Genomic DNA, 144,179 nt, shown 5'->3' with positions numbered 1-144,179 from the left:
CGAGGCTTTTGAGGGCTCAGGGTCTATAAGCGTGTCCCTGCTGATGGACGCCTGCAGCTCCTGGGGACCAGGGACTGCTGCTCATCTCCTTGCGGGACACTTAGCATCTCTCATAGCATTTGCTAAGGAAATATTTCTCTTGGCTAAACCCCATTTTACCAGCAGAGGCCGTCATGCCCATACGCTTGAAGGCAGCGAGCTTCCACTGGAGCCTATGGACATATTAAAACCTTTCCAGGCTGTCTTTGAGATGGATTGGACTCTGTACCCCAGTATCCCCAACTGTCTCTCGCTGAGCTGTTGGGCTGATGGCATTGCAATGCAGATGCAGATTTTGTTATTTGAGTTAAAAAAAAAAAACAACAAACCTACTCATTATGGTTTTTATTTTAACTGGGGCTGGAAGAAAAAGCAAAACTCTTAGTAGGCACTGTGAGGTCTGATTAAATCTGTAATGACTGGTGCTGCGACACTGGCAAGTGGCTCCCCCAGCACCTCCTCTGCCCAGCCTGGTGTAAGCTTGTGCATTACTCATGTACATGGGAGAGAAATTAAATGGCTCCATTGAAGGAATCCTTTGGTATTTATTTCTGTGGCATTAAATATATTTATTTTCTGAAGGAGATGGACTGTGTGTATGTATATTATAAGTATATGGCGTGCTGGGCTGCAGGGAGTATTTTCAAGAAGTTATCCAGAGGTGGGGGTAGATCCTGCCCTAGTGCCAAGTATATGCATAAAAAAAATGAAAACCTTCAGTACTGAAGCTGAGGCAGCGGTTGCCAACCCTGCCTGCCTGGCTGTGCCCCGGGGGCTGGCAGGTGCCCTGGGCAGAGCATCGTGTGCTTCAAAGCCCCCTGAAGCTCTGCTACCTGTGGTAATTCAGCTGGACTTCAAGGATGCCCTTTTTTTCTGGATTATACCCCAACCTGAACCCCACAGGAGCAGTAGGGGAGGCAGACTCAAAACAGCTGATTCATAAAACACCTGGAAAACTGCTTTGCACGTATGTGTCTTGCTGTCTATCCTTCACAGCCAGTTTCTTTACTCTTATCTCCATGGGGTTTGTTGGTCACCAAAAGAGCATCTAAATACAGATAATGCATGCGTATACCAACTTTTTGTTTAAATTGCCCCCAGACTGTGCAATGAGGATTACAGATTTCTCTAACCATAAGTGCAGAGTAGCATGTATTGAAAAATAACCTCTCCTGAATCAAGAGGCTTCACTGCATCTGCCTTGGGAAGGAGACTAAAACAAATGTTTCTTTGCGGTATGTCAGCTGTGTTGCATGGTGCCTGGGTACAGGACATCTGGATTTTATGGTAATAAGTGCAAAATAGGAAAGACAGAAGGGAATGAACTAAAGAAAAGGTGTACTCATGCCTTGCTTAATATCTAGATAATAATAATAATAATAATAATAATAATAATAATAACAACAATAATAATAATCATCCCATTACCTAATAATGGGATAATTCCAGGTCAAGCATTGCACAGCTTTTAGCAGCCCAGGAAAAAAAGGTTGCAAGTGAGTTAGGACCTCAAAGAGCCAAATTCTGACCTTTTGTACTCCACCAAATCTGTTATAATTCAAGAAGTCACCCTGGGCTCATGGTACTCTGGTGGGTTTGGGCCCAAGTCTTTTTGGGAGGGAGGATTTGGGGGAATCTCTTGCTGAATGAAGGGTAAGAATATAAACTCATATAAATACTGTTAACAGTTTTAACTAATGATTCTCACCAATAGCTTGGTTGCTTTCCCGGTAGTTCTTTATGCACCAATAAACCCCATTGTTCTTCTCCCAGCTGTTATTCACAAAAAGAACAAAAGTGAGCTGGGTTGTTCTTGACACATTTCTTTTTAATTAAAACAACAGACAAAGGAAGTGTACAGAGCGAAGTTTGAATGAGACATGGTAAATATCTCTTCTCCCCCATCATTTTAGCCCATTTGATAGAAGTGATTTTTTTTTTTGTGGCTTATACCTGAGGTCCTGCTCTGCTGCACCAGGAGAAAGTGAAATGAGAGGCTAGAGGTAGCTCAGAGGGGTGGCTCTCGCTGGGGCAACTACCATGGTGTCCCACTGGTGCCTTTAGTGCCTCAGATGTTTCTTCCCGACGCATGGTTCATTAACTGGGGTATCTCTGCAAGTGCAGCTGGGACCAGTGCATGGCCTCAGCCCTTGCTGGGGCTGCATCAGCCTGAGGCTGCTCCCGGAGGTGTCCTGAGCATCCTAAAACTGAATCTCCCAGTGCAGGGAGCTGGGCGGGGCAGGCATTTCTTCTACCCCAACAGCTCTGTTGTCAAAGGCAGGTAACTTACTATGGGGGTGGGAGTAAGCAGATATTAGGAAAACTATTTTAGGACTGGAAGGGACCAATCTTGCACCTGGATGACTTGTCCTGAGTAATTGTAGTGCTGGCTTTTGGCCTTACATGTTGATGTGCTCAGCATTTTGCTGCATAGAGCTGGAGCTGTTCAGAGCAGCAGCGCTCAGGGACTCAGTGTGATGAAGTGTTTACCTTGTGAAAGCATAACAAAAGATATGAGCTTTGCTTTTCTGAGAGATCCCATGTTTTTTCTTTTTCTGAAGGCGTGTTTTTGTTGTGTTCTGTGAGATTTCTTTTTTTTTTTTTTTTGGAGGAAAGGACTGGCTTTTCCGCAGCCAAAATCTAAATCCAGCTCCCAGCTTTAAGCTGAAATATTTGTGCCTGTGATTTCTGCTGCGGGCTGACGGCTGTCCCAGAGAGGGGAATGGTAACAGTTATGAATGTAGTGCACTACAAAGAATCTGTCTGAGAAAATGTGCTGCATCATCAAATATCTCTGCAGGATCCCCAGGCTCCTCTGGACTGGCAGCATCCACGTGCCTGGATGGTTCCCTTTGGAGCACTATGCCCTTGGTGCCTGCTGAGCCAACCGTCCCATGCTCGCTCTCAGAAGTGCCATGCAGAGATGCACTACATGCCTTTCTGCTGCTTTCCAGAAAATAAAGACCTGAGAGTAAACAGAGGATTTCAGGCACGGTGCAGGTCCTATGGTGCTGATGTCCCAGGAGTTTGGAAAGTGAGAGCTGTATCGTGAGGAAGGACAGTGATTATTTTTTTTCTTTATGATTTTAAGACCTTGAAACTACATTCTGGTGTTTCATCCCAAACCTGTGCTTTAACCTAGTTGGAAGCTGTCCCTGAATAATTCACTTTATGATGCTTAATAGAAAGATTTCCATTCAGCAACAGAGACCATAAAAAATAACAGTGCTTTTTAAAAATTATTATTCACATTAAATTGTTGGAGACTGGTGCCAAACACCTGCTAAGGAGGGTGGGACAGACCCTCACCAATCCTCTGGGCCTGATGCTCTCCATCCGCTCTTGCCTGGGGCAATGCTGCTGCCATCCTGCTCTGGCTGTACATCCTGCCATCGAAACATCTGTTCCTCATGTTCCTGATAACCCACTGCTAATGCCATCCCCCCTTCCAGGCTGGCTGCTGGAAACCCCCAAATTTATCTAGGAAGAGTTTTAAATCACGTGCATTAAAGACTTAGCATGGCCAAACCCTCTGACTTACCAATACTTATGGTATCATTAACTTGGGCAGCAGACCATCAAGCAAATGGCACTTAATTCATCATTTGAGGAAGCTGAGGTCTGTTACCTCACATGCAGGGCAGGTGGTAGCAGGAGGCTCTGTATCATCAGTCTACAGCCCTGCCATAAATTCAGCTCTCGCTTCCTCCGTAGTGTGATTTAGTGGCAGGCTGACTGCCCTGCTTGGTTTATGTACACTTGAGCTACACCGGAGAAATTCAGTATGGTTTTCCATATCACAATTTTTAATTAAACTTCATTTTCTGTGACGAAAACCTACAACAGCACTTCTGAATAAGAAGAAATCTTTTTTCTTCTTTTCTCTTCCTGTTTGGAGTCAGACTTTAAATCATCTGCTCCTGACTGCAGCTGAGATTGACCCAGTCTCGTGGTGTTTGTCCTTCCCTTACCTGCCACGAGAGCCTGCCGGAGCCTCTGCAGGGCTGGATGCCAACCCAGGCTGAAGAGTTGGGGCTGTACACTTACACTGTCATGTGGCTTGGACCATGGCTGCACTGGTGGCTCAGGTGGGAAGAGAGAGATTGAAGGATTCTCAGTCCCTTCCTATCTCCCGCTGGCATATCTACCTCTGGGCATGGGAGTCGCATGTACTAGATATTGGGTGAGCCCCATGCTGACATCCCTGGGCACAAGCTGGGTGTTGGCCATGCTTCATGCTGTGGTCCTTCCAACCATGATGTTACATCATTTATTTTTCCCATACTCCACCTATCTCACCTCAATATTTGCCCGTGAGAGCTGTCAGATTGGTATATTTGTGTTTGTGCTCAGTTATTAATGTAAGTTTTATTTCTCTTTGGTTGGCCAAGATGCGTTGTTATAAGGGCACCTTGTGTAAAGCATATTCAGTGTTGTCTTCTGACTGTTGTATTTATTTATTGAGCATTGATTTTTCATTTGATTGGAGGTGCAGCACAATAACTGGGGGACAGAGGAGCTGGATGCAGGAGTGTGTTGCTGATACTGAAGGTCTCCAGACAGACATCCTGGAGGTGTTTGTTTTTTCTGGTCACTGGCCTGGCTGGTCAAAAAAAAAAAAAAATCCATGTAAAGTTGAGACCTTTGTTATCAGTAAGGTGATCCTGATACCATGAATAATAGAGAGGAAATGCAGACTGGTGCGATATGGTTGCTTGGTGGGTCTCCTTTTTCACCTGCCCATCTGTCTTATAACCACATGACTGGATAGCGCTAAGTAATTTTTCATGAGGTTTCTGAAGCTGCTACATGTTATGAGGAGGAGAAATGCCTCTTTTATCCTGTCCTGAGCTGGCATGTGAAGGACAAGAAGCAACTTGACCATGTACCCTCATCTGACTGATTTTTTCCAGGGAGCTACAACCTTGATTGGCACATCCTGATACCATAGACCCAGATTGTCAACTGACCCTGAGCGGAGGCTGAGGCAGCTCTGAAAGAAAGAGAAAGTTCTTAGCACAGACCAATGAATAAATAATAATAACGAAAACGAGAAAACCCAAAGACCAGGAGAGACAAGAGAGGAAGGTGCCTCAGTAAAGGAGGTGAAGGAAGGAAGGAAGAATCAGAAGGAGGTGAGCTGTCAGCATCTGTGGGCTGAGAAGGACAAGGGACTCCAGGACTTACTTACGCTGAGCTGGGGAGGAGGAAGGACACTGCAAAACAAGGGCAGCCCAGCCTTAGGCAGGGAGAGGAGGACTAAAGGACTTTGGCAATTGGTAAAGGACCCAGGGTAGGTGTCAGAAGTCAGGTTAAGGGAATCATAGAGTGTTGTTAAAAGTGTAAGGGTGAAAAACAATGATATGAAAGAAAAGACCAAAAAGAGCAAAGTAGAAGAGGAGGAGGAGGAAGAGGAGGAGGAGGAAGAGGAGGTAGTGGAAGAGGTAGCTGAGGAGGTAATTGAGGAAGATGGGGAAGAAGAAAGCCAGGAGAAAAAAAGTAAAAAGAAATCAAAGTCTGAGGACTCAGAGAATGATGGGGAAGTGAAGAAAAAGAAAAAGAAAAAAACCAAGCGAAGAGAGTATAGCAGTGAGGATGAGGATGACTATGAGCACAGAAAGAAAAAGAAGAAGAAAGGCAAAAAAGGCAAAGAAAAGAAGAAGAAAAAAGGTGACAAGTCCAAGAAAGGAAAGACAGATGACAATTTTTTGGAAATGTATGAACAGGAGCTTCGGGACTATCATTCGGATTCCTCCAATGCAACAGAAGATGAGTACAACAAAAAAAAAGGTCAGATCCATTGTTTCTCATCTCCCCTCTTGAGCAGGCAGTTATGCGGTTGGCCCTGTGGATGCCCATCTTGGGACTCTCCCTGGGGGGGGCAGGCACTTGTCTTTCCTATGTGGGAAATATTTCTAATTAAATAAGAATTTTTACCATGTGTGGTGGCACTGACAGATTGTGTCTGTATTAGCTTTTCAGTTTACGAAGTCACTTTGCCCTGTGCATGGTAGTGCTGTAATTACATTCTCCTAATTAATATTTGCATTGTGGTGCCATTCAGAAGCTGCGATCATCAGATGTGAACAGGCTGGAGAAGGTCCAGAGAAGGGCCACAAAGATGATCAAAGGACTGGGAAGCCTGCCATATAAGGATAGGCTGAGAGAGCTGGGTTTGTTCAGCCTTGAGAAAAGGAGGCTTAGGGGAGACCTTATCACCATGTTCCAGTATTTAAAGGGTGGCTACAAAGAAGATAGAGACTCCCTTTTTACAAGGAGTCACACGGAAAAGACAAGGGGTAACGGGTACAAGTTACTCCTGGGGAGATTCCAGTTGGACACAAGAGGAAAATTTTTCACAATGAGAACAATCAGCCATTGGAATAATCTCCCCAGGGAAGTGGTGGATTCCCCAACATTGGATACTTTTAAGATTCAGCTGGACAGGGTGCTGGGCCATCTTGTCTAGACCATGCTTTTGCCAAGAAAGGTTGGACCAGATGATCCTTGAGTTCCCTTCCAATCTGGTATTCTATGATAACTCCCCTTGTGTAAGCAGGGTATATAGCAAAGGTGCACAATCCTGCTAAAGCATATGCAGCAGGAGTGTGCTGGTGATTTCAGCAATCAGATGAGCAGGCAATGGACCACTTAGGACTAATGTAGAAGCAGGAGGTCCAGCACACCATCACTCTGGCTGTTGTAAGTAACCAAATAGGCTGAGGAAATATTGCTAGTCATCTAATGAACCTTAATACTGTGTTGGTACAATAAATAGTCCACTTGTTTTATGTGTACAGGGTACTTTATTTCAATGCATGGTGAGCTGTGCAGTGACTTGAGGTTTTGGATGATGCATTCAGTTTCATTAGAAGACCATGGTCTGGAGAAAGTTTGCAGCCATCAGCCTGGCCACATCAAGACAGCTTGTGGAAAAAGACTGTACTTTAGCATTTTATCTGCTGGGTGACAGTTTATAACCCCATCCCCAGCAAACCTGCAGCGCTGTGGCAGACAAGTGAGGAAACGGCAAGGTGAGCAGCAAAGACCCATGGTGTACCTCCGTGATTAAAAGAAAAAGCCCTCAATACATAGAAGAATGCCCCCAAGCACAGGAAGGTTATCTCCGTATCAGAGAGGTGGGCAGTAAAGAGGTAATGGACTGCTGAGGGGTGACACTGGCCACCCATTACCTGTGCAACTGGATCTTGGTGTGACTGGAGCAAGACACTTACTTAACCTCTCAGCAATGTGGTTTCCCCATCAGTTACTTAGAGTAATAACACGTCTTGTATGTGGCAATTTGGAGAACCGAGCGTGCCTAAGGAATCTTGTAAAGCATCTCACACTTGCGGTGTGGTTATAGGTTAACTATAACTGATGACTTCTGTAATGGTGCCATATGGCTGTACTGGGAAAAGAAAAATGATTCAACTGCTCTGATGCAGGAGAAGCAAGGCCCTCCCATATACACTGTATTTAGGCCATGCACATAACCTACTTTGTTTGTGATGGCTCTTTAGGGGGAGAGAGGTTGTCTCCCCTCATATCACAATTTTTTTTATAGTAGAGGAATAAATCATAGAATGTCCTGAGTTGGAAGGGACCCACAAGGATCATTGAGTCCAACTTCTGTCCCTGCATAGGACAACCCCAAAATTCACACTATATGTCTGAGGGCGCTGTCCAAATGCTTCTTAAATGTTGTCAGGCTTGGTGCTGTGACTACCTCCCGGGGGAGCTTGTTCCAATGCTCCACCACCTTCTGGGTGAAGAACCTTTTCCTAATGTCCAACCTAAACCTCCCCTGGCATATCTTCCTGCTGTGCCCTCTGGTCATCAGGGAGAAGAGATCAGCGCCTGCTCCTCCTCTTCCCCTTGTGAGGAAGCTGTAGACTGCGATGAGGTCTCCCCTCAGTCTCCTCTTCTCCAGGCTGAACAGACCAAGTGACTTCAGCCGCTCCTCGTACAGCTTCCCCTCTAAACCCTTCACCATCTTTGTGGCTCTCCTCTGGACACTCTCTAGTAGCTTTGTATCCTTTTTGTACTGTGGGGCCCAAAACTGCACACAGTACTCAAGATGAGGCCGCACCAGTGCAGAGTAGAGCGGGACAATAACCTTCCTCGACTGGCTAGCAATACAGTGCTTGATGCACCCCAGGACACGGTTGGCCCTCCTGGCTGCCAGGGCACACTGTTGGCTCATGTTCAACTTGCCGTCGACCAGAACCCCCAGATCCCCCTCCGCGGGGCTGCTCTCCAGCCTCTCGTTCCCCAGTCTGTATGTACATCCAGGGTTGCCATGTCCCAGGTGCAAAATCTGGGACTTGCCCTTGTTAAACTTCATACGGTTGGTGATTGCCCAGCTCTCTAATTTGTCCAGATCTCTCTGCAGGGCCTCTCTGCCCTCGAGAGTGTCAACGAATAATAACTGTTGCACTTTTCAGAGAGAAGCTCCAGCAAATGTTTGTAATAATATCTGTGTGGTTTTCTGCTTAGTTTCTCGACAGTTTCTGCCGGGAAGGTAATAGCTTGTGGTTGAAACATCAGGGAATGAATTAAGCAGGGAATTGGTTCTCATAGTCTCTATCAGAAATTAAAAAAACTTGGTCTAAAACTTACAACACTTACTATCATGACAGCCCCAGGACCTCCAAGAAACTTGTCACGTGGCCAAAAGTCCCAAGGGTGAACCACTGGTTGCTCCCTTGGATCGTGGACTCTCCTCCTTGAGCTTTGTCTCAGTATTTTGTACCCTCAATTTTCAGATATTTATGGAAACGAGTGCACACATATGTGAGGGAAGAAATGGAGGGCAAGGGAGAGAAGAAGGATGTTGGGTAGGACATACACAATCAATGAGCCACGGAGGTTTTCCACCAGTTAAAACCTGCTACTGGGCCATTTGGCACCAAAAAGCAAAAGCTCAGGAGCAAACTCTAACTGCCCTATCCTCTTGCTTGAGTTTCAACTATTCCCTCGGCCGTGCATTGTGCTGTTGCTCTTCCTGTCTTGATTCAAAACAACAGATTTTTTGTGTGACTTAGTTGGAGGCCACTGCTGCTTTTCTTCCAAAGGACCATTGAGTGAAGTGACTGCTGTTGGTCAGGCTTTTGAGAAATGTGTAACCTCTGCAAAAAGCCTCCCAGAAGCTTTGGGGATGTCAGCTGCCTTTGGTACTGGTGAATATTCAGTAGAGATATATTTCAGTCCACAAGCTGTGATTCCTTTTGCTGTAAAAAGAAAAGAGAGATGTTGTAAATGTTTTATAAGCAGGGAGTCAATGGTGCCTGTGTCATCTGATGTCCTCTTTATCTTATTGTATTAGCAAACAGGAGAAGGGATCCCCCCCATCACATTCGATCGATGACTGAAGAACAAGGCAAATCCAGCTCCTGGGGACAAGAAAACAAAAGATATCAAGTGACTGGGTGATAGTGTATCTGAGAAAATTATAGCAGAGATAGTAGGCATTTTTAACTAAATTGCAGCTGTTGTCCATTCGTGTGATCCTGGTGTTAATGAGATTAGTTATTTATTAATAAGTATTTGCGAAGTTACTTCTACAGTACAGTATGGAAAGCTTTGGGGAGACCTTATCGTGGCCTTTCAATACTTAAAGGGGGCTTATAAGAAAGATGGAGAGAGATTTTTTTACCAAGGCCTGTAGTGACATGACAAGGGGCAGTGGTTTTAAACTGAAAGACAGTAGATTTAGATTGGACATAAAGAAATTTTTTACGATGAGGGTGGTGAGACACTGGAACAGGTTGCCCAGAGAAGTTGTGGATGCTCCATCTCTGGAAGTGTTCAGGGTCAGGTTGGACGGGGCTTTGAGCAACCTGATCTAGTGAGAGATGTCTCTGTCCATGACAGGGGGGGTGGACTAGGTGATCTTTAATGGTCCTTTCCAACCCAAACCATTCTATGATCTTGAATTGCCAATAATAGTGCAAACAGGGCACACTGTGTAATGTAAACTTAATTGGCGGAGTCAGTAGATTTAAAGTGCAGTAGGTATCCAGAGACTGTTCATATAGCACCCTGGCTGTCTAAACCATCATTAAAGCTTCTACAGGTCCTAGCTACCTGAGGTTCAGAGTGGATGTCCAAGACCTGAAACCAACCCTTTGCAGGAACTCCATCTTTTTCTTTCTTCATACCTTTCTCTTGATATCTCACGTCTTGTCTGTGATAGGGAAGATGGAGACTGGCACCGTTATTTATCCTCCTGCTGAAGTCTGGGGTCAGAGAACCATGAAGGAAGGGACCAAGTCTCACTACCTGTTTTCTGGGTCACTTCTGCCAAAGCCATGGATACGTCTGAGTTGGTAGTGAGAAAGAAAATATTTCCTTCTCCAAACTTGCTTTTATGCCACTAACTGAGTCTTCGCTCTGGCTGAGGTGGTAGCTGCTGGCCTGGTGACTCTAGACCCGAGACATCCACAGGCTGTGGCAGATGGTGGAAAGCTCCCTCCTGTACTGTGTCACAATAAAGTGCTGCTGACTCAGGAGATCTTGGGGCTTCCTTCTTTGCATAGCTGTAGCTCACCAAGAGGCCTATTTCATTTCAGAGGGAAACAATCTTTTTTTGGGTCCTATTGGTGATAAAATACTCTTTTTTTCTTTTCTCCTCTCATTTTTTCCTGCTCAGTTTCAGACCTGGATATTAAGAAGTGGGTATCTTTCCTTTAAAGAGAAACAAATCCTCTAGTGGGTTTTTCTTGTCTCTTGTAAGTTTTATTGTAGCATCTAGTCAGACCTGCTGCGCTATGCTCACTTGGTCACCATCTCTAGGGCCAAGGTTCCCAGGACTTTCACAGAGGATGAAGGATAAGGCACTTCCATACATGCAATCTCTTAAATGGCAGGTCTGTGTGACAGTAAATGTCTAGGAAAGCTTAAGTGACTCAGGATGATAAAGACACTGTAGAGGTCCATATCTTGGAAATATTCACTTGGGAAACATTCATTCCCATGCAAGGGAGCAAAGCTTGGATTAGCTCCCAGGAGATGCAGTACTTTGAGGCTATGGTTGTCTCTTCCAGGCACAGATGCTGAGCACTTTGTATGAAATACTGCTGGTTTGTCCATATTGCACAAAGGATGAAGTTGGACTTCAGTGATCTTGGCAGTGCCCATAATAATTATAAAATGAAGACAGCTACTCAAGAAATGCACGTTTTTATTAACACATCATTGTCTCAAATGGTGATGGGAGGAGGGAAATGGCCACTGTTGATTTGTAAATAGATATACAAACTGCTCATCATTTCTTTTGACGTGCGCCATGCATTTTATTGTGTTACATTTATCATATCATGTTCCTTTAGCAACTGCAGCAAAGGGTTACACAGAAAAAGTATTCAGGACATGCCAAGTTTATTACTAAGTTCTGTTTAATGTAATTTAGCAGCAGAATGGAGGAGGAGAGCAAGTGCTGTGTGGTCGCCAGCTCTCTCCCTGTGCTATATACAGAACTGGAGAGATGTATCACATACTTTTATGATAGATGATCATCAGTTGCAAAATCACCTCATCTGTGCCCCGCGCCCATTGATCTTCCCGAACTGAGGCTTTGATTAATATTACAGATCGGAAGGAACAAGGACTCCTCTTTGGAAGACAATTTTTTTTTCTGCTTACCGCTAAAATGAGCTTTGGTTTTAGGCATAAAACATTCAGAGAAGAGTTTTGTACCAGTGGCAATTTTATGTCTTGTGATCCAGTGGGACATGCAAAGCATGCTACCGAGAGAAGGTGGTGATGCACCTGCCTTGGAGATGTGGTGGATCGCGTCTGCTTGCATCTCAGCATTTTCCATAGTTACAAATGGCTGCATGAAATATGAATTTTTAAAAGTTTAGATCACTTTTAGAGTTTGTTAGATGAGTGTATCCAGGAACTAACAGCTTGTGTGACAGAAGAAGCCAACACTAAACTAACTGTGATCTTAAAACGTTGATTAAGTTGCAGGAGCACTTGCTAATATTTTTATGTAGGCACAAGAAAATCTTTAGCCTGGCTATTAGACACCCCCCACTACACACCTGTGTAGTCCCGCTGGAAAGTTAAAGTTGCCTGGAGGTGTCATGCTGAAATGGGGTCTTACAAATCGGAAATAAGTAGTTAAAATGCTGCAGATGGGGCTTTGCAAGGAATCACAGTGACTCTGATCTTTGTGGTTGGCCACTGACCTGCAGTAGGGCTGCTGCTAGTCATTGGTATGGAAAATGAGTATTGTAAAGCAGATGAGTGCAAATAAACCTTTCAGAGCAGGCCTTTGCTGGTATCTGAAGGTTTAGGCCCTTGCAGATGTCTCCGTTTGCAGGTGTGTGCTCAGCAAGTGCAGGCACAGGGCTGAGGGGACTTAGTGCTTGTGTACCCTCTCCCTCTCCCTGGGCAGGACCCAGCAGCCCCAAGCATATGCAGAAGCCATCCTTGTTATGCACACACCATCCATTTGGGATGGCTCAGCCCAGCTGGCAGCACCAAAAACAGCATTGAGGAACAGCTGTAGGTGCCAGGATGCCAAACGCACGGCGCAGCTGATGTGCCGGCTGATGCCTGTAAAACCCACACCCATGAGGGCTGCAGTTTTCCAGCATTGCTGCTCTCCTCACACCCAAAATACTTAAATCTGAATGGAATGGCAAGTTCAGTTTTACATCCTTGATTGTCTGTGGCTACTTTTTAGACTGAATGTTTGGTTTTTGGACTTTAAAAGAAAATATCTGAGAGTTCCTGAAGAGAAACTGAAAAAGATTTCCCTGAGAAGCAGATGTTAAATGCAGGTTAATATATTCAATTGTAGATGTTTCCACCAACCCATATGTCCTATCAGCCTGGATTTAATGATCTGTAACATCCGAGGTGTAGGGCAAGGTGTCCTCTCTGAGGAAGGTGACCTTTAGAGGATGCAGGACTAGAACTTGATCACATTGGAATAATTAAAGATGATTTGGTTGGGTTTTTTTTCTTTTTATTTTCTCTTTTTTTTTTTTTAACCCATAAGAAACTAAATGAGATTCCTGTATTTTTAGAAAATCCAAGATTTGCCTGGGCAGTTTTTCATTCTCTGGTTGCAGAAAGAAAACTGAGGAGCTGCTTTTGCTCACAGGTAGAATCATAGAATCATTAAGGTTGAAAAGGACCTCTGAGATCATTGAGTCCAACCATTAACCTAGCCTCTAAACCATGTCCCTAAGCACCACATCCACATGTTTTTTGAATACTTCCAGGGACTGTGATTGTACCATTTCCCTGGGCAGTCTGTTCCAATGCTGAACCACTCTTTCCGTGAAGAAATTTTTCCTAATATCTAATCTAAATCTCCCCTGGCACAACTTGAGCCCATTTCCTCTTGTCGGGTTGCTTGCTATCTGGGAGAAGAGACCAACCCCCACCTCACTACAACCTCCTTTCAGGTAGTTGCAGAGAGCAAAAAGGGCTCCTCTCAGCCTCCTCTTCTCCAAACTAAACAACCCTAGCTCCCTCAACCGCTCCTCATAACACTTGTTCTCCAGACCCTTCACCAGCTTCGTTGCCCTTCTTTGGACACTCTCCAGTACCTCAATGTCTTTCTTGTAGTGAGGGCCCAAAACTGAACACAGTACTCGTGTACGAGTGCGGCCTCACCAGGGCCGAGTACAGGGGCACTATCACCTCCCTGGTCCTGCTGGGCACACTATTCCTGATACAAGCCAGGATGCCATTGGCCCTCTTGGCCACCTGAGCACACTGCTGGCTCATGTTCAGCCGTCTGTCAACCAGCACCCCCAGGTCCTTTTCCACCAGGCAGCTCTCCAGCCACTCTTCCCCAAGCCTGTAGCGTTGCATGGGGTTGTTGTGACCCAAGTGCAGGACCTGGCACTTAGCCTTGTTGAACCTGTTATTTGCAACTATATCATATTTTTTCAGCTGCACAATGGCTTCCAACTCCTCCTGTTTGTTGCCCATGCTGCGTGCATTGGATAGATGCACTTCAGCTGGGCTATTGATCCTGCCACCTTTTTTGGGGGAGAAGCCCTAATTCCTATGTGACTGTTCTCAGGTGCGTCCGTGGTTTCTAACACATCCATAGCCCTTGTGTCTTTGCTGCCGCATGGATCTCCATCCCCTACCTCCATTGAGATGGCAGACTGAAGGACCTCGCTAGCACACCGTCCCTCAAATATTGGCGTGCTGCCCTCAGGCTTATCTCTAGTGAGCCTGGTTTTATCCCTTTCCCCCTTCAAATCTTGTTTAAAGCTCTTTCAACGAGCCCTGCTAACTCCTGTGCCAAAATCCTTTTCCCCCTTTGAGACAGGCGTACCCCATCTGTTGCCAGGAGGCCTGGTGGTGTGTAGATCAACCCATGATCAAAAAACCCAAAATCTTGCCAGAGACACCAGGCTCAGAGCCAGATATTGATCTGCTGGCTCTTCCTGTTTCTTCCCTCATCATTCCCTGCACCTGTAAAGATAGAGGAGAACACTACTTGTGCTCCTGATCCCTTAACCAGTCATCAAGCCAGTATTACACATAAAACTCGAGCTGAAATGCATTACTGATTTTCATGCTGCATTCATTTCTGCCTTGAAGTTTAACTCTCCAAGCAGCTACTTTCCATTTTGAGGGAGCTGACTTGTGGGAGACAGAGAGGAAGACCACCTCAACTCTACCTCATCCCTTCCATCTTAATGTGGCATATTGGCCCACATACAGCACAGAAACAGCGGCGGAGTCCAGGGTAATCTCCATCTAACAACAGACCATTGCCACAATGGTAGCAATTTTCTCATTATTTTCACCAGCTATTGATACAGATGAGTCATCTACTGATACAGGTCACCTACTGCTGTCCCATTCAATCCCAAGATGGCCTTTGACTTCCTCCCATGCCTTCTGCAGAGGCTTGGCTGGTATCTCTACTACCCTTCCTGTACCTGAAACCATTAAGATAGCCTAAAGTCACAATACTCTGTTACCAATGTGTAGTAAGATAAGGGCTGGCGACCGGAAGATCACGCGCTGTACGGAAAGAGTGAAAGGTCGACCCTCCCTTGTCCCCGCCCCTTATAACATGACACGCCTACTGCTGGGAGTATAAAGGTAAACTACTGTGCAATAAACGGGGGAGTTGAACACCCACACTGCGTGTGCTGACTGTTCCTTCCCCAGCCCGGGTCGGCTGGAGATCCATCGGTATAACCTTGATATGTAACGAACGCTACATAGTGGTGACCCCGACGTGATCGGCTGCAGGTAGCAGCGATGGAGCTCGCAGAACTCGTAAAGGTACTAAAGTCGGTAGCGACGGAGGTGGGCGAGGATGGGGCGATAAGGAAAAGGCCCACGGGCGACTGCATCCAATGGATGCTATGCCGGGGAGTGCTCGGCGCTCCCACAGAAGTTTTTGGACACCCCAAATTGGGGGAAAATACGCAATGAGCTGACAGAAGCGATCATAAGCAATGTTGGAGGAGCCAGTGACCGGCTTCACGCCTCGGGAACAGTAGAAAGGGTGCTCAAGAAGGCGTTTGAGGCAAAGCGGTGCTGGCTTGCCGCACGTAGCGCGCTGATGGGGCATGAAGTTCCTGGGAACGAAAAGCCAACGGGTTTAGTCTCGGAGGGGACACAGGCTGGCTGGGAGGGAGCACAGCCAGGGGGGGCTGACCCAGACTGGCCAAAGGGCTATGCCATACCATATGACATCATGCTCAGCATATAAAGCTGGGGGAAGAAAAAGGAAGGGGGGGGACGTTTGGAGTGATGGCATTTGTCTTCCCAAGTAACCGTTACGCATGATGGAGCCCTGCTTTCCTGAGGATGGCTGAACACCTGCTTGCCTATGGGAAGCAGTGAATGAATTCCTTGCTTTGCTTTGCTTGCGCGCGCGGCTTCTGCTTTACCCATTAAACTGTCTTTATCTCAACCCATGAGTTTTCTCACTTTTACTCTTCTGATTCTCTCCCCCATCCCACCGGGGGGGAGTGAGCAAGTGGCTGTGTGGTGCTTAGTTGCTAGCTGGGGTTAAGCCACGACAGTTTTTTTTGGTACCCAATATAGGGTACAAAGGGTTCGAGATAACGACAGATTTAATTGGAACGTGCTAGATCGAAGTTATAGCAGGTATTGCTGTTTAGCTATTAATCGGCAGGTTTCTGTGCTTGCCACGGGGCTTGCTTGCCTTACTGTATATTAGAGTCTAATGCTCGTTAGTGGCTGCTTTTTGCTTTCGCTGCTTGCTGTACTGCTGAACTGCTTACCATCTTACTCCGCTGTGCCTGGGAACGTTTTGATAACAGCAATGGCTATGTGCCTGGGCTGGCAGATGGCCAGGGCATCTCTGCTGTTTTTCTGTACTGCTGTACTGGACAGGCTGGAACTCCAGTGTGAACTCGAGTTGAAGGGGTGGCCTGTGGGGCACAGACGGGGCCGTCGTTACTGGGGACTGAGCCAACAGAGGAAGGGGAGGCGCAGGGAGGCTATGGCGCAGCGGGAACAAAGGAGTTGGGAAAGGTGTTCCCGTTACAAGTGGGGAGTCTAGAGCAGCCGCCCACGGAACCTTCGGCACCTTCTGCACCGGCGGATCTGCCACCTCCTCAATACCCCTGGGGCGAGTTGCAACAATGTGTGGAAAGGGAGCTGACTGATAGGTTGCTGGATTGGGTCCGGGGGCCAATGTGGGATCCCAGCGGTATTGCAAACTACGTGAAGGAAGATGGCGGGAAGGAGAAAAGGAGGGCAAGACACCATCACCTTCTGAGGACGCCCCGTTGCATCCCAGTGATCGACGGGTGCTGGACACACAGAGAGCAGAGTGCAGGAAAAGATCTGAGGAACAAGGAGAACCGGCGTCACGGCTGACGACATCTAGGGGGGGTGGTAGGGCTCCCCCGGCACTGCCAGTGATACCTGAGCTACCAGAGGGACCCCTTACCCCTGGGGCAGTGGGAAAGCGAACTGGTATTACTTTGCAAGATGCTCGCTCTGTGATTGTTGCTTATCCTGTGTGTTCCAAAGGTCCCCTCTGGGAGGCAGGGGTAAACCCTCGAGGGTTGCAGCCCAACCAAATATGGCAGTCTGATGTTACGATTTATGAACCCTTTAATCCACATAAGTATCTGCATGTCACAGTTGATACCTGCAGTGGAGTTATTTTAGCCACTATGCATGCTAAACAAAATGCTCTCGCAGTTATTTTACATTGGCAGGACTGTATGGCACAACTTGGCATCCCACAAAAAATTAAAACAGATAATGGAGCGGCATATGTCAGCAAGAAGACAAAAGGACTTTTGCGCGCGCTGGGATATTCAGTTGAGTCATGGCATTCCCTACAACAGTACGGGCCAAAGCATTGTAGAACGCGCGCATCGCACATTAAAAGGGTTACTCGACCGACTAAGGGAGGGGGAGAATATAGGCCCAGAAACAGGGGTTCCCTCTCCCCTTGACCCTCCCTTATTTCGGGCACAGCGTCTGTTGACAACGGCACTAATTACCTTAAATCATACCATTTGAGGGAACACCTATAAAACCCAGACTGCAACCCAGGCACATTTCCGGCTCGATGAGAACGAAGGGCCTTACCCTTTGGTTCAAGTACGGGACCTGCAAACCCGTGAATGGAGGGGCCCTTATTCCCTCCGTTGCCTGGGACGTGGGTATGCGTGTGTGCAAACTGAGAAAGGGACGCTAGAATGGGTACCCAGTCTAAATATTCGACCGTATAAACATTAATCAATTTATTGAGTCTTATCTTGACAGGTTACCATTTCCCTATGCATCCTGATGGTGTGGGGGAGCAATGAGGGAGCCGCGACGAACTACTGGCTAGATTGGGCAAAATCCATGAACGTAATGGATGCATGTCTGTATATGCCGGCTATTGGACAAGCCTCTACCTGTCTATTGTTCACCCCCTACTTCACTAGAGATAAGGAGGACAGTTGCTGCCACAAGTCAAACCAGAGCTCCACTATCCCAGGCTTACAAAACTGGAATGTTAATAACGCCCAAACTTTTAATAACCGGGCTCATAGTCTTGTTACTTGTTCTTGACCTTGTTGTGCTATTACCCTGTCTGTTACGCTTAATTATGCATTCTATGAGTCGTATATTAAGAAGTCTTACCACATATCGATTATTTTACGCGCAGCTTCCCCAGCGAGATCCAGAGCTACTGGAGCTAAGGGAGGGGGAAATGTAGTAAGATAAGGGCTGGCGACCGGAAGATCACGCGCTGTACGGAAAGAGTGAAAGGTCGACCCTCCCTTGTCCCCGCCCCTTATAACATGACACGCCTACTGCTGGGAGTATAAAGGTAAACTACTGTGCAATAAACGGGGGAGTTGAACACCCACACTGCGTGTGCTGACTGTTCCTTCCCCAGCCCGGGTCGGCTGGAGATCCGTCGGTATAACCTTGATATGTAACGAACGCTACACCAATGTCATCTCAGGTACAGCAGTTCCCTCCACTGGTGCATCAAATTCCCAGTTTCAGGACTACATTGGTATTTTAAGGATCATGAGTTTTGTTCCCATTTATACTTCGCTAAATATACATCTTCTGGGCTCTCTGTGAAGCTGTTTGTCATCCTATCCCTGGGTATTTGGACAAGTATCTGAATACTGGTCCATCAAAACAGCAGAATTGCCTCCATCTGGATGGAAAGCCTGGGCAGAAAATCGTACTGAGCTATAAGGGACTAAGCACAGAGAGGGAACCACGGCAAACCAGTTTTTTGTTCCAGCTTAGGTCAATCCCCACAGCATCAGGTGAGGCAGTTTATCCATCTGAGCCCCAGGAAAGCAGAGACTTGCAGTAGGGTTGGTGTCAAGAGCCTCTGACTGCTGCTGGGATGCTATGGTTTACTGGGGGTTTCCGTGTCAGCTGTTGAGGATGTGACTAGGACATTACTTCCAGATAAACTCACAACATACTTTTTGTCTGGTTAAGGCCTCCTCTTGGCTGAGTATTGCTGCTTCAACAAATATTTGTTTATTCTCAGTGCCTTGCGGGTGCAGATATTTCCCCAGGCATTGTCAGAGGGGGTTTTTCTTTTGCCTTTGTTTTTTCTTCCTTGCTGGACACTGCTGTGCAACACAATATCACAAACACCTGAGTGGCAACACTTAAAACCAGACTGAAAATATTAATTGTGGCTTTTGTTGATGGATTTACATGCACTACAAGACTCACTGGACACATATCACAAAGTAGTTGTTCATTGTTGCTGTAATTGGATGTGGCTGTTGGAAACTGTCAGTCTTTTTGACACTTCACCCCCTGATGTTCAGATCTGTTGTATTTTTCCACATCTGTTTGGTGTCCTCCATTTTATACGCATCTGTATCATAGTAGTATCTCTATCAATCAGACTTGCTCTGTGAGCTGTAAGTGTTAATCAGGAGATATTTGTAAAGAAGGAAGAGGTAGGAGGTGGGAAGGTCGTAGGTTATATAATTTTTTTTTAAATCTTTTTTAAGGTGCTGTTTGGATAGTAGTAACTGTCCATCATGAATGATTAAGTTGGGGAGTTATGATTAATTCATAATGACATCTAACTATGTGTGTGTAAATATTGGTAACACACATAACTTGTATTTATAACAAGCTTCTGACAGCTATCAGTCCCTGCTTATGCCAAGCATCAACCTGAAATGCAGCTGGAAATCAGGTCTCAGGATAAAAAATTGGTGGTTCCTCAGCTGAGAGCTGCCACGGGTGCAGTGTCACCCTCCGGCTTGCAGACGGTGTGCCTGCCGCGGGGAGATTGTCCCTGCTCACAGCATTATCTGGTCCTCGCCTACCAGTGGCTTTGCCAGCTGTTGACTCCTGAACACGATCTTGCTGGATTCACTGCCTCAGGCTGAGCAGTTTTGAAACATGTTGTTGTCGATGTGTTTTTCTCTGCAAAAACAACTCAGCTGAACGGTTCTGGGGAACCCCAGAAAGAAACTGGGAGAAATGCCCTGCTCATGTCAGGGAACATCCAGCATCCAACACCTGCAATGCCTCCAAACCAAGGATGCTGGGGGGTCAGCAAAAAAAAGATCTTTGGTGAAATTGTTCTTCCTGCTACCTGGGTATTGGGGGTCAGAGCTGGCAGCAAGGAGACCATCTCTCTTTGGTCTTGGCTGTCCTGCTGCCTAGACAACTAGAAGAAAGTGAGGCTCTTATTTGAATCTGGTCTTGGGATGACGTGACAGACAGTGGGGAATTACTTCCAGTTGCATTCTGCAGATACATTACTCTATTGCAGACTTTGCTTGCTCAATGTTGCAGGTAAAATCTATATCGTATTTTACCCAGGCTGCATTTTACACATTAACATCTAACACTATACCCTTGGCAGCTCTCAGCTGAGGAACCAGCAACATTTGCTCCTGAGACCTGATTTCCAGCTCCCTACCATCCCTGAGATGAGCACGCCAGATGGAAACATCAAGAGAAGAAGAGGCTCCCCTACCCTCTTGCCACCAGGCAGAAGGAGGGGACCTAAGAGATGGAGGAGGATGGAAACAGATCCCTGCTCGGCACAGCAGGCGAATCCTCTCCCAGCCAACCTCACCCTCCCAGGTGCCCTTACACAATAGGTATGAGGCTCTGGAACTTGAGGGCCAGGAGGATGAGGTAGTGGACAGTGATCCATCCAAGGGGTTGACTAAGGGGAATCAGTCAGCCCCACGCATTACAATGGCCGCTGGTAAGAAAAAAAGAAGGGTAATTGTCATAGGCGACTCCCTTCTGAGGGGAACAGAGGGCCCGATATGCTGACTGGACCCATCCCATAGGGAAGTCTGTTGCCTCCCTGGGGCAAGGATAAGAGACATTGCCAGGAAGCTCCCTAGGCTGGTAAAATTGTCCGATTATTATCTGCTATTGGTTGTTCAGGTTGGCAGTGATGAAGTAGCTGATAGAGGTACAAAGACGATCAAAAAGGATTTTAGAGAACTGGGGCGATTGCTTCAAGGATCAGGAGCGCAGGTACTGTTTTCCTCCATCCCTTCAGTAGCTGGGAGGCGTATGGAAAGGAACAGGAAGACCCATCTCATTAACACGTGGCTCAGAGGCTGGTGCCAGCGGTGGAATTTTGTTTTTTTCACTCATGGGGCAGTTTACATGGCACCAGGCCTGCTGGAGTCAGATGGGGTTCACCTGTCGCAAAGGGGGAAAAGGATCCTGGCCCAGGAGTTAGCTGGCCTCATTGAGAGAGCTTTAAACTAGATTTGAAGGGGGAAGGGGACAAAACCAGGCTTGCTAGGGATGAGCGTAGGGGTGGCATGCCTGTGTTGGAGAAGAGATCTATAGCCCAACTGAAGTGCATTTACACCAATGCATGCAGCATGGGCAATAAACAGGAGGAGCTGGAAGCCATTGCGTGGCAGGAAAATTATGATGTGGGCGCCATCATGGAAACATGGTGGGATGACTCACATAACTGGAGTGCTGCAATGGACGGCTACAAGCTCTTCAGAAGGGACAGGCAAGGAAGGAGAGGTGGAGGGGTAGCCCTGTATGTTAGGGAGTGTTTTGACTGTCTAGAACTCGACGACAGTAATGATAAGGTTGAGTGCTTATGGGTTAAGATCAGGGGGAAGGCTAACAAGGCAGACATCCTGGTGGGAGTCTGTTATAGACCACCCAACCAAGATGAGGAAACAGATGAAGTATTCTACAAGCGGCTGGCTGAAGTCTCACAATCTCTATCCCTTGTTCTCGTGGGAGACTTCAACTTACCAGATCTCTGCTGGAAATACAATACAGCGGAGAGGAAACAGTCTCGGAGGTTCCTGGAGTGTGTGGAAGATGATAACTTCCTGACACAGCTGGTAAGCGAGCCAACCAGGGGAGGTGCCCTGCTGGACCTGCTGTTTATGAACAGAGAAGGCTTGGTGGGTGATGCGGTGGTCAGAGGCCGTCTCAGGCACAGTGACCATGACATGACAGAGTTTTCGATTCTTGGAGAAGTAAGGAAGGGGGTCAGCAAAACCACTACCCTGGACTTTAGAAAGGCAGACTTTGGCTTGTTTAGGAGTCTGGTTGAGAGAGTCCCTTGGGAGGCAGTCGTGAAGGGCAAAGGAGTCCAGGAAGGCTGCATGTTATTCAAGAAGGAAGTCTTAAAGGCGCAGGAGCAGGCCGTCCCCATGTGCCAAAAGACGAGCAGGCGGGGGAGAAGACCGGCCTGGCTGAACAGAGAGCTTTAGCTGGGACTCAGGAAAAAAAGGAGAGTTTACGACCTTTGGAAGAAGGGGTAATCACGTAGTCTAAGCTAATTTGAGTTTTCTTTATAGTCAGTGGAGAAAGAAATAGGAAGATGCAAGATGCCTCCAGAGGGTAATTCCTTCTTGCAACGTTAGACCTGACATCTTAGGGTGGGATAAATCACTATCTGGAGAAGCTCCGCTCATTCGTTGAGTACTGAAGGATCCGTGATGACTACTTTAAATTAGATTAAATGGCTACACATAGATGAGAGGCATCCCATCTCAGAAGATGTAGCCGGTATCGTTGTGTGCTACCAGAAGAGGCAGCATGGTTGCAGTCCTGTGTATCAAGTTAAGTGTTTCCAGGCTCTGGTGATGACCTGAAAGAAATTTCCATAAACAAGCCAACCCTCTCGCTGTAATTCTACGCCAGTTTACTGTATGTGTATGATATCCATATTGAACTGGTGCCTGTTTTTCAGAGTGGCTTTAAGCTAATGATGTTGAAACGAAGCCAGGACAGCTTGCAAACCAGACATGTACTCCCAAATCGATATCAGCCATGTGGTGATGTATAGTGCATGTAACGTGAGTGGGTGTCGTGGTTTAACCCCAGCCAGCAACTATGAACCACACAGCCGCTCACTCACTCCCCCCCAGTGGGGTGGGGGAGAGAATTGGAAGGGTGAAAGTCAGACAACTCCTGGGTTGAGATAAGAACAGTTTAATAATTGAAGTAAAATAAAATAGAATGATAGTAGTAGTGGTAGTAATAATAATAATAATAATATAATACAATAATAATGTACCAAGCAAGTGATATATGACACAATTGCTCACCACCCCCTGACTGATGCCCAGCCTGTTCCCGAGCAGCAATCCCTTACCCCCCCCCCCGGCCAACTCGCCCCAGTTATATACTGAGCATGACGTCATATGGTGTGGAATAGCCCTGTGGCCAATGTGGGTCAGGCCCCCTGGCTGTGCCCCCTCCCAGCTTCTTGTACGCCATGCAGAGCATGGGAAGCTGAAAAGTCCTTGACTGGTGTAAGCACTACTTAGCAACAACTAAAACATCAGTGTGTTATCAACATTATTCTCATCCTAAATCCAAAACACAGCACTATACCAGCTACTAAGAAGAAAATTAACTCTATCCCAGCTGAAACCAGGACAGTATCCACCCCTTATTCCATACCATATACGTCATGCCCAGGTCTTTCAAATACATTCCAATTAATCATTACCACTTTTCCAGTCTTTTGATATATTTTATATATATATATATATACACACACACATATAGATATAATTTCCCTAGTCTATAGACTATCCCTCTAAAATGTTTGTTGAGTTCATTTAGTTCATGACTTTAGGCTCCATCTGTCATAACAGTCTTTCAGGGCAGGAGAGATGGTGTGTGGTGTTGGATTGTTGTATGCTGAAGTCAGTTCTGGTTCCATCACCACTGCACTTTGTTCAGTTTCCTCAAAGTTTTTCTTCATTAATTTGGGTGATTCTTACTGTATACCCTTGATATGGCACATAGTGATCATTGAAGTGATGACATCTAGTATTATATAGCAACTAACATTATACAATTCAGTTCATTGGCTATTTTCACCCAAAATCAAATCTCCTTGAGGTACACATCGGACTTCCCCATCCTCCCGCATCACCCACCAAGTGCATCCAGGTCCTTGAGCAAAAGCAATCCCACGAATGGGTTTACCTCTGCCTGAAGCAGTAACCCAGACTGTCTTCCCCAGCATAATTTTTAGGTGCACTACAGGGACTTTATCCCCCTCTGCAGTACGTAGAAGTCTTGACTGGGCAGGGCCAGCTCGATTGGCAGATCCCCTAGTGTTGACTAACCAAGTGGCCTTTGCTAAATGTGTATCCCAGTGTTTGAATGTCCCAGCACCCATTGCTCTCAGTGTAGTCTTTAACAGTCCATTGTATCGTTCGATTTTCCCGGAGGCTGGTGCATGATAGGGGATGTGATACACCCACTCAATGCCATGCTCTTTGGCCCAGGTGTCTATGAGGCTGTTTCGGAAATGAGTTCCGTTATCTGACTCAGTTCTTTCTGGGGTGCCATGTCGCCATAGGACTTGCTTTTCAAGACCCAGGATAGTGTTCCGGGCGGTGGCATGGGTCACGGGATATGTTTCCAGCCATCCGGTGGTTGCTTCCACCATTGTAAGCACATAGCGCTTGCCTTGGCGGGTTTGTGGGAGTGTGATCTAATCAATCTGCCAGGCCTCCCCGTATTTATATTTCAGCCATCGTCCTCCATACCAGAGAGGCTTGAAGTGCTTGGCTTGCTTGATTGCAGCACATGTTTCGCATTCATGGATAACCTGTGCAATAGTGTCCATGGTCAGATCCACCCCTCGATCACAACCCCATCTATATGTTGCATCTCTTCCTTGATGGCCTGAGGTGTCATGGGCCCATCAAGCTAGGAATAATTCACCCTTATGTTGCCAGTCCAGGTCCACTTGAGCCACTTCAATCTTAGCAGCCTGATCCACCTGCTGATTGTTTTGATGTTCTTCAGTGGCCCGACTCTTGGGTACGTGAGCATCTACATGACGTACTTTTACAACCAGGTTCTCTATCCGGGCAGCAATATCTTGCCACAATGTGGCAGCCCAGATGGGTTTGCCTCTGCGCTGCCAGTTGCTCTGCTTCCATTGCTGTAACCAGCCCCACAGGGCATTTGCCACCATCCATGAGTCGGTAAAGAGATAGAGCATTGGCCACTTTTCTCGTTCGGCCATATCTAAAGCCAGCTGGATGGCTTTCACCTCTGCAAACTCACTCAATTCACCTTCTCCTTCAGCAGTTTCTGCAACTTGTCGTACAGGACTCCATACAGCAGCTTTCCACCTCCGATGTTTCCCCACAAGGCGACAGGACCCATCAGTGAACAAGGCATATTGCTTCTCATTTTCTGATAGTTTATTATATGGTGGGGACTCCTCAGCACGCGTCACCTCCTCCTCTGGTGATATTCCGAAATCTTTGCTTTCTGGCCAGTCCATGATCACTTCCAAGATTCCTGGGCGACTGGGGTTTCCTATTCGAGCCCGTTGTGTGATGAGTGCGACCCACTTACTCCATGTAGCATCAGTGGCATGATGTGTACAGGGGACCCTCCCTTTGAACATCCAGCCCAGCCCTGGCAGTCGGGGTGCCAAGAGGAGCTGTGCTTCAGTACCAACCACTTCTGAAGCGGCTCGAACCCCTTCATATGCTGCTAATATCTCTTTTTCAGTTGGAGTATAGCTAGCCTCAGATCCTCTGTATCCCCGACTCCAAAACCCCAGGGGTCGACCTCGAATCTCCCCTGGTGCTTTCTGCCAGAGGCTCCAGGTAGGGCCATTCTCCCCGGCTGCAGTGTAGAGCACATTTTTTACATCTTGTCCTGCCCGGACTGGCCCAAGGGCTACTGCATGGACTATCTCCTGTTTAATTTGTTCAAAGGCCTGTCGTTGCTCAGGGCCCCATTTAAAATCATTCTTCTTCCGGGTCACTTGATAGAGAGGGCTTACGATCAGACTGTAATTTGGAATATGCATTCTCCAAAAACCCACAACGCCCAAGAAAGCCTGTGTTTCCTTTTTGCTGGTTGGTGGAGACATGGCTGTTATTTTGTTGATCACATCCATTGGGATCTGACGACGTCCATCTTGCCATTTTACTCCTAAAAACTGGATCTCCTGTGCAGGTCCCTTGACCTTACTTTGTTTTATGGCAAAGCCAGCCTCCAGAAGGATTTGGACTATTTGCTTCCCTTTCTCAAAAACTTCTTCTGCTTTGTTGCCCCACACGATGATGTCATCAATGTATTGCAGGTGTTCCGGAGCCCCACCCTGTTCCAATGTAGTCTGGATCAGTCCATGGCAAATGGTGGGGCTGTGTTTCCACCCCTGGGGCAGTTGATTCCAGGTGTACTGGACCCCCCTCCAAGTGAAAGCAAATTGTGGCCTGCACTCTGCCGCCAAAGGAATTGAGAGAAATGCATTAGCGATGTCAATTGTGGCATACCACTTGGCTGCCTTTGACTCCAGTTCATATTGAAGTTCTAGCATGTCTGGCACAGCAGCGCTCAGTGGCGGCGTGACTTCGTTCAGGCCCCGATAGTCTACTGTTAGTCTCCACTCTCCATTAGACTTTCGCACTGGCCATATGGGACTGTTAAAGGGTGAGTGAGTCTTGCTGATCACTCCTTGGCTCTCCAGTTGACGAATCACCTTCTGGATGGGAATCAGGGAGTCTCTGTTGGTGCGATATTGCCGCCGGTGCACTGTTGTGGTAGCGATTGGTACCTGTTGTTCTTTGACCCTCAGCAACCCCACAACAGAGGGGTCCTTCGAGAGACCAGGCAGGGTAGACAGCTGTTTAATTTCTTCCGTCTCCAAGGCAGCTATACCAAAAGCCCACCAGTACCCTTTTGGGTCCTTGAAATACCCTCTCCTGAGGTAATCTATGCCAAGGATGCATGGAGCCTCTGGGCCAGTCACAATGGGATGCTTCTGCCACTCCTTCCTGGTTAAGCTTACTTCAGCCTCCAATACAGTCAGCTGTTGGGATCCCCCTGTCACTCCAGAAATACAGATGGGTTCTGCCCCTTCATAGCTTGATGGCATTAGGGTACACTGTGCACCGGTGTCTACTAAAGCCTTATACTCCTGTGGGTCTGATGTGCCAGGCCATCGAATCCACACAGTCCAGTACACCCGGTTGTCCCTTTCCTCCACCTGGCTGGAGGCAGGGCCCCTCTAGTCCCGGTCATAGCATTCGTTACTCACTTCTTGTAAATGCGAATCAAAAACCCCTTTATTGAGATCGGAAGCAAAATCAGCCCTTTTATCCTGTCTAGGGAACTGCTCACTGGAAACTGGAGCAGCAATTTTCCTGGAAGAACCACCTTTTGTAATTGTTTTTCCTTGCAACTCACGTACTCGTGCCTCTAGGGTCGAGGCAGATTTTCCATCCCACTTCCTCATGTCCTCTCCGTGGTCACGCAGATAAAACCACAGGGTGGCCAGTGGTGTGTATTCACTATATCTTCTCTCTTGAAGAGAGGGATGCTTACTCCTGATAGCTGAGATACTGGTCCGTACAGGTGAGGAGTAGGACATGTCCTCTTTGAATCGCTGGAACTCCCGGGATAATTTCTCAGCTAGCACATCAGGCAGTTTCTCCACAGCCGCGACGCAGGCCCGTAGGGAGGCAGAGAGACTTTCTTCGTATTGTCGAAGTTGGCCAGCCAATTCATCCACCGTTGGTCCCTCTTCATCTTTCCCGGTCATTGTTGCCAAAGAGTTTGCATATGATGACGGTGCGCTCCGCACGAACTTCTGCCACATGGGTCGTGTGCACTGGACTTCATCTGGATCTTTGGATAACTGCTCATTGTTCAAGTCATTATGCATCACCTCCAGCACGGCTAATTCCCTCAGGTACTGGATACCTCTCTCCATGGTGGTCCACTTGCCTGGCTGACATAAAAAATCTTCCTTGAAAGGATACCTTTCCTTCACAGCTGCCAGAAGTCGCCTCCAGAGGCTGAGGACTTTTGCCCCTTTTCCAATCACTTTGTCAATGCCCCCTTCCCTAGAAATGGATCCCAGCTGCTTGGCTTCCTTACCCTCTAATTCCAGGCTACTAGCCCCATTATCCCAGCATCGGAGCAGCCAAGTGATGATGTGCTCGCCTGGATGACGACTAAAATCTTTTCGCATATCTCGCAGCTCACTCAGGGACAGAGATCGGGTTGTTACCATCTCATTTGTGGGTTCTGCCTCTTCTTCCTCCTGTTCTTGTGATGGCCCTGGTTCATCATCAGCCCTTACTAAACGAGTTGATTTTCTTGTGTATTTTTTCTTCTGTATAGGGGCAACTGATACTGGCACGGGTTGGTTCTCTGGTGTAGCCACAGCACCTGGTACAGGGGCTGGCGTATCGGCAGCGCTCGTCACAGGGGCTGGCGTAGCCGTAGTGTCTGTTGCCGGGGCTGGCATAGCTGCAACGCCAGTCGTTTTGTTGTCAGATCCAGAGACCTTCTCTTCCCCTTGAGGGTTCTGTATAGTGTTTAATACGGCTCGGTAGGCATGGGCCAGGCCCCAGCACATTGCAGTGATTTGTGTCTCCCTAGAATTGTCAGGATGACAGCATACTTTTTCCAAATGTTCTACTAATTTTTCAGGATTCTGCACTTGTTCAGGGGTGAAACTCCAAAACACTGGAGGGGCCCACCGTCCTAGGCATTTGCCCATACTCTCCCACACACCCTGCCACTCATAATTATCCAGCCTTGGGGCAGATCTCTGGATGATATTCTTAAAATGCTTATTAACTCTAGACAAAACCGAAACAATATACCCAAGAAATACCAATAGATGTATCTTAACTACCCAAGGATGTTCAAGATACAAAAAAGTTGTTGTAATGAAGGAGGAAACATTATAGAAGGCGGCAGTGAAGGTGCTATTCTGTATTTCCTCCATAAAAAGCCTCTCAGAGGAAGAGGTATAATTGCTAATTGTCTCCATGAGGTGGTACCCGAAGTACAGTAATGGCTTCAGTACAGAACCCAAATACCAGATAGCGCTCAAGGTCAGTGTTTTAATAACAAATCTCCCAGGCAAAACATCACTAATCACGGCAGAGCACAGCAAACTGCAACACCCAACACCAATCTTTAACATGTACTGCAAAAACAAGAGCATGGTGCAGATCAGGTAGACTAATACCGAGAGCAGATGAATCAATATTATGACCAGCAACTGTTAACAGATACAAATTCCTTAATACACTCTGATTAATCTGTTATTATCTCAAACCCTTGAGCCCCACGTTGGGCGCCAAAAAGGACTGTCGTGGTTTAACCCCAGCCAGCAACTAAGCACCACACAGCCGCTCACTCACTCCCCCCCAGTGGGGTGGGGGAGAGAATTGGAAGGGTGAAAGTCAGACAACTCCTGGGTTGAGATAAGAACAGTTTAATAATTGAAGTAAAATAAAATAGAATGATAGTAGTAGTGGTAGTAATAATAATAATAATAATAATAATATAATACAATAATAATGTACCAAGCAAGTGATATATGACACAATTGCTCACCACCCCCTGACTGATGCCCAGCCTGTTCCCGAGCAGCAATCCCTTACCCCCCGGCCAACTCGCCCCAGTTATATACTGAGCATGACGTCATATGGTGTGGAATAGCCCTGTGGCCAATGTGGGTCAGGCCCCCTGGCTGTGCCCCCTCCCAGCTTCTTGTACGCCATGCAGAGCATGGGAAGCTGAAAAGTCCTTGACTGGTGTAAGCACTACTTAGCAACAACTAAAACATCAGTGTGTTATCAACATTATTCTCATCCTAAATCCAAAACACAGCACTATACCAGCTACTAAGAAGAAAATTAACTCTATCCCAGCTGAAACCAGGACAGTGGGAAGATGATCGAGATGCGAAAGTGGAGCCAGCAAACCAGCCCTAGGTTGTATGTCAGCAGTTTCTCTGCAAGTGCTAATGAGGAAACTGAGTTGTGTTTTCCTGATGACCTCACCAACGCACTCCTCCTTTCTGTGAGCTTAATTTTGGGCATGCAAAGTCCTCTCTAGGATGAGAGGAAACGGCCTCAAGCTGCGCCAGGGGAAGTTTAGGTTGGATGTTAGGAAAAACTTCTTCACCAAAAGGGTAGTCAGGCATTGGAACAGGCTGCCCAGAGAAGTGGTTGAGTCTCCATCCCTGGAGGTATTTAAAAGACGGGTAGACGTGGTGCTTAGGGACATGGTTTAGTGGTGGACTTGGCAGTGCTAGGTTAACAGATGGACTCGATGATCTTAAGGGTCTTTTCCAACCTTAATGATTCTATGATTCTAAGTACACCTGCCACTAGCCACAGGTCTGAGGGAAAGAAGAGGTATAGTTTGGTGCAAAAGAGGGGAAACTTGTGTTTTTGCTAGTATCACATCTTTTTGAGAATAAGTAGTAGATTTCTTGCACTAATGTTGTTGACGTGACCACTTAGGAGCATTTTTTTGGTAAAAACAGTTAATTGCTAGCCTTAATACAGTGCTTTGAACATTGATAGATGCTCTAGAAGGGAAAAGTATTGTTATTTTTATTGAGATCCTGTTTGAAGTTAACAGTGAAACAATACACCATGACACTGTTTGTCCTGAATTGTTAAATAATTTTGCCCTATTAAGATACAACCTCCTAAAACAGTTTCAGTATGTTGAAGATGTAAGTATTAAAGGATACTGCATGGGAGTTAGCGTGCACAAATAATATCCATTGACAAGAAATAGGAGTCTGGTTGAGAGAGTCCCTTGGGAGGCAGTCCTGAAGGGCAAAAGAGTCCAGGAAGGCTGGATGTTATTCAAGAAGGAAGTCTTAAAGGCACAGGAGCAGGCCGTCCCCATGTGCCAAAAGACGAGCAGGCGGGGGAGAAGCCCGGCCTGGCTGAACAGAGAGCTTTGGCTGGGACTCAGGAAAAAAAGGAGAGCTTACCACCTTTGGAAGAAGGGGCAGGCGACTCAGGAGGACTACAAGGATGTTGTGAGGTTATGCAGGGAGAAAATTAGAAAGGCAAAGGCCCAGCTAGAACTTAAACTGGCCACTGCAGTTAAAGATAACAAAAAATGTTTTTATAAATATATCAGTGTCAAAAGGAGGGCCAAGGACAATCTCCGTCCTTTATTGGATGCGGAGGGAAACATTGCCACAAAGGATGAGGAGAAGGCAGAGGTACTTAATGCCTTCTTTGCCTCAGCCTTTAATAGTCAGACCAGTTATCCTCAGGGTATTCAGGCCCCTGAGCTGGGAGATGGAGATAGGAAGCAGAATGAAGCTCCAATTATCGAAGAGGTAACAGTCAGCAACCTGCTCCTCCACCTGGATGCCCACAAGTCTATGGGGCCAGATGGGATCCACCCGAGGATACTGAGGGAGCTGGCAGAGGAGCTTGCCAAGCCACTCTCCATCATCTATCAGCAGTCCTGGTCAACCAGGGAGGTCCCAGCTGACTGGAAGTTAGCAAACGTGACACCCATCTACAAGAAGGGCCGGAAGGAGGATCTGGGGAACTACAGGCCTGTCAGCCTGACCTTGGTGCCAGGGAAGGTCATGGAGCAGATCATCTTGAGTGCCATTAAGTGGCATGTGCGGGACAATCGAGGGATCAGGCTCAGTCAGCATGGGTTTATGAAAGAGAGGTCCTGCTTGACTAATCTGATCTGCTTCTATGACAAGGTGACCCGCTTGGTGGATGAGGGGAAGGCTGTGGATGTTGTCTACCTGGACTTTAGTAAGGCCTTTGACACTGTCTCCCACAGCATTCTCCTGGAGAAGCTGGCTGCACATGGCTTGGATAAGTGCACTCTCTGCTGGGTAAAAAACTGGCTGGACAGCTGAGCCCAGAGAGTGGTGGTGAATGGAGTCAAATCCAGTTGGCGACCAGTCATGAGTGGTGTTCCCCAGGGCTCAGTGTTGGGGCCGGTCCTGTTTAATATCTTTATCGATGATCTGGATGAGGGGATTGAGTGCACCCTCAGGAAGTTTGCAGACGACACCAAGTTGGGTGGAAATGTTGATCTGCCTGAAGGTAGAAAGACTCTACAGAGGGATCTGGACAGGCTGGATCGATGGGCTGGGGCCAATTGTATGAGGTTCAACAAGGCTAAGTGCCGGGTCCTGCACTTGGGTCACAACAACCCCATGCAATGCTACAGGCTTGGGGAAGAGTGGCTGGAGAGCTGCCTGGCGGAAAAGGACCTGGGGGTGTTGGTCGACAGCTGGCTGAACATGAGCCAGCAGTGTGCCCAGGTGGCCAAGGCGGCCAATGGCATCCTGGCTTGTATCAGGAATAGTGTGGCCAGCAGGACCAGGGAGGTGATCGTGGCCCTGTACTCAGCCCTGGTGAGGCTGCACCTCAAGTACTGTGTTCAGTTTTGGGCCCCTCACTACAAGAAAGACATTGAGGTGCTAGAGTGTGTCCAAAGAAGGGCAACGAAGCTGGTGAAGGGTCTGGAGAACAAGTGTTATGAGGAGCGGTTGAGGGAGCTGTGGTTGTTTAGTTTGGAGAAGAGGAGGCTGAGAGGAGACCTTATTGCTCTCTACAACTACCTGAAAAAGGAGTTTGTAGTGAGGTGGGGGTTGGTCTCCTCCCCAGTAGCAAGCAACCCGACAAGAGGAAATGGGCTCAAGTTGTGCCAGGGGAGTTTTAGATTAGATATCAGGAAAAATTTCTTCACCGAGTGGTTAGGCATTGGAACAGGCTGCCCAGGGAAGTGGTGCAATCACAGTCCCTGGAAGTATTCAAAAAACACGTGGATGTGGTGCTTAGGTACATGGTTTAGAGGTGGACCAGGCAGTTAGGTTAACAGTTGGACTCGATGATCTAAGAGGTCTTTTCCGACCTTAATGATTCTATGATTCTATGAAATGCATTTTGGAGCATTTTATAAATGCAGACCTTTCCAGGGTGGCTGCCACAGGGGAATGAGATAATGTCTGGAGATGCTCTGCCAAAACCCCACCCAGTTACTGCTGGGGCTATGTGTGCCGAAGTCCTTTGCTGCTCTTTTATACGTTCAGTTTGTGAAATGGAAGAGTTAAGGACACTTGAGGGGCAGGAGGGGTCTGGAGAAGGTAGTGGATGAGTCAAAGCAATACACAATTAACAGGAGGTTCCCTTGAGAGGAAGTCAACCATTCAATCTTAATAGATCTTTAAATGACACAACCGTTTATCTGAATTTATTATTGCTCCTGCCTGGGAGAGCTGATTCAGAGGAATGCATATGATTTCCTCCATCCTGTTCAACACCTGCCTCTCAGCAGGAAAAGATTTGTGGGCTAAACCCTCAGCTGGTAAAAATCAGTGCAGCTCCAACAAAATTGCTGGAGCAACTTTGCGTTTCATCAGCCGAAAAGCTAGTTCCAAGCGCTCGCTCTTCTGGAGAAGTGGTTTTGGGTTATAGATCAACTGCTCACTATGTGCTTGGTCCAGGACAAATATGAATAAGATTGTCTCCTGCCTTAAGAGTATGAAAGAAGAGATTTAACCAGGCGTTTTTCAGAAATGCATCTGTTCTCATTGCCTTTATCAGACAGAAAAGCCCACTTTTGAGTGGCACAGGCTGGATGCTCTGTGGCCGTCCGTATAAATGCAGGGAGCTGGGCTGAGGCCAGAAACACGGGTGAAGGGTTGGATGCCTTCCAGGTGGCAGGTCTCAATCTGTAAGAGGAGAGGGTTAGCTCAGCTGTCTCAGGTTGCAGTTCCCCTTGAACCATAATTAATGAAAGATAAACATTCGCAGGCTGCTGAGGTGAACTGTCAACTGCAAATGTAAATTTTTCTGAATTCATTTGGTTCCTTCTGGATCTGTAAAGGTCTGAAATGAGATTGTGGTATGATTTTCTTTGTACATACAAGTCATTTGCCCTAAATTTGGTTGGTTTTTTTTTTCTTTCAAATGGATTAAACAGTGGCGTTTATTCTTTGAATATTAATATTATGTGGTTTGGTGATTTTATGTGCCTGTGAAGAAAGATTAGTTACTCCCTCTAAGTCCGTGTTCCCACTAGCAGTGTTCAGTGCCATACTCTTCTCCTTTTTGGTCGTGTCTCTTCAATCACTGTTCCCATTTTTTCTTTAGTTCTTCTTTGTAAACCACCCAGGCACTGTTGTTACAGACCTTAGTTTCATGCTTTGCTTTCATGCGCCATTTGCTGCCACAGTCTGGTATGTTTTTGGAGGTAACCAAATAAGTTTCCTCTATGATGTTCCCTCTCCTGCAACATCTTCAGCTTTTGATCTTCTCCTGGAGAGCTTTCTCATCTTTGTCATGAGGATTTACTTTCCTTTCTTGAACTGGAAGCCAATGCTGGGTCGTGCTTCTTCTCTGTGATATGTGTGGGATGTGGACTGGAGAAAAATTAAATATTTTTTTTCTTATTTTTGGTTTGTTGAAGCTCTGTAGAGGCACTTGAAGCATATTTGAAGGGGATTGTTGGTGCTTGGACCAAAACCTACCAAGCTATGGGGAGACTCAGCCTCTTTCTTGGTGAGGAGCACAGCCAGAGAATACCTGCAGGGCTGTGAGCTTTGAAGAGGTTAATTTGAAGGAAGAAAAACAGTGGCATTAAAAAATGCAGAGAAGAGTATGTTCCAAAAAATAGTCAACATATAATTGAAAAATTGGACACACACACAAAACAAAAGTAGAGTTCTTTTCATGATCCAAATAGAATTACCGAGGATGGCAGGAATACTTTAGTGATTGCAGATGCCCAAGTGATTGCATTTACTTATCTGAATAAAATGGCTCCTGTCAGGTTCCCTGTTGAATGCCACACATTTCTCAAGGAGAACAGGTTACATTTTAAGTGTTCCTGCTTGAATGATCCTCTATTCCCTGTATTCACATGCATGGCATTGTATGCCCATGACTCTTTGACAATGATAGTGCCACAGATTCTTATTTACCCAGCAGCTGCCATTGGCAGGCTGGATTAATTTACATTACAGGTATTAATTACAAGCAAGGGCTATTGTTCGGCCTTATGCTGCTTCACTTCAGTTTATGAAGTCTTAGGATTGTATGACTGTGACTGAACCTTTATGCAAGGGACCAGCTCAAAGCTGAAGTAGGGAGATGGTTTTCCTTTGAGTGTTGTGGGTTTTGGATCACTCTGAGGGTGTCTGATGTCCTACCAAAGTGGTGGGGGAGGAGAGCATTCATAATAGCTTCTAATAAGAACTACTGACCCAACGAAGATGTGAAAGCAAATGAAATTTGGGACCCAGTTTCCAGCCTGTTGTTTGATATCTGCAGCCTGGTCATGAATCACTTGCATCACTCTGTAGACAGACCCTTGTGTCTCCCACCTCATGGTGACTCTTATTTGGTTGGACTTCACCCTGCTTTCCCTGGCAGTTTGCAGTCCCAGAGCTGCTCTGCAGCCCCAGTCTGAGCCCAGTACATGGCATGAGCGCCATGGTAGTTACCCCACTGGGGTGAAAGAAATCTCTTGGAGCCAGGCACGGCACTACCCACAGGAACCTGCTGCAGGTGGGACACCAGGGCCGTGTCTTTCTCCATCCCTGTGTGTGTGATGGGTACAGCTTTTATCACCCAGCTGTAAAGCAGGGAGTCCTGAGATTTGGTCTTCAGGTGGATTGAAGGGTGTCTCAAGATGTCATACGTGAATATTTTTGCAAAGGTACATTTTGCCCTCATTCATAAAAGAAGCTGAGGTTTGGTCGAGTTAGGTGATACATTAATTATCTCCAGGCCATCTTCTCTCTGGGGTAACAACAGCCTGTTATCACTATCTAGCTGGTTGAGGTTAGTCTAGGCTCTCCACAGTGTGACCTCCAGTTTTCCTCAGAACGAGGGAAAAAGTTAGGTTAGGTATCACCAACACATACTTACTGTTCTTGATTACACTTGAAATCTCTCCTTAATCAAAACAATTATCTGTACTCACTCTTTTATTGAGAGAAAGCAGGAATATTCATTTGCAAAGGGGGCCTTTACTCACTTGGTCCTTAAAACCATGTTCAAGAGCACAGATACCTGAAAATTAATTCAGACTTCTGTACAATTGCAATTTATGCTAATCTGTCAAATTTTGGTCAAGTCCTGCCAACCTGCCTGTTGCAAATGAGGTTCAGAGCCAAGGACTGATTTCCAGCTGGTTCTTTGGCCATCAGCACCCTGAAATTGTTTAATATTGGACACGATGGGCTATAAATGTGCATGGGACATCAGCTCATGTCAAACTGTTTCAAGGCTGCATATTCACAGTAGGACAGAACTGTGTGTGTGACCTCAAACTGTAAAACTCCTCCATTCTCTACTTTTTATGGGTAAAGTTTAGTCTTATTTGGTCTATTAATAATGAATGTGTTTACAACGGGTGTGTTACACAGCACAGTACTGAAGAGCAGGGCAGTCACAATGCGTGGCACACCAAGACCTTGAGGATGGGAGCATCGAACACAATTGCCTTGCCTTTATGTTTTCCATACTTAAAAGTGCTGGGCATTGATCACCTATTGTTTTTTGTTATTATGAGTATTATGTCAAAAATGGATTGCAAGACCAGATTAGGTGTAGCTGTGCTGTATCTAGGGATAAGTCTGCATGGTCTTTTGCAGGCAGACATAAGTTTTCTGCCTTGCTGAGACAAGAACCAGCTTTTGCAAGGTCAATGGTTGTGTCAATTTTGGCCCGATTTGGGTTGATATATGGTGCATCTGAGAGTCTGCATGGATACGTCCTAAGGAGTAATGGCTGTAAGGTCACACTGAGCAATTGGGAACTGGATTCCTGTAAAGGCAGATGAGTGGTGAAACGTGCCTGCCTGCATGCAGAGGGTAGACTCGCCTTTAAAAAATGGGAACGATATTTATTATAATTACAAGTGAGGGAAGTTCAGCTGATCAAGTTGCAGGTCAGGCCCAATCCATTAGTCTTTCACAAGTTTATTTGAATCATTGGTCTGTCCTCATCTGGAGCAGCGTTAATGAGATCACCTGAGGAGACTTGGACAGTTTGTGTTCATGGTGGGTCAGAGGGGAAGACCACAGGCAGAGAGAGCCACAGAACAGTTTCCTTCGAAGGCAGGAAAGGCAGTCCTTCCAGGTGTTATGAAGACAGTCTGTGCACACGAAGAAGCAGCCTGTGTTGGACTTCTCTGCCTGGTGTGCTTTTAAGAGCATCTGTGCAAGCACACGTAGAGTTAACATGCCCTAGATACTCTCTGAGGTTTTTAGAACCACTAGGACCTAAAACTCATATATTTGAGCTGAGAATGTGAGCTGTGTTATTATTTCTTTCCTCTGCAAAGGAGGTTTGTGTTAAGACTTCACAGTTCATTGTCCATTTTAATGTTCGCTGACTTAAGACTTATGAGGCACCGACCTGGCTGTGGCTTGAGGAAACACTTGGGGCAGCAGGTATTGATGCACATGCTTGACTTTGAGTCAGTAGCTAAATCCTTCCTATCCCAACGGGATACACATGTCTCTAAGGGCTGGACTGGATCCGAACTGAAGCCATGGCCAATATTTCTCAATAATGTACTGGCACTAGAAGCTCTGATAAGGAGCAGCATTTTGGATGCAAGGCACTGGTTGATGATGCCCTGTGGGCTTTGCAGTCTCATTTTACAAAGCGCCAGGCCTGGAGAGTTTGACTGGTCCCTCTCCTGTCTGCCCTGGGTCATGATTCAAAATGAGGTGTTACATTCTGGAAACTAAAAAGATTATAGATTATTTCTAAGGATGTAGAAGCAGGAGGGGGTGTGTGTGAATGAATGAAATATTAATAGGTGTTGCCTGCTCATCAAAACTCATCTTTATTTACACTGAGAACTGGAAGTGTATAATCAGCACAAGAAAATGCAGCTAAATATATTTATGAAATAAATATGAGTTGTTTACTTTTGAATAATGGTGAATACCCCCTGTATTAAGGATGAGGCCTTGCTCTTGCTGCATGCTGAGATTTTCAATAAACAAGGTTTGTAGAGGGAGTAATATCTTTTACTACCTAATTGATAACAATGGAAAAAAACTGTCATGCTATCTGGCACACTGAGTATCCAAAAATGTCTTCTTTCTTTTGTTTTTTTGGGGTTTTTTTAAATACTTCGGTTGGCCCTATAAGAATTTTACTCCCTCTGCAAATTTTGCCCATCTTATACTACCATGTCTAAAACAAGTCAGCTATGGACATTTTACTTGTAACATATTTTTTGCCTGTTGTTTTGTCTCTAAAGATGGGTAAGGGCAATGAGAAACTGAAATGTAGAAAGAAAAAGAAACGCTGGTGACTTGTAAACCACAAGGAAGACAAGATGCACAGAGCTCAGAAATGGGATGGAAATAGAGATTTGTAATTCATATAAAGGACCTCATGTTTCAAGAGAAAAAATTTTGGAGAGGCATGAGATCTCTATGTGTGGCTGGTATATAGATATATGTATCCAATACAAAACAGCGCAGCACGTTTGTGAAGATGGGGGATAATTTTGACCAATTATGTCTCTTTCAACTCTCAGTTTTGAAATAAAGTAACTTTATTTAAATATATTATTTATACTAAGAAATACTGAAGTACAGTGATAATAATATGACTTTAAATAATACTGTAAAATTACTTTACTCTTCATTCTGAGTGGAAATGTTTTACCCAAGAGGTTATTTTCAGTGATTTCCCCAATTTTCATAATAGCAGCTCTGGGGAAAACAGGAAGCGGATATTTCTTTTGTGAAATGTCTGCCTTTTTTTTTCATGGGCTCCCACCCTAGGGCTGAACTAATGAAAAATAATGAAAAATCTTGGAAAATTAGATGAACAAGGATTTCTGCGCCGCTGTCACAAGGTGTGTTGCTGCCTGCTAAGCTCCATGCCTCTGCAACTAAGCCGCTATTGTCTCTTGAGCAATGTCATTTAAAGCTCACTTCAAAATGTCATCATCACTTTGAAGTTGCAGTAGGAACATCAGTTTAGCATATCCTACAAGCAAAGACTCCTGCATGTGGTAAATTGCCTCTGCTTTGCAGAGGGATGATCTGGGCTGAATCCTAATGTATTAACTGTTTTGATGCATACTTTGATTTCACGTAAGAGCCACACAAAATGAGGCTGAATCTCGTGGCCTCTGGGCTGGATGGGGAGACCAAGCGGCTGAGTTCATTATACGAGGGGCACAGCAGTTGAGGATAATGCAATATTCAGCAAACATAATCATTTCCTTTTCCCATGTCTTATGCCTCGTTGGGTGGCAGCAGTAATATTTCTTTCTTAAGAACGCACTTTTAGAGGGCTTTTCTGAGATTAATGAAATGCTAATCCAGGGTGGCACCAGCCTTGCATCCTTGATGCTGCCGCTGACAACATCATAGACCCCAAAGCCATGCAAAGGCTCTTCAGCCTTTCTCCCCCACTAACACTGTGTTTTAGCAGGGGTGCTCATGGCCAAAAGCAGTCATAGAATCATAGAATGGTTTGGGTTGGAAGGGACCTTAAAAGTCATCTGGTTCCAACCCCCCTGCCATGGGCAGAGACACCTTTCTTCATCAGCATCCCCTGTGCTCCAGGCGTGCTTGTAATCTGCATTTCCAGTTTGAAGCCTTGGTTTAAGGAGCTGTTCATCACCTCTGAAGGTGCAGCTCATTAAGAAAGATAGTTGTCAATTATTCTTGACATTATTGTTCTGAATTGAATTAATTATTCTCAAGCTCTAAACCAACTCTTCGAATTCAATCCTTTCCTGGATGGGGGAAAAAAATTCTTCCTTAACTGTGTGTAGTTGCTTTGTGCAAGAACAGGCCATACTTTTGAGACAAAGCTAGCTCCTGGTGAACTCGGCAGGGCTCCTCTGCTTTTACAGGGATTGCTTTAGGTTCTCATTATGTCTCGCTCTGAGTAGCTATCTCTAACATCCCTGCTACTGCAGTAGAGATAGGTGTAATGATTAGGGCTGGGCAAGTTTTCTTCTCTGCGGTGTTTGCAGGGACTCCAGAGATAATGGTGTGTTGTGTGAAACTGCAGTAAGGCATCTCCACCAGAAGGTTGGGAAAATCTGATCTAGGAAGAGATGGTGTTAGCCTGGTGGGATGGGCTCTTTCCCAGGACAGACAAGAACTAAATCCAAATGCTCGCTCTGAATCAAGCGTGTTGGGATGCCAGATCCCAGCTTTGTGCCCTAAACATAGGCTGTCTGACTTTTTAAGGTTGCTCTGACCACGAAGTTTAGCTGTCACTGAGGAATATGCTGTCAGAAGTGGTATAAAGGAGCTTCCATTTTGACAAGTCAGTGCTTTCCATCAAGAAGAGCTTTTGTCAGACAATTTCTGGTGGGCTGGAATGACCGACTCGATCTGACAGCGAGGAACCAAGGCATATGGATGTTAAACCACCTTCCTGAGCACATGCAAAAAGGCTGTGGCAGACTCAGGTTGAAGCTGCTCCTTGCCTGCAGATCCAGCCCCCTGCTTCTCCCTCTAGTAACAATTCTTTTAACTTTTCGTACTAACGACAAATGTATTTCTTTGCCAGCAGCAATTCAGAGACAGTAGCGTTGCCTCTCCCCTACCCGTTCCCCCCCTGCTTCTGAAATCTGCCTGCTCAGTGCTGAGCAGTACAGGATGGATCTTAAACATTGCCACCCTTGGAAGCACTGTGAAAACAGAAGGATAATTGCTAAAAGTTGCCTTATGAGAAGAATCCATCGCTGCCTACGACTTAGCTCCCTGCTTTTAACCCAGGGTGTTTTGCTTTTGAAGGCTGTGACATTTCTTAGTTGTTGGATGCTGTGCTGTTGCCCTGCTCCATGGCAGGTCATGCAAAAGGGAGGTAGGCAGGGATGTCTAGCAGGGAATTCACTGTGCCCTGCAGGAGGTGATAACTCAGGTTAATGAAGCACGGTCGACTTTGTTTCCCTGCCCAAATCTGGTGCGCCTGCTGCTACAAACTCAGCAGCTTGTGTGTAAACGCCCTATCTAATACCCTAAATAATATTAGCGATAAGATTTCTTTAGGCAATTCCATCCTATGGTGTTTCAGGTAACCATGATATCATATTGCTAAATAAACGGCATTAACAGATGAATATAACATCGCTGAGCAGTCAGCTGCAGCTTGCAGGTGGAAGGATTTGGCCTGGGTGTGTCCATGCATTTTCCATGGTTGGAGGCAGGAGAGACGTTGCACGAGCACACCCAGGGGTGCTGGGGCTGGGTAAAAAGATCCTGGGCAAGGTGTTGGGCTAGTGCTGCACCCTGGCTCCTTGGGATGGAGATGGCAGTGGGGCCAGCCTGTGGCATCACAGCCCTTCACCAAAATAAACCCCTTTGTCTCTCAGTGGAAAGAGCCTGACTCTAGTCCATGGTGCAATATTAATCTTCCCTCTTAGCTGTTGAAAGCTGTGGCTGAGTTGATTAGTAACAAGACAAGCTGCTTGACTGTCACACCTCTGCTAAATTAATGCAGTGGGGTCATATCAGTTAGTGCCACCCCACTGCTTCCCAGAGATAGCATCCTGGCAATGTCTCCGAATGCCTTCTTGGGACAGCTTTGTGTGTGTCAGCATGTTGGATGAGAGATGTCAGGGGGAGCTGGATTGTCTCTAATGGAGCAGACACCTTGCTGTAGGGGCAAGGAAGGTGCTGTAACCATACAGGACATTTGTGCTTGTGTGTTGCAATGGGGAAAGGAAAGACAGAAGAAAATAGTTACTGCTCTTGCTACTGAATTTTTCTTAGCTGTTCTGCTCTTGGCATCTTGCAGTTCATGCCTCTGAAGCTGCTAATTTTGCTTCTAGGAAAGCTCTTCTTTCCATGCCTGTGCTGCAGCGAGCCTGCACTGCTAGATGGAGTCACAGCTTTTACTAGCCGTACATGAGCATTTTGCATGTTTTTGCTAGGAGAAGCATTCAGAAAAAAAATATCCAGGCAACATCTTGATCTCTGTTTTGCAGATTAACTCAGAGCCATGTATTGAGATTAAAAAAAGCCAACTGGGTATTTTTGAAAAGATGATGTTACTGTTTTAAATAATGCATGATTAAGGGCTTACAGAAGAGGGAACAACATCCACCCATGCTTAAAATGAAGAGTGCTTGACTTCAGCCAGATCTCTGCCTGGCTGCAATGAGAGCCTTTTCCTGCATGCTTCTAGCAGCTGAATCCTCACTGTCTTTTTGAGATGCAGCATCCCTTTCTATTTAAATTTGCACATCCACCATGTAATTCTGTAAGATCTGCTGATGTATGAAGCACAGAAGGACCCCTGAGTAGAATGAAGAGCTACTCTCTCTGCTGCAGCTGAGTGTTGAATTGCTCAGAGAGGGAGAGAGCACTGGCAAAAATTCAGCACAGCTCAGAATTGATCCCTTTTGCTTCCTGAAGATGTATGCAGAGCTGAGTGGGGCAGGTATGGTGACTGGCTTGAGTGCACATGATTTCAGAGTTGGGAACATATGAAAAAAATTAAGGGGAAAACCTGCTGAGCACACACTCGGCATGATTCTGTGGTTTGTGAAGAAGGGATGTGCTATGACCTAAGCCAAGGACCAGTAACGCTCTTGGAGTAGCTTTGCCTGTGGAAACACATCTGCAAGGAGCACAGAGAAGAGGCATGCAAGCACATACCATGCACCCCAGCCTTGCTTATATTTTAGAGGACAACATAAAACCGTGGCAGCACAGTGCGCTGCGATTGCCACCAGCCCAAAGTGATAACCCAATGCATTGCCCATCTCTGCGGGCTCAGGAATCAGCTCCGTCAATGGGGTCTCCGTGCTGACACTCTGAAAGCAACATTGTGTATGTAGAGAGCCCTTGGGAGCACTTGGTGTTCTGAGCAGGTTGTCAACTGATGTCATTATAAACCTTAGATCTGAAATATAGTGATGTTGAGAAACCTTTCAAGGTGTTGGATCTGGCAAATAATTTTACCAGCGTTTTTCTTGCTGACCAGACATATTTCTGCAGAAGCTGTACAAGGTGCCCTTCCTGCCCTGTTTTTGGTCACTGCTACTGATTGCTCTTCATTGACTTGTTCTCTACATGTCCTCCTTGGTGCTCTGCATGTGTTCAGGCATCCTTCTAGTCTATATTTCAGAGGCATAAATCCTGATCCTACAAGGGTAATCTAACTTCAGCCGCTGATGCTTGTCCTTTTGTGGATCCTTTTATCCTGCCGGACTCCTCTGTCCCTTGAAAAGTGGAGTGGAAAATTAATCAGTGACATCAGAATAAATATTATAGAGGAGGTGCAAGGAGCAAAGCTCCTTGAAAAATGTGGTCTTTGATTAAAGATCCCAATGTACAATGGGTCACTTTTAGTTAGAGCAGCTTAGTGGCCAAATGGGAGCTGTAAATTGCATCATCTCCATCCTTGGCTAACGTAAATGAAATCCTTTGGTGTTGGCATATCACTAGCAGGTTGTAAGAAAGAGCTCTATGAACTGAAGCAAAAGAGTTAAAGAGAAACATTAAGGCATTTTCTCCCTTGTCTGAGCCTGGTTCTGTCCTCCTCTTTCTTTTTATTTAGTATTTATTGCACTTTTATCATTATTTGTAATGGCATGTTTTGTGATGGGGCACCAAGAACGTCAGCTCGATTTTTAGCCTTTTCAGAGCACATTCATTAGACCATGACAGGTGATTTTTCCCTTATGTTTGGGCTCTGCCCTTGTACTCCTCGCCCTGGGAGCTGAGTGCATCTTTATAATTCAGGGGATGGCCCAACAATCGCTTCTCATACACTTGCTCTCACATCCTCTGCCTCAGGGGGGAGCATGTGCACCAAAGTGTCTGCTGTCTTTTAGAATAATTTTTAATATACACTGTTTATGGTGGAAGAGGCAGGTGACGTGCTCTGGGAGTGGTAACCCAGGGTTTGTGATGGTCCCTAGCTCCTGAGGGAATTCATTTCTGGTGTTGGCTGGGAAACGCAGACAAGCTTCTCCCCTAACTTTGCACCTGCCAAAGGGAAAAAGTTGCTCACCATCGATCATGGTGCAAAAAGTTTTATTATTCTCAAGGGAGGTACGTGTTTTGTGGCCTGTGCTGCATTTGTCCCTTTTGCAGAAGCAGCATGCCTGGGACTCAGAAATAAAGAGCTGATGTAGCACAGAGCTTGCAGTATCAGCTAGCCAGGGCTCAGTAATACAGGGTATAACAGATACTTTGTTGAGGGCATCTATGATGTCATGTACTGTTCAGTAGTAGATTTTGCACTAATCTTTATCAGTTTTGTTTTGTGTCTTGCTGTCTGTCTCCAGCACTGGTTCTGCACAGAGGATACAGCACTAGGCATCTGTCATGGCTGCTTTTGCTTGGAGGAACAAGGTACTCGGGTAGACTTCAGCGGTAGATTTTGAAAGTTGCTCATGTTTGCCCCAAATATAGTCACAGTGAAGTCCATAGGAGTTTTCTCATTGGTTTCAGAAGAAGCTGAGCTCACCCTTGCTGTCCTTTTAGACCCATCCTGATCCCTCTGAAGAACTTGGTTCTCAAACTCACTGACATGGCATGTGGGAAATCATAGAATCGTCTAGGTTGGAAGACCTTCAAGATCATTGAGTCCAACTGCTAACCTAGCTCTGCCAAGTCCACCATGAAACCATGTCCCTAAGTACCACATCCACATGTTTTTTGAATACCTCCAGGGATGGGGACTCAACCGCTTCCCTGGGCAGCCTGTTCCAGTGCCTGACTACCCTTTCAGTGAAGAAGTTTTTCCTAATATCCAATCTAAACCTGCCCTGACACGACTTTAGGCCATTTCCTCTTCTCCTATCACTTGTTACTTGGGAGAAGAGACCAACCCCCACCTCGCTACAACCTCCTTTTTCAGGTAGTTGTAGAGAGCAATAAGGTCTCCCCTAAGCCTCCTCTTCTACAGACTAAACAACCCTAGCTCCCTCAGCTGTTTCTCATAAGACTTGTGCTCCAGACCCTTCACCAGCTTCATTGCCCTTCTCTGGACACGCTCCAGCACCTCAATGTCCTTCTTGTAGTGAGGGGCCCAAAACTGAACACAGTACTTGAGGTGCAGCCTCACCAGGGCTGAGTACAGGGGAACAATCACTTCCCTAGTCCTGCTGGCCACACTATTCCTGATACAAGCCAGGATGCCATTGGCCTTCTTGGCCACCTGGGCACACTGCTGGCTCACATTCAGCCAGCTGTCGACCAACACCCCCAGGTCCTTTTCTGCCAGGCAGCTCTCCAGCCACTCCTCCCCTAGCCTGTAGCGTTGCATGGGGTTCTTGTGATCCAAGTGCAGGACCCGGCACTTAGCCTTGTTGAATCTCATACAGTTGGCCCCGGCCCATCGATCCAGCCTGTCCAGATCCCTCTGTAGAGTCTTTCTACCCTCCAGCAGATCGACACTTCCACCCAGCTTGGTGTCGTCTGCAAACTTCCTGAGGGTGCACTCAATCCCCTCATCCAGATCATCGATAAAGATATTAAACAGGACCGGCCCCAACACTGAGCCCTGGGGAACACCACTCGTGACCGGTCGCCAACTGGATTTGACTCCATTCACCACCACTCTCTGGGCTCGGCCATTCAGCCAGTTTTTTACCCAGCAGAGAGTGCACTTATCCAAGCCATGTGCAGCCAGCTTCTCCAGGAGAATGCTGTGGGAGACAGTGTCAAAGGCCTTACTAAAGTCCAGGTAGACAACATCCACAGCCTTCCCCTCATCCACCAAGTGGGTCACCTTGTCATAGAAGGAGATCAGGTTAGTCAAGCAGGACCTCCCTTTCATAAACCCATGCTGACTGAGCCTGATCCCTCGATTGTCCCGCACATGCCACTTAATGGCACTCAAGATGATCTGCTCCATGACCTTCCCTGGCACCAAGGTCAGGCTGACAGGCCTGTAGTTCCCCAGATCCTCCTTCCGGCCCTTCTTGTAGATGGGTGTCACGTTTGCTAACTTCCAGTCAGCTGGGACCTCCCTGGTTGACCAGGACTGCTGATAGATGATGGAGAGTGGCTTGGCAAGCTCCTCTGCCAGCTCCCTCAGTATCCTCGGGTGGATCCCATCTGGCCCCATAGACTTGTGGGCATCCAGGTGGAGGAGCAGGTTGCTGACTGTTACCTCTTCGATAATTGGAGCTTCATTCTGCTTCCTATCTCCATCTCCCAGCTCAGGGGCCTAAATACCCTGAGGATAACTGGTCTGACTATTAAAGGCTGAGGCAAAGAAGGCATTAAGTACCTCTGCCTTCTCCTCATCCTTTGTGGCAATGTTTCCCTCCGCATCCAATAAAGGACGGAGATTGTCCTTGGCCCTCCTTTTGACACTGATATATTTATAAAAACATTTTTTGTTATCTTTAACTGCAGTGGCCAGTTTAAGTTCTAGCTGGGCCTTTGCCTTTCTAATTTTCTCCCTGCATAACCTCACAACATCCTTGTAGTCCTCCTGAGTCACCTGCCCCTTCTTCCAAAGGCGGTAAGCTCTCCTTTTTTTCTTGAGTTCTAGCCAAAGCTCTCTGTTCAGCCAGGCCGGGCTTCTCCCCCGCCTGCTCGTCTTTTGGCACATGGGGACGGCCTGCTCCTGCGCCTTTAAGACTTCCTCCTTGAATAACGTCCAGCCTTCCTGGACTCCTTTGCCCTTCAGGACTGCCTCCCAAGGGACTCTCTCAACCAGACTCCTAAACAAGCCAAAGTCCGCCCTTCTAAAATTCAGGGCAGTGGTTTTGCTGACCCCCTCCTTACTTCTCTAGGAATTGAAAACTCTATCATTTCATGGTCTCTGTGCCCAAGACAGCCTCCGACCACCACATCACCCACCAGGCCTTCTCTGTTCGTAAACAGCAGGTCCAGTGGGGCACCTCCCGTGGTTGGCTCGCTTACCAGCTGTGTCAGGAAGTTATCATCTTCCACACACTCCAGGAACCTCCGAGACTCTTTCCTCTCTTCTGTGTTGTTGGGTCCTTCCCAATCATCTCCCTGAAGAAAGCCCTGCTGTGCCCATTGCTTTCAATGCGGTGCCTTCTGGAGGTGTGCGTGTGTGTATGGACATGCAGTGTTCACAGTTGCCAGAAGTGGGAGAAACCGGGATGTCCAAGCTCAATTTTCCTAAATATATTGGCTCAGTTGTCTCACCCTCTTTACTCATCTAAAAGGGGAGACCCATCAGTGGTGGAGGCCAGTGGGCTTTCTCAGCCCTGGCAGGGCAAAGAACTGAAAACAGAAGATGGCATCTGAGGTGTTAAAGGTTAGTTTATGGCTCTGCTAGTTGTGGCTTTTAATCATAAATAAGTGACAAATGTATTTATTATTTCATTCACAATTTTAGATGCACTTTAAAAAAAGCAGTATTACTTTTACAAAATGTTAACCCAGGAAGAACATCTTGCTGCTAAAAATCTCTCAATATAAAAGGCAGCGTTTTAAAAAGTAAAATGCAATATAAACCAGTATAACAAGAAAAATGCGCATGCAGAAAGGACCAAAACCCTCCTGCAGCCCTGCCCTCCTCAGTACCTATGAAAAAGCTCCCTCCAGGTTAACCCATCATCCCGATTTTCATCCAGCCACTTCCCACAGGGAAATATGGTGGTCACACCAGTCGCCAAGTTGGTGATCTCCACCCCGTCATGGATGAGTGGTTAAGCCGCTTAAAAAATCACCATCAAAGATATTTGCAAATAGTGATTTTTAATAGAAATCTATAAAAGTGTGATTTAACAGAATTTGATGGCAAGGTTCACTCTATTACTTATTAAATGAATGGAATATATATATATAAAGAGAAAGAAAGAGAAAGTTGAGTTTGAAGAAAATACAAGGAGGAAAAGGAGGATTATGTATGTTTAGTAACAGTTTAAGGTTTGTTTGCAGCAAGGAGAGAATCACAAAATTTAGCAATAACTAATCATTAATTAATCTAGCATCTACGAAGTGATTAAATGAGGTTTTCTACAATATTTATATCACACATGCACAATAGGCCTAAGTACTCATTATATACGCAGTTAAAGGTACCAATAAAAATTCCCCTGAGTTTAGCGAAATACTCACTTTAAATGACTGTCTCAATGGGCAAGGGTCGAACCTCGAGGAGCAAGGAGCGCCAGAGATCAGCTCAAGTTTGCTGCTCTGAGAGGCGTCCCACTTGGAGGGAGATTCTGGTGCAGCCCACTGCGGTCCGGGAGAGCTCAAAGGGTCTCAACTTGGTACCGCTGTTTATAGGGTCATAAGATGACTGACTTTAGGCATCAGTAAATCTCCCTTCTACTTTCACAGCCCATGTTGACGATTGCTAAAGTTCTCAAAAATTCCAGTGATGCTGGTACAGATCCTCCCAAGTTACAGCCTAGATAAGATAGCCCCCAAGGCTGCCAGATGGTGACTAGTACAGACGAAAAATATGTTCCAAGGTTGTCAGGGCTGTCTCCCTGGTACAGACAGTGCTGCTCCCACCTCAGCCATGTAAGAGTTTTGATACGGTCAAGGGATGCTTAACCGCCAAACTTGTTACACAAAGGCCAAGTTTTGACAGGAGTTACTGAGATTGTAAAGCAGCTTCGCTTCCCATGCTCTGCCAGGTGCACAAGAAGAAAAGGGGGCGGGGGGAGAATGCACCACCACAACCCCCTCCACTAGCCAGTCTGGCACCAGACTGCTGTTGTCATGCTCAATCCAGACTTTTAGCTCCCCCATGTCCAGTGTTTCCAGGTAAAACCAGTTGCCTTTGCCCTGCTCAAAGAGGTTCCTGAACTTCTGCTTCAGCACCTGCTTTCCCGAGTCCCTCTTCAACCCGAAGATGGTGATGAACACATTGGCGTCGGTGCCCGCACCCTTTTCAAAGCCTGTGACCACGATGGTCTCATATTTGACTGGCACCAAGCTCCGGGCTTTGCTAGCAAAGCTCTCGGTGACCTTGGCACACTCAAAGACTTTGTAGTCCCGTCTCTTGTAACGCAGAGGGATTTTCACATTGCACCTGAAAAAGTATCTGCCAAAGGAAAATTAACAGTATGTTAATGGTATGGACAGCCACTTAATTGGACATATATTATGGACTGAGCATGCTACTAAATTTCCCAATATTAATGCTGTTTCAGTATTTTTCCATATATGTGCTAGCACTAGAGTTTCTCTCTAGAAAGACAGCCGTGATTGAATGTTGCAACTGCAACTGGAAAACCCAACATCTTAGACAGCCACAGACACTCTGCACATGGGAGGGTTGGTGTGGGGCACTTGTCACCTCTTTTGCCTATGCAATGGCATGACCATTTAGAGGCCAATTAAGGCGGGACAGGCAATCAGCCCTGCAGCTAATGCAGCCCAGAGCTGCTGAGTATAATTGGTCTGAGAGCAGGGAGATCAGCAATTATCCTCACTGATGGTACGGTTAAGGTTGGGCTAGGAACTAGGAAAAAGGGAATAGGAAAGATGGGAGGAGGAGGTTTAAATTCCCTCCTTTCCTCTAGATCACCCAGCCCATCCTTAGCAGGCAGAAAAAAGCATCGAGCACAGAAATGATAGGTACCAGATGCTGAAAGCCCTTGGCTCTGCAGTGCTGCCTCTGGTGATGTGCAGGGAGCACATAGCACACCCATAAATTACCGTGTCCCTGGCACCCGGCCAGAGGCTGGAGCACTCTGCTTTTAATGATGTATTTAATTTCCAATGATGCAGATCATTTCCAAATGAGTTTTCTCCCTCCCTTGCCTTCACCAAACTGCAGCAAGTCCTCCTGGAGGGAGTGTAGCTGGATTGCAGTGCATGTGTGTAAAATAAACACCTGGAGGAAGGGTTACTGCGATTCCAGCAGTACTGTGCTTCTTAAGCACTTCCAACACTTCTGACATTTTCCACAGCCAAAGTAAAGCACTCCTTTCTCTGGAAAGAAGCTTTGTAAATGAGAAATTCTGTTGGGAGCAAAATTTTAGGCTCAGGGACAGAAAAACTGCATGAGAGCAGGGTGGAGGGTTGCCTGATGCAGCAGTTTTATTTTGTGGTCTATGTAATATTTCATGGTCTGGAGTTATAATTGAGCATGCCAATCTTCATGAGGGGCAAGAAGAAAAAAGATTACCTTTCTAGCCCTGGCATTTGCAAGAAAAAGCTTCTAAATACAGCCCATTCACATACTAAGATCTACTACTAAAAGGCAAAAATCCCAGTATAATTCAAAACTATTCCTGCAACAATCTCATAACTCTTGTAATTTGGGTATTGGCTTGACTGGGTGGGTTTGTTTGGATGTTTGGGATTGGGAATCCCTGAAGCAAGAGCTTGCTCTCAGGGTGCAATCTGTTCCAGTTGATCATTTGAAGAGCAAACACCGTTGTGAAGTGCTGCATCTGCAGAGCTGGAGCCCTGCTTCAGTGCAATGACAGGCTGCAGGCTTTACTGGTATCTCCTGGCTGCCGACTTTAATTTAAAACAACTTTAAAAAAACAGACGCTTTATCAGATCTTTGGCCCCTTCAAAACATACTGTTTCAGCAGTTTCAGCATGCTCCCAATGAGTTTAGTGCACGGATTTGATTGTACAGCTGGATTTTAAGGGTTCCAGGTTTTTCCACACCAGGAGAAAAGAACATGTTTTAGTATGTAATTGACTTGAGTTTTCATTCAGCAAATATTATTGTGGCTCTTCTGCTGGCTGATTAATTTGCTAGAAGAGACTTAGCTTCTAAAAAAAAAAAAAACTACTTCAAGGATTTCTTCTTAAACACTCAATTGTCTCAGTTAGAACAAACTCCTTATAGTTAAATTCTTTAGCAGCAATGGGAATATCATGGAGAAGAAAAGAAATCCACAATTAACATTGTGGATATTTTCTCTGAAGAGCAGTTTGTTCTGCAAATGGACAATCTTCTCCGGTTCCTGCATAGTCCCTGTGCTATCTGCTCCCTGAGTCATGAATGTCACCCCTTCCAAAGATGGGGCTCAGACTAAAGCATGTAGGACCTGATTTGCTCAGGGCTCTTCAGACACATTCGTTTTTTGGCCATGGCAGATTTCAGTCATATTCAAATCAGAGTAGCTGAGCTGCATGACTGCAACCTTTCCCATGAGCCTTTTGGACCATACCAGAAGGATCTTTCATTCAAACTGGTCTGAATTGGAGATTCAGGTTTTGTCTTACTCTCAACTTTTTTCTAGGAGCTCTTTATACAAGACTTAGCTAAACACCAATATGTGCAGAGCATCCTACAAACCGCTTAAACTTCAGTCAAAGTATTTTCCACAAGCTGAGACATTAATTTGTCATAGTCGCAAGGTTCACCCAAGCCAACTCATTTATAAATTTATTTGCACATGCAAATGCCCTCTCTGACAACTCAGAAATTGCACAGGCAAGTCAGGCAGGGACATTCTGCACCTGACACACCAAACAGCTTGTCCTTAGCTTTCAGAAAGGGATTAAGATTGGGTAAGACTTTCCACTACTGCTTAAGTCTGAAATGCTTCAGGAGGATGCACGCAGAGCAGCTCAGCTTCCCCATGCCCTCCTGGAATGGCTCCTCGCAGATGAGAAGGCACTTACTTGTTGCAAAGCTCCATCTCTGTTATGATAATCTCTTGGACATGCCAGAAGACATCAGCTTTTGCAGGTGACTTCTTCCCATCTTTTGGGCAGTGACCAACACAGATGGCTGCAATTTCACCAACGTTCTTTGAAGAAAACTGAAATGTGTCTGTTGCTCCCCTGCAGGAGACAGGGAGCAGTTTCAGTTAGTATCTTTAAGGCTGGCAGTGACTTGTCTCATATGGACATTAAGTAATTTGCACATGGTTACGGAAGATAGAAGTTAAAGCCTTCATTAAAAGTAATTTGATTTAACCTACAATCATTCAACACAAAGTATAATTTCCATACTTAAATTTAGTATTTTCTCTGATTGGGGGGTGACACTTTAAATTGTTGCCACTAGGACTTTCCAGGATAAACTTGAGCTGTTCCACATACAAAATCAATTTGCCTCATTACAGATAAAGCTAAAGAATGACTAATTTCCCCTCCAGCACTTATTCATTCATTCTTGACAGATACCGTATCTGTTACACATCTACCCACCATAGCTGTTTTAAATTTGATAGTTCAGCCACCCTTCCTGAAGCTCAGCTTGAAAACAGTTTAGAGGAACAATAGGTCTCTGTCAAACCCTTGGCTGGCTCCCTGTCATGTCCCCTACGTATCTGTTTGTTAGGTTTATCTCCTTGGACTGGTCCTTATTCCAACCTGCCTCCAAGGATGGATGGTGACTAATGCTTTGGAGAGTGGTGTCTTTAACTCCACTGTAGACTCCATCAGCTGAAGGTCAGGAGGAAGCTCCTCCCGATCTTTCATGTTTCACATGAAATCTCAGCCATTCATACTAGAGTCCACATCAGCTGTAATTTCATCTTCCTTTACAGAGCCGCAAGAAAAACCTTTCCTCCCTGGAAAGCAACCAAACATCAGCAGAGTCTGTGGCTTTGAAGAGTTTCCCATCTCCTAAGGGCATGCTGTGTCCTTAAGCAAAGTAGAAATCCATCTCACATCTGGAGCACTTTGGTCCCACATGGGAAGAGGAATCTGCCCCACTTTACACAGACACACCTCCAGCTCGTCTGTGCACGAGGCTGATATTCGGCTTTCCTTGCATGACAGTGATCTTTCAGTCTTACCCCCCAGATTCGTCTGGAGAGTCAAATCTGAGCAGCTCTGACAACATTTAACCTCCAACTATTTTCACTTTCTCTCTGGTTCCCACTGCCAGCGAGGTGCTGTAAAAGGAACTAAAAACACCTCCAGCTTCCTTCTGCTCCTCCCAGCTCAAAAATACACAGCCTCCCCCGGGGCTCGCCAGAAGCCCATTTGTATGTACTAATACAAAAGGACACACATGCACACATGCATCATCTACATTTCCTTTTACCAAATGCCTTTTTCTTATTTTTAAACCTGCTTTGTGTCTTCCCATCAGAAACTAATTTTACATCTTCCTTTTACTCCAGGTAAGAAGCCCTTAGCCTTTTTGGAAGGGGAATGAGGAACAGCATGGCACAAAGACAACTCTGTAGACCATCCTGGAGAAGAGGTGGCATTTGTGGAAGACACACAGCTGGTGAGAGTTCCTCTAGCCCACCATCCAGTCCCACTACCTTTCAAATCTCCTTTTCTTGGAGGAGTTTTCCATAAGGAATTCTTTCGAGCGGCCCAGCTTTCCTTCCAAGATGATCCAGATGTTTTCCTTTGTTTCTGCATCCTCTCTGTCGCTTGTTACTGTGACAATCTCATAGGCTTTAAAGCATAATTAACACACATGTTAAACAGAAAAGGAAGAGCAGATGGCCAGAAAGATCTCTTCATTTGGCTGTCACTTTGCTTAAAAACTCTCTTCCTAATATTTATCACAGCACACAAGAAAGCATTTGCAAAATAAGGATGGAACCACACTGAAATCTGTGGGACTTTTGACCTCTATGTGCTTTGGATTTCATGCAGGGATAGAGTACATGAAAAATATGAGTACTGCTCGATCAGGTAGCAAGAGTAGACAAAGCTGGTCTTGAACAAGCTGTGTCCAGCTCCCTGCTGTGTTAAGCACTCCCTTTTTAACACAGCCCAAATCCTACAGGTTTTGTGCCACTGTTCATAACAGGGACAGTGAGGGTATCCATGTATCCAACAGGATGTGCTCAGATGCCATGGTGGCATGTAAGTACCCAAAATGGTAATCATAAGGCTGTTTTTTTGTAGGGGCAGAGTGAAATCACACTGAAGTAATGTGATTATTGACTCTCCAGGACTCTCATGAAGAAGAGCATTGTGGTGCAGGAGTTCTTGAGATGCGCTTTGCGTATCATCAGTGCGGTTAAGTAGCTCTTGCTCGCTGCCTCACTCAACACATTAGACACCAGTGTAATTACCTTGGACTCAGTGGAATTACCCAGAGCAGACCCAGGGCTATGGGGTGTTAAGCTCAACCATCATGTTCAGCCGGGATACTTGAGCTAGTAGCCCAGAACATGTTAAGGAGAAAGCTGGAGCAATGTTACTTACAAAGCTTTAAGGATTGAACTTATTTTCCACCTCAAAGACTCAAGGCCATTATTTCTAATGAGACCATAACCATGTGTCCTTATGGCTTACTGCTGGATTGAACCTCTGCAGACGGGCCCCTCTTAAGTTTCAACCCAGAATGATATCCTTTTCTTCCTCATAAATCCTGATTTGTTTATTTCTTATCACAGCATTGCACTTTTGAACTAAAGAGTACCTTAAATAATCCAACCCTTAAAGCCTGCAAATACAAATGCCTATTGCATGGGAACCCTTAGTGGAGCAGCTTGCAGGAGTTGTGGTCCTATGGCCTCTGAGGTCTCTCAACAAATGCCACAAGTCAACTTTAAACTTACCAGTCCGTTCCTTCAGTTCCAAGATGTCATTATTGGCACAAGCCAGTTCCCTTATGAGCTGCCCATCATCTTCACCTTTAGCCAGCCAGCGATCACACTGGAAGCGAAATGTCTTGTCCATGGCAGAGTCCTTCACATCAATATATTCCAAGTGCCAACCTGGTGCAATTCCTAGTAAAACAACAAAATAAAAAAGATTTTGATATTTTCACATAGCTTGGGTGAGATACCTCTCCTCAGGAGCACTCTGCTGGTACTAGAAATGATCTATATTTGCTTCAGATAATGTCATGAGTGAATATGGTGTCATTCTGATACCAAAAGCAATGACAACCTGCTCAAGACTATAATCTGATTTCCCTTCTAGAGTCAGGCCATGCTTTTGAGGGACTCGCTGGCTTTTGATCAGATATAAGGATGTTGGAGCATGGTCCCAGATAAGCTAAATTTCAAGCTCTCTGGCCATCTGTTGTCCTTGACCAGTACTTTGGACAAGATGGGGCTTTTGCAATACCAGTAGCAGCAGCAGTGAGCAGGGACTGCTGAGGCTGGCATGCCCCCTGTCAGCACACCAATACAGGAACCATCCCAGGAAGAAGCATTACTGTGGCTTGGGGGCAGCAAACCCTTACAAAGCCCCAGGGAAATCAGGGCCCTGCAGAACTGTTTGCAAGACCCAGAAGCATGAAATCTCCTGGAAATCAGAGGGTTTGGGGGAAAAGTTAATGGAGCAGCTTCTGTCACAGAAACCGCACATGATTCTTCCTTCCATTTTAAGGGAAACATGAAGCCTGAAAGCCAAAAGAAAGATACGCGTTCCCATTCCACCTAACCCCCATCCTTCTACCACATATGTCTATAGTTATTAAAAAAGACATAGCAGTGTGTGTGCATGGTTTGTGGGGGTCCCTTCACATTTTGGGAGTACTAGTTGGCCACAAGCTGTAGAGTTTAGTGTCTTTTTCTATGGCCCCCAAACCCTTCATATTTGGATTTGAAGATCAGAAGGTAGATTACAACTTGTTCCTTTGACCCTGCCAGCTAGCACATGCAAGAAAATTACCTGTGTTATCCTGATCTTGCCAAGCAACCAGGGTGAATTCACTAATGCTGTGACTGGATATGAATGTAGGACAGACTAAAGTGATGGATGCTCTGGCAGGGACCACCAAATCACCTAACTTTTGCCTTGGGACCTTCTGAGGAGTCATAGCTCCCTTTTAGTTTTCTACTTCCTTTTTTTTTTCAGTGGAAAAGCAACTTGAAAATGATAAAAAGGGCATTTGGGAACATTTTCCTGATTTCTTTGTTGAAATAGAAGAAGCCCTTGTTGAGCTTGGGGGCATGGGAGGTTCTGACAGTTCTACTTACCAGTCCTGTTATTAGTCAGACACAGAAAGGTTATGTTCATGATGAGAGATCTCTGCTGACTTATTATTTATATCCCAGAGACATTAAACAGCTCTTGCTCTTCCAAGAACTCCCTGCCATGTGCCTACTTCCTTTTAGTTTGCAAATATTAATCTTCTTTAGCCCTGAAAAGAAAATGATGGCACCTTTTTGAGTTATGTCAACAAGTCACCCTGCTCTTATGGACTGTGATCCCTCCACACCATGTGTTGTCAGTTCTCTACCAGCGCCACAGCCATTCCTGTTTTGTACTTTTCCCTTCAAGCTAGGAAAAGACCTGCTACAAAGCACAGACCTCAAACAAAGACACCACTTGCCCCTTAAAGGGAGGGGGCACAGAACTGCAGGATCATTGTGGCGGGAAGGAATATCTGGAGAATGTTTAGTCCAACCCCCTGCTTAGAGCAAGGTCAGCTAAAGCAGGTTGCTCAGGGCTGTGTCCGGTCAGGTCATCCTAGGATGGAGACTCCACAACCTCTCTGGGCAACCTGTGCTAGTGTTTGATTACCTGTGCAGAGAAAAAAGCTTTTTTCTTATGTTTAAATTGGAATTCCCTGTATTTCAGTTTGTGCTCATTGCCTCTTGTCCTGTCACTGGGCACTGCTAAGAGTCTGGCTCCATCTTCTTTACTCCCCCATCAGATATTTGTACACATTGATAAAATCCCCCTGAGCCTCATCTTCTCCAGGCTGAACAGTCCCAGCTCCCTCAGCCTCTCCTCATACAACAGATGCTCCAATTCCTTAATCATCTTTGTGGCCCTTCACTGGACTCTCTCCGGTATGTCCACATCTCTCTTGCACTGGGAGGACAGTTCCATGTACCAATGACAAGACCTGTGCAAATACCACGGGTGCAGCACCCAGGCAGGGGAGCTGGATGCACCACCCAAACATGCATGACCTCCTCCAGGCTCCAGCAGCAGAACAAGGGTGTGAAGGGGTTTTGGGGGCGAGCTGGCATGCCGTACCCTCACAGATCCTCACCAGTTTACTGCCTCCAGGGCATATCTTACCAAATTCCCCAGGGCTCCCACCAGGCTCCAACTGGAGCAACTTGCTCTTTGGGGCTGTTTGGAAATTTATTCTAAACATGTTGGCAGTGTCAGTCGTTAATCTTTTTGGCAGGCTTATTTCCATTTAAGTTCAATGAACGTCTCTGCAGCATATTCAGGAGGCTGCTCTGCTTCCTTTAAACTTTAGTTAAAACAGTACAGGATGAAAGAAAGAAAACATCCCATCCTTCTCCAGCAAGAGGGATCAACGACTGAAGACCAGGATAGAATAAATTGGTGATCTTAGCCCTGTTGCCAGCAGTGAACAGCATGATTGGGACAGGATCAGTGCGAAGCAGTGGTATCAGGAGAGAGACTGAATGAGATGCACATACCCTCCTCCCTCTTCTCCATCCTGGTCCCAGCAGCCACTCACCAGGAAAGCTGCAATAAAAACCTGCTCTTTTATCACAGGGAGAGATGGGCCAGAGCTGACTTTCCAGCATATGTTGGAGTTGAGGGCAAAGGGAGCACAAAGTGCAGCTTTTCCTGGTGTTCCCTGCGAAAGATGCATTTATCAGCTCTGGGCTATTTAAAGAGCAAGCTCTGGGCTCTCTCAGGGGATTGACACTGAAAAGCACATGCCAACAGGGTGTCCTTTACAGCACAAGGGTACTTTGAAACAAGGAGCTGACTGGTCACTCTTTCTTAGAAAAATGGTGCTACTGCCTCAAAGTATCCTCCTGTCTGCTTTAAGGAAAAAGTATTTCTCTTCCCTCTCACTAGAACTGGTCCTTCCTTTTTCCTGTTTTCCTTTGTGATGATTAGCAACTTAAATTAGATTAGGAGACCTGGAAGCTTGTGGTGGTGCGTCCCCCCCGCCTTCCTCTGGACCACCTTACGACCCCAGGGACCCCTGCCAATGTTTGGCCTCTGAGCAATGAGTCTGGTGACCAAGTGCCCCTTGGTTTTACCAGGCACTCTTGCATGGTTGAGCTGGGGAACAAGAATGCCTTGATCCCACCTGGCATCATCAGTCACCCCTTGACAGCTTGGGAACACCTCATTGTGGATCGTAACTTGGGCCGATCGGTACGGGAGGATCGTACCTGCCTTGCTGAGATTAATGAGAACTCAGCAATAACTGACTGCAGCTGTGGCCAGAATGGAAATTTATTGATGCCTAAAGTCGATCATCTCACAACCCTATAAACAGCGGTACCACGGGAGACTCTTTGAGCTCTCCTGGACCGCAGCGGGCTGCGCCAGCATCTCCCTCTGAGTGGGGACGCCTCTCAGAACTGCGAACTCTTAAGTTTGCATACGGAGGCCTAGCAACAGGACCTGGGCTGATCTCCGGTGCCCTTCACTCCTTGAGGTTCAACCCTTCGCCCGTTGAGACAATCATTGAAGTCAGTATTTCACTGAACTCGAGGGCAATTTTTGATGGGTACCTTTATCTGCGCATTCAAACTTGCGAGGGATTTTAAGAGGTACCTTTTATTAGGCCCATTGTGTGATTACGTGTGTGTGTATTATACAAATATTGTAGTAAGTTTTATTTCATCACTTTGTAGATGCTAGAGTAACCAATGATTAGTTACTACTAAATTCTTGTGATTCTCTCCTTACTGTGAATAAACCTAAGCTGCTGCTAAATACATATAATCCTTAGACATATAAACCGTTGACCAAGTCTGAGACTAGGATTGGATCCAGCCGCACCTAGGCTCCTCTCTGAGAAGGAGTTTAGAAAGCAAGGGGGTCCATTCCGAACCTCATGGCTCAACGGGAGGGCCTCCTTTACTCCCCCCTTGTATTCCTTTCTGCCTCAATCCTTCTCTCTCTCTACATATATTCCATTCATTTAATAAGTAATAGAGTGAACCTTGCCATCGAACTTTGTTAAATCATCCTTTTATAAATTAAATCACTGTTTGCAAATATCTGTGGTGGTGATTATTTAAGCAACCTAACTGCTCATTCATGACAAAGCTGTAAAAGTATCCTTTAGTGCTTTTCATTTCTCGAGAGAAATAATTCACCCCAGGTGAATGTTGTACTGGCTATGTCCAGAGCAGCACATCTTCCTACCCTGTCCATGTTTCCTAGTGTCAGGAGTGGTATCACATCGAGGGTCTCACTGCCACAGCATTAAACCCCATTTAAAAGCTGATATGGCAATTGGAAGGATTGATTCAGGGTTGAAGAAATTATTCTGCTTTACCAGAAAAATAATTGTTTTTCTCTTGTTTCAGACTGGGAAAAGATACATTCGATTTCTTTTTGTATTGATATAGAAAAAAACACAAAGTCCAGTTGTGCACAGAGTCTAAATGTGAGACTTTCCCTCTGCTGAGCTGGCTCTGCATGCCAGGGGGCACACCAGTGGAAGAAGAAACCATGTTTGCAGAACCATTTTTCAGGTCACGAAATCCTGGTTTCAGGATGTTACCCTCTTTCCACCTTCTGTTTCTGTGCGGCTTTTGCAGAGCAATGGGCTCAGAGACATTACAGCACCTGAGAAATAACAGGAAAGGGAACTACATCCCATACACAGGTGTAACCCTGGAGCCACCAAATCCTCAGCACAAGCTGGTTTATGGAGTGGGCATCAGTGAGGGAGTGAGGAAGAGGAGTCAGAAAAGTGGTGTGGTTGTAGCAGGGTGGAAGGACTTTCCTAGGTCGTGTCCACTGCTCACACTGCCTGGCCATGCAGGAGAAACTGGAGGATCTCTGCAGCGTTGGCTAATCAGCCTTCTCCCTGAGTGCCAGGATACTGTTGGATGGTGGATCTTGATCCACCATGAAAGCCACAGCTGCTCCATCACTCAACTTTCAGTGCTTGCAGAAGAGAGAGCAGATCTTGTTGTATCCCTTTGGCACCTTGACCAAGCAGGAGTACCAGGAGAGCAAGGGCTCAGGAAGCAATCAACTGCACAAATGCCTTGGAGAGCATCATGGGCTTTTCTGCAGTGACCCTGGTACAAACCAGCACCACTACATTTGTCTCCTTTACTGCTTTGGGGCAGAAGCGAAGAAATAGCACGTATCTGAGTGGTTACCGCTTGATTATGCAGGTCTCAGTCTTTAAAATAGTTTGGCCACCACTGTGCCTTTGTGGAAGATCTCTTGTCACCATAACAAGTGTTCAATGTTTGTAACAAAAGGTACTTCACTCCAGGCCTGTTTTGCCGCCATCGAAATCCCTAGCAGCAAACCTGCCCTAATAAAACCCATGGCTGTGCCACGTAGGCTCTTTAATGGTCCACAGCTGGAAGTGACATTTTCAATGACATGCAAAACATTTCAAATGTAATTAGAGGAGGAGAAGAGCTTTGGGGAAAACAGAATCACTTTGCTTGCTTGACTCTGGCAGTTGTATAATTTAGTGTCATGTAGGGAAATGTATTCTCTTCCCCAAGTGTCCTTATCCAAAAGAGCAGTTATTTGTCCCATTTATCCTCCTTTCCAAAAGGGCCCAAGCTGACAACTGGATGATGCTGGGCAAGGACCCTCTGTGTACGTCTGCAAGGTCTTCACAGGGCCATTTTGCCTTTTTCCCTGGTGATGCTAAAAGTCTGTGCTTTCCTGATGTTGGACAGACAGGTTGGATTGTAAGCTCCTTGTCATACATTTCTGCAGTGATTAGTGTCTGACTTTAGAAGCAGTCTGACTTTAGAAGCAGTAGATGTAACACAGATAATGAAGTTACCGCTTCATTTAACTAAAACTCCAACTTGCAGCACCAGAAGTTTCTTTAGCTCCTCTTGGGAACAGTAACCACTTGCCCCAGCCTATATTCACCCCTAAAATATTAAGCTGTTCTGACACATGCAGAAACATAGGAGGATGGGAGAAAAAGAGTGAGAATGAATCAAGTCTGGTGGGTTCACCACTCACCAGGCACCTGGTCCCTGACCTTGCTTTACTGAATATTAACTATTCCTTGCAAAGTGAGAGCTGGTGGGATCAAATCCATGCTGGCAGATCCACATCCAGGCTTGGATGCACACATGTCCATGGAAGTTAAACTGTCTCCACTCTTTGCAGCCATATTAATTGATTTTCCTCCCTATCCCTTGTCTATCTGTAGCAGATCTTCTTTGGTTTGGTTTTCAAAGCGGTTGATGCCCCATCAAGGATAATAGTTGTCATAACTGGTGCTTATGTTCCCATAGCAGTAAAAGAAAAATCCTGCTCAGGACATTGACTGCTCAGGGGCCAGTGAAGAATTGCTGCTGCCCAGCCATTCGCAACCACCAACCAGTGCTGCTCAGCTCCCTAATTGCATTTTTTTTTTTTTCACATTTTCTGAAACTTAAAGTAACGACCATTGCAAAGACAGTTCATCAGCCTTGTGTTCTCTGACATTATTTATCCCCTGCTTGGTTAAATGACCATCCATCCCTAAACCCCACCACATGAGACGTCACCCAGAAAGTGGTGGGAGCTTTGATAGCAACGTCGGATTGCTAGAAATGGAGTGTTAATTGTGAGGTGTTAAAATCACAGCATCTAGCTTTGCATTAGTACATCTCAAACACTTTAAGAAGGTGAATAATTTTTATCCTTAATTTACATAATTGAAAATGAGGTATGGGGATGTGATTTACGCAAGGTCATTCAGCAAGCCAGTGGCAGAATAAAAATAGATCCATTTTGTATATCTCTCCTTTAGGATAATGTTAGTTCACACCACGATGTTTCTTATCAGAGCAGACAGGCAATGCAAAACCTCTCAAAATCTTTGACAAAGCAAAAGCTTAACACAGGACAGTTTTAGAAAATGCGTCCCCTGCCCCCCCTCCTCTGTTGTCTATGCAACTGGTTCACTCCAGGACTTGACTCAGGTCAAAACCACCCATAAATTACTCTCAGACATCCCCCCCACCCCTCACCCCATCTTACAGATAAACTACTCCTGTGCAAAAACACTTAACAGCTCAGAGTGAGGGTATAACAGTTTCTCAGATGATATTCTTGCAATTGAAGCATATTTTGTGTTCTACTGAGGCATACTTGGTGCAAAAGCATTAAAGAAGGGTGAGAGTAATTTTTCCCAAAAAGGAGCAAAGGAGGCTTGTAGAAAAGAGAAGTTTTTACAGAATTGATAATTCTACAGCTATATCTGGCCTTTTGGGCTCTTGCCACTCTATAGTGAAGGGTTCTACAGTTACAGAAGACTGGTAAGAAATGAATGACTGTGCAAGGTCAACACTGAAGTCTTCATCTTGTCTCCAAGTTTGCTGTTTTATTTGCTTAGATTTTTTTTTTTTTTTTCTACTTTATGTCAACTCCGGACTGTGAGATCTTTGCAGTGTCTTCTGCTTGCGCTGTAATGCCTGTAGCACATCTTTGTGATAGGACTGTTGAGTGTAAGGAAAAAACCTGTCATTGAAGAGAGAGGTAGGTGCATGGCATGTGAGGAGGACTCTGCAGATTGGTGCTGGGGTCTCCTGAGAGGCCGAAGCCAGATTTAGGCAATCTGAAGGACTAAGGGGGCATGGCACGGTTGCTGGCAGGCTACACAGGTCTGCAGCTTGCATGTCTGTTTGTGCCTTGTCTAAGGTGTTGAATTCAATCCATCCAGAAAGATGCAGGAGTTGACGTCTTCCTCTGTACTGAGCCATTAGCAAAACAAGGGGGATAATGGACTCTCCTCTCCTTGGGCAGTTTCACACATCTATTTCTCTTCCTTTCACTTTTTATTTAAAGCAGAAACTATTCAAGAAATCTGCCCCATGGATTAACAGAGTTTATGAGGCAAGAGTCAAGCACTGAGAAGAGGGCTTAGAAAAGACCTTCTCAGGTCTGATAGTTTGATAGTTGAGCAAATCCTTACAAGGGGCTAAAAAGGCAGATCTTTAGGTTTCTTTTAATAATTTATGGCCTACAAGTGCCCAAAAGGGTTGGAATCATGTCTGTGAATTGCAGAAACGTATCTCTGGAAAAGCGATGTGCTGAGAGTTCAAGGCCTAGGCAATTTGAGATCTGATCCAAGATGCTGCTCCTTAAAAAGGTAGATCCTTCCAAGAAAGAAAAGGTAAAACAAGGGCATACTAATGTTTTTGAGTTGGGTCCAGATCAAGAAAGGGGAATAAGATACTTTATTCTTTGGAAGAGCCACCCAAAAGGAGTCATTGAGGCAGTCAGGCTACTTAAAACTCAATTAGACAATGTCATAGCGGTTGGTGTAATTGCGAGAAAGGCACTGTTGAGGCAAAGAAGAAGTTGGGCTGCATAACCTGGTTATTTACTTCTGCCTTTGCTCCTATAATAACACAGAGAAGTCTGGTTTATCCATAATTAGACTCTTCCTGGCTCCCCTTGGCTGATGGCAACTGAGATAATCAAGAATCTGAAATTAATGACTTTAGAAAGACTGCTTATCATCTGGGTTCAAATCTACTCAGGCAGATGAGGGAGCTAAATCCAGATTTCCCGTATCTCCTTGTTGCAAGGAGAAAAAGGCAACAAAAAAAAGGGGGGGGGGGAAGCTTTTTCTAGGTAAATAATTCCATTACTCTGATACTAAGAAACTTTAAGCCATTCTTCCAGAATGGTGATTTAGTCCTGAAAACAGAGAAAAAAATTGAGGCCTGTATTTAGAAAGCCAGTATTTCTACAGACCTACAGATACTGATCTTGCATAAATGTAGAAGTAAATGAACTGAGATATGAGAAAATACATAGTGCCTATCTGAGATCAGGAGATGGGGAGTCTGGAAATGATTAAATTTGCTCAGGGAGTCTAAATATATTAGGTCGAACATCAGTATCTGAAAGTAAACAGGAGCAAGATAAAAAGACATGGAGCAAAACTTAAAACTAAATTTCATTCACAGCAATTCATTGTTACCAGACTCTCACTGGTGAGCTCTAAACATCTAAAAAATCAGGAACAAGTTCCTTGAAATTACAGTTGCAAAGTCTCTACACAACCTGTTTTCAAATGAGTGCCGACTTCCTTCCTAATCAATTTTACTGAAGTCAGAGGAATTTGATGGGGGCTTCATTCTTCCTTTATATCTCATACGGAAATGCCACTCAGCAGTTTTTGTGGGGAAAACAGCATTTAAAAGCATTAAAGTGGGATCATAAAACTGACATGCTTTTCTAGAGGAGACAAACGCAGTGTTTGCTATTTAAAGACCTTCCAACAGACTTTGCCATTGCAATTACTCCCTTTTCAACTCTGAACACCCTGCTGCAGTCAAATTTCAGTGAAAGGATAAACAAAAGTGGGATGTGAACTGTGAGCAAAGCCACTGCAGCAAAACTTTGCTGGTGGAAACAGATGCTCAACTGGACTTCCTGGCAAAGTAACCACCTTGGGCAAGCCATTTAAATGTTTTTTATTCTGAAATAAGGGCAGGTTGATTGACTTCTTGCTGGGACCAGGTGATGTCTGAAAGAAAAAAGAAGCCTTGTAATGGTTAGTAGTTCCCTTAACTAGCCCTTAGGTGCTAAAGGCACCTAATGTGAGTCAAAACAGGCTGATGCTGTCACTGAGGCTGATTATTAAGAAAATTAGGAAAATAATATCATCCATGTTCCAAGTATTCAGCATGTGAGGAGCAATGGGGTAGGCCAGTGTGAGGCTGTCTTCCACAGACCATTGGCAAAGAACCAATTAGTCCAAAAAAGAAAAAAAAAAAACCAAAGGAAAGAATGATCAACATCTGATGCCTCAAAGTAATGGTAAATACAAGCAAGTTTTTGTTTAATATCCAAAGTCCCCCAAGCATCTGACTAAAAACATACATGACCCTCAACCCCTGACCCCACTACTCCTTTCCAAAAAACAGAGCCAGGAATTTCTAACCAGTGGCACAGCCAATTTATATAAATTATATATAGAGAGCAGGCATATATGCAAAGGATAGCTATAGCTTGGGATCCCAGCAGTAATAAATACTCTACCCACCCAACAAACTGTCATACTGCATTGTGTGAAGTTTTAGATATGTCTTTCACATGACTAATGCAAGAACAATGAAGACAACATATGTTATGATTTAAACTACAGTTGTCCTCCTTTCTTGGGGGGAAAAACAAGTACATTTCTGCTAAACAAAACCTGAGCTTGTTGTTTCTCCAAGGCTTAACAATGCAGTCAGCTAGGTCTGGTAAAAGCCCTATTAACTATTATTTAAAAATAGAAAGCAGTGATAAGAGGGAAATAAGGAAAGAGAATATGAGATTGCAATGTGTATTTATATTCATAAATATGAAGTATTTTTTCAGGTTCTGGACACATGGTTTACTATTTTAGCTGACTTGTGGTGGATATCTGGGTATGTGCTCTACAGCCTACAGCAAATTTAAACTAATTGAGCCTATTTACTGCTTAGCCTAAGGCTAAACTCTGTTACTTCCCTTTGCCACTAACCAAGAGCATGCAGATAGCAATTACCATAGCTCAGCTACAACGTGGTAACTCCCCAACCTGTATCAACATCATCATCAGTGTCAGGGAGAAGGTGAACTGTGATCACTTGTGCAAGAAGGAAAAGGCAGCAAAACTGCCTAGATTAACAGGATTCTCTTGTCACACAGCAGAGAGCAGACCCATGGGACTTATTGCCACGGGATGCCGTGGGTGCTAAATGTCTCCTGGAGAGTCTGGACAAGCGCTTGAATGAGAAAATTCACTGAAAGTTACTTAACGGACAAAAATGATATCCAGTTCAGGAGACGCCCTGAGCTATGCATAGTAAGATGCAGAGGATCGGGGAAGGATTACACACGCTCGCTCAGTTGCCCCTCTTCCTCAGGCACCCAGTGATGCTGCTGTTGGAAACAGCTGCCGGGCTTGACAGACCCTCGGTCTGACCCAGTTCTTATCTTCCTACGTCCCAGCCTGTTTGCTTGCCTGAGCCCTAAGGATCAGCTCTGATCTGGTGGGTGTATTTCATTCTGTTAGCACAACTGACCACTGGGGAGCCACAATGCCTTTCCTTTTGAGGAAAATGTTCACTTTGTAGACATTTTAGCTTGTAATATATTTGAAAATGAATCTGCAAGTCCATGTTGATTTCTTGCTGCTCTCCAAAGGACATCCAAACCACCCTTGCAACTGCAGACGCCTGTTTGCTGAGCAAAAACTCCCATGGGTATTTTGATAGCTCTTTCCATTTCAGCACCTAAACTGCAGATTCAAGGAATAAGTGTTTTGGCAACTAAAATCAGGTAAAATGGTCTCACTTACTGCTTTCAGCACCAGCTATATAACATGATGTTACCGAGCTTAAACAACTAAATTGTCCTGTGTTGTGGGAGTGATAAATATGAGCCTGAAGCTTGCAGTGGCTGGGAATAAACAATCATGAAGCCAGATTAGGCGGATGGTCATATTTCCCATATTTCACATACAGATTTCTCTTTTTTTTTTTTGAATAACAATACAGAGGAAAACTTACAGTGGGCAAGTCTGATCCAGAGGTAGCATCTTTTATTAATATTGCATGAGATGCAGCCTTCCCCAACTGCCACAACTTGGAGAAGTCAAGAAGATGATGGCCAGGACAAACTCATACTGACATATAACCCCAGCCCAGCCATAAAACATCTGCCTCAGTACAACAAGGTAACAACTGGGTAGTCCTGCTGCCATTCCTCCCAGGACTTCGATAAATACTACTGCCCTAACAGCCTTGTTAATACTGACCCAGGTGGGTCTATGGGAACTATCAAGCTTCACCTTTGGGCTGCAGCAAGGGCTTGACATTAGCGAGCAAGTCATTGCTAATGCAAGATCATCCCTTTTAGATGAAGAAGGGATGGGATGAGATGTCATCACAGCAGTGTGAGTGATGCATTTGTTACAAGATGCTGCCTGGTACCTGAATAACAACACAAATGACTACGACAGTGCTGCTCTGCTCTTTGTGAAACAAGTTTGAGTGTCCAGCAGCAGGGAAATGTCAGGCACTGTACACTCACCATCTGAGGTAGTGATTTTAATAAAGACAGACACAGATCTTTATTTCTGTCTTCTAAAGCTCACTATGTTATGCCAGGCTGCATTACCCCATGTGTCGGTGTCAGGCTGATAGCATTAAATTGCTGGGAAAGTGCCATACTCACCTGTGAAAAAGGTATTGCATTAATAGAGTTGGTGTGTTGGGATAACAGGCTGGATAGCTTTGCTTTGGAGGAGCTGTCATTATCTGTGCTGCAGTGGTGGCTGTAAGCTCTGACTGAAGCTGACCCATTAGAGCAGATGCTACACCAGCACGTGGGGAGATGGTCTCCTGCATGAAGGGGGTATGTCTAGACAGGCAAGCTGGGACACAGGATCCAGGTGAAATCCTTGAGATTACCCAGCCTGCAGCAGAGCTGGGAACAGTGCCCTCAGCCTGCCCCATGTCCACGGAGGAGAATGTGTTTCCTCGAGTGAAAACACTGTCCTGACCTCTCCCACCCCACCAGGTCACTGCCCTGACCTTTGTTGTTGTGCCAGATCTGCACTTTGCAGAGATCTCCCAGGCTCAGCATGTCTGAGAAGTTGAATTCGTCCATCTGGTTCCGCTCAAACTTGTTAGACTTGTTGGACTCCTTCAGAGCCAGGGTCCCGCTGTCCCCGTTCTCCCCAAACAGGATCAAGGACACATTGGCATCGGTGCCTGCTCCTGGAATGAGAGAGCAAGGCACATCATTGTCACGAGTTAGCCTGCTGTGTAGGGCTGACACCCAGCCTCCAACTGCATGGAAATGGAGGCAGTAAAGGCAGGCTGGAAGAGGCTGCAGTGATGATCAGGTTTCTCTGGGTACAGCTAACAAATTTCAGTGAATTTGTGCAGGATCCTGCAAGGAAGACACCCCATGGCAGCTAGGAAGCCAGCCCTTCCAGCCTGTCCCCCAAATACAGCTGGAATGCTTCATCCTTGCATTCAAGGTATGGTGACTGTGATGACAGCAGTACTAAGAAGAAGCAGGAGTTTCTGCTCCGGATGCAGCACTGTTCATTGCATCACGTCAGTGTCATGACTCCCATTTTTCCAAGGTCGCTTGGGAAGCAAAGTAATTTACCCAGCAACATCCAGCAATCTATGGAACAGCATTAAAGAACATATTTTAACTTTTCCAGCTACAGCCAAAGTATTAGTTCACATGGTCCTGGGCTTCCCACTGGGCCACAGTCCCTTTTCCACACTGTGGTCTCCTTTTGCAGTCCCACAACCTCCCCAAGCTGTCCTGTGGCACCCAGGACACGTCAGCTGGGGTCTGTCTTGTGCTGCTCTCCCTGTGCTGTATGGCACGGGGATCTGAATGAGAAACGCAGATCATCAATCAAACCGCTATGGCATCTTGTGGCCCACTTTCCCCTCCCGTAAGTTTTCTTTCTGTATTCCTGTTTCTCAAAATATTGTCCACGCTATGTTGATGGAAAAAGTCCCAGCTTCTTATACAACAGTTTGCCCCACCAACCCTCACCTCTTCTTATGTATATGTTAGGAAAACAATAATTTCTAAGATGATCCTTATTACCTGATATTGAATTTCATATGCCCATGACTGCCCATATTTTGCTGCAGAAATTTTCCTGACTTTTGGAGACTTCAAGGCCAAACCACCACCTGCAGTGACCTTAAGAACATTTTAGGTGAAGGTATTACAACAATTTTACCTGGCACTATTTACAATTTGACCAAAATTATTGCTTTTTATTTTTTATGCCATAATAAAAAAGCAGATTCATAGAAAGAAATTTGATTCTGCGTGGGCAGACATTCATTGCTGTGTCAGAACCAAAGCCCTTCAATTTTGGAAATTGAAAATGAGATCATCAAACCTAAATCTGTCTTACAAAGAAACTCAGCATCTGCTGCCCTCAGTTAGATATCGCAGCTTTGAAAACTCTAACTGCCTGCCAAGCCATTTCTTACACAAGAGGATCATAAATCCACTTTGGACCACACGGACAGTATTTCCCAAAGCTCCATTCACAACACAATGCAGACACAAAGTTGGGGGGACTGAAAACTTTTTGAGAAAGTTACCACTTCTTCGGGATAATTATTTGAATACAGAAATCAGGAAGAAATCACAGCTCTTATAGAAGGACTGAAAAAAATATTAAAAGAAGGAAAAAAGGAGGAGAAAAAGAGTCATACAGAGAAAAGGCAAAGCAACATTTGGTGTCCACATGAAAAATTGCCTATGTTAAATTGGGGCTAATTTTCAGCCATTCCCTGGGAAGGACTTAAGAAGGAAGAGAAAGCATTAGGGATTCAGGCAGTTTATTTGGCAGTAACTTTTATGACTGTAAAGCTTGCTGAGGTGAGGAACAAAGCAAACTAAAGTCCATTTCCTTACAAGGAGCAGGCTCCCAATTAATGCAAGGTCTCAAAAAGCACAGAACCAACTGTTTCTTAGCAAAACCTTCCCCACAGGAAGAAGCCTCATGCCGTGACATTTCCCTCACAAGCAATTAGCAGGAGATGGGAAAGAAAAGAACAGAAATTGCTGAATCAATGTACATTTCACCTATTTGGGTCTCTCTCTGATTTTTTTTTTTTGTTGTTGTTGCTGTTGTTAATTCCAGGAAACTGTCAGGCACATTTAGGAACTGTAACAAATTTGATAAATGAAGAGATGAAGGTACTGTAGTTGCACAAGCCTTAACTGGCAATGAGTGCAATAGCTCATGGGTCAATACTAGGGTCTGCAGCACTGAACTTCATCATCAACACCCTAAACAATGACAGAGTGCATCCTCAGCAGATTTCTAGATAACATTAAATTTTGGGGAGTGACTGACATGCTGAATGGCAGAATTCCAACCCAGATGGACCTTGAGAAACTTGAGGTCTGGGCAAGCAGAAATCCCATGAAGTTCAGCAAGGAGAAATGCAAAGTTCTGTGTCTGGGGTGGAATAAACCCTGCACATGTACATGCTGGGGAGCTGAAGAAGACCCAGAGGTTATAGCAATAACATTCATATTCAGGTTGAATCTGAGCGAACAGCAAGTTCTCAGTGTTCAAGGCAAACTGCATATTGGGCTACATCAGGAGCATGGCCAGCAGCTGAAGGGAAGATCTTATCTCCTTTGCTCAGCACTGAGAAGCCCACACTTAGACCATGCTGCCAGTTTGAATCCCTGGGTCATGCTGAGACACTGAGGAGGGCTCAGCAGATGGTTGCTAAGATAGACAGGAGCTGGGGCACATGACTGAGGAAAGGCCAAGGGAGATGAGCTGGGTCAGGTGAACAAGGGCCCCTGTGATCACATGGAGGGAAAGTGATAACGATGAAAGAGTCCTGTGCTGTGGAGATGTCAGACCATAACCCCAGGGAGCCACAGCCACAAATTGCTAGGGAGGTTCAGGTTGGGCATCATAAAAAAAATATTAGGAAAATGGTACAGGTCTGGATCAGGTGCCTGAAGAGGTGGTGGCATCACCATCCCTGGAGGTGTCAAACACTCAGCTGGGCAGAGCCTTGGCTGATCTGACCTGGTGCTGGCAATAGTCCTTTGAGCAGGAAGATAGATGAAATAACCTCCAGAGGCTTTTTCCAACCAAAGTGTCTATGATTTTATGATACTTACTGAGCAGCTGCATCATTTTTAAACAAACTGTGGGCTGGAGTCACAGCCTTCTGAGACCAAAGAATGTCCTTCTTTTGACTTAACAGAGACTTGAATAACGCACTAGGAACTGACACCAACTGTCTTAAATTATGTAATTTGTAGGCTGTAGCTGAGCTGACAACATACTAATTAATCTTATAACAGCAGAGATAAAAACTTCCTGCTTCTTTAATGCTTGGAAAATGAGAAAGCAGTATTTATTCTGTCGCCATCTTTATTGCATTACCATATATATGATGCCTGCATATAGAATACAGAAATTCTGCATAAATCAAAACTAACAGGAGAGGACATTTTTGTGCCACAGAAAGAGCCATCAGATGGTTCAACTCTATTGCAGCTGTGTCTGTGAGTCATACCTTGAAGAAAATGAGATTGTGAGTTATTTCTCTTATAAGACCAAAAGGAAAACAAGGTTTCGTTTTAACCAAAGATTCCCCATCTGACTTGGGATTTGTCTGCCATAACAACCTCTTCTCCCCTTGTCTGTGTGTACTCTGGGAGCTGCTACCTGAGGTACTTCTGGTGGCCTATGGATTTGACCTTTGCAAGAGAGGAGTCTTTCCCTGATGCAGCCTCTGTATGTTACATGATCATCCGAGTTGAATGACTTCTGGAAAGCCAGACTGTAACTCAAAGGCTTATCTGAGGAAAAAGTAAAACACGACTGTTGTTAAACGTGTGTATGGTGGGGAGGAAATGGCTGATGTCTTCTAGTTTGCTGCAGGATGTTTTTTGTGGGATTCATTTTCCCTAACTTTAGCCATCTAGCCTGACTTAATTGTGCTCTCTGTCAGAATCTGATGAACAGAGAGTGACAGAGACCCTCCAGAGGATGATACAGACCATTGATTAAGACTCCTATCCCAGATGAATTGACCAGAGACAGTCTAGACTAGAAGGAACTAAGACCAGAAGTATAATTTTTTGGAGAGTGACAAACAGGTGAGATTCATTTTCTTTTTTCTTTTTCATTTTCTTTTTTTTCCTCAGTGCCTCTGATGCACTGGAAAGTTGAAAGCTGTTGCAGAGAAAATCTTTATACCTAGAAATAAACACGTCTGATTCTATTCATTGTGCAGCATTACTGTCCCTAGACAATGTCAGTGTGGCAGGAGATGATATTACATGTTTAAACTAATGGTCAAGAATAATATGTCTTTCTTCCTGAATTGGTCCAACGAGGAGCAATTGTGGAATACGTAACAATCAAAGAGGGGAGATGGTTCATGACTTGCACCCTCTTCAGATGAGCTGGATAAAGTTCAGCATTATGTCAGTGCACTGTGTGATCTAATCATAAACAGACTCTCTGAAACTTCTCTGTAATCTGCTCTTTCCTAATGGTTGTCACTGTTCGTAATGAAATAAAATGTTTTGTCATTAATACCCGTCATCCTTCATTCAATGGGAAGGGCAGATCTGTCTGCTGTTGCTGTCATCTTCTATTCCCCTCTCATTTCTGTTTCCATCGCCTTTGTGAGTTAGGGCTGGGTTTCACAAAAAGGTCACAGAAAGGTCTACCATTATATTAGATAGATTGCCAGATACATAAACAAATCTTCCTCACTCTCTTTTGTTTTTCATATTTCACTACATGTTTTTCAGACAAGCAGCAGGCAGAGCAGATATAGATAAAAAATGGTGAGGTGGCACAAAGACACTCTGCCAGGGGAATTTTGATATTCTGAGATCAAACCTCACAAGCTGCATAAATTACTACTGGTAAATCCAGAAAAAAAAAAAAAAAAAAGGAAAAAAGAAAGAGAAGTAGAGATCAAGAGGTGATTATGTGCACTGGTGTGGCAGAATCCCCTTTGAGGGTCAACCTTTCAAACAAGGTGTCTGCAAGATAATGTCTAACTTGCCTCATTTTGGCACGAGGTAGCTTGTATGTGGTTGCAGCTTTCATTCAGCAGCCTGACAGAAGTTCTCATGAAAAGAGGCAGTGATCCCAGGAAATGACACGGAAATCCCATTTCTTGGCTCTTGAAGCTCTGCAGCTTTCTTTATAATCTGTTCTACCTCTTCTATCTGGTGTGCATTTAGGGATGGTTTTTCACGGCCTGAGATAAATGGTCTCAAAATACTTGGAAAAGGAGGGCGAATTATTGCTCCTCTCTTTGACCAAAGTAGATAGTGCTGACTGAAAACCTGGAGTCCACCAGCTTTGACCATAGCCTTTTTTTCCATCCTACCTGACCAAAAAGAAAAAGGGGGCTCCTGACCATTGCAACATGGTCTGGCAATAGCTTCTGTTAAGGTGTCTTCAGAGGAAGAAGCAAGCAGTCAAATCTAGGCTTTGTGTCTAAATATTTTATGCCCAGTGCTCAGCATAACAGTCATGATGAACAGCCAGCCAAAATGGAGGTGTTCCAGCATAGTAGGGCTAAATTACACTTTTTAAACATAATTTCAAATTAAGCAGGAGATGTCTTCCATTGCTAAAAATCAAACTTCATGCTAGAAAAGTCATAAAATATCCACCATGGACTTGCCTCCAACATCACTGGTTTTAACCTGAAGAGTGTATGTTGTGTCCTCCATCATCTGCTCATCATTTATTACAGCTGGCATCTCACATACAAGACTTCCCTTGGCATTTTTCAGCTTTGACAGCCATTCACTGTAGGTGAATGTGGCCACTTCTTGATTAGTCAGGTTCTTCAGGATGATCTGTGAAGAGCCAAAATAAGGGAAAAAACTTCAGCTAAACTTCAACCACCATTTGAATGAGAGCAAAGATCAAACCTATAAAGTGCACAGTGTGGTAGGACATGGGTAGAGCTCGGTCATAGCTTCAAAACCTGTACTGAGCACTTCTGGGCTAAACAGAGCTCTCTGCTATGGACAATATTTGCTGTGGTGACTTGTCCTGAGAAATGGTCTTCATAATATTGGCCCTTTTCAGGCATGGAAAGCATAGGAAGAAATTTATTCCTCTGACATAAGTTACGGACAAAGCTCATCTCTTAGAGAGTCAGACCTTTCCTGGAAGCCAGTATGGAATTAAGTCTAAAGGAGATGTAAGAGAGTTATTGAAAACTTCAGTACCTTTCCTTTAAGTACGCAGTATCTGCCTGCCTTCTCTGTGCAAACACACAGCAATCATTATAGAGATATGCAAACTAATCCCAAACAAGTTAAAGCAATGCACAAGATAAAATTAGGCCAGCAAAATTTAATGCTTCACACTCTTCTCCTTCTGGGAAAAGGTGACAGAAAAAACAGTATGCAACAGATACTACAGAGTCATAGAATCGTTAAGGTTGGAAAGGACCTCTGAGATCATTGAGTCCAACCTGTTAACCTAACTGCCTGGTCCACCTCTAAACCATGACCCTAAGCACCACATCCAAATGTTTTTTGAATACTTCCAGGGACTGTGATTGTACCACTTCCCTGGGCAGTCTGTTCCAATGCTGAGCCACTCTCTCTGTGAAGAAATTTTTCCTGATATCCAATCTAAATCTCCCCTGGCACAACTTGAGCCCATTTCCTCTTGTCCTATCACTTGTTACTTGGCAGAAGAGACCAACCCCCACCTCACTACAACCTCCTTTCAGGTAGTTGTAGAGAGCAATAAGGTCTCCCCTCAGCCTCCTCTTCTCCAAACTAAACAACAGCAGTTCCCTCAGCCATTCCTCATAAGACTTGTTCTCGAGACCCTTCTCCAGCTTCATTGCCCTTCTCTGGACATGTTCCAGCACCTCAATGTCTTTCTTGTAGTGAGGAGCCCAAAACTGAACACAGTACTCGAGGTGCGGCCTCACCAGGGCCAAGTACAAGGGGACCATCACCTCCCTGGTCCTGCTGGCCACACTATTCCTGATACAAGCCAGGATGCCATTGGCCCTCTTGGCTACCTGAGCACACTGCTGTCTCATGTTCAGGCGGCTGTCAACCAACACCCCCAGGTCCTTTTCCACCAGGCAGCTCTCCAGCCACTCCTCCCCTAGCCTGTAGCGTTGCATGGGGTTGTTGTGACCCAAGTGCAGGACCCGGCACTTAGCCTTGTTGAACCTCATACAGTTGGCCTTGGCCCATCGATCCAGCCTGTCCAGATCCCTCTGCAGGGCCTTCCTGCCCTCCATGAGATCAACACTTCCACCCAACTTGGTGTCATCTGCAAACTTCCTGAGGGTGCACTCAATCCCCTCATCCAGATCATCTATAAAGATATTGAACAGAACCGGCCCCAATACTGAGCCCTGGGGAACACCACTTGTGACCGGCCGCCAACTGGATTTGACTCCATTCACCACCACTCTCTGGGCTCGGCCGTCCAGCTAGTTTTTTACCCAGTGGAGAGTGCACTTATCCAAGCCATGAGCAGTCAGTTTCTCCAGGAGAATGCTGTGAGAGACAGTGTCAAAGGCCTTACTAAAGTCCAGGTAGACAACATCCACAGCCTTCCCCTCATCCACCAAGTGGGTCACCTGTCTAATGTGTCACGGGAATGAGCTCAGATTCATTTGGTGATAAGAACAGAATAGGAACCTATTTAGAACAAGCCAGTAAGTTACTCCAACAAACACCTAATAAAATACCCACCTTTATGTGTCCTGTTGAATGTGCTCTTAATGGAGCATCAGTCTACTGGGAGAAAGGCATTATACTTGCCTACAGCAAAAACCTAGCAGTTAATTCTCACTAAATTGGGGGAGTTGTAGGGAAGGGAGGAGACAGGGCTTCAAGTTACCATTTTTGTTACCATCTAACAGAAACAGAGACCATACCTGAGTGAAGCAGTGCATCAAGAAACAGTGTCTGGCAAGGCACATCTCCGCAAATGCCATGGAAACTTGAGCCCAGACACGGCAGAGAAGTGTGGCATGATATTATGAAGAAACGAATCATGGAGTCATGGAAAATGTTAAGTTAAAAGGGGCACCTGGAGGTGTCTAGTCCCACCTCCTGCTCCAAACAGGGCTAACTGCAAGGCCACGTCCAACTGAGTTTTTAAAATCTTAAGGGTGGAGGTTCCCCCAGCACTGTGGGTCTCCATCCTAGGGCTGCATCACTCTCATTGGGAAGAATTTTTTTCCCTATATCCAATCAGGATTTTCCTTGTTGCAACTTGTGTCCATTGCCTCATGCCCTTTCACTGTTCACCTCTGAGAAGAGACTGGATCGATGGTCTCTGTAACCTCCTTTTAAGCAGCAGAAGACTGCAATTAGATTCCCCCTTAGCCTTTTCTTCTCAAGTCTTAAAAACTCCATTTACCTTAGACTTTCCTAGTATGCCATATGCTTCAGCCCCCTGACTATCTTAGTGACCTTCCGTTGCACTCTCGTATATCAGCCTAAGAAACTTATAAAACTTATCTTGAGATAAAATGTGCTCAAATTCTTTCCTCAAACTGCAGGTATCCCAGTCCATGCACTTCTGTTGACCCCAGCCAAGCTTTGATGGAGCCTTTAGCAATTCAAAAGAAGAACATTGCTCCAGGTTTTAAAAAATTATTTTAAAGAGGGCAGTAGCTACACCGAAGCTGAATCAGTAGCCGTGCTATTTGTGCATTGTACTGTTCCTTGGGTAGGGCACTCCTCTGGGGTTTTCTCTCTGCCTGATGCTAAACAGGGATCTGTAACACAGTACCTTCATCCCAGAGGTACAGGACATTTTGGGCTGTTGAAGCTGTCCCACTTTTCTAAAAGGCTGCTTATTCACAGCTGGTGACACTATTACTTTGTGGTCAGAAAACTGCTCTGTGAGTCAAGAGAGGTTGAATCAAATCCTTGCTTTGAACCAAGCAGAAATCAGGTCTCCACCACCCCAGCTGGTGCCCTCTCTGCTGGGGCACAGACCAGAAGGAAAGCTCCTCTCTCAAGGATGCATGAACGATGTCTACATCCTCTTAGGAGTCCAACCTAGAAACTTTTATTTGGCTAAAATTTGCCAATTTGAATCATGAATAATCTCAGGTTGACTGAAAATGCCTTTTTTACCCCCTTGGTGCATAAACTCTTTGCTGGAAAAGGTTCAGCCAGCTCTACCTCTGCCCTGCTCAGGAATGATGGCAACACTGCTAGTAGCAAAATGTCCTGAGCAAAGCTTGCAGGGAAACGTCAGGAGAGCAGCAGGGGGTAAAAGCAGATTAGAGTTGCCAGCTGGAGTACACCCGCAGACAGAGAGATCAGACCTCTCATAAATAACCAGCCCTTGCCCAACACTCCAGATGCTGTCTCAGAAAAGCTGTCTGGCTACTAAAACCACCGGAGCAAAATGCCCTCTCTTTCCCTCCCCAGCCCCTCACCCAGGGTGAGTGATTTCATCTGTATGAAGCTTCATGTAAGCAGTTAGCACAGACAGAGCAAGCAGCCTCTGCTATCTCATTCTGGGATGGTGCTCCAGAGAGGAGAGGATCAAGAGATTCATTTCATCCTCAGACAGGATCAAGAGATTCATTTTTAAAAGATTCATTTGCTCATGGGAGATCACAGCAAGGGACATGGAGGCAGCAGGAAACCTGTGGCAGGCTGATTGCTCAGTCACAATGTGGGTACATTGCCCACCTTACCTAGCATGATCGGCCTAAACACTGGGCATCCAGCCCAAGCACATCGTGTTGGCCCTCCCTCAGTGGTCAGAGCTGGGTATCACCAGGGAAGCAACACATCCCACCCAAGCTGGGAGCAGGTAAACAGCCTTTCAAGGCCTCTCACCCTCTCTTAGATTTATCTCTCTGCTGACTACAGAGGAGGCTTAAATAGTTTGGTGGAAGAGGTGAAAGCTGAACATCATATTTTCATTTAGTAAAATAGCGCAAAATTAATCCCATCCTACAAGGAGATGTTTGTGGGTGTTGCACACACAGAGGATGATGCGGGATTTTGAATTGGATCATGAGGGTTAAGAAAGTCATCCCAGGGAGTTGAGCAGAGGCTATTTTTATTTTCTGTCTGTTCCTCTCAGAAAAATTAGCTACACTTGGCAATGACACTGCTGCTTTACATTGCATCTCAACTATTTTTTAGGATACCTCAAACTTGCTGTGGACACCCTACATGCTTTTAAGCTCAAATGTTATCACTAATTATGCATAGGTTTTAAATGGGCTGTAGAACACCTATTGAAATTAAAGGGACCAGGAACGGTACGTATGAATAAAATGTTGATAATTTGCTTTGTAGCTGAGCAAATATCATAGCTGACAGGAACTTAAACCAGCAACTTGAAATTAGTTGTGTGCTGTATGTTGTAACAGAAAGGTTTGACATGTCTGATCACTTGATTTACCTCAACTCAGCCTTCTCCCAGCTGCAGTGTAAAACACACTCTGCAGGGCCTCACACCCCACTAACACCAAAATACATAGGTCCTGGATTTCATCTTTAAAAACTCAACCACATATTTTTACAGTTCTGTTGCATGTCATTAGTCTTCGCTTAAAAACAGGGTCCTCTGATTGTAAAACAAAAAGACTTTGCTCTGTTGCGAAGAACAACGGTCAGCTTCAGCTATAATGAATTGTCTCAAATTCTTTTAACCTCTTTGTCCTGGTTTCGGCTGGGATAGAGCTGATGACATCATCATGTGGGGCAATACAGCAGAAGAGGTTTTTGAGAAAGGGAAGAAAGTAGTCCAAATCCTTCTGGAGGCCGGCTTTGCCATAAAACAAAGTAAGGTCAAGGGACCTGCACAGGAGATCCAGTTTTTAGGAATAAAATGGCAAGATGGACGTCATCAGATCCCAATGGATGTAAACAACAAAATCACAGCCACGTCTCCACCAACCAGCAAAAAGGAAACACAAGCTTTCTTGGGCGCTGTGGGTTTTTGGAGAATGCATATTCCAAATTACAGTCTCATTGTAAGCACTCTCTATCAAGTGACCCGGAAGAATAATGATTTCAAATGAGGCCCTGAGCAACAACAAGCCTTTGAACAAATTAAACAGGAGATAGTTCATGCAGTAGCACTTGGGCCAGTCCGGGCAGGACAAGATGTAAAAAATGTGCTCTACACTGCAGCCAGGGAGAATGGCCCTACCTGGAGCCTCTGGCAGAAAGCACCGGGGGAGACTCGAGGTTGACCCCTGGGGTTTTGGAGTCGGGGATACAGAGGACCCGAAGCCCACTATACTCCAACTGAAAAGGAGATATTGGCAGCCTATGAAGGGGTTCGAGCCGCTTCAGAAGTGGTTGATACTGAAGCACAGCTCCTCCTGGCACCCCGACTGCCAGTGTTGGGCTGGGTGTTCAAAGGGAGGGTCCCCTGTACATATCATGCAACTGATGCTACATGGAGTAAGTGGGTCGCACTGATCACACAACGGGCTCGAATAGGAAACCCCAGTCGCCCAGGAATCTTGGAAGTGATCATGGACTGGCCAGAAGGTAAAGATTTCAGAATATTGCCAGAGGAGGAGGTGACGCGTGCTGAGGAGGCCCTACCATATCATAAACTGCCAGAAAATGAGAAGCAATATGCCCTGTTCACTGATGGGTCCTGTCGTCTTGTGGGGAAGCATTGGAGGTGGAGAGCTGCTGTATGGAGTCCTGCATGACAAGTTGCAGAAACTGCTGAAGGAGAAGGTGAATCAAGTCAGTTTGCAGAGGTGAAAGCCATCCAGCTGGCTTTAGATATTGCTGAATGAGAAAAGTGGCCAATGCTCTATCTCTATACTGATTCATGGATGGTGGCAAATGCCCTGTGGGGCTGGTTACAGCAATGGAAGCAGAGCAACTGGCAGCGCAGAGGCAAACCCATCTGGGCTGCCGCATTGTGGCAAGATATTGCTGCCCGGGTAGAGAACCTGGTTGTAAAAGTACGCCACGTAGATGCCCACATACCCAAGAGTCAGGCCACTGAAGAACATCAAAACAATCAGCAGGTGGATCAGGCTCCTAAGATTGAAGTGGCTTGAGTGGACCTGGACTGGCAACATAAGGGTGAATTATTCCTAGCTTGATGGGCCCATGACACCTCAGGCCATCAAGGAAGAGATGCAACATATAGATGGGCTCGTGATCGAGGGGTGGACTTGACCATGGACACTATTGCACAGGTTATCCATGAATGCGAAACGTGCGCTGCAATCAAGCAAGCCAAGTGGTTCAAGCCTCTCTGGTATGGAGGACGATGGCTGAAATATCAATATGGGGAGGCCTGGCAGATTGATTAGATCACACTCCCACAAACCCGCCAAGGCAAGCGCCATGTGCTTACAATGGTGGAAGCAACCACCGGATGGCTGGAAACATATCCCGTGCCCCATGCCACCGCCCGGAACACTATCCTGGGTCTTGAAAAGCAAGTCCTATGGCGACATGGCACCCCAGAAAGAATTGAGTCAGACAATGGGACTAATTTCCGAAACAGCCTCATAGACACCTGGGCCAAAGAGCATGGCATTGAGTGGGTGTATCACATCCCCTATCATGCACCAGCCTCCAGGAAAATCGAACGATACAATGGACTGTTAAAGACTACACTGAGAGCAATGGGTGCTGGGACATTCAAACATTGGGATACACATTTAGCAAAGGCCACCTGGTTAGTCAACACCAGGGGATCTGCCAATCGAGCTGGCCCTGCCCAGTCAAGACTTTTATGTACTGTGGAAGGGGATAAAGTCCCTGTAGTGCACATAAAAATTATGCTGGGGAAGACAGTCTGGGTTACTCCTGCCTCAGGCAGAGGTAAACCCATTCGTGGGATTGCTTTTGCTCAAGGACCGGGGTGCACTTGGTGGGTGATGCGGGAGGATGGGGAAGTCCGATGTGTACCTCAAGGAGATTTGATTTTGGGTGAAAATAGCCAATGAACTGAATTGTATGATGTTTGTTGCTATATAATACTGGATGTCATCACTTCTATGGTTACTATGTGCCATATCAACGGTATACAGTAAGAATCACCCAAATTAATGAAGAACGAACTTTGAGGAAACTGAGCAAAGTGCAGTGGTGATAGAACCAGAACTGACTTCAGCATGCAACAATCCAACACCACACACCATCTCTCCTGCCCTGAAAGGCTGTTATGACAGATGAAGCCCAAAGTCATGGACTAAATTAACTCAATGAACGTTTTAGAGGGATGGCCCATAGACTAAGGAAATGCTATCTATGCGTATATCTCAAAAGACTGGAAAAGTGATGATTAATTGGTATGTATTGGAAAGTGTAGGACCTGGGCATGATGTAGATGGTATAGAATAAGGGGTGGATACTGTCCTGGTTTCAGCTGGGATAGAGTTGATTTTTCTTCCTGATAGCTGGTATAGTGCTGTGTTTTGGATTTAGGATGAGAATAATGTTGATAACACACTGGTGTTTTAGTTGTTGCTAAGTAGTGCTTATACTAGTCAAGGACTTTTCAGCTTCCCATGCTCTGCCCAGTGCACAGGAAGCTGGGAGGGGGCACAGCCAGGACAGCTGACCCAGACTGGCCAAGGGGCTATTCCATACCATATGATGTCATGCTCAGTATATAAACTGGGGGAGTTGGCCGGGGGGCAGCAATCGCTGCTCGGGGACGAGCTAGGCATTGGTCGGCGGGTGGTGAGTAATTGTATAGTGTATCACTTGCTTTGTATTTTATTATTATTATTGTATATTATTATTATTATTACTACTATTACTACTATTTTATTTTCCTTTAGTTAATAAACTGTTCTTATCTCAACCCAGGAGTTTTCTCACTTTCACCCTTCCAATTCTCTCCCCCATCCCACCAGGGGGGGCGGCGTGAGCAAGCGGCTGTGTGGTGCTTAGGTGCTGGCTGGGGATAAACCATGACACTTTCTTACTTAAAGGAAAAAGAACTGAATAAAGACCAAATCCCACATTCAGGATTATTTGTGACATTTGAATGCAATGCAATTAGTGCTTCATTAAGACAGCTTCTTATCTGCCTGGCTTTAACAGCACAAAGTAACATTAAAATTCTGAGGGAAGCAACTCTGCATAATTCAACAGTCTTACAATCCTGTTATTTCACTCATAGAGCTCTCATCCCTTCTTATTTCTAGCTTTTTAACTTCTTATCTAAGACACTGGGCAGCAGGTGAAATCATCATGTGGACTGAGGCTATCCCAAGAGGAGGTTTCGATACCATGCATTTAGATAAGTTTCCTAATTAGAAGTCACGAAATGTTTATGATGAGTGTGGTGAAACACTGGAATAGGTTGCCCAGAGAGGTGGTAGATGCCTCATCCCTGTAAACATTCAAGGTCAGGTTGGTGGGGGGTCTGAGCAACCTGATCTAGTTGAAGATGTCCCTGCTCATTGCAGGGGGATTGGACTAGATGACCTTTAAAGGTCCCTTGCAACATAAACCAGTCTATGATTCTGTGATTCTATGATTCCATGATTCTATGATTCTATTCTCTGATTTTTCAGAAACACAGAGCAGTGTCATGGTAGCTTGATGTGGAAGAACATGAGATTCAGCATTAGGTCAGAGGCAAATATCCAAACTCTGTCTCTCCCAGCAGTGGTGAGATCAGGAAGCATTGCTCAGCTTTAGAGAGTTTTCAGTATGTCTTTCTGTGCATAGCAATAATCAATAATATTCATTCTGGCGCAACACATCACTAATCAAATTTTGTTCTCTCTAGAGGATTAAGTATCGGTGTTGTCGTGGTTTAACCCCAGCCAGCAACTAAGCACCACACAGCCGCTCGCTCACTCCCCCCCCGGTGGGATGGGGGAGAGAATCAGAAGAGTAAAAGGGAGAAAACTCATGGGTTGAGAGAAAGACAGTTTAATGGGTAAAGCAAAAGCCGCGCGCGCAAGCAAAGCAAAGCAAGGAATTCATTCACTACTTCCCAGTAGCAGGCAGGTGTTCAGCCATCCTCAGGAAAGCAGGGCTCCATGACGCATAATGGTTACTTGGGAAGACAAACGCCATCACACCCAATGTCTCCCCCTTCCTTCTTCTTCCCCCAGCTTATATACTGAGCATGACATCATATGGTATGGAATAGCCCTGTGGCCAGTCTGGGTCAGCTGTCCTAGCTATGCTCCCTCCCAGCTTCTTGTGCACCTGGCAGAGCACAAGAAGCTGGAAAGTCCTTGACTAGTGTAAACTCTGCTCAGCAAGAACCAAACCATCAGTGTGTTATCAACATTATTCCCATCCTAAATCCAAAACACAGCGCTCTACCAGCTACTAAGAAGAAAACTAACTCTATCCCAGCTGAAACCAGGACAGGTGTTTAAATCTTATCGCTAGTTTTGGTGCAGTTTGAATCTTTGGCACCAAGTTCATTACTTTGCTGAGATTCTGAATGAAATTTCAATGTATTTTATATAGACAGAAAGAAAAAAGAAGACTACTTCGCTGCTTGTAAATTGAATCTTGTGGCTGTGTACAACATCATTGTTCATTGTTCATTCATGCATTTGAATTGGTATTTATGCACTTCTATTTCTCGTAAACTAAAAGCAGTATAAATTATGACCAGCAACATTTTACAAAAAGACCAAAGAGAATTAAAAAGATCATTTATTGTTATTTTAATAGAACAAGAAAACTGAGAATATCCTGTAGATAAATGGAGCAACAAATGGTTATTTATGGGGTTGATGGCTTAATCTAGCTTCTCATTTCACTGTGCTAGTTAGCACTAACTGTGAACCATCTGTCTGAGAGTTTAGCACTACCCCCACAAGTATTTCATTATGCAGTTTTAATAGGCACTTTTGACAGAAATGGAAATGGGCTCAGATCAGTTTCCATGTCACACCAGGCTACATAAGTTTTCAAGGCTGGAATACAAATCAGGGAACACAAATCCTTCCTCCCCTCTTCCAGAGCACTCTGGTCCTCACTCTCTGCCTGGGAATGCAAATGCTATGTTTACCTTTGCAGGGAAGGTGGGAAAGAAAACTAATAAATAAAGTTCTCTGTGTATTACTGGAGCCAGAAGATCCTCCATGCTCTGTTTCTCTAAGAAAAATAGAATCATAGAATCACAGAATCATAGAATCATAGAATCATAGAATCATAGAATCACAGAATGCTTTGGGATGGAAGGGACCTTTAAAGGCCATCTAGTCCAAGCCTCCTGAAATGGGCAGTAACATCTTCAACCAGATCAGGTTGCTCAGAGCCCCGTCCAACCTGGCCTTGAATGTTTCCAGGGATGGGGCATCTCCCACCTCTCTGGGCAACCTGTGCCACTGTTTCACCACCCTCAGCGTAAAAAATTTCTTCCTTATATCCAGTCTGAATCTCCCCTCTTTTAGTTTAAAACCATCACCCCTTGTCTTATCGCTACAGACCCTGCTAAAAAGGTCTGTCCCCAAAATAGAAACTGCAGGTACAATTTTAAAAAGGCTTCTAAAATCCTGGTCTCAAACAGTTGCATGTATGGCCTGCCTGTTGCTTCTGTAGAGCTCTAAGAGGGCTATAAGCCCATTGGATGGGTTCACATGAGAGTCTTTTTTGTCTGCTTCTCTGGGAAAGCCTTGCTTTGGGTGGGACAGTCCAGCAGGCTGGATGACTGGACGGAGTTGGCAACAGGAACATGTGAAGGTGCTACCTGCCACTAAAGATGCTGCTGTTCCTTGCCTTTGAGCTATTGCTAATTCACAACTGCAAGATCTGGAATGTTTCTGGATGAATAAGCTTTATTTGATTTCATTTTATACGAATATGCTTTATTAAACTCGGGAAGGTATCGGGGAAGTGGCAAAGGGAGTTTGACCAAGATAACTGAATCAAATCAGAGAACAGATTGAGTTATTCCTTAGGCACAGAGAGAAAAATTGTGTGTCTGTGGCATATATTCAGAAGATATATGCTAGAGGTCTAATGCTTTGGAAGCTGCACAAGAGTCGCTGAGAAAAATCTTAGAAGTGAAAATGCTCAAGTACAAAAAGGTACTGCACCAGAAAAATGCTTTTTGGACCATGCTAATGGAGTTGAAGAGCAGTTCATCACTTCAGTGGAAACTGGTGGCCACCTAGGACCAGTGGTTAGAAACACTTTATGGGAAAATGAAGGACAACTCCAGACTAGTCGAAAAGGAGAAAGGACCCAACAAAGAAATCCTGCACTATTCTGTCTGACCATGGGTTAAGCTGTTGGGTCTTAACCTATTCTCATAAAAAAGTCAAGATACAGAAATCCAGCAGGGTATCTACTCCAGAAAAAGTATGCTAAATAAACATGGCAGAGATGTGTTCCTCCCTTAATGACATCTGGTGGTGTGGAATCAGCACATCACTCCATCTCTATCTTAGAAATATAATTATAGGAACCCATAACAAGAAAACTACATTTTACTGCCCAAATATAAGTGATGTTTACATGGGGCTGGTGGCTTGGTAGAAAAGATAAAGGCAAGCACTGTGCTTTTTTGTGAGATAGGACACCAGGGAAAAATACAATCAACAGAAGCAGTGGGAGCCATTTTGCATGCTGTATTCAAAATGCAAGAAGAAAACGACACCTTACTTGTATGAAGAAGAAAAGAAAGAAATTTGCCTGTGTGCTAGAGGGAGAAGGAAAGGGGAGAGATGTGATGCTTCACCTGAAAGGATGGATTATTTGGAAATGTCCCACCCAGCCCAGGCCCATGATAGCTGTCCCTGCCTGGCAGAGGAGGATCCACTCTTCCACTGGGTGGGGATGAACCCCTGCCCCCACATGGCAGGGGTTTGAAGGAGCTGAGGGTACATCCCGGGGACCAGAAAGTATTGCAGATGCCCTGGTGGCAAGCCAAGGCTCTTTTGCAGGGAGGGAGAGTGAGATCTAACAGCAGAGACTGTGGTAAAGCTTTACAGCACAGTTTTTGCCCTTGCTCTCTTCTTTTTTGACTCAATTCCTGCAGGAAAAAAGAACATGAGAAGCTAAATGGAAAAATGTAGGAAATGAATAAAAGTGAGTCACTCGCTGTCTTTCTCCTCTTTCTCAAGGACTGAGAGGCTTCAGCACAAGCAGGTTGCAAAGAGATGCGCAATGTGAAGTGCATTAATTACCCTTTCCAGGAACCAGTGTGGGCGAGTCCCCTTCCCATCTGTCCGGATCCTCATCTTCCTGAGGGGTGCAATGTCGGCGATCTCCATAATGAAACTGTCCTCTTGGCCTCGCTCAAACCTGGAGGGATTGAAAGACCGAGGAGGTTTCCCACTACTTTACAGCATCATTGCGTCTCGATCCCCTGTCCATGCTGCAACTCGCACCTTGCCAACAGCCTCAAATTAAAAGTTTATGAGTGCACTTTATTGGACTTGAGCTTTTCTATCCTGCAATCACTAGCTACTGTGTTTTTGGCAAGACACCTCAGTGCAGATTTGACAGGGATTCCTCCTCCCCTGGAAAATCAAGCCCATACGAGGCACCTGGAGTTGTTCCAGGCAGCCTGTAGCATACATTATCACTCTGTTTGTAACCAGAACAATAGAGACTCACAGTCAGGTTTTCGCACATCACCTTCCTCCTGGCATCTGCCCACATGCCTGCCCTTAGCCCATTCCAGCTAGAAGGCAAAGCAATTTTGCTTAATCTTCTTTCGCTAAGACGCAGCACATAACTTTGCATTTGCCATGGTGATAGACAGTTGCTGCAGCTCAGCTAAATATGGCAGCCTGATTGCAAGTCAGAGCCCAACGCCTAAGTTTAGTAAGCACAGGCAAATTGTGTTAGAGAGGAGCCCAAACCAACTGTGCCACACTCCCCTCCTGAATTTGGATTTGCAAACTAGCTCTGTCTTTGGTAAGAACCAGGGTGGGTTTGTGTAACATTGCATGAAAGATCTTACCCTGTGCTTGGCTACTGTATACAGGCACAAGGATGTGTAGGAACTGCTCATCCATAGAAATAAGCAGAAAGCAGGAAAAAGGGAAAAGCAGATAACATATCCTTCTTGAAGAAGATATTACACTGGCTAGGACTGCAGCTACCTTACCTCCCTCTTAGCATCAATGATGCTAGGAAGAAAGCCTTGCTCCAGTGAAAGTGCTGCCTCAGGTTCAATATTACTCTGTTAGAGCAAGTGTATCATCTTCTAGGTTTGCCCCCAAAATACTCTGGCAGACCTGCTGTGGGCTTGGAGATGGAAATCCAACCCTTGCTAAGTAGAAGGGCAGCCAAATCCAGGGGGTTCTACCAAGCACCACCATGACCACTCTGCTGTTAAGGTTCCTCCTTTGTGCAAACTTCTTGTGAGTGAGTTACCTGTGTCTGCTGAGAGGTTTGGAGAGAGCTCTGCAAACTGTGGGCACTACCATAATATAGACAATCCATAATGATGATATCTCATTCCTGGCAATGTACTGAGCCTCCTACAGCTGTGCAGTGCTGTATGGAGAAAAAACCCATTTCTTTACCAACCTCTGCTCAGATTACACCCTTCAGCATGAATGTGATTATCTTCACACCATTATCTGAGCCTGCATAGCTGCAGATGTTAGCAATAGAGATTGGCTCCAGCCTCTCGGTTTTCATCCAGGCATTGCTTTCCCTGCACTCCCAGAGGCATTTGGATAGGGCGTTTTGGTCCCAGTCCATTTCTAGTTATTAAAGGTTATGTTTGCTCTTTGAAAAACTCCCTTCTTTTGTTATTTGTATTTCTGTGGTACCGGATACCAAGACGACGGCCTGTCTCGCTGTGAAAAAGAGAATGTGCTTTTGTGCCTGGACTGGATTGATTTCCACTTCTATTTAAGAAAAAGGTGTGACCCTTCCAACTTGAATTATCCCATGATCCTATGATCAGTTTTCATTACAATCATTATTACCTACAAAGCTTCATAGAAGTTTTTCACTCTGCTCCTTTCCAGGCTGAGCAAATCTAAACAGTCTATTAGCAAAATAAACCATTATTTATCTTCAGTAAATGCCCTGTTTACAGTTTGTAAGGCTGATACTCACCTGCTACTTCCAAGAAGTCATTGTACTAGAGAGAAACAATTGCTGAAGTGACAAACTGGGTGACCCCAGAGCTCTTTTCTATCAATTTATATGAACATGAACATAAGCCTGAAAAAAATTGAGAAGGAAAGAAGTATCCAGACAAGCTGACTCTCGCTATTCCTTTTCCAGAACACTGAAGCATTTATCTAAGGGGTTTCATCAAGCTTTCCTACCCATGCTGCACTTATAAATATTTCTATTGCCCAGAGGTCTTGGCAATAACAGTAATGTAGCTAAAATTGCCTTAAATCTGCGGCATGTTAGACAGATGGTTCTTTGTAATGCGCTAAGCTGCTGTGAGTGAATTGGCATTGGATGGCCCCAATAAAGATGAAGTGCCTTTTACCGTTTGGTTGCAGTGGCTCTCACCCATCCCTCGCTGCTGGTGCAAAGGCTGGCAAGATTTCCATGCGAAACAAGAGCCAAGGAAGCCTGTGTTGTTAACAGCTGGATGAAGACTGGTGGGAGTGGTGTGGAAATGGGCAGTATTTGTATTTGGGGACACGCATGTCCTCTGCAGAGGGTGCTAGTGAGATGATGAGAGAGAGCTCTATACAGTTGGAGGCGTGATACAGAGTGCCTCCAGCTAGCAGAGATGTGCCAGTACATCCTCAAAGAATAGCACAGCATCCTGGCGATAGTAACATACTAATAGCTGTGTTTTACATGTCCTTCTTCTTTATACAGTTCCAATGAGTTTTCATCACCTTTTGCAGATATTTTACTGGCAGAAGACAACCCAGGCAACTAATAACATACAAACTGTGTGGCCCTCCTTTATTGCGTTTTCATATCCTTATAGCAGAGGTTGTCCATCCCACCTGTATAGACAAATGTGATGGTTTTTTATAGGCCACATAGTTTAGGGATATCACTCGTCTGGCCAGCTGGAGCGAAACAGCAATCGCTCTCTTGAGGGGCTGGAGATGTCTCAGTCCCCTTTAGAGATTTTTGATTGAGGTACCCTGATGTGAATTTTGCTTTACTTTTAAATACAAAAAGTCATGGCACATTTTCCTGCCTACTAGAACTGAAAGTTGGGCTTCAAATAGTGGAAGACAGATCAGTTCGGGATTGCCTGGGGTCTTGGAAGGAGGATGTCACCAATAGCCAGACATGGTGGTAACCCAGGTGCATTGCCCCGCACGTTGTCTCTCTGTGATGGGGAACAAGGCCAAGAGCTATGTCTTTCTGCGTGACTCAGCGGTGTTTCTCATGGAGAGTTTAGCACCTCTGCTACATTTTCTTTTCAGAGCAAACAAGGCTAGTGCTTGTTACTAACTAAACACATGAAGGTTTCAAGCTTAGCTGAACGCACTTGCCCAGACACCCACTCTGCTATGACAGCTGCAAGTAAAACATCCTATGAGCAAACAACTCTATGCAGGGAGCCTTCTCTTCAATTATCCAGCCCACATGTGATACGCAGAGCTGCAGCGGAGGAACTGCATCGCCAGGAGGCTGGGGGAAGAGTCCAGCATCACCTCAGCAAGCTGAGCTCGAACCATGTGGCCAAATGCTCCAGCCTTCCTGATGCTCAGTAGATGCTTTGCTGAATAAGATAAGAGGTAGTCAATTAATTAAATGTAAGGCTGATGAAGCTCATCTCTAAAAGCTGGTTAGTGCCATGCTTATTCTTGCCAAAGCTTTCTGTATCAAGGGAGGCACTAGAAAGGAAAAGGAAAGCTTGAAGAAATGGATCAGTGGCATGTGGGTTTTTTTGGCTTACAGAAGTGCTGGCGTCAGACTAGGATTACAGTGTTTGTTAGCTGTCTCTGCTGAAGAAAACACGAGATTTCACCTTTTTAGTAAAATCAGAGCACGCAGTGCGGCAGTCTGCACAGCTCACGGCCCGTTTCCATCTCTCTGCACCATAAGGCCACATCTGGGCAGACAGATGTCATCGCGTGTCCCTTTTGTGCCAGCTGCAGACAAGTCAGCTCCAGTTCCAAAACCGCGCAGTTACATTAGCATGGCCCAGAGCCCAAGCTAAGAAGCCCACTTCTCAGCAGAGCCCTCAGCTTACTGGCTCAGGCCCTGGCATCCCTCACGCGGCTTCTGGACCAACCTGGCTGACATCTGGCCAGCAAAGCAAATGGGAGGAGCAGATGGAAGAGAGTCAGCACCTTCCCATCACAGGCACTTCCCAAAGCAGGTATGTGCATGTTGGTTTGTCTTTCTTTGCAGTTACTAATGCATTCCCATTAAATAATATTTACATTAAATTACTTATTTTTCCACAAAAGATGCATTTTGCAGAAATTGCACCTCTGGTTTTCATGCAATGTCCACAGTTTCTCTTGGAGCTGATGCAAGATTTCACAATTCATATATTTGTTCTCAAAGCTTATTTCTAAAGCCATGAGGAACAGGTCAAACAAAACTTCTTCAAATGACAAAGGATGATTCCCCTAGCTACACAGTGCTCTCCTTTCCTCCACTCTGCTAAATACATTATAATAACACTTACAAGGGGACCAGTTCTGAATCTATAAAGTCAATGGGAGTTTATCTTTGTGTTTCAGTGGGAGCATGACCAAAGCTCCAAGTGCTTCTTGACTTGACACCAGAATCTCTTATCACTGCACTTCTAACCAACAAAAATGACAAAGTTACTGTACCTGTCTCCATTTTTTCCATCTGCATCTCCTCAGTGTTCCCATTGGATCCAAAGACAGTAATGAAAATACTGGCATTGGTACTGCTGCTTTCGATGTCTCCAGTCACAACCGTGTCTTCGTAGAGGATCTGGTGAGGATTTGAAACAATCAGAAGGTCTCATTCAAACAGCTGTCCTTAACCCATGCAAAAGTCTGGGCAAAATGCTAGACAGGCTCTGCAGAAGATCTACTACTTTGCCAGAAATGGTTACAATGGTAAACCACAATGGTTTCTCTCCACACCATGTTTCCCAGAGGCAAAGTTAGAGACTGCAACTTGCTAGAGAACCTTCCTCTTTCTAACATTTATGACTTTTTCTGCATATTTTCTCAGCCTAGATAGACTCAGAGAGAGACACATTCATTTTGACAACCATATGCTTGGGGAGCGATGAAGACCTGGTAAACTGCTCCACAGTTCCACAAGAGTCACAACCCTCATGTCAGTGTGTGGGTCTCCAAGCCTCTGCTACTGCCGTCTCCTCCCGGCCACCTCCCAGTGCTCCAGACCTCCGTACTGCACCAAACTTTTGCCATTTTTAAAAAACAGCTCCCAAAGACACAATTTTTTATTTCCCTTGACTGCAAAATGTTTTCCCCAAGTGTTCGGTGTCCATCTGGGCAACATTTAGTCCAACATCACTAATGGTTTTAAAGTCTATACAGCCAAATGCTCTGTACAGCAGAAAAATGTAGCTATCCTATTTCCCAGAGGGATGCACACTGCTGCATCGAACGTGTTCCCAGTTCTCATACATTAAAGGTATGCCAATTTGTGAAAGATGATTTTCACCTTATTAGCCTAACTTTGTTCTTTTCTCCTGACATGTGAATAATAAGATTTAGAATAAAATATTTCAAAAGCGTGCAAGTCCCACTGGCTGTCAGTGGTATTAAGACTTTTAGGCCACTTAAATGCTTTCAAGATCGTACCTCTGGTAAAAAGATCTCTGGATTTAAGAGGCAGAAGAATGTCAAGAAACAGCCCCAATAAACATATTTCAAATACTGCACTGCTAGGCAAGTTTTATTGGCCTGAATTGTGATTGCCACATAAATAAACAGTGCAAAGGAATAACGTTACAGAAAAATTATTTTTCATGTTTGTTCAATCCTAGGTAACCTGTCCACCACATATTCATCCACACACATTTTAAATCATAGCAAAGCATCACATTTGCTATATGTGGGAAAAGAAAAATGCTTTTACCAATGCATTAAAGGTTTTTAATGACTGTGGTGGACATTGACTAGTTTCTCTGTGTATGGGAAGGCAAATACTCAATTTAAAGCACAAAGAGAGAATATCAAGCCAAGAAGAAAATTAAATTGAAATGGGTAAGTATAGCTGTGCAAGAGTCAAGCAAAAGCAAAACAAAAAAGTATTAACTTTCCCCAAAACATTAAATGTATTAGTCTTCTTCAAACTCTAAAAAAAAAGAAATTAAACTTAGTTTCTAACTACAGCTATTTATGAGGGAACAGTCCCAAATTCCCTCAACTAGGAGACAGATCAGAAAGTCAAATGCGCACTTCTGATTTCATGTCTCAAGCATCTCCCCTGATTTCCTTCAAACCTTTCAGCAAATTTCTGGCCCAACATCATAGAGAAAATTTAGTTCGATATGTCTATTTTTGTCATGCTTATGAAAATAAATATTCAGGATTGGGCTTTTAAAGGAAGACTGAACCTAAGTCTTCATTAACATCCACTTCAATCTTCAGGCAAGCCATCAGCTTACCGATAGGAGTTTGGAAACCTTATCCAGGAAGTTAAACAACTGATGGGAAGTTAACCTTGGTATTCAGTCTGAGAGACTTTTTTTTTCCCTCTTAGGTCAATTCTACCACTGAAACCTGCATTGAGTTGTTGAATCCTTCATAGATGCTAAAAATGTTATCACACTTTCGTGTGTCCGGGGAACAAGAAAGATTTCAGGAGAATATCTTTAGCTTGGGAATCAAGAGCAGCATAAAGAAAAATTAATGTACTATGAAAGTGTAACCTCACTGTAAATAGAAACACATCTATAGAGATTTTAAATTGCCATAAAGGTATTAAACACAGTATTATTGTGCCATTCATACAGACTCTTATTTCTGTTATAAATCTTACATCCAAAATCAGCATAACTCAGCTTTCCAATTTGTACTTGAAGTGGCATAGCACACATTACTTCGAATTTCATCTATATGGATGAAAAGACTATATTTTTTTTCATTGCTTATTCAACTTTAATCAGTTATTCATTTCAAAGATCAAGCTTACAAATGTCCCCATGTTTCAACAACTTCCAATTATTATTAGTTTCTAACTGAGTTCAGTTTCCTTATCCCATATTAGAAAAGCTGATATGTAGCCACACTATGCAGAGATTAAAATATCTCCACTACTCTAATTTGATGAGTTAGAAGTATCTCCTCAAACAAAACACGATGGAGTTAGTTAGGTTGTACCAAGGCGTTCACCTTGCAGCTGCCCCCACTCTATGGGTACCAGATGATGCAGTGGGTGCTCCAGGTGTGGTGACAAAATGAGGACATGCTGCTGAACTGTGTCCTACCTGCTCTGCCCTACCCTGTCCTTCTGCCTATGCCATGGCTGCATCCATCCAGCATTATTAACCAGTGCTCTAAGTAGTAATGAATGATGCTAAACCATTTCTAAAGATTTTGCTAAAGAAATAACAAAGAAACCCTCTGCAAATAAAAGGCTCAAACCACATGCAGAAGTCAAAGTACGAGAACTGCTGATATACAACCTATATCAGCACAGGTCCATGCAACAGCTAAAGATACAGGATGAGCCTAGAGCCTACCTTGAGGCCAACGTTAACACAGTCTGCATCCAGGATGTTGAGGATTCGTGAGGTGAGTCCATCACCTTTGTCTCTGGCCAACCAGCACTTACAGACAAAGTTATACATGATGCCTTTGGTGGGCACAACAATGGTGAGCTCTTCCACCAGCCAGCAGCTCTCGGGGTAGTGCCATCGTGCCCCACCTGTGAGAGTCAATGAGAAAACACCTGCTGGTTAAAGGGGATTTCTTCAGAGGAGAGACCCTGATTGGGCGTTTTAAACATTGGTGAAAGACTAAGAGTTTTGACTATATACACCATCACACAAACCACTTCCACGGTGGAATGGAGCGAGCTGTGAAATAGTTTGTGCCATTGCTGCCTGACAGGCAAGATATCAGTGTACATGGTAGCTGATACCGGCAAAGAAGCTCAGGTCATCTGCTGCTGAGCATGAGGGAAGGCAGGACACTGCCAGTCCTAAAAGTAAGCAAGGGGAACATGAAACAGGTAGACTGCACTGACCTACATGAAAACATGTCCACTCTCTTGCTACTCAACCTCTGTTCCATTGACTTGACCTGCGAGTCTGCTGATCTCTGCAGACCCATTTCTCCATCTTTCCAACCCCTTCCACTGCTGTTGCAACACTTAGAAGTGACTATCCAAAGCTTCATAGCCAAGATGAAAGACACAGCTAGGCAAACCCCCACATGCATTATTCAAAAACTCCTTCCCTCACAAATCCTCGTCTAAGTCAACTATATGTATCGGGCTGTTTCTCTGCTTCCCATCTCCTTAAACTGTAAAAGGTCCATGTTTGTATAGGAGCCAACAGATGGAGCTTACATCTGTAGCTGGTTGATTTTCAAGGACCACCTCCTCCAAGCTCAAGAATGGTGCATCCTGAAGAGCAGGAAGTCACACAAGAGTGGCAGAAAGCCTGCACAGATGAACAAGGGGCTCCTGATAAAACTTAAATGGAAAAAGGAAGAATGCAAGAGGTGGCAGCAGGGACAGGGGACCTGGAGAAATACAGACAGTGCCCAGGTTTGCAGGGATGAGGTTAGGAAAACCAAAGCCCACCTGGAGCCGAGTCTGGCCATGAAGAGCAACAAGCAATGTTCCTACAGGTATATCAGCAGCAAAAGGATGCTGATGGTGCAAATGTCTCAAGAAACTGCATGTGTCCCTCTTAAAGAACGTGGGCAATTCATCCTGGGGCAGACTTATAAGCATAATTATGTATCCCAGCTGATGTACGAAACTCAGTCAGCCAGTCATTCCAATGAGCTATCTGTACAGAAAAGGTTGAATAAAAGAGCTACCTACAGTTCATTATTTTCAGAGCAAGTGCTGTTTGTGTTGTTACTAGGAACTAGGTCCTTAGCTCTTGCTTCTTTTGTTTTTAAATTATTAGGATATTTAGGGTTGTTCAGAACATAATTTTTTATAACAGGTTCATCTAGGGTGATATATCTGTGGTGCTTTTTTCCCCCCAAAAAACAAGTGATCTTTTTTATCTGACTGTCTCAGCCATCACTGCTATTAGGAGTATTATTACGGTACTAATGCCTTTGCAGCTGCACAAAATTAGAGTTAACCACTAGGGAAATTCAAGTCTACAATGGATGCATTAATTATCAGATTCCTGGGGTGTGAGGTGAATGGGAATGTAACACTTGCCTTCCCATTTCCTCCCTGCCAGCTTGCCTGCCCTTCTCCAAACCCAAAGCCCCTGTGACAGTCTGCACACAGCCTCTCGAGACCTGTTGCAGGATGGTACAGATGAGGTGGCAGGGAAAGTTCAGGGCAATGGCTCTGCAGTGAAGCAGGGACAGAGCAGCTGGAGGGAAAATCCCGATGAGCCCATTAAAGTCTGCTGCTCTTTGGGGTTTGTTACCTCCTAGAGCATCATTTGAAGACATTGCTAGGTACCAGATTTTCACAGCAACCTTTAACTCCTTTGGTATCAGTGACTGGTCAGAAGAAAGCATCCTGCACATCCAGCTGCCTTGGATAACCTGCACACAAGCAGATTTCCAAGGGCTCCAAGAACAATGTTGTAAAATCTGCAACAAACTCATCCAGTGCTGAGTCTTTCTTTTAGAGCAGAGCACTGGGATTTGTCTTTCAATTCCAAGCAAATCTTTAGATAGACCATGCCAATACGGTGAATGATCCAAAGCCATGGCCACAAAAGCAGCATAGCCTGGACGTGCATACCAACATCATGACAAGTTGTTTGAGCTGAGATGTTTGAACTAAGCTAGAATGACAGAATTTCAAAGACAGGTAGATCCTTGGGCTGTTTGAAAATCTTTGTAACTCATTCCCACTGTCCTTGAGGGACTGTTGAGTACTTCACATCACCAAGACTAAGATGCACAATTTGCACTGAGCAGCTCACAATCACATTGAAAACAAACACAACGACAGGGGAAAAATGGGAGAGAATGACCAGTAGGTAGAAGGAAAAGATGCCAAAAAAGGGGATTTCTTATTTCCTGCTTATTCTGGAAGCTCCAGAGAATACTAGAGAGACCTGAGGGTCTTCCAGGATTAGGTCCCTAGTCAGCGAGGGACTGGATTTGCAACACTTGTATATCCTTGATTTTACTCTGTGCTTGTGATGGAGAAAGGCTCTGAACCAGAAGTGATTTAGAAACACAGACCAATGCAGGACTCTTCTGATCATACCTGTGTCTCTCTGCAGCAACAGCAGTCTAGGAACAGAGATACTTTCATTCATTAGAAGAAATATTAAAACTGATTTTAAGAACACAGTATAAAATGCCTCTACATAACAACTTGTATTATTTATTTTCATGTCAGCATGTCTATTAAAGTACATCAGTAGTAAATATTATATCTGTAGGCTTACAAGACAGGTATAAATGGGCCCCTTTCAAATTACTTCATGTTCCTGTTTCTGCTTTCACTATAGTATATTTGCAGCAGGAGGATAATACCAAACTAAAAGTGGCATCACGCTGCAAATCTTACGATCCTACTAAATCCTGCAGTCTGCTGCCTGGGTTATACAGAGGGTTTCTGAAAACTTAATCCCCATGCTATGCTATTTTCACATGGTAACTCATATTCAGAACTTCTTGCCTTCTTGCAGAAGCACCCAAATGCCAAATCCGAGAACGAACTGTTCCTCGCTTTTCCCAATAAGATAACTAGCAATTTTCTACAATGTCCCTGAACACTGCAATTTTCTACAAGGAAAATATGGACTGATCCCATGGCAACCATGGCAGACTGGCATATTGATGTCATTGCTGGGACGTGGATCAACAAGGAGAGACCTTCCAAGCAGAGGGCACTGCATGAAGAAAGGCAGAAGGTCAGGAGCAGATGGCTTCTCCAGCCACAAGCTGGGGGGTTACAAACTAAAAGGGAAAAATGAGCAAGAGGTGAGGCAGCAGACTGGTGAGATCACTGAGAACAGGGGTGAAAGAGTGCAGAAGAACATCACCCAGCTTGAAAGCTATATGTTATTTCTTTTTATAACTCTGCATTTCATTTGCAACCTTTTCTCTTCTTTCCCATTTGTAATCTTTTCCAATTATTTCTTTTCCTTGCTTCCCTCTATTTCCAAGTGTCTGCTCCTACTTTCTCCTATTCTCTGCCCCTTCCTCACCCTACTCACTGTCTGTTTTCCAGCATCCCTTTCTATTTCTTTCTTCATCCAGCTTTTTCTGTCTCTGAGGGGTTATACTGGCTTTTTCCTCCCTCTCTGTCCCAGCCCATGGCACACAGTCTGGAAGAGAAGGATTTATGTACTTGCTTCACTTTCAAAGTTTGACCTAGAGATGGCTAGATGGAAAGTGCCACTAATACTCATAATAACCAGGCACTTGGAGTGCATTAAGAAAATGGCTTGATAATAAACTCAAATCTAGTATGGAGATTTCTCAAGGTGTCAGAATCCATTGCTTGAATGAAAGCTAATGGGAGTGCTTCAGTCTATCAGCTGCTACGACAGGACATACAACTGCAAAGATTTTTTAATTAGTTCGGATTTCTCTCTATATTTTTTTACTCGTCTCTCTCCAAATACACAAGCATGTGCATCAACAGGTAGGTTTACTGCAACACAGGACATGGGGTAAAAATAAAATTAAATAGGCTCTTGAAGTCCTCAGATGCTGCAGGTTTCAGTGCTCGGGGGGCTGGAGCAGGCTTTCAGGAGATGGAACTGCCATGTGAAACAAGAATGATGTACACAAATGCTCTGGAAGATTCATGTGAAGTTTAGGCTCAGTGATGGAAAGTCTATGCAAATTTTGTCTCCCTGAGCCATAACAGAAAAAATGGGTCCTGTACCGAAATCTATTTGTGCACGTTACTTATGAATGCTGATTAATTTTCTTCTCTAAGTCTGGGTCCTCCAAGCTGTGAAAAAAAATTTCATGTTTAGCTAGAAAATTATACAAGATGTGTTTCTCATTGCAAGCACAATTTATGAAACCCAACTGGAAGCAGTGTAAAAATCATCTAGGAAAATGATAGAGGACTGTATCCTGGGAACCTTTACTGCATCTATCAATAACAGGGCTTGACTAAGAAAAACAGTGCCAGAGATGGGACAAAACTGGGACATGTTACAATTTCCTTATAATTCAAAATTACCTTCTGCCTCCCAAGGATCTTGGCTTTGTGAGATGTAAAGCCTATTTATTTTCAGGTTCAGACACGTGAAATCTCATTAGCACATCTCTCTTTACATTCCTTTTAAACCCAAGTGCCTTTCCTTCACTGCTAAGAATAACAGGACCATGTGCTTTCTTTGGCCACATATTTCATATGCCTCCAGTACTCACGCTGCATTCACAAAGTACCTCCACTTTTTTGATCTCCCCAACATCTAGGCCCCAAACAGAGAATTTCTCTACGGAGCCATCTGCAAACTCGTCCTTTCCTTCTGGGAGATCCAGCCACAGCCTCTCCATCTGCACTTTCTGAGGACCCATGATGATGATATACACTCGGCTGTCAGTGCTGGAGTCATATTCTGTGCCCGTCGTGACAGTGATGTGGTATGGGATCACTGCAACAAACAGAGGTTTAGTCATCAGAAAACCCGTACACATACGGATTTACATGAGACTTCAGAAAACCAGGGACTCATCCCATCAGATGGAGCAGTTGTGCATGCTAAATAGGTTCACATCCCATTGAACTCATTCGGAGAAGGGATAACACCATGCTGCATTGGGCTACAAATGTGTATGGGAGACTACTTTCCCATACACACTTGGGACTGAATTCTGCAAGGCTTAATTTCCCCAGACAACCCTACTGGCTGTAAGGAGGTGATAAGTCCAGATTTCTCCCTAATAGATGACAGAACAGCAAAGGGCTTGAATCCTTATTTACACCAAGAGACCTTCCTGAAGATGAGACTGAGCACCTAAGTCTTAAATAAGCTATTAGACCAAAGTGATCTTACGCTCACCGTTCAATAAAGGCAAATAAATCTATGCTGACTCCTAGGTAAACCATCACTGACTGAATGTCTCAGTACAACTGCAAATGTTCTCCTTTGTGCTTCATTCAAGGATTGCTGTGATCTATGGGGCAGCTCAGGGTTTCAGCATCCCTTTGCAAATCCAGGCAAACTATGAATAAACCTTGTATTAAAGGTAAGTCACTCAATAATTTTATACATTGTGTAATAATATTGGTTAGGGGAAAAACCTTCAGGCCAAGGCTTGGGACTTAGCAGGTTTTTCTGTGGTTTTCAGAAATTTCAGTTCAGCTGTTAAAAGGGAGGAAGTGCCAGACTGCTTTTCAAGTGCTTTCCAAAATCTCATTGGGTAAGCTGAGCAGGCAGTGCAGAATTAGACACTGAATACTTGTTTGATTTCTCAGAACATTTGTGCAGGGCTGTTCAAACTGTTATGACAAGAATTGGAGCTCTGAAACTTGCCTCATCACAGACTCCAAACTCAGCCTGGCTTCATCATCATTTTTTCGATTAAAAAAAAGGTTTTATAAACCTTGACAAAAAACTTGGTTGGTTTTCAGATCATCTGGGATTGACATCTAATTTTTCTTTATGATGACTAACAACATTTTTTGGGTGAGGGTTGTACTAGAAACTCACATCAAGCTCAGAACATGTGTGCAATATCAGGGAAGGCATGAATTCATGCTGACCAAATGTGTTCTTACCTCTGGACAGAGCAGAACCCAAAGAGATTCATTCAGCCCCAGTTTGAGAACTTTAGTCATTTCCAACTCAGATTGTGACAATAGGATGGAAATTTACTGATGCCTAAAGTCAATCATCTCACGACCCTATAAAGAGCAGTGCCAAATGAGACCCTTTGAGCTCTCCTGGACCGCAGCAGGCTGTGCCAGCATCTCCCTCTGAGTGGGACGCCTCTCAGAGCTGGGAACTTCTAAGTTTGCATACAGAGACCTGACAACAGGACCTGGGCTGATCTCTGGCGCCTTTCACTCCTTGAGACTCAACCTTCACCCGTTGAGTTAATTATTTGATGTATTTCACTGAACTCAAGAGGAATTTTTACTAGGTACCTTTATATATGCATATTGTGAGTATTTCACTAAAGTCACGACAAATTACTAGGCCTATTGTGTGCATATGTGTATCGATACAAATGTTGTAGTAAACCTTATTTAATCACTTTGTAGATGCTAGAGTAACCAATGATTAGTTATTGCTAAATTCTTGTGATTCTCTCTTAACTGTGAATAAACCTTAAACTGCTGCTAGACATATATAATCCTTAGACATAAACCGTTGGCCAAGTCCGAGACTAGGATTGGATCCAGCCACACCTAGGCTCCTCTCTGAGAAGGAGTTTAGAAAGCAAGGGGGTCCATTCTGAACCTCATGACTCAGCAGGAGGGCCCTCTTTTCCTCCTTGTATTTTCTTCTAACTCAGTTTCCTCTTTCTTTCTCTTTATATATATATTCCATTCATTAATAAGTAATAGAGTGAACCTTGCCATCGAACTTTGTTAAATCACACTTTTATAGATTTCTATTAAAATCACTATTTGCAAATATCTTTGACGGTGATTCTTTAAGCAGCCTAACCACTCATCCATGACACTGTAGGCAAGACAGATTTTATAAGAATATGTTGAGGGGTCATGTTTAGAACAGCTCCAGACTCCTCTTTTAAATAAAGTATATTTTGAATAGGGACAAAATTTTCTTTTTACAGTTTTTACCCTGTTCGCCTGTGACAAACTAAGTTCACAGAACTACCAACGTTTCCAACTGATGTTGCATCCTAAAGCCAAAGTACTCAAAACATCCATATAAAAAATGAGCACTATGAGAAATTGTTATCATTTCCCACTTTAAATAATGGATACAGAGACATAGAGTAGCTTGCTACCAGACAGCAGGAAACACTTCTGTTCTTTCCTTTAAAAACTAGAAAAGTGATCCTTTAATTTGTTTATCTCCCCTCTCCATTATCTCCCTCTTTCTCTGGGACTCCATAGTTCTACTTTTTCAAACACGGGAGAATGCAAAACCTGAGGTACATGGCCACAGCAGAACACCACAGGTGCTCCAACCCATCTCCCTTTGGCCCCTGCTTCCTTGAGTCCCTGCACAGAGTTCAGGCTGTTTGAGAGCATGTGTCCCCCTCACAAGGGGATGGGTTTCATTAGGGTTGTAGGGAACACCATCTCCAGCACTGCCTTCCAGTATAGAGCAGGGTTCCCAGTTGAGACCCAAGCTGGTTCCTAGTCAACAGGAACTTTCTCTGTGCTCCATCCTCACATCACCTCCTGCCCCTCAAAGGTATTCACCATCTTGAGATGAGAGACTCAGAACTGGGCTGCTCAAATTGTCACTTCCTTTCCCAGGGAACTCCCAATACCACTTCCCCTAATCAACTAATTAACAGATGGCTTTTTATCCAACTCAGGAGGTGGCTGTCTGGCTCACACAGTCATAAAACCATAAAATCATAGAATTGTTTAGGTTGGAAAAGACCTTTAAGCTCATCGAGTCCAACTGTTAACCTAGCACTGCCAATTCCACCACTATACCATGTCCCTAAGCACCACGTCTACCCGTCTTTTAAATACCTCCAGGGATGGGGACTCAACCACCTCCCTGGGCAATCTGTTGATAACCCTTTTGGTGAAGAAATTTTTCCTAATATGCAATCTAAACCTCCCCTGGTGCAACTTGAGGCCATGTCCTCTCGTCCTGTTGCTTGCTACCTGGGAGAAGAGACCAACCCCCACCTCACTACAACCTCCTTTCAGATAGTTGTAGAGAGTGATAAGGTCTCCCCTCAGCCTCCTCTTCTCCAGACTAAACAACCCCATCTCCCTCAACTGCTCCTAATAAGACTTGTTCTCCAGACCCTTCACCAGCCTTGTTGACCCTCTTTGGCTACTCTCCAGCACCTCAATGTCTTTCTTGTAGTGAGGGGCCCAAAACTGAACACGATACTCGAGGTGTAGCCTCACCAGTGCCGAGTACAAGGGGACGATCACTTCCCTAGTCCTGCTGGACATACTATTCCTGATACAAGACAGGATGCTATTGGCCTTCTTGGCCACCTGAGCACACTGCCGGCTCATACTCAGACAGCTGCCGACCAACACCCCCAGGTCCTTTTCTGCCAGGCAGCTCTCCAGCCACTCTTCCCCAAGCCTGTAGCGTTGCATGGGGTTGTTGTGAGCCAAGCGCAGGACCTGGCACTTAGCCTTGTTGAACCTCATACAGTTGGCCTCAGCCCATCGATCCAGGTCCCTCTGTAGAGCTTTCCTACCCTCCAGCAGATCGACACTTCCACCCAACTTGGTGTCATCTGCAAACTTCCTGAGGGTGCACTCAATCCCCTCATCCAGATCATCTATAAAGATATTAAACAGGACCGGCCCCAGTACTGAGCCCTGAGGAACACCACTCGTGACCGGTCGCCAACTGGATTTGACTCCATTCACCACCACTCTCTGGGCTCAGCTGTCCAGCCAGTTTTTTACCCAGCAGAGAGTGCACTTATCCAAGCCATGTGCAGCCAGCTTCTCCAGGAGAATGCTGTGGGAGACAGTGTCAAAGGCCTTACTGAAGTCCAGGTAGACAACATCCACAGCCTTCCCCTCATCCACCAAGCAGGTCACCCTGTCATAGAAGGAGATCAGGTTAGTCAAGCAGGACCTCCCTTTCATAAACCCATGCTGACTGGGCCCAGTCACCTGGTTGTTCTGTGTGTGCTGCATGATGGCACTCAGGATGATCTGCTCTATAACATTCCCTGGCACCGAGGTCAGACTGACAAGCCTGTAGTTTCCCGGATCCTCCTTCCAGCCCTTCTTGTAGATGGGCGTCACATTTGCTAACTTCCAGTCAACTGGGACCTCCCCGGTTAGGCAGGACCACTGATAGATGATTGAAAGTGGCTTGGTGAGCACTTCCACCAGCTCCCTCAGTATCCTTGGGTAGAGCCCATCCAGCTCCATAGACTTGTGTATGTCTAAGTGGTGTAGTAGGTCACTAACCATTTCCCCTTGGATTATTGGGGCTTCATTCTGCTCCCTGTCCCCATCTTCCAGCTCAGGGGGCTGGGTACCCCAAGAACAACTGGTCTGACTATTAAAGGCTGAGGCAAAGAAGGCATTAAGTACCTCAGCCTTTTCCTCATCCTTTGTGGCAATGTTTCCCCCCACATCCAATAAAGGACGGAGATTGTCCTTAGCTCTCCTTTTGTTGCTAATGTATTTATAGAAACATTTTTTATTGTCTTTTACAGCAGTAGCCAGATTAAGCTCTAGTTGGGATTCGGCCCTTCTAATTTTCTCCCTGCATAACCTCACGACATCCTTGTAGTCCTCCTGAGTCGCCTGCCCCTTCTTCCAAAGGTCATAAACTCTCCTTTTTTTCCTGAGTCCCAGCCAAAGCTCTCTGTTCAGCCAGGCTGGTCTTCTCCCCTGGCAGCTCGTCTTTTGGCACATGGGGACGGCCTGCTCTTCCGCCTGTAAGATTTCCTTTTTGAAGAATGTCCAGCCTTCCTGGACTCCTTTGCCCTTCAGGACTGACTCTGTCAACCAGGCTCCTGAACAGGCCAAAGTCTACTCTCCAAAAGACCAAGGTAGCAGTTCTGCTGACCCCCCTCCTTACTTCTCCAAGAATCAAAAACTCTATCATTTCATGATCACTATGCCCAAGACGGCCTCCAGCTGTCACATCACCCACCAGGCCTTCTCTGTTCACAAACAAGAGGTCCAGCGGGGCACCTCCCTAGTTGGCTCCCTCACCAGCTGCATTAGGAAGTTATCATCTTCCACGTACTCCAGGAACCTCCTAGACTGTTTCCTCTCTGCTGTTGTCCTGGTTTCGGCTGGGATAGAGTTAATTTTCTTCCTAGTAGCTGGTATAGTGCTGCGTTTTGGATTTAGGATGAGAATAATGTTGATAACACACTGATGTTTTAGTTGTTGCTAAGTAGGGCTTACACTAGTCAAGGACTTTTCAGCTTCCCATGCTCTGCTCGGTGCACAAGAAGCTGGGAGGGGGCACAGACAGGACAGCTGGCCCAGACTGGCCACAGGGCTATTCCATACCACATGACGTCATGCTCAGCATATAAACTGGGGGAGTTGGCTGGGGGGCAGCGATCGCTGCTCGGGGACGGGCTGGGCATCGGTCGGCAGGTGGTGATCACTTGCTTTGTATATTATTATTGTATTTTATTATTATTATTGTATATTATTATTATTACTACTACTATTACTACTATTCAATTTTATTTTACTTCAATTATTAAACTGTTCTTATCTCAACCCATGAGTTTTCTCACTTTTACCCTTCCAATTCTATCCCCCATCCCACCAGGGGGGAGTGAGTGAGCGGCTGTGTGGTGCTTAGTTGCTGGCTGGGGTTAAACCACGACAGTCCTTTTTGGCACCCAATGTGGGGCTCGAAGGGTTTGAGATAATAACAGATTAACCAGAGTGTATTAAGGAATTTGTATCTGTTAACAGCTGCCGGTCATAATATTGATTTATCTGTTCTCAGTATTAGTCTACTTGATCTGCACCATGCTCTTGTTTTTGCAGTACGCGTTAAAGATTGGTGTTGGGTTTTGCAGTTTGCTGTGCTCTGCAGTGATTGGTGAAGTTTTGCTGGGAGATTTGTTATTAAAACAATGGCCTTGTTATTAAAACACTTGGCACACATCCATAAATTGATTCATTTACTGGAGAGCCAAGGAGTGATCAGCAAGACTCGCTCACCTTTTAACAGTCCCATATGGCCAGTGTGAAAGTCTAATGGAGAGAGGAGACTAACAGTAGACTATCGGGGCCTGAACGAAGTCAAGCCGCCACTGAGCACTGCCGTGCCAGACATGCTAGAACTTCAATACAAATTGCAGTCAAAGGCAGCCAAGTGGTATGCCATCACTGACATCGCTAATGCGTTTTTCTCAAACCCTTTGGCGGCAGAGTGCAGGCCACAGTTTGCTTTCACCTGGAGGGGCGTCCAGTACACCTGGAATCGACTACCCCAGGGGTGGAAGCACAGCCCCACCATTTGCCATGGACTGATCCAGACTGCACTGCAACAGGGGGGCTCCAGAACACCTGCAATACATTGATGACATCATCGTATGGGGCAGTACAGCAGTCGGGGATACAGAGGATCCGAGGCCCGCTATACTCCAACTGAAAAAGAGATATTGGCAGCCTATGAAGGGGTTCGAGCTGCTTCAGAAGTGGTTGATACTGAAGCACAGCTCCTCCTGGCACCCCGACTGCCAGGGCTGGGCTGGATGTTCAAAGGGAGGGTCCCCTGTACACATCATGCAACTGATGCTACATGGAGTAAGTGGGTTGCACTGATCACACAACGGGCTCGAATAGGAAACCCCAGTCGCCCAGGAATCTTGGGAGTGATCATGGACTGGCCAGAAGGCAAAGATTTCAGAATATTGCCAGAGGAGGAGGTGACGCGTGCTAAGGAGGCCCTACCATATCATAAACTGCCAGAAAATGAGAAGCAATATGCCCTGTTCACTGATGGGTCCTGTCGTCTTGTGGGGAAGCATTGGAGGTGGAGAGCTGCTGTATGGAGTCCTGCACAACAAGTTGCAGAAACTGCTGAAGGAGAAGGTGAATTGAGTGAGTTTGCAGAGGTGAAAGCCATCCAGCTGGCTTTAGATATTGCTGAACGAGAAAAGTGGCCAATGCTCTATCTCTATACTGACTCGTGGATGGTGGCAAATGCCCTGTGGGGGTGGTTACAGCAATGGAAGCAGAGCAACTGGCAGCACAGAGGCAAACCCATCTGGGCTGCCACACTGTGGCAAGATATTGCTGCCCGGGTAGAGAACCTGGTTGTAAAAGTATGTCACGTAGATGCTCATGTACCCAAGAGTCGGGCCACTGAAAAACATCAAAACAATCAGCAGGTGGATCAGGCTCCTAAGATTGAAGTGGCTCTGGTGGATCTGGACTGGCAACATAAGGGTGAATTATTCCTAGCTTGATGGGCCCATGACACCTCAGGCCATCAAGGAAGAGATGCAACCAATAGATGGGCTTGTGATCGAGGGGTGGACTTGACCATGGACACTATTGCACAGGTTATCCATGAATGCGAAACGTGCGCTGCAATCAAGCAAGCCAAGTGGTTCAAGCCTCTCTGGTATGGAGGACGATGGCTGAAATATCAATATGGGGAGGCCTGGCAGATTGATTAGATCACACTCCCACAAACCTGCCAAGGCAAGCGCCATGTGCTTACAATGGTGGAAGCAACCACCGGATGGCTGGAAACATATCCCGTGCCCCATGCCACCGCCCGGAACACTATCCTGGGTCTTGAAAAGCAAGTCCTATGGCGACATGGCACCCCAGAAAGAATTGAGTCAGACAATGGAACTCATTTCTGAAACAGCCTCATAGACACCTGGGCCAAAGAGCATGGCATTGAGTGGGTATATCACATCCCCTATCATGCACCAATGGGTGGTGGGACATTCAAACATTGGGATACACATTTAGCAAAGGCCACCTGGTTAGTCAACACCAGAGGATCTGCCAATCGAGCTGGCCCTGCCCAATCAAAACTTTTATGTACTGTGGAAGGGGATAAAGTCCCTGTAGTGCACCTAAAAAATATGCTGGGGAAGACAGTCTGGGTTACTCCTGCCTCAGGCAGAGGTAAACCCATTCGTGGGATTGCTTTTGCTCAAGGACCTGGGTGCACTTCGTGGGTGATGTGGGAGGATTGGGAAGTCTGATGTGTACCTCAAGGAGACTTGATTTTGGGTGAAAATAGCCAATGAACTGAATTGTATAATGTTTGTTGCTATATAATACTGGATGTCATCACTTCTATGGTTGCTATATGCCATATCAACGGTATACAGTAAGAATCACCCAAATTAATGAAGAACGAACTTTGAGGAAACTGAGCAAAGTGCAGAGGTGATAGAACCAGAACTGGCTTTAGCATGCTACAATCCAACACCGCACACTACCTCTCCTGCCCAGACAGACCGTTATGACAGATGAATCCCAAAGTCATAAACTAAATGAACTCAACAAACGTTCTAGAGGGATAGCATATAGACTAAGGGAATGATACTCGTGTATTGTATCAAAGGAAAGGAAGGGGGTAGTGGTTAATGAGGGTGTGTTGGATAATGTGGGACCTGGGCATGACATAAATGTTATGGAATAAGGGGTGGATACTGTCCTGGTTTCAGCTGGGATGGAGTTAATTTTCTTCTTGGTAGCCGGTATGGGGCTGTGTTTTGGGTTTAGGATGAGAACAATGTCGATGATACACTGATGTTTTGGTTCTTGCTAAGTGTCGTGGTTTAACCCCAGCCAGCAACTAAGCACCACACAGCCGCTCGCTCACTCCCCCCCCCGGTGGTAGGGGGGAGAGAATCGGAAGAGTAGAAGTGAGAAAACTCATGGGTTGAGATAAAGACAGTTTAATGGGTAAAGCAAAAGCCGCGCGCGCAAGCAAAGCAAGGAATTCATTCATTACTTCCCAGTGGCAGGCAGGTGTTCAGCCATCCTCAGGAAAGCAGGGCTCCATCATGTGTAACGGTTACTTGGGAAGACAAACGCCATCACACCCAATGTCCCCCCCTTCCTTCTTCTTCCCCCAGCTTATATACTGAGCATGATGTCATATGGTATGGAATAGCCCTGTGGCCAGTCTGGGTCAGCTGTCCTAGCTATGCTCCCTCCCAGCTTCTTATGCACCTGGCAGAGCACAAGAAGCTGAAAAGTCCTTGACTAGTGTAAACTCTGCTCAGCAAGAACCAAAACATCAGTGCGTTATCAACATTATTCTCATCCTAAATCCAAAACACAGCGCTCTACCAGCTACTAAGAAGAAAACTAACTCTATCCCAGCTGAAACCAGGACACTAAGTAGTTGCTAAGTGGCGCTCACACTGGTCAAGGACTTTTCAGCTTCCCATGCTCTGCCAGGTACACAAGAAGCTGGGAGGGGGCACAGCCAGGACAGCTGACCCAGACTGGCCCAGGGGTTATTCCATACCACATGACTTCATGGTCAGTATATGAGCGGGGGGAGTTGGCTGGGGGAGGGGCAACGATCACTGCTTGGGGGATGGGCTGGGCATTAGTTGGCGGGTGGTGAGCCATTGTACAGTGTATTGCTGGCTTTGTATTACTGTTGTACTATTATTACTTGTTTTTATTATTATTGTTATTATTACTATTACTACTGTTCTATTCTTATTTTACTTTAGTTATTAAGCTGTTTTTATCTCAACCCACGAGTTTTCCCCTTTTGCCCTTCTGATTCTCTCCCCCATCCCACCGGTGGGGGAGTGAGCGAGCGGCTGCGTGGTGCTTAGTTGCTAGCTGGGGTTAAACCTCGAGATTAAGGAAGCTGCATCTTGAAGGAATGTCAGCTAAGATGGGGTCTATCGCCGAGGTGAGCAGCTCCGGGGCTGGCATGATCGGCAGTGGAGTGCTCTAGCATGATGCACAGAGGGGTTTCTCGAACTGAATCCCAAAATTGTTTCTAAGGTCTGTTGGACTCCAAATTATGGCTCTACACAAGTAGGTGAAAGAAGAATATATTTGGCTTCATCCCCATCTCCTGCAGCAAGAGGAACTGGCGAAGAGAGAATGAAGTTTGGGGACATGTTAATATGATGTTATAAATCTGGAGAACAAACTGTATTTTCACTCACTTCATCTAAGAAAAGTACTCATGTTTCAGATTCTACCAAACCTAAAATAAATCTTATGGAATAAAGAAATAACAATAACACTCAGTTTAAGATTTATACTTCTGGATTAATGCAACCTTTATTACGAAAAACTGTGCGGAAACTCCACCAAAATAAGTCTTATTCTTTGTTTTTAAGGAATCACACTGGGGATTTATTTTATGATTCATGCCATATAACAACAATCTGGGCTGGAAGCATTTTAACTTGTTAAAAAGTTTGGTTTAAGATTTGCCTTCAATTATTTTACAAAAACAAACCAAACTCAAAACATAAAGAGGTTATGCGGTCCTCTACAAAGTCAGTGTTGGTGTTGCACCCAGGGAAGGAAGGTGAGGACATGAAGCAGTACCAAAAGGATAGGCCAGAGCAGGACTGCCTATATTTTTGCCTCTCTCAAATTCTCAGCAATAACAATATATTACAAATAGGAATTGCTGAATATTGTAGATGTAAATGAGCTCACTCATTTGATACCTTTGAGTTGCTGCTAACTGGAGGTCAGTGAAAAAAGTGAGTAAGTCTATTGCAGAACAGAGTTTTGAACCCACATTCTTTGAGTAAAAGAGCTGAATAGCTTTCCCTAAAAGAGCAAAAGTTCCCACTTCACTCTGTTTTCTCTTCTTAGTCCCCTTAGGGCAACCTAAGATGAGAGTGAGCATCTTTGATCTTACCTCCACAATGAACTGATTCACTGAGTTCCTTTCAAAATACATCCTTTGCTCTCTCTTGTTGAGGCACAGGGATTTCTGCTGAGTGCAGATCCCATCGCTTCCATAGAGAACAACGAAAACATCTGCATCCGTGCCAGCTCCAAAGATGTCACTGGTGTAGACCGTGATCTCATAAGGGACAACTGATTTGGGAAATGGCAGAAAATTAAAACAAACCAACAAAAGTTAGTAAGCAGTATACCAGTGCTCCTAAGAACATTTTAATGAGACAAAATCTGGATTAGAAAACTCAACAGTTAAAGAGGACAGGGTAGGAATCACACACTTGTGGTCATTTAGTTATCAAGCTGGTCAGTACTACAAGAATCCAGAGGAATTTCCTTTAACCCTGTAAGGCCAATTGACCTTGATGCATGTTCATTTACTGAGATTTTGGGGTTAATCACATGATCAGAAAGCACTCAATATATTTATACCTGCCATCTAAAGTTACTGAAAAAGGATTTACTTCAACAGCTCAAGTCTTAAAGCAAAACATGAATTCACAAATTTTTGAGCAACTAGACAGATGGATGACGTTAAGCCAACTGGAGGCAGTATATACATATTCAAGATAGCATTATTGATAAAAAATTTCCTATTATGTTTATTACTAAACAAGCGACAAAAATAAATCAAAAGGAAAAGAAATAAAACGCTCTGCTGTCTACTGTGATCTAGTTTTCTCTTGGTACCACCTTCTCCTTAACACCAAGGCAAACAGGTTAAATTACTACCAGATCAATGGTGAATGCAGAACAGTAAGGATCAGCCCCTAAATACATCCTTATTCTGTTCCCTTGGTTTCTCCAGAATGCCCCATGACCCCAAAATCTGATGCCTCCTTTTGTCCTGTTCTATCTTCACAGCTTCTCAGTCCTGAGTCCTGATGGAGCATGACTCGGACTTGCTCAGGAATAAGACTGACCCAGGAATAAGACTTGGGCTCTGTTCCTCGCTCTGCTACAGATTTGCTGAATATCCTTAGTCAAGTCACTTGCCATCTCAGTTTCCAAGTTGAGATGGTGTTTAGCTCACAGAGTAAGAGACCTATGTACAGATGTCTGCACGTCAAATAGATGTGTACATCTCCAGATGTAATCACTAAAGTCAGTAGAGTTTGGAGAAAGACAAGCAAATGCAGGCATATTCCTCAGGGTCAGCTGAATCATTCTGTAAATAACTGTCTGTGAACGACCAAACATCTATTGATGATAACAGGAAATCAGACACTCCAATGTCATGAGGACATGTGAATCCAGGTGTGCCATCTGGAAAACTGAATCCTGTCCCTATCTCTTTTAAATCCTTTCTGAAATCTATAGATGAAAAATGCCAGGTAAGACTTGGGCACCACCAATTAGCTGTAGGGACTTCTCCTGCCGCAAGCAGACACAATCCTTGTAGTCCATGTCGCTGCCCATAAGGACAGCCTTTGACACCCAGCGCTATTACTAGGATCTGCTCCTGGCCATCCCTCTCCCATACACCACCTACTCAGTTTCCACCGTTTCCCATCCCTCACTACAATCTTCTCAGTTGCTTGTCATCTTCATCCTCCTACACTGCATCGACTTCAGTCATCTTTGCTATTTACACTACAGTACTTTGTGCTATATTTCAGATTCAGCATCTCTGTTAGGGTAGGGAGAAGGTTTCTGGCACCATATCTGTTACTGTTGGAGTAACTCTGATTATGCGTATCAGAGACTAATCATTCATTAAAAACACAGGCTTTCTAAATACGTCTCTCAGGAGAACAGAGATGAAGAAGTTTTCTTCTACAGAGAGTCAGCCTGGAGGTACTTAATATTCTTTCTGTCCAACTCAAAGAAATCTGCTCTGCTGTGCTGCAGGTAAACTGGAATAGCTTCTCCAATATGTAAGAGGGGAAAAACAAATCCTGGAGACCAAAAATCACATGCTACGCATTATGAATTAAAAATGATCTTCTCTGCTGAAGTCCGTGGCACTTGCTCTTGTTGCTTGAATATTAACGTCAGCTTAGAACTGAATCAGCAAAGCAGCACTGTAACAAGGTCACTAGCAGCACAACTTTCAGCTGTCAGACTCCCATTTCATTTATGTGGCACTTTTAAAGTTGTATCCTCACAGGCATGAGTTTAATTGGACTGCCAATGACATGTTTTCATCGTTTGTTCGGTGTGAACAATTCTGGCACGAGTCATCATAAAACAAATCAAACTGTTTTAGATACCTCTGGCAAACTGAAACCCCCAGGTTGATAGTCAGGAAACCAGAATGCAGTAAATAGCACAGCGGGAACAGTTTAAATGGTGAAACAGCCTAAGCTGACACTGAGTCTGGTGCAACCTTTTTGCCAGAGAGGCCTGACTATTTTCAAAGGCTGAATGTGGACGTCTGACAAAAATCAGGTTTACACAACCTATGTACTCAAAGGTATGGTATGCCAGAAACTCTTACATCATTGTAATATGCAGGGACATTAATAAATTATATAGTCAACATCTGCATCAAAATATATATCGACTGGGATAAAATGGAAAAAACCTGATATTAAAAGCACATACAAGATCTCTGGGCTATATTCGCTCCTATGAAAGTATTCACTATATCTATCTACAAATTTATTTTTTCAAACATAAAGACTATTATATCTTCCAGTTGACTGACAAAAGTGAGGAAGGGAGCCAAGAGTATCCAATCCTCTGCTCCAGACAGTTTATGTAAAGAAAGCAAGACATGAGAAATAAAAAATAACTTGGTCAAAGCATGGGGAAGGCACAAAGAGATGATGTTGCCAGATCCTCAGAGAAGAAAGATGATTTTAGCTTACAGACTGCCAGATATGAGGACCTTGACATTGGAGGGTAGGCCAGTGAGTGTGAAAGAGACCTTTAACATGAACCACGGTGCTGACAGTAAAAAAGAAGGAGCCAAAGCAGCTGATAGTCTTCTGTGTGGTTATTCTCACAACTACTTATGGAGAAGGAAACTGAGGCTGAAAAAGAGAGATTGGGCAGCTCTAACTTTCGATGTCTAAATAAGGAACTGCAGAAGGTAAGGCTTTTGATACCATCAATGCATACAATGAGGGATGCAATGAGATAGGAGACATCTTTGGTGAGAACAACTTATCACTTGTCCAGAGTGACCTAGGAAGCACCTGGCAGGGCATGGGGTGGAAATCAACTCTCACGTTCCAGACCTTAACCCTCATCATTGTGGCATCCAACCTAATGAAGGGAAAATGCAATTTTGATAGTCCCCTGAAGGTGGGCCAGGAAATATTTGTCAACAACTTGAAATGAAGCAGATCAGGGAGGGACAAGTCAAATACAGTCCCAGGGCTGTGAGTTCCCTGCACACAGTCAAGGATGCACATGTGAAAAGGGAAAAAGAGGGCTACAGAACAAGCAAAATAATGTTTCCAGTCATTTATTTCAAGAAAGCCATGTTATCTGATTCTCAATGTTCTGGAGACAGGAAAAGAAGTTGCCTGAATAGAGTTTAAGGTGCTATAGCAGACTTTAAAATTATAAGATCAGTACTCAGAAGGAGCTCCCAAAAGACACTGGGTTTACCCCAAACATCAATTTAGAGGGGAGCGAAGTGGAAAAATTGGAGAACGCTAAAAGAGGCAGACTGCTGCAACACTATCAGAAAAGTACCACACCAAAGAAACTCTGGAAGAGGGTCTTTCAGCAAGAGAGGTGTGTGCAATGCCAAAGGCACTGGGGGAACCAAGGCTTGAAAGCAAGACTAAAGTGTCTGCTTTGACAATAGGAACAGCAATATTAGAATGGAACGAGATCAAAGGGAAACTGGAGACAAGGAAGACAGCTTGGAATGGGCTGAGGACTTGGAGATGAAAGGGCAAGAGGGAGCAAAAAGACAATCATACACAGCCACATGGCTTCTAATGACTCTCTGGTTTGGGAAATACAGGAAATGTTAGTCTAGAGCACCCAGAGGAACCTTCTTGTAGTAATTGGAATAGTTGGCATGTGATGTATTTATAAATTTTTCGAAGCCAATTCAAGGGAAAGGCCAAGCCTATAAAACTGCATGAGCTCGTGAGATTTTATCTTCTGTAATGATGGGTGTATCCTGGGGAAATGGCATTCTGCTCACATGGGATATATTCTGTTGTCTGCAGTTCTGCAGGGAAGATAATTCTCTCAATGGCTCCATCATCCTCCGATTTATCCAGCCAATGGCCACAAGGGAACTTGAGGCACTGTCCCAGTGACGGGGCATCAATCTCCACCCATTCCAGAAACCAGCCAGTTGAATTACCTGTGGTTGGAGAGATAACAGCGAATAACCTACAAAGCCTTTACAGACAACAGCAAATGAATCATTACATTCCAGACCTCTGAGAAATAAGTCTTCCTCTCTTTTGCCAATGGAAAAATAGAATAGATACCATAAAGATCATTGTAAGCAATTGTCCAGGTTTGAGGTAATGTGCTTTACATTTCTATATGTGTCAGGTTAAAGATGCACATGTGGAGGTGCTAATTACTCCATCACTTCGATTAATTTGCCTTTGTAATAAGACAAAGGAGTTATCCACAAACATGTCCTTTGGTGCCCTATGAAGAAGGAATCCATGTGTCATTCCACTGCTTCCCTGGTTTTAAGTAGAGACACATCTCTGTCTAAGCAGCAGCTAGGACTTCATGATGAAAACAACAAAAATATTGATGAAAGAAATGAGGTAACTCTATAGGTCCCATGTAGAACAAGAAAAACTACCAGGTTTTGTGATATATGAGAAATCTTTCTAAAGATGTGGCTGCAAAGCTAAAGAGCCTCTTACAGAGAGAGAGGTTGTAAAGGTACCTGCAGGTTGCCACCACTGTACTCTTATTGTCACAGCCATGAGCATGGTATTAGGAGCAAAGACAGTAGCAGCAACAGCCAAAGTGACAGCAAGGATCTGTCGCTAAAAGGTAAATTACGTTTGGGGTCTTGGAGGCAGGTTATTTTATACAGCAATGTGCCGAATGCACTAGAAATACTACATTACAAAGCAGATTATCTTACCTTTATTGTCATGGCCTATCTTGATTTTTTTCAGGTCTCCAATGTCCACAGATTCCACTGTAAACTCATCTACCTTCCCACGCTCAAATTTGTTCTTGTTAATCTTTGAGGCCTTTAGGCTGACTGTTCCTGTTGCGGTGATGCAAAAGGACATTGTTCAGCATGTGAAACAAATCCTCTGGGAATGTCAACAGTGTAACAGGGGAAATGGCTAAATGTAAAAAATGGCTTTTCCTCTCAAGATCTGAGCTTTGTCCCTACCTCCCTCCGAACCCAAATCTGTATCAACACCCAAAATAGACATAATTCCTTTCTTGAGTGATCCTCTGGTAGTGCCACAGGGACAATGCTGTTGTGCTGTGTTCACAGTTAAAGAAAGGGGTGCGACCCATCAGTTCCCTGTCACTCTCACAGAGCTCAGCTGCTTCCAAGAGGATTTGCTCATCAGCTGATTAAATACTTCTGGGCCACTCAAAGAGGCAGAGGAGAGCTGGATTTTAGGATCATGCTGATTCACTGCTGAGGAAAGAAAATCATTCACCGCATTCACTACTCAGTAATGTAGTCCCAGTCAACTGTGCTGTTTCTATAATTGCAATTAAAGCCTTTAGATCGGCAGCTGGTGCAAATCAGCATTGCAATGTTTGACAGTGATTTACAGCAGCTGGTGGTATGCTCCCAGTAATCGCGATGTATGTGGAAACAGCAAGAACATGAAGCTGTGCTAAAAAGGAGTGAGGAATGGGTATTGAGGAACCAAAAGGAAATCATGACCTGTCTTTTCAGGTATCCATCAGTGAGGCATTATCCTGTTCCGTCACGTGAAGCCATACCTGTATCATCTTTACTTCCATAGAGAGTGATGAAGACGTTGGCATCTGTCCCAGCATTCTTCTTGTCCCCGGTTTTCACTTTCACAGTGTATGTTGTTGATTTAGCTGTCAGATAAAATATCTTAATTTAAGAGTGTGAAGTCTGAGCAGGAATTAACTCTACTTTTCATTGCATATATGTGTTTGGTTTGGGTTTTCTTTTGACTGATTACAATCGTGTTGTAATCTCTAATTCCTGTTGTATGCTGTGGTAGCTCCTGGGGTGAGCTGGGCTATCTGGTTGCAGAGTCTGCTGCTGCTCCAGTCATTCAGTACATTTGTCTGCATATCTACAGATAAGAAATGTGCTCAAGCCTTCCCATTTGCTTCCTGGGAATCCATAAGTCTCTTTGAATCTGCCTCTGCCTATAATGCTATTTCATTAAAAAAACCCACCCCACCCCACCTTTATTCTAATAGCACCAAATAATATATATGCATATAACACATACCAGAAAGTATGTGCATGTTGACATATATGGTTCATACGCATGAATGCACCCTTCACAATAGTATCATTAGGGAGGTTTCTGTTGCACCATCATCTAGCAAGCGCAACAAACTCATAAAAATTGTGGAAAAGTCTAATACCATCTTCACTGCACTGCAAAAACATGTTCAAGATTTCCAAACTGGCATCTTTCTTCCATCGTTAGACACATGTTTCCAAAATGCTGGTCAGCCAGAAGGTCCTCCTGAACCAAAGAGCTATCCAATTTGTGGAGATTTGCCGGCTATACAATTTGTGGAAACTATTCATGTATTCAAAAGCATCTGAGGGGGGAGTTTAAGACCTTTCACTGGCAGTGAAGCCAATGGAAGTGCTGGGCCCTCAGCACCTTTCAGCATCAGATCCAGGAGTGTGTCATTGCTCTGCGGTTACTGTGCAAAATTATGTACAATAGAGACAAAGTTATTTCGGAGGACAATGGACGCAAGCAACAAGATGGAAAGTGAGACAAATTTAGGTACCTTCCCTTTCTCTGGTCATGTTTGCTCTCTGCTCGGTTTCATGTTGAAATGTTTAACCATTCCAGTCCATGATGTGAAATGGCTGGGATTTATACCTTAGATATTAGCAACGAATGTGCATTTCAGTTGAGAGATGATGACTGAACATGTTATCCATCTTCCTAGCTTTCTCACTTTGGGTCCAATCTTGCAAGATGATTAAATCACCTAAAAATGAGGAGTGTCCACTCGTCACTGGCTGACACGCACTTCACAATTCATTCACACCTGAAAACTTCATGGTCGGAGCAGAATTACTAACAGCCCAGTGAACGCTAACTGCTAATGCCCTCAGCAGTGCTAATAATTTGGTTCCTTTTCAAACCCACACTGCAAGAAATACAAGGCTAACATAAACCTTTCTGTTGCAGGCCCAGCATTGCAAGAGACTGGCCATCATTTTCCAAATCTTTCTTTACAAATGCTTCATCCACTGGGACCAGCTCCTAGACAATCTGACCGTCATCTTCCTCAACTGCTAACCACTGCTGGCATGGAAAATAATACCTACAAGAATGACAGCAGCACCCAGCACTTACAAAGGACTTCACAGGCTTTAATAACATAAACAAGCACAGATCAAAGGCTACTTAAAAAAACAAGATTACTCAAAGCTGAACAATACATCTATTTTCATCCTTGAGCTCTGGTATTGTTTGTGGGAACTAAATCCATAAATAGGTTAATGAGCACTTACTTACTAAAAAGGGCTGTTTCTGAGCTGTCAGCCCCATATGATTGATTCCTTTCAGTTTTCACTCCCCGAAAAAGTTAAATAACTCGAGGGAACCTCCAGTCTCCCAGGCATTTTATGTTTATGAATAGTGGACCCATCTTGAGGCTCTTATGAGCAGTCCCACCCACCAGAGCATTGTGCAACTTTTAAGCATGTAACTTCAAGCATGTTCCAGCTCAAGGCAAGCCTGTATTTCAGGTTTCTAACAGCCTAGGCTTTGCTCCTCCAGCCATCTGTGAAAATCATGGGAGTTTGCTTAGATCAGGACTTACTTTTGGCCCAGATCTTTGCATTAGGTACAAAAGACAAACAAAATGTGAGGTCAGGGAACTCACGCTCCTGAGAACATGCCCCCTTTTCTGACTGTATGAAAAGGGTGTGATAGGCTGCTCATGTGGTGCTCTCCTTGAGGGCAACAATTCCTACCTTCTCCAGGAACCAGCTTGGGCTAGCACCAGAGTTATTGTGGTGGATCTGCAGCTTCTTCAGCTCACCCAGGTCAATGGCTTTGATGGTGAACACATCCACCTGCACAGGAGGAAAGAGGTAAATGACTGTGTTTCCCAGAAAGGGGGAAAGAGAGGCAGTAACTGGGCCAGAGTAATTTTTTTCCCATGAAAACAAAAGGTATTTGTAAGTCTCCCTTGTATTCTTAGGATAGATGTACTAAAATAACTACAGAGCTGTGAGCTCTCCCATTCATGCTTGGCTCCTACAAGGCAGTAACAGCCATGGAGCTGCACAACCCTTCGCTCCTTTCTTTACCTCATCCCCATTTCAGCTTCCTCTAGGTTTAACTCATCTCTCCTAAATCTCATTCCTTTCAGGCTTAGCATTTTCCCCCAGATTGAATCTGGAACTGGACACAAATGTATTGATTCCACAGAAACTCTCCTGTGTACCTCCATGTGCTTTACCATGGAGACTTTGGAAACCACAGACTTTTTTCCTCTTGTCATTTACTACAACCATGAAGTTCATTTATTAGCTGTATTAGTGTGACAGGATGGTCCTTGTTATCATAATACTTTAAACATCTTAATGTGATTAACTTGTTGGTAGACTTTGGGTTTCTACTCCCGAGGGCAGAGAGCGTTACATTTGCAGTTTGGAGCTCTTCCCACTGAATGAAGAACCATGTGCAGGTTGCAGTTTCACTGGTGCCAAGCTCATAAATCACAGCTAACAGCTTATTTAACAACCTTGGGCTCTTTTTTCTGATCTCAAGTTTTCCACAGCTGCTTATTGTTTCTGTAATTTTTCGTTATTCAAAATTATTCCTTGAAAAATTCTTGGCTATAATAGTAGCTTGTTAATTGTTCATAAACATTTTTATGGCAAATATTCAATCTACAAGAGATGTTATTTAATTGCATTAGATTATAATGTAATTATAGCACATCATGTGATATTGCTTTTATTCCCTGACTGGTGGAGTAGAACATTTAGATTCTAAGTGTATTTGCAATCTAAATACTGACATATTTGAACTGCCTCACAAATGCTCTCCAACATTGATTTTAAGTTTGTGGTTTTCAAGTATTCCTGGCAGGAAACATTATCACCAGAATGCTTGCAGGAAGCAGATGCAAAAGGTGGCTCCAATGTAGAATTGGTGTTCAGCTTATTATTCAAATGAATTTTCCCTGGACAATGTTTTGAGGCATTTTGCTTTAAATAATATATTTAAGAAATAAAACACATCCGAGCTTTAAGCTGAAAGAAGAAGCCAAGCCTTGCAGAGAAGAGACTGTAATCAATGGCCAGTGTAACTGAGAGAGCTCTGCCAGCCTCCTTCTTGCTTGAGTGAGTTGAGTTCATGCATTACCTGGCCCTTTTCAAACTTGTTGAGGTTATTCGACCTTTTCAGCTGGCGCTCACCCGTGTCTCCTCTTTCTACGCCATAGATGCTCAAGAAGACATTAGCATCCGTCCCAGCCCCCCACACATTCCCAGTGAGAACACGGACTTCGTAAGTATTCTCTGCAAATAAAATTGCAAAGGGAGATCAGGAAGAGCCCAGAAATAGCCATATTTCATCATATCTGTGGCTGACCATGAAAGTGGGTAGCCCAAAAATGCTGGCACAGTCAGCTTTAAGAAAGGTTTTGTCTGGAGTTTCTTAAAATGTTTGCCTGTGTCTTAAAACATGAGAGGCTCCACCTTTCTCTAGGCCTTCTCATTAACCAAATAAATATCTAAAGCTTGCTAAACTTCTAGCCACAGTGGTAACTTGTGGGACTTGTGACCCAAGTTCCCCAGACAAGCCTTGGAGAATCCTATAGCAATCCTTTAGGATACTCCCATTTCAGTCTATCTCCTCCATCCTCTGCCTGAGTTTAACCACTGTCCTCTTCCTCCTGAGATCTGATCAACCAGCTCACAGTGTAACTTACGCTGCAGGCCTGGGGCAATGGGATGGCTGGGGGCCATAAATGGTCCTGCAAAGCTCCACAGTGTGGTTATCATCCTTTATGCAACTGCTGTATGCACGCACACACATGCACATTCCCTCTGATATTTACCCTCCAGGGCAGACTCTCCATCAGGCACCAGCTCCACCACAAGCTCCTTATCTCCTTCATCTTTCGCCAACCAGCGGTGTGCCACAAACGTATAGACATCCATTACTTCTTCCATGTTGGTCTCCACTTCTTCCTCCTCATCACACTTCTTCTTTTTCTTCTTCTTCTTTTTATCAGACTCCTTCTTCATGGCAAGCCGCTTCAGCACCACACTTTCCAAGAACCAGCCATCCCCAATGCCTTTCCCATCATGGCCTATCCGAATCTTATAAATCTTGCCAACATCTGCAGCCTCTCTCTGCCACAGAGGGAAAGTCAGCATCCAGGAGGATACAAGATATCTCAACTTCATAAAGTGCATTCTTAAAAATGAGGAGCATCGCCTCTATCACCCAAAACTATCTAAGCAAGGAAAAGATCAATTTTTTTATGGAAGTTTACCTTTATTTTTTCCTTCCTGTTTTATTCTTTTATAATGCCCATCACCCACTCTCATCTGAACAAACTGAGCTGAAGACATTCAGAACAACCACGGTGAGGACAGGAGCTGAATTCATATTTACTGGGCTCCCTACTTCTCCATTGCTTTCCTCACCAGTATTGTCTCTATGTTGGCATTAAAGGTGAATATGCCAAAATATCATATTAGGTTATCAGATTCTCAGTGCCTGAGTTCTTTTTTAAATGGAGAGGACTACAAGGATGTCATGAGGTTATGCAGGGAGAAAATTAGAAGGGTCAAAGCCCAACTAGAATTTCATCTGGCTACTGCTGAAAAAGACATAAAAAATGTTTCTATAAATACTTTAGCAACAAAAGGAGGGCTAAGGACAATCTCCATCCTTTACTGGATTCAGGGGCAAGCATAGTGACAAAGGGTTAGGAAAAGGCTGAGGTACTTAATGCCTTCTTTGTCTCAGTCTTTAACAGTAAGACCAGTTGTTCTCAGGTTACCCCTCCCCTGAGCTGGAAGACAGAGACAGGGAGCAGAATGAAGCCCCCATAATCCAAGGGGAAATGGTCAGTGACCTGCTACACCACTTAGACACACACAAGTCTATGGGGCCAGATGGGATCCACCCAAGGGTACTGAGGGAGCTGGCAGAGGTCCTCACTAAACCACTCTCCATCATGTATCAGCAGTCCTGGCTAACTGGGGAGGTCCCAGTTGACTTGAAGTTAGCAAATGTGATGCCCATCTACAGGAACTGCTGAAAGGAGGATACAGGGAACTACAGGCCTGTCAGCCTGTCCTCGGTGCCAGGCAAGGTCATGGAGCAGATCATCCTGAGTGCCATCATGCAGCATGTACGGGACAACCAGGGGATCAGGCCCAGTCAGTATGGGTTTATGAAAGGCAGGTCCTCCTTGACTAACCTGGTCTCCTTCTATGACAAGGTGACCCGCTTAGTAGATGAGGGGAAGGCTGTGGATGTTGTCTACCTAGACTTTAGTAAAGCCTTTGACACTGTTTCCCACAGCATTCTCCTGGAGAAGCTGGCTGCTTGTGGCTTGGATGGGCGTACACTTCGCTGGGTAAAAAACTGGCTGGATGCCTGGGCCCAAAGAGTTGTGGTAAATGGAGTTAAATCCAATTGGTGGCCAGTCACAAGTGGTGTTCCCCAGGGCTCAGTACTGGGGCCAGTTCTGTTTAATATCTTTATCGATGAACTGGACGAAGGGATTGAGTGCACCCTCAGTAAGGTTGCAAACGACACCAAATTGGGTGGAAGTGTCGATCTGCTGGAGGGTAGGAAGACTCTACAGAGGGACCTGGACAGGCTGGATTGATGGGCCGAGGACAACTGTATGAGGTTCAACAAGGCTAAGTGCCGGGTCCTGCGCTTGGCTCACAACAACCCCATGCAACACTACAGGCTTGGGGAAGAGTGGCTGGAGAGCTGCCTGGTGGAAAAGGACCTGGGGGTGTTGGTCGGCAGCTGGCTGAGTATGAGCCGGCAGTGTGCCCAGGTGGCCAAGAGGCCCAATAGCATCCTGGCTTGTATCAGAAATAGTGTGGCCAGCAGGACTAGGGAAGTGATCGTCCCCTTGTACTCGGCACTGGTGAGGCCGCACCTCGAGTGCTGTGTTCAGTTTTGGGCCCGTCACTACAAGAAGGATATCGAGGTGCTGGAGCGTGTCCAGAGAAGGGCAACAAGGCTGGTGAAGGGTCTGGAGAACAAGTCTTATGAGGAGCGGCTGAGGGAACTGGGGTTGTTTAGTCTGGAGAAGAGGAGGCTGAGGGGAGACCTTATCACTCTCTACAACTACCTGAAAGGAGGTTGTAGCGAGGTGGGGGTTGGTCTCTTCTCCCAGGTAGCAAGCAACAGGATGAGAGGAAATGGCCTCAAGTTGCACCAGGGGAGGTTTAGATTGGATATTAGGAAAAACTTCTTCACTGAAAGGGTAGTCAGGCATTGGACCAGGCTGCCCAGGGAAGTGGTTGAGTCCCCATCCCTGGAGGTATTTAAAAGATGTGTGGATGTGGTGCTTAGAGACATGGTTTAGTGGTGAACTTGGCAGTCTTAGGTTAACAGTTGGACTCGATGATTTTAAAGGTCTTTTCTGACCTAAATGATTCTATGATTCTATGATTCTAAATAAATAATAAGATACACAATACTTAGCACAAGACATGAACCAAGCAAGAAGCAATAATGGTATAGTGAAAAGTCAGTAAACTTGGACTCAGATAACCTGATCTCTGACATGGACCATGGGCTTGGACTGCCCTTCTCCTTACTTTTCATCTGAAAAATTAGGAGAGTACCTTCTCACTTCGCTAGTGAGCAGAGAGGGTACAATCATTAGTGATTACAATGCATCAGTGGCAGAAGGCTGTATCAGTAGGAAGATTTCCGTCTCTGTAGTCAATACAGCAGATGATACAAAACCTTATTGGTTTAGATTATTTGTCTGGATTACTACCTAATGAAGTTGGATAGAAGGTTTTACTCCATGCAATCCTTCAACAACCAATGACTTGTTTCTGATGATTGCTTATGCTGTTAGGCAGTGTTTATTTCATAAAATTTGCAAACATTTGCTTCAGGCTGAAAACTGGTAACTTGGCATATAAGGTTTCAGTCTAGAAGCATTTTTTCTATAGTAGATTAAAACAAAATCAATTGCACACAAGATGCTTATCAGAAAACTAAAATTGATCCAGCTGTCCTGGCATAAAGAATGTGTCTTTCCTTACACAGCTTTACCCTTAGATTTGCTATAATCATCCTGCATGCCCTGTCTATAACTGATGGCATTTCCTATTAGTGTGTAGCTCACAGAATCTTATTCTTGCCCATATCTTTCTGTAAATATTCATATCATGAAAGAGATAGAGGATCTGTCTATTAATGCTTCAGAGCTTCTGCCTTGTATGCTTATAAAAAAAATCACAGGAAATGGGCAGAACTTTAAAGTCTGGCAATAAATATCTGAGAGAGGATATAAACATGGCTATGTAAACAGAACACTGTACATATGGCTTTATTATAAATCTGATATTGGCTAATAGCTTTTACTCATAAATTTTGGAAAGATTATTTCCTTTAAAAGCAGAGAAACCTTGTCATAAAATTACAGAGTCTTAAAAAAGCAAGCATTAATAAAGGTGCTTGTCATCTTAAATCCCAAAGAACTCGTTAAAAATGGATAAGCATCACTAACTCCATTCTATAAAGCAAGAAACTGAGGCAGGAGGAGGTGAACTGATCTCAAAAATACACATTACAAAACTGTGGTAAAGCTGTGGATAAAGGCACCTCCATTTGGCCAGTGACAACAGGAAGGATACCCCAGTCTTGATGATTCAGGGGAGCTTCCATGACTAGCTCCAAGTAGGTGCTTAACTGTGATGAGATGGATCCCACCTCTGTGAGACTGCAAATTCACAAGGAGACTTAGGCATCACTGTGCTGATCCTTGTGCTGTGAGCACATATGACAGATGTGCTTTAAATCCTGCTTCCATCTGGACTCTGTGCTTTACTGTCCAGATGTTGGTGTCTCCTGAGGTTACTTCAATACAGAAGGATGTGGCTCTGACATGCCCTGACAGCGCATCCTGTCTTTGCTCTAACCTCACATCAGGGCAAGAACTAAGACTGTTCCTTTCCCCTAGACCTTGGTTTCTCCGGACAGAAAACCCAAGAAACCAAGCCAGAAAAGGACGGCGGTCCAACGTAGCCAGGTCCCACTCAGGAGAGGATGCCCGACCACACTGCAGTGCACACCCGCTGCTCAGCCTTGTCAGCCCAGGACCTCTTGCTGGATTAGCCAGGTCTTGGCTCACACACCTGAGTTATGCCTGAGGCTTTTTATCCCTGCAGACTCTGCTTACTGTTGGGCTCCTCAGAAAGAGGTGTGGACTCTGCAGTATAAACCTAAATGCTGGCCAGACCGATAGCTGGAGGAGTGTGCTGTACACCTTGAGCGCCGTGACTGTGCAGTGCTTGCTGGACTAGTGGTACAGGTAGTAAAATCCATGGGGCACTCACACGTTCACAGAAATTAGCAACAAACCTCTGCAGGGTTGGACTGACAACATGTACCAGTGGCAAAAGGCATGTGTGACCACAGGCAAAGCCAGGATTCCTTATATTCTGTATGGGGTTTCTTTTTCCCCAACTAGATAAAGAAAAGGGACAATAACATGTTGTCAGGCTCAAAATATAAGTTTAAGGTCTTTTGATATCTAACATGAGTACCTCCTTTTGAAAGTAAAGGTAAACAAATGCTGCTATTAGACCATGTTCTTCCATGACACCTTTGCTACCAGTCCCTCAGAAGATTAAAGTCACTCCATGAAACACAAAACCTCCCAAAAGAAATACAAAATCTCCCAAAAATATGGATAGAGGACAGCAGATACAAACAGACCTGGCAATTTTGTTAAAAAGTCAATTGTTTTTGTATGATTGGGCCAATTAGCCTCTTTATGTCTCAATTTTGGCTGGTCATTTCTTTCCCCTCATAAAAGCAGCAACAACTGCCTTCATCATACCTTGAAGATATCTGTGGCTCCCTGTTCAAAGTTGTTCGATCTGTTTTCTAAGGTGATCAATTCAGTTTTGCCAGTCTCACCATAAATCTGCATGAAGACTTTGGCATTGGTGCCTGCGGCCCGCACATCTCCGGTAACTACAGACACCTTGTAGTTTATCACTAGTCCAAAAATAAAGCAATTAAATCAGCAGAGAAGCTCAGATAACAACATTCCTGAGGGCTCAGGTTCAAAATTAAATTACCTTGTCTTAACAAATGACCACATAGGTGACCATTTGCTCTTATCCAAACCAAATGTGAGATAACACAACTCTTCACTGAGGACTAACCTAATAGTTTTCCCTTTTACAAGTATAATGCCAGTGTCAGAGGGGTGCAAAATAGAGCCTTAAATGGGAATTTCATTTCAGTATTAACTATAGAGTGGTTAAACGATCATCTTAATATAATACAAGGGAGGGAGTTACACAGAGCAGAGGAAAACCACATCTTTTCTCAGGATCCCAAAGCAAATTTTAACCATAGCCTTAAAAGAAAACAAATCTACAGATAAAAGTCAAATAGACAGTAGGGATTTGGTCCTTATTTATCAAACAGCCTCTCTCTTCCAGGCAATGAGGTAATACAAGCAGGACAGGATGTGTGCTTGTGCAGGGCTGGGGCAGGTAAATGTGAAAAAAGTAGAACCCACTGATATTGTAATGAAGAAGCACAGCACCTTGTGCTGTGTTACACTGCCCAGGACATAAATTTTTCATACTATCTCAGGAAATTAAGATGGAAAACTCAGAAATGTTTTTCCAACTGTGTCGTGGTTTAACCCCAGCTAGCAACTAAGCACCACACAGCTGCTCGCTCACTCCCCCCCCCGGTGGTAGGGGGGAGAGAATCAGAAGGGTAAAAGGGAGAAAACTCGTGGGTTGAGATAAGAACAGTTTAATAATCGAAGTAAAATAAAATAGAACAGTTAAATAGGTAAAGCAAAAGCCGTGCACGCAAACAAAGCAAAACAAGGAATTCATTCACTACTTCCCATGGGCAGGCAGGTGTTCAGCCATCCCCAGGAAAGCAGGGCTCCATCACGCGTAACGGTTACTTCGGAAGACAAACGCCATCACGCCGAACGTTCCCCCCTTCCTCCTTCTTCCCCCAGCTTATATACTGAGCATGACGTCATATGGTATGGAATAGCCCTTTGGCCAGTCTGGGTCAGCCCCCCTGGCATACACAGCTCAAACCCAGACCTTCTTTTTTCCAAGCTAAACTCACTTTTTAGCATTGGTGACTCCCCAGCAGGCACTAATTCTCGGACAATCTGACCATCATCCTCATTTTTGTCAAGCCATCTAGTTTACAAACAGAAGTAAGTTATCTTTGAATAATTAGGACCTATTAGACCTTTCAAAATCTAGGCTGGCTCCACACATCGTAAAAATCCACACTACAGTCAAAAAGGAATTGGTTGACGGGCTGCACCCAAAGGGTGGTGGTAAATGGCTCTTTTTCAAACTTTTTCAACCCGTCACAAGTGGGGTCCCCCAGGGATCGATATTGGGCCCAATGCTATTCAATACCTTCATAAGTGATCTGGATAATGGGATCAAGTGTAGCCTGATGAAGTTTGCAGGTGACACCAAACTGAGTGGGGAAGTAGACACTCTGGAAGGGAGAGCCACCCTGCAGGAAGATCTGGATAGGCTGGAAGAGTGGGCTAACAAGAACCTTATGAAGTTTAACAAGGACAAGTGTAAGGTCTTGCACCTGGGAAAACATAATCCAGGAGTGCAGCTCAGACTGGGATCCACCTGGCTAGAGAGCAGCTCTGTGGAAAGGGACCTGGGGGTCCTGGTGGACAGGAGGCTCAATATGAGTGAACAGTGTGCTGCTGCGGCCGAGAAGGCCAATAGGATGCTGGGTTGCATCAAAAAGGCATCGCCAGCAGAGATAAAGAAGTCATTACCTCTCTCTACTCAGCGCTTGTCAGGCCACACCTGGAATACTGTGTACAGTTCTGGTCCCCGTTATACAAAAAAGATGTGGACAGGCTGGAGGGGGTCCAGAGAAGGGCCACCAAGATGATCAAGGGTCTGGGAAGCCTGCCATATGAGGATAGGCTGAGAGAGCTGGGTTTGTCCAGCCTTGAGAAAAGGAGGCTTAGAGGTGATCTCATCACCATGTACCAGTACTTAAAGGGGAGTTACAAAGAAGATGGAGACTCCCTTTTTACAAGGAGTCACATGGTGAGGACAAGGGGTAACGGGTACAAGTTACTCCCAGGGAGATTCCGATTGGACACGAGAGGTAAATTTTTCACAATGAGAACATTCAACCATTGGAATAATCTCCCCAGGGAAGTGGTTGATTCTGCCACACTGGACACGTTTAAGACTCAGCTGGACAGGGTGCTGGGCTATCTCGTCTAGACTGTGCAAATCCTTGCCTAGAAAGGTTGGACCAGATGATCCTTGAGGTCCCTCCCAACCTGGTATTCTATGATTCTATGATTCTATAGTCAAAAAGATATTTTTACAGGGCTCTGTATCTCTGTTAGCTTTGCAGGAGCTTGACCAGACCCTATGGCAGTCACACTTTAAATTTCCATTTTTCCAAGAGGAGAGATCACGAGAACCCTGCTCGCAGTAGATGATAGATAAGCATCTACTGTGATGTCCGTTTGTCTGGAAAGCACAAACTCTATAGCCACAAGTTATTCCTGTAAATGGGCAGTCTCAGTCTCTTGAAAGCATTGACCTTCATTGAGCAGAAATACTTGCAGCCTTTATTACTAGCCGCCTTGATTACAATCTTTATAGCAGCTAAGTTACTAAAACCCCCTTCTTTTTTAGTGTCTGCTTATTCTAGTTTATCATCACTTTTCCTTTCCTTACAGATAAGTATATAACCCTTTTTTCTGCACCAGGGAGGGGATGAATTTTGTTGTTCACATTTTCAGGGCTGGGTATGTGGAGGCAGCTCACACCAGCAAAAGGAAGGATTTTCCTTGTTTCTCAACATTAATCTAATGATCCAACTAGACTAATTAAGAAGAAGAGCCAGGCACAAATCAGAAGGCTGCATGATCTCAAGGGAAAAAAAACTGAAAAGAAAATGGAGGGGAACCAATTGCTAATCTGGTAACCTTCACAGCTGCTCCTTGAGCCTCAGGGATGAAGGAATTACAGCCCCAAACTCATCATACTCATCCTGCAACGTCCCCGTGCCACACGTGTTCTCCTTGGCTGACCCTCACAGCAAAAAGGAGGGGAGCTCACTTACCAGTTAAGTTTCCACTTTTGGTTTTGCTGATGAGCCAGCACATGTGGAAACCAGCAAATGACCCTCATAACAGGGATCTAGGTACATGAACTAATGCCCACTGAGAGCTGGATCAAACCTATGGTATCTTGCTGGTAATAAACCAGCACAGCTTACTGTCATGATGAGTTGGACTTGCCATGGTGACCAAGAAGTAACCAAATATTTTGGAAAACCAAGGATGATAGGTCTCCATTTCGTCATCTGAAGGAAGGTTATCTTTTCAGTCTCCTCTCCGTTCCCACGCAGAAGAAAACAATAAACACAAAGAAACCATGCAGAAAACCAGCACTGGGAAAGAAATCCAAACATGAGCTGGAGCCAGCCAGTCCCAGAAGCACTAGCAGCAAAGTCCCCATGCAAAAGAGGTGCATACAGCCCCACCACAAAGACACACATCTCCACTCCCAGCTCCCCTCTAAGATTCAGTGGGTTGTCGGGTATGCAGTCTACCCCGTATTCTTCCCTTTCACTCTGTAAAGCAGGTGGCCATGTGCAGGTGGCTTGAAAAGGGCTAAAAGCTAAGGGGGTCAGCATGAAGGTGATGAACACGTGAACATGTGATGATCACAGGAACACCATGTGAGGGCATCAGATGCGGTGTTGTGCCTCAGTGGAGGCTGAGAGGTGTAGTGGGGATAGAGGATCAGAAAAATCTGTGGGGAAGACCATGACATTGATGTCAAAACCTGAGCAAGGTTGGAGTGCAAGGAGGGCAGAAGAGGAGCATGCCAAGACACCACGTTGTCTTAAGAAAGGAAGTCTTTACTGATGTTTTAGGGTTGGGAGATTTTTTTTTTACCTGTTAGAACTGGTTCTTAATACCTTTGTATCATGTAGTTCTTGATGCTGGCACAGGATTCATGTCCTTGGATAGGTATCCAATGGCTAGGGGATCACATCATCCCAAAACTCAAGGTGCTTCTGCATACATGGATGTTAACTGGGAGGACCCACAAAATTCAAGCCTGAACTCCACCACCCCAGGACCACTGAATTCAGCAAGGACTTCAGGAAGGCAGAAGCTCACAAGGTAGGCACACTTCTGCTCTCCTGCTGCTGTTTTTTTTTTCCTGCAAGCTGCTGTTTATGCTGCCAGTGTACATGCTGTTGTTTTCTGTCACCTTTGCCATTGCTGATGTGTTAAGGAATCATGGGATGAATCTGGGTGAACTGCTTCTGCGCCAAGGTGGCAGGATGAAAATACATTCCACAAGAAACAGATCTCTGTGTGCAGCATGGAAAATGTTAACTGCTTTGGCAGTGAGGATGGACAAGAAAAAATAATCCAAAAAGGAGGACACACCTCTGGATAAAGAAATTCCCTCTACTAATGTTGGTAGCTACTGATGAGGAGTATGTCTTGGACTGGAAGAGGAAGACGGTGGTTTATCAGTAGAAGTGGATTAAGGCTCCTTACTTTGTTTCAGCCAAGAGAATAGGCAGAAGTGGCAGAAGCACTATTTTCTCAAGAAGATGATTTTAACTAGTGACAGAGGAATATTTGGATGAGCAATGCCATTGTGTTCCTCCCCGTCAGCACATATGCTGCAATATTCTAATTTTACTTCAGTGTAATTCCAATAGCATATCACTGAGCAGCAGATTGCAACCAGGGGTTTATAGTCTTACGCTAAACACAAATGTATTGGCACATTATAAACACATCAGGCTGCAGAAAATAGAATTTTTCAGTATAGTGCCATCATATTCCTAGTACAAAAGACCTGTCAAAATCTTTTATTTTACCAGAGCTTCCATACGATTTCAGTGCATGTAATTCACATCTCACTGTGGGTTTTGCAAAGGTGTAGACTGTTAGCAAATAGTTAATCGAGGCCTTGAATATTATTGTGCAGTTAAGAATAGTTATTGTACAGGGTAATTTAGAAAAGATAAATTACATGAATTGTATAACTACAGGTGTTTTATATTAATCTAAGTCTATGCTACACTGCTCGTTTTGTCCCTGTATAGCCCTATCCCATGACTGGATTAATCACCAGCTGAGTTAATCAGTAGATAAAGATAGATGTAGTAAGAAAAGATGAATAACTGAACAGCTGATTAAGACATTTTAACTGATGTAGACATTAGATGAGAATAAGGGTAAGGTAAGCATTCATAATATAAGAGGCCAGATTCTTAGAATTTAAAGATGGTTTTAAATAGAACATTGTGAAACTAGACATCGAAGGGAAATAAATTACTTGTATGATCTTGCATCGGACCAGTGGTTGAAGTGGTCTACGTGGTCAATAAACAAGAACTGAAACGGAACGCAAAGAATCAGTTTACTGATGGGAAATCAAGAACTGTCTGCTGACCAGAAGAATGAAGAATTGAGAACACAGTGGAAACCTTAGGTGGACTTTGATAATCATGTAATTGTTACAGAAACATATATAAGGTGACAATTGTAACAGTTGCCACTCACTGAGGTGATGGCCCAACTCTGAGTTGTTAATAAAGCAAACCTAGAGATACCCACTTTCTGGTGAAAATTCTTCAACATAGTCGTATCCTGTATCATATGCTTAGTTCTAAAGAGATATTGTATATCCAATACCCCAGACACAAATATGACATGAAAGCCACTTCAGAGAGAATTTCTAGAGGATCAGAGAGTCAGGGAAGCACTGGAAAAAAATATGACATCTTATATAGCGTTTGAAATCCAGTAGATGATAGCCTGTGTGCAATTAGAATGACTAGCACATCCATTAGATTCAGAGATATATAGGTATTTGTGTGTGTCTTTAAATATAACCTGTATATATAAATATGTGTAAAATAGATAGACATTTAAGTCTATTTTTAGGCAACAAAAGGAGGTTTCTCTGGATCTTTTGCATGATGAACACTTTTGGCATTTGACTGAATAAATCTTCTTTCACAGGAGCCTCCTAGTGCATCATCCCATCCATGGTCTGTCTGTTGTTCTTCAGAGAATTAACTATGTTCCCTTATGCTTATGCTGGAGAAAAATTAGGATGGTGCAGTCCACATGCTTAGAAAAAAATGTAATGAAGTATCATTGAAAATTTCAGTGGAGCTATAATGATTTATAGCATATAAAATTCTATCCTAGCACGAACTCATGACTTTGACCAAAAATTCATTTCTGTCTGGGATATAAATATTATGAAAAATAGGCTATTTTAGAGCATGTCAGCTAGTCCATTCCTGGACTTCCACAGAGCCTTGAGGAGAAAATGAAATCTGAAGAACTCAGTTTTGATCTTCAAAAAAGTTGGCTCCAGTTCTGGGGTGAAAGGTGAACTCCTTCATTTTGAACTTTCTAGTGGTATTCATAATCACAATACCTAAACCACATCAGGTATTATAAGGTATAAATTGTTGTGCCACTGAATGATTCAGTGTCCAGTCCCTAAATGCATGGGTATTATAATGTTGTATGGTCATAAGGGAGGAATAATACTGCAATGCATACAAGTGATGTACTAGTAATTCTGCAAATAAAACTTGGAGAAGTTACTTACATTTACTTCTTGCAAGCACAGATCAAATGGCTGCTTTAAAAATCACTGAATCTAAGAAGAGCTACAAGCCTTTTACAGCCAACTGTTTTAAGAGTTGAAAGCACAGGCCTGGGAGCCATTATTTCTCAATGCTCTTCCTGAATCTGACACAAACTCACAATTAATCTACTTAGCTTCTCTTTATCTCTGCTGGCTCCCTTGTACAACAAAGACTGTTCTCATGGAGCTCTTGTGACTATTAGGTAATAGATGTTCCTATAGAGTCATAAAAAAGCTTTCAAATTAAAAGACAAAACATAGCCATGTATATGAATATGTAAGTAACAAGAACAGAGACTTCAACGAGTTATATGCAATGAAGATCTATAAGGATATCCTATAGACATTAGTTATAGTGGAAGCTGGTTAGCCAGCTCTTTGCTATAATATTTGCTCTCCACATGCTGGCACAGCCTAGTTTTTACAGAGGTAAGAAGCCTGTGAAGCTTTCTGCATGAGTGAGATGTGTTTCTGCTGGAAGGCATTTTGTCCTCTAGCTGTCTCACAGTAGCAGCTAAGTGGCAGAACGTCAATGGAGTAGCTTTCAATAAGGACACAGCAGTAGAAGTTGTTTTCTCCAGACCATGCAATTGTGCTGTGTAGAAGAGTGGAAGTTAATCAGGTCTTGGAGATGAAGGCAATGAGAACAACAGCATGTCCACTGGCTGGCCACAGACTGGCAATGCAGAAACGGAAGCTTCCCTGGTGTCCCCTGGATGGAATCTCTAACTAACCTTGCTTGCATTGGCTCACTAAAAGAAGGCCGCTCTTCTTGGCCAAGTCTTCTTCAACATCTTGGCTCTGAAGAAGCAGGTGAAGCGGGCCTCTCTGAGCACCTGCCCAAGCAGCGAGGACATAAGCTGGAGGGGAACATCCAAACACTTGCAGGTCATGGAGACGTTTATCCCTCACACGAAGGATGCAGTGGGTGAGCACCTTCGCCCTCAGATATCTCCAGACTCCATGACGACACCCGTATACTACGATGATGCCCCAGTCTCTCAAGAGACACAGGCACCAAAGATAGTGAGAGGGAGCAGCTGTCCCTGTGTTTGGAGGTGATCAGTCATGTTACCTTCTCAATCTGAGAGAAAGAGATAATGCTGGCGATAAGGACAGCAAACAAAGCTGCACGAACAACACTGATATCACTTGGAAAAAGAGACATTAAGAAAGACAAGAAGAGTGGAATTCCATCACTTGTGACTTGAAGCCTGATTGCACCCCATTAATATTTGGGGGATAAGGTCTTGGGGTTTTTTTTCTCCCTCCTTTTTCAGTCCCTGGCCTGAGTGGAATGCCCCGTGGACTCTGATACTTCTGACACACAGGTGTAAACCTCAGGGAAGAAGGTCATCACTCCAAGCTGAGGGAAGGCACCCAGTTATACAGTCAAGTAAGGAGACAATTCAAAAAGAAATCTCTAAAATGAGCCAGCTGCATAGTGCAGTTAGACATAGAAATATCTCTGAGGAGTCTGAGCAAAACAGTTCTTCATGTGGACACTTCATGTCCAAGTAAAAAACCTGTCTCACTTGCCTGCTTAACTCAGTAAAACACGGTTGTTAAATATGTATCAAAAGGCAGCAATGACAACATGGTGGTTTGTTCTTTGAAAAGGGAGAGACTGGCTTGCTTTTCACAACCAAGATGACATTGCAGCTGCTGCTCCGTGCTGTCTCCCCGTGAGTTTGCTCTCTGATGTGACATGGCTTTAGCAATGCAGAGAGGCTGGGGCTGGCTCCTGTTTTGTATTTGGCTGACTCCCCTCATTATAGTGGAGTTCTTCCTGATTTACTGTGACAAGAGCCAAGTAACCAGCTTAGCAGTTTTACCTTTGTTTGCAATTTAAAAATAATTGTGTTTGCGTTTTACAATTCCACTTGTCCCCCAGGAGATGACTTTTTAGAACAGGTACTTGATGTTGTTAATTGGAGCTCAGTGGACTTCCATCTTACAGGATGAATATCCTGAGAGGGCAAGTGGGACTTTACAGGACACTGAACTACACTGAAATCAGTCTCTTATGTTTTCACCCAGTTCTCTGGTTTGTGCTGCAATGTTGAGGCAGACCCTAGTTAGTGCCAGGACAGATGATGCATCTTGTTTCCCACGGGTAGCCTCAGTACAGCACATTTCTTTTGGCCACTTGATGGTCTAGGAAAGAGAAGAATACATTCATAACCCACCCATAAGGGTAAGTTAGAGCCCTCTTCTCTAGCACTGTCTCTGTCTGCATGATATGCATTTCCCTTCATGCAAGGAGCTCTCAAGATGGCAGCATAACAATTTTGCATTCTCCCAACACAAAAATAGCATCCCATTGCTCCTGGAAAGATGGGATGTGCATGTGAGGGACCAGAACCTCATCCCACACATGCAATAAAACTAGCAGATTGCAGCAGATTGCAGAGCATGTTTCTGCAGCAGACAATTGCAGTGACACTGGATGTGGTGCTGGAAGGTTGCATTTTACCTTTTGGAAATTCTCTGTATTACTGAGCTAATTGCTGAGAAGTTCACAATTCAGATTGCTGTTCATTTGGTAAGGGGAGTTAACCGTATTTTAAACCTCCCAATCCACACTTTTTGCTTTCAGGCTTAGCAAAAATAAATGAATGAATACATAAAAAGGATTAAGCTGTGCTTAGAAAATTCCAGTCTTGGAACAACAGCTAGGCTCTTCAAAGTCTGGAAAATGCATAGATGGAGGCATAATTTACAAGCATTGTTTCCAGTACCTGTAGCAGGGGAATTCCACAGCCTCACTTTCTGGCTGTCCTTCTTCCCTCACTATCACTTTGGCAAGGTACCAGCCACTGCTTCCTCCTTTGCCATCATGCCCTATCCTCACCCTCCTCACCTGCTTCAGCATTACTGCTTCAACGAAGAATTCATCAGCCTTTGAGAAGGAGAAGAAAAAAGGTAAGGCAATATTTCTCCTTAAAAACAAGCAAACAAACCAAATTTATTATTGCAATCAAACCAACATCATCAGCATGCTGCAAGATAATTCTTCACAAGATGAAGGAAAAAGTATGAATTAATTTACCAAAGAATGAAAGCTTGAATATTTGTGCTAGATGTATAATATTAGATTTACAAATATATGATCTGCCAGCATTTTAAATCTCCCACATCATTGCATTCCCTCCACAACTGTAAAAAAAGAAAAGTAATTTGATTATTAAGAAGTTCATACAAAGAAGCAGGAAATCCAAGTTCAAACCCCTGCTCAGATATCAGCTTTCTGGGAAACCCAGGGCAGGTCACTTCAGACCAAATCCACAGAGATATTTAGAGGTACAGTTCAAAGACATTACCCCATGTTAAATTCAGAAACATGGACTACTGAGCACAATTTAACCCCAACCATTTCCTGGCATGGTAGCATCAGGCATGGCTGCACAGGGATATTTCCAGCTGCTCCATGAGTTGTCTTTAGAGGTTGGTGTGAACCTAACCCCCAGCAGCTAAATACCCTTAATACCCCACAAAAGACATGACTTTTATGTCTTCCCCCCTTGGAAAAGGGCTCAAATCACCAACCTACAGATTAGCCCAAGTGATGGCCCCTCAGGAGCAGAGCTCTGTTACCTGAGCAGCAGCAGTTCCCAATGGCTGAAGGAAGAGAGATGTATTAAAAGAGCGAGTTACTCCTCTGGGAATCAGGCCAGACAAGTATTTATGGTACATGTACCAATACACACAGATGTATGGTAAATACCTGTGTAAATACACAGCATATCTGAAGCATATAGACCAACAAACAGATACAAATGCTGTGGTTACCATCTGGCTGAGGTGCCTCGTTAGGTAACCAAACACTGTGATTCGTTTGTTCTTCATCTCCCAAAAGCCTGTGAAGCACATACGGTGGTAGTATATATCCAGCTATCTCCCAGAAAGCGTGGTGACAAGGCAATATTTATTTAAATATTTAAATTTATTAAAACAATCTTTTTTTTTTCCATCATTCAGGACTCCAAACTGACCTTTAAAATAAAGACAACTAAACATACTATCACTGGTTTAATGATGGGCTTACATAAATGAATAAGTGTTATTAACATACTCAAAACTGCTGAATTAGGGATTTAAGGTATCAAAATCTCACTGAGTCAAAGTCAATGAAGCCTAACTCATTAGTCCTGATGTTCATCTGACTTATTAATGGCTGATATAAATTAATGAGTAAGTAACTAAATGGAACTGCAGCAAGGCAAACACCTAATTTAGAGGCATCTTTAAATTTTACCTTCTATACAGGCTGTTAGTTTGCATCTGCAAGCAAACTTTTCAAGTTAAATTGTAATCAAGGTACTATTGGTTTAAGTGGCTGTAGATTAGAGATTGCACTGACTTAGCTACATTTCTTTTTAACAAGTTATCTGAGTTAATCAGTGTAGATATACTCATTCAGTCTCTTAAATATACCAGCTCTAAGTTTGTCAGGGTCAATCCTTAAACAGCTTCCAATTCATTCACCAGCTTTCAGCTCCTCATGCCAAGAGAGCAGTTTTCCATTAACAGATTCCAGTTTGGTTTATATCATCTGGATACTATTAATCACATGAATTGATTTCCAAAATTTTTTTCCTTTTGTTTTTTTTTTTCCTTTCATGCAAGTTACCCTATAACTCATTTTTGGGAGTAAAAATAAAATAGTCATCATCTGTGTTTAAAATATTTGTATCTTCTGTGAACCAAGCATCTTCCTTTGGAACTCCATTGAAACAGTCTTCAAACTACCACCAAAACATGACTCATTTTGCTACCATTTTGACAAAACTAGACTTTGCCAAATGACAAAATGTTGTCCTTTACAGCTTGGATCTACTTTTTAAAAATAAAAAAATCTATAAAGTAAGTGCATAGGCAAAAATATGATGTTTGCAATGTCCATGTTTGCAAACCTTTATATCATTTAGAAGCAGAATGAACTTTCACACTATGTAAATGCCACATGTTTCCATGGACAGGTCTTACAGGCACAAGAAAACCCTGATGAAAGTTCTTTTAAAGTCTAAAAAGCTCAGTGATTTCAGTGAGGAATTAGAAATTCTGGACACTCAAAGGCAAATCCAACAAGTTATTGTGTATTTCAGAAGCCTAAATTCAATGGTCAATTTTGAAAATGTGACCTCCTTTTATATTCATTTTCTTTCCATTCCAAATCTTCAATCAAATAATGACACAAAAGATGGGAAATCTGCAGAGTTCTGTGATCAGATTCTCAAAATCTCCTCAGGGAGATACTGATTACATTTTACCAGTCTAAGCTGGACCCTAGAGATCCAAAATGTGCCTTATAATTGAATACATATTAAGTAGGTTAACCCCATAGATCAGATCAGCACACTATTTGCTTGTTAATGCTGCAAGGGCTTTAACTACAGTTTGACCTCCTCATTATCTCCAGCTTTCCAGGGAACAAGCTCTGTCTTCAGTTCAGGCCATTTCCACCCCGCTCTGTTCAGGACATGGGCATACAAAAACATGTTGAAAAACAGATTGAAAATAAGATGCAAAAATTGAGTGCAGCATGGTTGAGGGGAGACTGGAGATTGATTTTATGCATCTTCACCAGGTTTGCTTAGACAATTTGGCCCAAAGTGAATCCTAGATACACTGTCAGATCTCTTTTGTCCTCCCTGAACACAATTTCTGTGCAGAAAAAGAGTATATCCCAGGGAAATGTATAGCTATTGAAGGTCTAAGCATTCTTGCTCATCATTTGTGAGCAAACTAATAGAGATGATTGCAGTAGCCCAAAGTCTGACCAGCACTTCCTTTTTGATAAAGACCACAGCCAGACACCTACTCCCACCATATGATGAACACAGCAGTCCTCTCCCCACTAGAGGGGTGTTTGGTGCTTTCACCACTCCCTGACAATGCAGGAGAGCAGAATCTGTCAAAGCACATTAGAGGCACACGAGAAAAATATCTAGGCGGTACATTGTGATTTATCATTGCAGTTATTTATGGCTGCGCAGCAAAGTGTATGTATTGTTAAGTGCAGAGAATGGCTTCCAAGCTCTGCAGGAGTATGGGTGAAGCTTAGAGATGAACTTGCTGCCTTGCAGACCCAGGTGAGGGCTAACAGCATGGTAATCATTGCTGGTAGAACAAAGGACATGTGACTGAAGACCAAGCAGATCACCCTTTTTATTTCCCAAACAGCGCAGCACTGCTCTCTCCTGCAAAGTCTCCACAGGCTCCTCCAGTCTGCAACTGTCCACCTCTTGCAATGGCACTGTCAGCACTTCAGAGCAGCTTATACTCCACTGTACAATAGGTCTCTACCATAATCAGGTTTTTGTTATGCCCAGCCTAAATAGGCCATAGAAGGAGTGGGTTTGCCTCTCTGTGCAGTAATGATGTCTAAGAGTAGGAAGCTTTCTGAAGAGCAAGGGAAAAAACCCCTGGCAGCAGTAAGGGGGGACTACAGTGGTCTGATGCTGGAAGGATGGGGAAGTGTGATTTTCACCATCGATCTAGGCTGTTGGGACCTGCCATTTCCCATTGCTCTCATTTCCCATACATAGCTGGGCTGAACTGAGAGGGACAGGAAGGAAAAGGAATTTCCTCCAAAAAACATGCAATGAATCCTTCTCTCCCTACATATTTTTGCAAACGCTACGATGTGCTCTCTTCGCATCCTATTTTCATGTTGGATTTTCACTTCCACCCCTCGGCCAGCACCGTCCATAAAGGGAGGCACCTCTGACCACTGCACATGAAACTCAGCTGCCAGCTGGGGAACGCAGTGACCCAGGACTGACACTGCACACCTCTGCAACCAATCTGGCTTTTCAAGTCTACCTTCCCTTGCCATCCCCTCACCTTATTCAGATGCCAGCCAGCAAAGGGATTTCTTTTCTCATGCCATATCCGAAGCTTATAAAAGGTGCCCAGATCAGGGAGCTCGATCTATAGAGGGGAAAAAAATGCATTATCCATTTCTGCAAGTCAGCAAAGCATGCACACGAAGGACACCTCTGAACATCTTTTAAGAGCCAAATCAGAGAGGGGTCAAAAACTAAAGTAAAAAAAAATATGTTCTTTAAAAGTAATAAACTCTACTCCGCAAAGATAGCTTGATGCCTCTCTTTTCAGGAGAGGAGAACATATAAGTTGAATCCATACACTTTTGATCATGAAAGCTCCTTGAAACCACTCCTCCCAGTAAGAACTAAGGCCAGTTCTCAAGCTTCAGCTCTTTCTCAAACAGGGTCTGCAAAGCACAGCCACACTTCCTCCAGAGGGCACCTACGACTGCTGGTACAAAGAGGGTAAATGTTTTGGCTACAGCCATGCGTTAAAATTCTTTGTTTCACAATTTTTCTCTGACCATTCCCCAGTTAACTTTTAAACATATTTGTTCCTAAACACAAGAAGACCCTCCCTAGCCTCCAAACTCAACATGCTGTTGAGCTCAGCCCCAAACATTCATGGAGGCTCACATCCAAGGAGGCTTAAGACCAGATCACTGAGGAGAGGAAACACCACTGCTAATTCTTCTGTAAATAGATAATGACCACTGAGGCACTGGGGAAAAAAATAGATAAATTATTAGCTTTAGAGAGTCATGGGTGGAGCAGTCTATAACATGAGCAGGGCTGTGCCTGAGGGGGAGACTATCTGCTTCAGGAGCCACAAAGGAGATGTGGCACTTAGTATCACCATGACTTGAAGCCATCACCACCTGAGCACCGAGGAACACTAGCCTAAGCCTTGTTTGGAGGGGATAAACCATATCCATAAGGTGGGGAAATCATTTGCATCACCACCAAACTGAATGACTTCACCTCCACTTCGGAAGGATCTATTGAGGTAAACATCTCAGGCTGCTGATTTTCTGTACAGGGCTGAAGCTAATGCCCTGGAAAACAATACCATGGCAAATTTATCACTAGCATGAGATTCATACCATGAACTTGTCAGTCTGTCCAGTTTCAAAGTTGTCTGAATTGTCCAGCTTCATCTCATCTGACTTCCCCTTGTCTCCATAAATCTGGAAGAAGATGGTGACGTCTGTCCCTGCATTCTTAATGTCACTTGTCCAGATCCACAGAGACCAGGGGCTTTCTACAAAGAAAGGTTCAAGACATTTTGTTTAAAAAGTGATTTTTAAAGGTGTCCTGGTAAAAAACATAATTCTCATTCTTTCCCCTGGGTGCTAGAGAGGGCAGGATGGTATGAAAGAAAACTAGGACATTTTACCCTTTTCTGCACAAACTAAATCAGCTGCTATATGACATACAGGAATCAGATTGCCTGGAAATAGAATTCTGTGTTTCCATTTAAAATAAAATGAGAAAAACCATAAATCACCACTTTACAGGTGAACCATATTCTTCTATGTCATACATTACTGACAGAGTAATCCAGGGATGTGCTCCATCTCTGTAGTTTCAGTATACTTCTCCAACACCTACAACTCTAGCTTCAAAGACCATTTTAAAGCCATGGAAATACTCTAAGCTTTCTTTTTGTCAATGAGAAAGAGCCTCCAGTTACTTGCGTATGGTGCAATGCAGCTCCAGGTAGCTCCTAAAACTTTCTCCAGATGATCTGTGTCTGGAACAAGGAGGAGTATGGACACAGCCATGTATTACTTCATCCTGAGGTAATGAGCCTTCCTGAGACTGGACCAATTACCCCAGGTATGCCTTTTGCAGGACAGGCTGGCTTGGATCCCATTCAGGTATCTCTAGCCAGGCTGCATCATGTGGGGCAAACATGCTCAAAGCAATGTAAAGATATTTTTCAAAAGTTTTAAAATTATTTAAATGCCTAAATCCCACCCGACTTCAGTTAGCACTTGTGTTATTGTAAGTGACATGCCCAAAAATCGTGGCAAAGCTACAAAATTTTTATCTCTTAAGTCTTCACCCAATATTTTAACTGTAAGAGCAGTCCACCTGCAGCAACTTCACATTGGTTTTCATCCCAGAGGATGGTTGCACATATAAAGGTGATGTTATTTCCTCTAAAGAGCCCCTCATCTGCATTCTTAATTGATAATAACTTGTTTCACTTCTGCAGGCCTTGCAGCACCTACAGGAGAGGAAACAGGTTTCTATCCTGACTCAGACATCAGCTGAATTATTAACAAATCTTAATGAAAGAATTGATAACCCTTTCGGTATGCCTGAGCCCACATGAGCATGGCTTGACCTTCAGAGCCCAGAATGGAATATAAAAATACAATGACATGCATATAAATTAGATTTTTACTGATCAACTCAGCATTTGACTGTAAAGAAAGAGGTGATACCTACTCAAAAAATGAGGGGGAAGAGGGAAATCTCTTTTAGAAGTTTTGCCCTTATTTTAATAATATGCAAAAAGTTCATAGAATCATAGAACCATAGAATTATTTAGGTTGGAAAAGACCTTTAAGATCATCGAGTCCAACTGTTAACCTAAAACGGCCAAGTCCACCACTAAACCATGTCCCTAAGCACCACGTCTACCCATCTTTTAAATACCTCCAGGGATGGAGACTCAACCACTTCCCTGGACAGCCTGTTCCAGTGCCTGATTACACTTTCAGTGAAGAAGTTTTTCCTAATATCCAACCTAAACTTCCCCTGGCGCAGCTTGAGGCCATTTCCTCTTCTCCTATCACTTGTTACTTGGGAGAAGAGACCAACCCCCACCTCGCTACAACCTCCTTTCAGGTAGTTGTAGAGAGCAATAAGGTCTCCCCTAAGCCTCCTCTTCTCCAGGCTAAACAAATAACCCCAGCTCCCTCAACCGCTCCTCATAACACTTGTTCTCCAGACCCTTCTCCAGCTTCGTTGCCCTTCTCTGGAGACTCTCCAGCACCTCAATGTCCTTCTTGTAGTGAGGGGCCCAAAACTGAACACAGTACTCGAGGTGCGGCCTCACCAGTGCCAAGTACAAGGGGACGATCACTTCCCTAGTCCTGCTGGCCACACTATTCCTGATACAAGCCAGGATGCCATTGGCCTTCTTGGCCACTTGGGCACACTGCTGGCTCACATTCAGCCAGCTGTCGACCAACACCCCCAGGTCCTTTTCTGCCAGGCAGCTCTCCAGCCACTCCTCCCCTAGCCTGTAGCGTTGCATGGGGTTCTTGTGATCCAAGTGCAGGACCCGGCACTTAGCCTTGTTGAATCTCATACAGTTGGCCCCGGCCCATCGATCCAGCCTGTCCAGATCCCTCTGTAGAGTCTTTCTACCCTCCAGCAGATCGACACTTCCACCCAGCTTGGTGTCGTCTGCAAACTTCCTGAGGGTGCACTCAATCCCCTCATCCAGATCATCGATAAAGATATTAAACAGGACCGGCCCCAACACTGAGCCCTGGGGAACACCACTCGTGACCGGTCGCCAACTGGATTTGACTCCATTCACCACCACTCTCTGGGCTCAGCTGTCCAGCCAGTTTTTTACCCAGCAGAGAGTGCACTTATCCAAGCCATGTGCAGCCAGCTTCTCCAGGAGAATGCTGTGGGAGACAGTGTCAAAGGCCTTACTAAAGTCCAGGTAGACAACATCCACAGCCTTCCCCTCATCCACCAAGCGGGTCACCTTGTCATAGAAGGAGATCAGGTTAGTCAAGCAGGACCTCCCTTTCATAAACCCATGCTGACTGAGCCTGATCCCTCGATTGTCCTGCACATGCCACTTAATGGCACTCAAGATGATCTGCTCCATGACCTTCCCTGGCACCGAGGTCAGGCTGACAGGCCTGTAGTTCCCCAGATCCTCCTTCCGGCCCTTCTTGTAGATGGGTGTCACGTTTGCTAACTTCCAGTCAGCTGGGACCTCCCTGGTTGACCAGGACTGCTGATAGATGATGGAGAGTGGCTTGGCAAGCTCCTCTGCCAGCTCCCTCAGTATCCTCGGGTGGATCCCATCAGGCCCCTTAGACTTGTGTGTGTCTAAGTGGTGTAGTAGGTCACTAACCATTTCCCCTTGAATTACTGGGGCTTCATTCTGCTCCCTGTCCCTGTCTTCCAGCTCAGGGGCCTGGATACCCCAAGAACAACTGGTCTGACTATTAAAGGCTGAGGCAAAGAAGGCATTAAGTACCTCAGCCTTTTCCTCATCCTTTGTGGCAATGTTTCCCTCCGCATCCAGTAAAGGATCAGATTCTCCTTAACTCTCCTCTTGTTGCTAATGTATTTATAGAAACATTTTTTATTGTCTTTTACAGCAGTAGCCAGTTTAAGTTCCAGCTGGGCTTTGGCCCTTCTAATCTTCTCCCTGCATAACCTCACGACATCCTTGTAGTCCTCCTGAGTCGCCTGCCCCTTCTTCCAAAGGTCATAAACTCTCCTTTTTTTCCTGAGTCCCAGCCAAAGCTCTCTGTTCAGCCAGGCTGGTCTTCTCCCCTGGCAGCTCGTCTTTTGGCACATGGGGATGTCCTGCTCCTGCGCCTGTAAGATTTCCTTTTTGAAGAATGTCCAGCCTTCCTGGACTCCTTTGCCCTTCAGGACTGCCTCCCAAGGGACTCTGTCAACCAGGCTCCTGAACAGGCCAAAGTCTGCCCTCCAAAAGTCCAAGGTGGCAATTCTGCTGACCCCCCTCCTTACTTCTCCAAGAATCAAAAACTCTATCATTTCATGATCACTATGCCCAAGACGGCCTCCAGCTGTCACATCACCCACCAGGCCTTCTCTGTTCACAAACAAGAGGTCCAGCGGGGCGCCTTCCCTAGTTTGCTCCCTCACCAGCTGTGTCAGGAAGTTATCTTCTACACACTCCAGGAACCTCCTAGACTGTTTCCTCTCCACTGTATTGTATTTCCAGCAGGCATCTGGTAAGTTGAAGTCCCCCATGAGGACAAGGGATAGCGATGTTCGTGGTGTGGCTCACCCATGTGATTTTTGCATTGCTTGGTGCCACACATGATGTAGCTTCATAGTGTCACAGCTCCTGGGCTTTACTCCTGTTTCTCCATTAAATGGAAAGGACTGGATTATTTTTTTTTAAACTGGGCAGAGTAGCAGGGTGGTCACCTTCAAATTTTTGTGCTTGTGCAGGTGTGTACGTCCAAGTTCATTTAATGGCCATGTATCAACATCAAAATTTGCACTTCCTTTTCGTCTATTTCAACTTTCAATGTCAAAGACCAGGAACTGATTGATCTTTTCCTCTTGCCCAGGGCACTGACTACCCAAAGTGTCAGAGCTTTGCCTACGGATTTTATTCCTCTTGTGGAGGAGAATGTCAGCGTACAGAATCCAGGGACCATGGTTCAGACATGCTTTCAAGATAGCATCAGCACAGCCTGAACTGGTTTGTACCAAACCATTGAGTTATTAATGTATTGGGATACATACACTCCTTGCAGTCAACAAATACATGGTCCAAGTTTTTACTGGTGAAGTTAGTGGCAGTGGAACAGATGTGGTTGTCTTCATTAATATCTTCGGAGAGAAAGGAGACACAGGTATTCAAATGCAAATCATTTCCTAAAATATTTCTTCCTTCTCTGCAGGCCTGTGATCTGAACAACACACAGCAGCAATCTGGCTAGTGCAGAATAATTTGGCTGAGTGAAAAGCACAAAAAATGGTGTTGTTAGCTCTGGGGTGTCTCACATCCATAGCTCCTGAAAGCTGCATCTGCAGAGCAGCAGTAGTAGCTGGGCTGTGAGCATGACTGAAGTTACTTAACATCAAAAAACCCAAACCCTGGAAAAATGCAGCATAAACCACCAGCATAGGGCCACAAAAATGATCAGAGGGATGGAACACCTCTGCTATGAGGAAAGGCTGAAAGAGCTGGGCTTGTTCAGCCTGGAGAAGAGAAGGCTGAGGGGAGACTTTATTGCAGCCTTTCAGCATTTAAAGGGGACTTATAAGAAAGATGGGGACAGACTTTTTAGCAGGGCCTGTAGCGATAGGACAAGGGGTAATGGTTTTAAACTAAAAGAGGGTAGATTCAGACTAGATATAAGGAAGAAATTTTTTATGATGAGGGTGGTGAAACACTGGAATGGGTTGCCCAGAGAGGTGGTAGATGCCCCATCCCTGGAAACATTCAAGGTCAGGTTGGACATCTGAGTTGATGTCCCTGCCCATTGCAGGGGGGATGGACTAGATGACCTTTAAAGGTCCCTTCCATCCCAAAGCATTCTATGATTCTATGAAACCAGTGCAGTAAGTGCCAGTCCACTGAGGGATCCAGCAAAAATGTGTATTTACAGTGCATGCAGTGAGAGCTGCATGTCCCATCTTTCTGTGGCCCTGGATGGATAATGCTGTCCTTTCAGTGTGGCACAGCTTGTGACTGAGCCTGCCTGGCCATTTAGAAAGATAATCTAACCAAGGTTTATATTATCTGGCTTTAAATTAATGGTAGTAGCTTTTTTATTTTTTAATGTAGATTGTACTACAACAGTGGTCTAGGAACTTGAATTTAATTTTTTAAAAATATTTTTAACTGAATAATGCTAAAAGATGTGCCCAGACTGAACTCTCTGGGTCACACCATAGAGAAGAGTGGGTGGAAATTCCTGGAGACCCAGCTAGCAAATATTCTCTCTCTTCTATACTGCAGCTATCCTGTCAAAATCAAGAAAAAATGACATGCTGTCTGCCAAGTGTCCTTGAACAGATTATGAAACTTAGTGGATAGGTCTCATCCTTGATTAATTCTCCAGACTTTTACAAG

The 144,179-nt window shown here is 44.6% G+C and overlaps 1 protein-coding gene across 1 annotated transcript; it reads right to left on the bottom strand.

Moving 5' to 3' along the window:
* Nucleotides 1-47,289: 47,289 nt before the first annotated feature.
* LOXHD1 (lipoxygenase homology PLAT domains 1) lies at nt 47,290-133,413 on the bottom strand. Its single transcript, XM_087763652.1, is given in 26 exon segments — nt 47,290-47,397; nt 48,401-48,770; nt 51,320-51,481; nt 52,921-53,059; nt 54,178-54,348; nt 67,033-67,218; nt 72,682-72,859; nt 85,126-85,248; nt 89,687-89,809; nt 92,541-92,707; nt 92,710-92,725; nt 97,372-97,580; nt 97,833-97,866; nt 108,438-108,619; nt 112,593-112,757; nt 113,511-113,639; nt 114,344-114,448; nt 115,752-115,912; nt 116,536-116,657; nt 117,958-118,112; nt 118,655-118,952; nt 123,659-123,819; nt 124,930-125,006; nt 129,186-129,244; nt 131,593-131,668; nt 133,259-133,413. Coding segments are annotated over 26 exon segments (3,810 nt in total). The 5' UTR covers nt 133,393-133,413.
* Nucleotides 133,414-144,179: the final 10,766 nt, after the last annotated feature.

Source organism: Nipponia nippon, unplaced genomic scaffold (genome assembly GCF_047370975.1).
Source record: "Nipponia nippon isolate SJK-2023a ecotype South Korea unplaced genomic scaffold, ASM4737097v1 scaffold_29, whole genome shotgun sequence".
NCBI classification, from domain to species: Eukaryota; Metazoa; Chordata; class Aves; order Pelecaniformes; family Threskiornithidae; genus Nipponia; species Nipponia nippon.
The sequence above is the reverse complement of the archived record's forward strand: the minus strand, read 5'-3'. Positions and strand labels throughout refer to the sequence as shown.